Source organism: Ovis canadensis, chromosome 6 (genome assembly GCF_042477335.2).
Source record: "Ovis canadensis isolate MfBH-ARS-UI-01 breed Bighorn chromosome 6, ARS-UI_OviCan_v2, whole genome shotgun sequence".
In the NCBI taxonomy this organism is placed as follows: Eukaryota; Metazoa; Chordata; class Mammalia; order Artiodactyla; family Bovidae; genus Ovis; species Ovis canadensis.
The window spans coordinates 133,492,658-133,630,116 of NC_091250.1; the positions used below are offsets into that span (position 1 = coordinate 133,492,658).

The 137,459-nt window shown below is 60.2% G+C and overlaps 4 protein-coding genes and 2 long non-coding RNA genes across 15 annotated transcripts; 2 read left to right on the forward strand and 4 right to left on the reverse strand.

Moving 5' to 3' along the window:
* Positions 1-5,666: 5,666 nt before the first annotated feature.
* Positions 5,667-9,046, forward strand: NKX1-1 (NK1 homeobox 1). Its single transcript, XM_069595063.1, has 2 exons — positions 5,667-6,114; positions 8,166-9,046. The coding sequence occupies exons 1-2, from the start codon at positions 5,667-5,669 to the stop codon at positions 9,014-9,016; spliced, it is 1,299 nt and encodes a 432-aa protein (XP_069451164.1). The 3' UTR covers positions 9,017-9,046.
* A 15,858-nt stretch (positions 9,047-24,904) lies between these two features.
* UVSSA (UV stimulated scaffold protein A) lies at positions 24,905-48,948 on the reverse strand. Of its 3 annotated transcripts, none has more exons than XM_069593306.1 (14): positions 48,790-48,948; positions 47,723-47,822; positions 46,397-46,727; positions 45,646-45,766; positions 44,527-44,823; positions 43,689-43,801; positions 42,986-43,114; positions 36,724-36,829; positions 31,718-31,862; positions 31,262-31,387; positions 30,508-30,691; positions 30,054-30,165; positions 27,534-27,708; positions 24,905-26,633 (listed from the first exon to the last, which is right to left on the reverse strand). In XM_069593306.1, exons 2-14 carry the CDS (start codon positions 47,818-47,820, stop codon positions 26,540-26,542), a joined length of 2,031 nt encoding a protein of 676 aa, XP_069449407.1. In that variant the 5' UTR covers positions 47,821-47,822; positions 48,790-48,948; the 3' UTR covers positions 24,905-26,539. The 3 variants fall into 3 exon arrangements, with proteins under 3 accessions (XP_069449407.1, XP_069449405.1, XP_069449406.1); XM_069593304.1 differs by lacking the exon at positions 48,790-48,948 and adding an exon at positions 48,648-48,727; XM_069593305.1 differs by lacking the exon at positions 48,790-48,948 and adding an exon at positions 48,186-48,685.
* A 10,315-nt stretch (positions 48,949-59,263) lies between these two features.
* On the reverse strand, positions 59,264-85,911 carry MAEA (macrophage erythroblast attacher, E3 ubiquitin ligase). Of its 5 annotated transcripts, none has more exons than XM_069593308.1 (10): positions 85,712-85,911; positions 72,673-72,855; positions 70,522-70,725; positions 67,241-67,363; positions 66,488-66,601; positions 64,062-64,138; positions 63,826-63,934; positions 60,868-61,001; positions 60,381-60,576; positions 59,264-60,114 (listed from the first exon to the last, which is right to left on the reverse strand). In XM_069593308.1, exons 1-10 carry the CDS (start codon positions 85,778-85,780, stop codon positions 60,040-60,042), a joined length of 1,284 nt encoding a protein of 427 aa, XP_069449409.1. In that variant the 5' UTR covers positions 85,781-85,911; the 3' UTR covers positions 59,264-60,039. The 5 variants fall into 5 exon arrangements, with proteins under 5 accessions (XP_069449409.1, XP_069449408.1, XP_069449411.1 ...); XM_069593307.1 differs by having other exon boundaries at positions 59,264-60,135; XM_069593310.1 differs by lacking the exon at positions 66,488-66,601.
* A 3,805-nt stretch (positions 85,912-89,716) lies between these two features.
* Positions 89,717-93,775, reverse strand: LOC138442231 (uncharacterized). Of its 4 annotated transcripts, XR_011257580.1 has the most exons (3): positions 93,306-93,775; positions 91,690-91,829; positions 89,717-91,595 (listed from the first exon to the last, which is right to left on the reverse strand). XR_011257580.1 is itself a non-coding variant. In XM_069593313.1 (2 exons), exons 1-2 carry the CDS (start codon positions 93,760-93,762, stop codon positions 91,786-91,788), a joined length of 501 nt encoding a protein of 166 aa, XP_069449414.1. In that variant the 5' UTR covers positions 93,763-93,775; the 3' UTR covers positions 89,717-91,785. The 4 variants fall into 4 exon arrangements, 3 of the variants coding, with proteins under 3 accessions (XP_069449414.1, XP_069449413.1, XP_069449415.1); XM_069593313.1 differs by having other exon boundaries at positions 89,717-91,829; XM_069593312.1 differs by lacking the exon at positions 93,306-93,775.
* A 986-nt stretch (positions 93,776-94,761) lies between these two features.
* On the forward strand, positions 94,762-99,662 carry LOC138442233 (uncharacterized). Its single transcript, XR_011257583.1, has 2 exons — positions 94,762-96,529; positions 97,361-99,662. It is a non-coding gene; the product is annotated as an uncharacterized lncRNA (long non-coding RNA).
* Positions 98,356-99,464, reverse strand: LOC138442232 (uncharacterized). The gene is made up of 2 exons (XR_011257582.1): positions 99,327-99,464; positions 98,356-98,730 (listed from the first exon to the last, which is right to left on the reverse strand). It is a non-coding gene; the product is annotated as an uncharacterized lncRNA (long non-coding RNA).
* Positions 99,663-137,459: the final 37,797 nt, after the last annotated feature.

Below are 137,459 nucleotides of genomic sequence, written 5' to 3' on the forward strand. Positions count from 1 at the left end.
ACACAGATGCTTCCAGAACCCAGCTGTGCACTGAGACAGCAGGCCCACAGGCCGACCGTGCACCCTCCTGCAGAGGCAGCCCAGAGTAGCCCAGGTCCATCTCCAACCTCTGACCCCTGGGGAGGCCCAAGCAGAGCCAGAGGCAGCTATTCGGGTGCCTGGGATTTACTGAGGCAGGAGAAATCCAGGCGGGAGAGAGGAAGAGGCCAAGCCAGGTCAGAGCAAGGACGCTGCCCTCCCAGTCCTGCCCCAGAGGAGGGGCCCCTGGGACAGGCGCCTCCCAAGCAGCTCGTGCGTATGAGCCTGACCCACCGCACTCAGCTGCTCGAACCAGGAAACAGGCAGGGCAGCACCTGTGTCCACTGCACCAGGCAGAAACCTGACCAGCGCCAGGCCACACTGTCAGTGGAGGACAGACCCAGGTGGCCAGGGCCATCCCCCTGTTCCCAGGGGAGCGACAAGACCGCTGCGGGGGTGTGAATGCAGTGCACGAGCGGAAACACACTCTCCATGCTCAGCATTGCTCCTTCCAATTTTTCTTGTCAGCGTAAACCCGCTTTTGCTTTTGCATCCTGCATCTGCTCTGACGGGAGACAGGGAGCTAAGGGAGCCACACACATGATGTCCCGGAGCCCACAGTCTGGGGCCAGAGCTGCGGTGAGCACATAGAGGCACCATGACTTGCTAAGGCACGACCGTGTGACGCTTGGGGCTTGGAGAGGCCCCCAGGCTGACGCCGCCTCCGGGTGAGGAAGTCAGGCAGCTTCCAGATGGGGCGCCACTAAGGTGAGTAGGCAGGATGTGCGTGGACAGTAGCTAAGGGCACCGTCAACAGAGGCACTCCACAGCCATACCATCTGGGCACAGCGGGGCTCTGGGCACAGGATGTGGGCCTAAGAGCCAGCAGGACCACCCACAGGACCCAGTCAGGAAGGCCTTGCTTGATTGGAGCTGCAGAGCCCTGAGTCAGCCCTGGACCATCGCAGCCTCCAGGAGCTGCTGGAACAGGAGGCCTGTGATTGGAGTTGTGCTTTAGAACGATAGGGGGCAGACGGAAGGAGGCTGTGGCAGGGGCAGGAGAGGTGGCCACCGTCAGGGGACCTTGATACCCAGAGCTCAAGGCACCTGTCAGTCCACTTGGGAGGGGTCTTCTGAGCATTCGCCCCTAGACAGAGGGATCTTGGGCTTCCTGGGACCCTGGGTTGGGGGGGCATCCATAGAAATCCCAGAAGCCTCTGGTGGGCACTGACTGAAAATGCCTGAGCTTGGAGCTCTGCGTCTGGCAGGACCCTGGTGGACAGGGAGGGGAGGTGGCCACCCGGGGCAGGATCAAGCCTGGAGCCCCTGCTGCCCTGCAGGGATGGACAGTGACAGGCAAAGTGGCTGCAGAGGACAGTGGCCTCAAGGGGGAGTCTGGAGGGACAGGGTCTGCTGGGGCAAGGACACCCCCCGACACCCCATCTGAACTGTCTTCCCTGTATCAGCTGGTGGCCGATTACCTGTCCTTTTTGCCAGTAAAGATGCTGGCACCACGCGCCGTTGCGGCCAAAGGGCCGCAGGCACCAGGGACGCTGCCCGGGGGCAGAACGCCAGGGGTCGGGGAGCTGTCCGCGGTCCTGAACACGGGCCTGGGCGTGCGCTCTCCGCGGTCCTGAAGGCGCCTTGGATGCCAAGGCTGCATGAGGCTGGGTCCCCCTTGTTCCAAAGCTTCCGTGCAGCAGCATAGGCCCCCTCCCTCCTCTGGTGTCCTGAGTGTGGGGTGCCCTTTCTCGAGTCGTCAGGAGACCCCAGGTGAGGTCTCAGAGAAGATGAGAAAGCAAAGAAGCAGAGCGTTCCCCTTTCATTTGCCAAACTTCAGGTGACCCAAAGCCGTTGTCAGGGGGTATTTTGGGGTGCATAGGAGGGGGAGGGTGCACAGAGCCTTCTGTGGCCAGCCTCCACCTCTGCCGCCTGCACTCTCCCCACAGGTGCCCGGGGAGGCGCCTGCTCAGAGAGGGCGCAGTGCCAGCAGAGGACCCTGTCCAGATTCAGCGACTGACACTAACCTGTGGATGGGATGGCCACCCCTGCTGTGTCCTTCGTGGGGATGTTGGGAGGACCCTGGGCCGTCAGCGCTGGGGTGCGTTTTGCATGAACCAAACATCACTCAAAGCGGGGGTTGTTTATCCATGTGCCCTGGAGACCCCCAAGCACTGCTGCCACAGGAGAAGGGAGCTCCCCCCCCCACCACCGAGTACAGCGAAGGCTGTAATTCTGCCATCCTTCACCCTTTGAGGGGAGAATATGGGGACCTTAGAGGTCACATGGAATCCAACTCCCACAATTCACAGATGAAAAATTGAGGAGGGGTTCACAAGCGCATGAAGGGTTAATGGCAGAGACGGTGGGCTGCTCCTCCTGCTGCTGCCCCCAAGCCGGCCAAACGCGAGGATGCTGGCGGCGGAGAAAGGGCTGAGAGCTCAGCGCTCGCCCAGCCCCCTCGGGCGCACCCTGCCCTCCCCTCTCCCACGTAATCTCAGCCCCCACCCACACGTGCCCTCAGGTCCACTTCGAAGGCCTTTTATCACCAGTCTCTCCCCAGATTTCTAACTTTGTCCATGTTGCTTCCAGCCTTGACAACCCACCAACCAACGCGCCAGTGACCCCCTCTGGTCCTGACAGATGTGCAGAGTGTGGGGCTTAGCAATGAGGGGGGTTCCTATCCACCGGGCAGGTGGAGCCGTCCCCACGTCAAGCCCTGATTTCACCCCACCTGGGGCCCCCGCAAGGGAAGCTGGTGGCTTGGAGATAACCCGATATGGCAGATGGGCAAAGATTGCGCAAATGAGGGTCTAATTGACAATCAATTGTGATTAGGAGCAAAAGGACATCTTTATAGCCCCAGACGCTCTGAGCTAAAGTTGGGGAGATGGGAGGCCGTCTCCAGGTCTGGCAGAGGAGGGGGTACTGCACATCTCCACGACCACGGATGTTCCTTAGAGATGGGGGAGGGCCGGGGCAGGCGAGGACGGGACCGTCTCCCCACCTCTGTCCACACACAGCACCCCGCTTCCCATGGGCAAGCGGCCTGGGGTCCCCCGTGCACTCTGGAGGACCCCCCCCACTCCATTGCCCCATGCTGCTCTGGACTGCACGCTACAGACTTCGAGATCCTTTCCCTGCCTTCCTGCCGAAGCTCCCAGCAGAACGCTGCGGGCGGAAGAAGGGGAGGGAAGGACCTCCATGCTCTGGGACAGGCACAGAGCTTCCGTCCACCCCATCCATCCGAGTGGCCCTCAGCCTGGACCAGTCCTCACCTCTCGGGGCAGAGCGCTTCGCTGCACTGAGTGTGTGTGTGTGCTTTGGGGAGGAGCACGGCGTGGTGGTCTGTTACGGTATAGTATTCCGTTGCGCCTACATGCCATATGGAATATACTGCATTCTACTTACTGTGCTTAGTGATAATCACCATACGTTACCTACATCTGCATTACACAGGCCGCCATTCCACGTGTGTGCTCATGTTGAATGAGAGTTGCATTGAGAGAGCTCATATCTCTCTTCCTCCTGTGAGCGTGTAACCAGAGTGAGCGCAGGCTCCTGCCCGCCCCGCCCTCTGCCCACCCAGCAAGGGGTGGGGGTTTTGACTGCTGCTTGTGTGCCTCCCCTGGCGACCTGTGGTGGGGCCAGGCATGTGTGTGAGTGTGCCCTGGAGGGGCACCCAGAACCAGGTCAGGGCCCAGTCCAAGGGACTTGCCCCTTGGTGCCCAGGACAGTGCCCAGCAGCTGTGCCTGGGGGTGGTGGTGAGGGGTCAGAGCAGTAGCTCAGGGGACAGGTCCCTGTGTGCCCCTCGCACCAAGGCCAGCTGGGAGTTGGCTGGCAGGGGTGAGGCTGGCTGCAGGGATGTGACTGCGTTTTCATGGATTTGTGTCTGTGTGTGGTGTGTGCTGGTGAACGAGTGTGTGAGTGCGTGCAAACGGGTGTGCGCATCTATGTTCAAACTTTGCTGGGGGAGGGGCAGAGAGAGCGTAAGAGTCCCTCCAGGAAGGTGGGGGTGGGAAGGAGATAATTACCTCTCTGTGATGAGAGATTATCCACCCTCCTTCCCCCAGAGGTGATTTATAATTTAAAGATAAAGAATAATCAAGTCCTGGCAAGGAAGGACACAGTGTTGTGGGCCTGATTAGAATCTCCGGACGGACCAGCACGCGGGGGAGGGGAAGGGCTGGGGGAGGGGACGTCTGGCCTCCCCATCCCCCCACCCTGCCCCCACCTCCCTGAGGATCAGCCTGTCCGAGCTTGGCCCAAATTACAGCCAATCGGTCCCCCATTATTTCTCCCAACTTTTAATTTCTGCTTCCAAAGGATCATTGCCCGCGGTAATTGCAAAGGACCCGTCCTTGTGTGCAGAGCAGGCTCCGGGGACCGCAGTGTGGGGCGGCGCAAACCGCTCGTGCACACGCCCGCGCGCACACCCCCACCACCAACAGCGCACACCCTGAGGACCCGGCACGCGCGCTCCCACCGCCGGCTCCCACCTGGGTCCAGCGGCGGCCGGTGTGCTTGTCGGCAGGCGCAGGGAGGAGGGAGAGGCGGCCCTCCCTCGGACGCGGGCCGGCCCCTCGAGGGCCGCAGGGCCGGGCGGTGCGCACCTCGCGGTGTAGGCAAACGCGCGTGTAACACCCGGGCCGAAGGACTTCTCCGGGAGCGGGGAGGGGGGTTTGCGGTGCTGCTCCCCCTTCCGGGAGGCTATCGATTTTTGTGTAAGCCTCCTGCCCTTGGCACGAGTTTTTCGGCCCCGGTTTTGGGGCGGGGACGGGAGGCCCAGCCCGCCGTCCCCGCGTTCGATTCCACTTCTGATGAGCGACCCCGGGGGCCATCGGCCCCGCCCGGCGCGGACACGAGGCCGGGCCCTAATTTGACGGCGCGAAGAGGCGGGGGCGTGAGAGGACGCCGGCCCGAATCGCTAAGCGAGCGAGACCCGGAGACTCGAGAGCAGACCCCGAGCGGAGGGACGGAGGGAGGCGGGACCGAGGCCCGCGGAACGCCCTAGAGAGGGCTGACGACGCGGCCGGGACCCCGGGGGTCGGCCCGCGGGGACCGCACGGCTCGCCCAGCCGCAGAGGGGCGCGGTAGCCTCGCGAGCCGCCGGGATGCCCCAGCCAACTCGCGGGGCGCGCCCCGGGGCCCCCGCAATTATTTAAGGGGGCTGCCTCCCCCCGCCCCAAGCCCGGGGGGCCGGCGGTGTTTCCTGACGAGAGGAAGCGAAGCGAACCGCGACAGCCTCTCGCGCACCGCACTCTTCCTCGGGCTGCGCGTCTGTCGGTCGGGCCCGGGGTGCCGTCCGTGTGTCCCGCGCGGGGCCCGCCTCCTCCGCCCGGGACCGTTCGCAGCCAATTAGGCGCGCGCGCTAACGAGGGCGGCGGAGCCCGCGGCCGCCGGCGGGCGCACGTGTGTGCGGCGAGTGGGCGCGTGGGCGCCGCCGGCGGGGCCGCCATAAAGGAGCCGGCCCGGCGCGAAGGGCGCTTGAGGCGGCGGCGGAGGCGGCGGCAGCAGCACCGGCCGAGCGCGGGGCGCGAGCCGAGCCGCGGCCGCCGGCGCAGGACCGAGCGGCGGCGCCCGGGCCGCCGGGGATGGGAGCCCAGTAGCCGGAGGGGCCCTAGCGGCCGACGCGCGGGAGGCCGGCATGAGCGCGAGCGGCCCGGCAGCTCCCGGGGACGGTCCCGCGCTGCCGCCGCCGCCGCCAGCGCCAGGCCCAGGGCCCGCACCGCCCGCGCCCGGCGCCGCCCGGGACGCCATGGACGGGCGCGCGGAGATGCCTGCCTTCCCGCGGGCCGGAGCCCCGCCGCTCGCCGCCAGCGACACGGTGCCCGCGGCGCCCGAGGGGGCTGGGGCGGCCCGGCCCGGCCCGCCGCCGCGCCCCACCTCCTTCTCGGTGCTGGACATACTGGACCCCAACAAGTTCAACAGCAGAAGACGCCGCTGTGTGCTGCTGGGCCCTGTGGCGTCCGCTGCCTGCGCCCCGTGCGCCCCAGCCCCCGCCGCCCCGGGACGCCCGCCGCGCTCGGAGGAGCTGGAGCGCCGCGCCCTCGTCGCCGCTGGAGCTGGAGCTGGGACCGGAGCTGAGCCGCCGCGTGAGTAGGACAGGGCCGGCGCCGGGTCTCCAGGGCCGGGGCACGGGCCGCGGCTACGCGTTCGCGCTCCCGGGACCCCTCGGCGAACCTGGCCGGCCCGGCGACAAGCTCTGTGGGAAAGTTCGTAGCGCGCGGGGTCCGCACCAGCCCGCCCGCCGCCTGCGTCCGAGCCGGGCTCCGGTCCCACACCGCCCGGTGCCTCCCAGCTGGCTCCCCGGGCCGGCGCAGGGCTGCGGGCCGCACAGGTTTGGCCACTGCGCGCCCTGGGCATGGCGGGCTCGCGCGCCGTGACCTCCCCACTCCCGCCGCAGCCTCCCGAGGCCCCCGCCCTTCATTCATTTTTTTCCTTTTTTTTTCTTTCTTTCTCTCTCTTTTTTTGGGGGGACAAATCAGACTAATTGTGACAAAACGCTGGTTATCTCTGGAAAAACAATTAAATCCCTTCGATTACAGTTAAGGGGAAATGTGCTTAGCGGCGGAAAGCAACCGCTAATGGGGCGGCCCGAGCCCCGGCCCGGTCGATATCCCATTACGGCTGCATGCATATCTCTTTCAAGCACCTTGCAAACTCCCCCCGAACATCTAAATTATAGGGTCAAAATTCGGATAATTACTCGATTAAAACCTATTACACTTATTAGGGGCCGCTATTGATCGAGAATTGCATTCGACCGGCTCCTGATTGCTTTCGGTGCCCCCTCCCCTGGCCCTTCCTCCAGCCAACTTCCTGGGCCCTCTGCCTGGCAGAGAGAGGTGCACAAGGCGGGCAAGGCTAGGGGGCAGGCAGGGCTGGGGGGCCTTTCCAGGAGAGGGGCCTCCAGTTTGGGGTGCCCTCAGAGCTGGACTGATATGAAGGAGAAACAACCCAGGCGGACTGGAGGGGCCCCTTCAGACTCCCCCCCCCCCCCCAGCGAGGTTCTGGGAGTTTCCACATAGAGCCTCCACTCAAACGGGGAACAGTCAGAAGGCCCAGTTCCCCGGGTTCAGGGAGGGGTGGTCAGCCCCCTTCCTCAGTCCAGCCCTGGGCAGAACAGGAGCAAAGTGCTCTCGGCTCCTCTTGGCGCAGCCTCTGCTCGCGGTGAGGGGTACGTGGGGGCCTGGAGGCGTCTCCCAGGACTGCATGTGGCCTTTATTCTCCGATTCTCAGGGCCGCCCTCACGGGGCCTGGTGCCCGACCGCGAGACATGGTGCTGGGGGCTTGTCCTGGCTGCTTTCCTCATTGTACGACCACCTGTGGGAGCCAGGGCTGCTTAGAAACCCCCCTGCCCCACACCAGGCCACCATCAGGTCAGATGCTGTCCTCCAAATTTCTGAGATTCGGATTGCAGCCGCCTTGCCGGGCTCTGCCTGGAGGATGTGGGGCTGCTGCTCAGACAGGCTGAGCGGAGACTCCATCCCGGGGATCTCAGCGCTGCCCTGGACCCCCGCCCCCAGGCCGGGATTTCCCGGTCAGGCCCAGTCCAGGCCCGCTGGGGCCTCAGCCCAGGGGCCAAGTTCTAGGCCCCGAGGCTCGAGGTAGGGATGGATCCAGGGCAGCGTTTTTGGTCCCCCGAAATCGCCTCCGGTAGCGGGCTCCACCCTCACCCCAGGCCTCTGGTCCGGCCCGCTCTTAAACGCTCAGTAATTGGCTGGCCCGGAGCCTTGCGGTAATTGGAGGGTAATATACGCCGAAATAAATTAAATGGCCGTTAACTAGTTTGTACATTACACAAAATGAGTTTAATTAAGTTTGTATCTGCCCCGCGGATCGATGGGATCCTTCCCCCTCGCCGTAAGCCCGGCGGTCCGGTCTGCCCCGCTCAGGCAAAGGCGCAGACCCGGGAGACGGCGGGAAGAGGAGCCGCGGGAAAGGAGGAGTGCGGGGGTGGGGGGCACAGGAGGAGGGAGGGAGCGGGCAGGGAAACTAGAGCGCCCGGGGCCGGGGAGGCGGCAGAGAAGAAACGGAAACGGGAGAGGGGGGCTCGATTCGGGGCGCGGGACGGCGGGGACGAGGGCGGAAGGGAGCGCGCCGGTCCTAACTGCCCTCTCCTCCCGCCCCGCCCGGCCCACAGACGCCGGCGACCCCTGCAAGGCGGACGAGGCAGAGGCGAACGGCTACAGCAGCGGCGGCGGCCGCAGCCCGAGCGCAGACAGCGGGGACGAGGCGCCCGACGACGACGACGATGAGGACGAGGCGGGGACGGTGCGCGGCGCGGAGGCGCGGGGAGGCGGCGGCGGCGGCCTCGGGGCCCGCGGGTCGGGCTGCCAGGGAGAGGCCGAAGCGCCCTCAGGCGCCGTCGACGAGGCCGCGGCCCCGGGTCCCCGCGGGACCTCGCCCGGAGTCCCGGGCCCGCAGGGAGCCGCGGCGGCGGCGCCGCCTGGGGGCGCGGGGACGGCCTCGCAGGGCGCGGCGGCGGCGGCGGCCGCGAAGCCCAAGCGGAAGCGCACGGGCTCCGACTCCAAGTCCGGGAAGCCGCGGCGCGCGCGCACCGCCTTCACCTACGAGCAGCTCGTGGCGCTGGAGAACAAGTTCAAGGCGACGCGCTACCTGTCGGTGTGCGAGCGCCTCAACCTGGCGCTGTCGCTGAGCCTCACCGAGACGCAGGTGAAGATCTGGTTCCAGAACCGCCGCACCAAGTGGAAGAAGCAGAACCCCGGCGCCGACACCAGCGCGCCGACCGGTGGCGGCGGGGGCGCGGGCCCGGGCGCGGGGCTGCCCGGCGGCCTCAGCCCGCTCAGCCCGTCGCCGCCCGTGGGCGCGCCGCTCGCCATGCACGGCCCGGCGGGGTACCCAGCGCACGGCCCCGGCGGCCTGGTGTGCGCCGCGCAGCTGCCCTTCCTGTCGAGCCCGACGGTGCTCTCGCCCTTCGTGCTGGGCTCGCAGACCTACGGCGCGCCCGCCTTCTACGCGCCGCACCTCTGAGCGCGGCCATGGGGCCGACCGGGCGGCCCAAGGACCCGAGGGCGCCCGCGGGCCGGCTCTTTGGCAAGGCCGCGGTCGCTGACTCTGTATATAGCCGATTGCTACAGAAGAGTTTTAAATTTATAAACGACTGTCCGCGTGCGTTGGGGCCGAGCTCGGTCCGCTCGGAAGCACTTTGCCGAACTCTACCCGATCAATAAACCGAAGGAGGCCCGCGTCCCTCAAGCTGCTCGCTGCCCTTCGGGAGGGACTTTGGCGCGACCCAGGTGCCCCTTGCGGGCCGTGGGCCCCCGTTTCCCCGCCGGCCCGGGTTCCCGTGGCCAGGCTCGCGCGTCCTGCGCCCCGAGTTCCCCCACGTGCTTGCGACCTTCGCTGCCGAGCCTCCAGCCCCAGGGAACCAGGTCCCCTGCCTTCCCTACTCCTTCCGTCCCCCAAGCCTCGGGACCTCCTCTTCCCCTCCCCCCGCGGGGAGCGCCTGGCGGGTGAGGAAAGGCCGGGGCTGGCGGGCCGCAGCAGGGATCGGGTCTGCCCCGACCCCGTGCTCCTGCCTCGCTGCGCCTTGGCCCCGTCAGTCCTGAGCACCAGGACTGCCGAGGTGGCGGGGTCGTCTGCAGCTTTCCGGGGAGGCGCCTGAGCCCAGCCCGCGGGGTCCCGTGCAGCCGCGCCTCTCCGCCCGCAGCCCGGCGCCGAGCCCCCACTTGCTGGCTCCTGGAGTGCGGGGCGGGGAGGCAGGCGGCTGAGAGCGCCGCCCCGGATGCGGGCGCTGCTGCACAGTGATGGGGGTCCCCTCGCCGGCACTCAGGGTGGGCTCCCACGGTCGCTGGACACCGAGTGGCGGCGCCGTGTGCCTGCCCAGCCCCGCGGCTGCTCCTTGGCCGAGCCCTGCGCCCGCGGGCGGACATTCCTCTCCGTGAGCAACTCCCGTGTTCTCAGAGGGACTCTTCCCCGTGCTGGTCACCGACCACGGGGCCAGAGCTGGGGCTGAGGCTGGGGTCGTGAAGCAAGAGGACCCTGCGGCCAGTGAGTGACAGCCACCGCCGGCCGGTGGGGGAGGAGGAGGGCGCCCAGCGTTGCCCTCAGCGTCTCCAGTGGGCAGTGGGTGGAGGAGGGGCGGGAGTTGGGGTGGGGCGGCTAGACTGCCCCGCCCCGCGCTGCAGCCCCCACCCTGGCCTGCGGCCTCCCTCCTCACCCACAGCACCGCCCCCCACCCCGGGCGCCCCACCTGCGCAGGGCCGATGCTGCGGGAATTCTGCAGTAACCCTCTGGCTGGCGGTCAGCACCAAAGGGCTCCTCCACCCAACCTGCAGGCAGCTGAGAGGCCCGAATCTCAGGACACGGGGCTGCAGGAGTGTGAGCGCCCCCAGTCCCACCGCCAAGGCCTGGCTTCCGGAGGGCGCTGGTAGCGGACAGTGGGGCCCCGAAGGCTCTTGGCCTCAAGCTTCCCGCGTGACTGTGCACTTAGTCCAAGCAGGGTCCCAGGGCTGCCTAGCAAGAAGCCGCAGCCCGCACTTCCGGCGCTGGGCACCCCCTCAGGACTGCGGAGGAGGGGCCAGGTCGATCATCCCCTGGGGACCCCCTGCCCTCCTCCCCGACGCCCACCTTGGGGAACCGAGGGCAGGAAGGAGGAGTTTCATGCACCAGGGCAGCGGCTCTGGGCTCCCTCTCCCCACTCCACCTCTCACCCACACTCACAAGGTCACCTGGACACGTGGCGGTCACACCTCTGGACCCTCCAGTGTCACCAGGCGCAGCTCAGGATGCGGGGAGGTCGGAAGCCGTGAGGAAGGGAAGCGGTCCCGCCCCCACCCGCCCCCCTCCTTGGGGCCCAGACTTAGCCCCGAGCTGGTCCCACTGCCATGCCCCTCTTGGCACCTGGGCAGGCCCTGCTGCACAAGTGTGGCGGGGGAGGCCTCCCTTCAGCGCTGAGCCCTTGAGGGGACGGAGCTGTGTCAGCCCGTCTGAGCCTCCTAGCACCCGAGGGGCAGCATGTCACTGGGAAGAACAGGCCTGGTCTTGCGGGGCTTAAAGCATCTACCTCTAATACGGGAGACCTGGGTTCAATCCCTGGGTCGGGAAGATCCCGTGGAGGAGGAAATGGCAACCCACTCCAGTATTCTTGCCTGGAGAATCCCCTGGAAGGAGGAGCCTGGTGGGCTACAGTCCACGGGGTCGCAGAGTCGGACACGACTGAGCGACTTCACTTCACTTGTGGGGCTCGCGTGGGGCGGCCCTGCCCTGGCCCGCGCCCGCTCCTGCAGGCGCTTACAGGCCCAGCTCCCGCCCCAGCTCTCCTACAGGCCATGGAATCCACCACGAGCCCAGGGAACTGGGGTGCAGACACCACCTCCCTGGGGACCCTCCAGCTGTCCCCACCAGCCTTACTCCCAAGAGGCTTTTCAGGGAGCCCTGCCCGCCCAGTTCTGGGGGTCCTGAGCTGGAGGCAGGGGGGCATGCTGGCCCCGCTGGCACCTTACCCCTGTGGCCCCACTTTGCCGTCAGCGCCATGAGGCTCAGCCCAGGATCTGGGTGCACTCTGGGGAGGCCCTCCCCCAGCCCCCAGGACCAGCCCTGGCCCCAGAGAGCACTGGCCCCCAATCCCAGAATGCTGCCCACGCAGTTCACCCTGTGGAGGAGCAGGCACAACACGGCTCCTCTGTGCCTGGACGCACACAGGCGCCCAGAGCCGCCCTGGGGGCTCCCCTCCCTACACTACCCCCGTCTCCCGTCCAGGGGCTGCTGAGCCCAGCCCCCCTCCCTCCTTGGCCCAGCCCACGCTGGTGGGCTCTGGTCACTCGCTGTGTTAGGACTGGCTTTGGTTGTGTGGAAGAGAAAAGCTCAATGAACAGAAATTGAAGGAGACTATTTCTCCTGTGTGAGGGAGTGCTGGCCGTTGGAGGCGCTGGGCACCTGTGACACCTTCCCAGAGTTCTGGGGGGATCAGCTTGGAGAACCTTCCCAGAGTTCTTGGGGCACCAGCTGTCTAGCTCTCCCGTTGCCCCATCCCGGCTGGGCTGGACCCCGTCCTCATGGACACACATGGAGAGTGAGGCTCCAGCCATCACATCCACTTTCTAGGCACAAACAAGAGAGGAGAGGGGAGCAACCTCTTCCTTTAAGGAGCTTTCCAGAAGCCCTTGTAACAGCTGCTCAGATCTCATTGGCCAGAACTTGGTCACTTGACCGCTCCTAGCCAAGGGAGGTTGGGAAATGTAGTATCTTAGCTGGTGAGACACCCACGCCCCCGCTGCCAACCGCCCCATGCCTGGTAAGAAGGGGAGTGGGCATGGGGGCTGCCGGCAGACCCACTCGCCCACAAAGCACCCTAGCAGCTTCACCTGTCTCCCTGCCCACCTGTTCTGCTTACCCCTGACCAGTGCTGTTCCGTCTGGGCGCGCTGGAGACAGCCCTACCATCACAGCCACATGCTCAGGGGCACTCGCCCGGCCAGCCTGCTGTGCCCGCAGCCCCACTCCCCTGGCAGGCTCGTGCTCCCTGCCCGTCCTGCCACTCCACCCGGCCCCACGTCACCTCTGGCTGCCTGAAGCGCGTCCTTCTTTCCAGACTGTCCACGTGGGCCACCCTCCCGCCGGGGCAGGCAGCCTGTCCTGCTCCTTCCTTCTCAGGGCCCTGGCACCCCCGCTCGTCCTGCTGAGCTGGGGGGGGGGCCCATCTCACTTCCTGCCCAGGACCCCCTCAGTACCACTGCCCCGGCCCAGGCACTCCTGTTCTCATCCCCACGGGCCCCTCTCCTCCCGCAGCGAGGTTCTCCTGTGCTGCCCAGCCCTGCCCACGCCAGTGGTGCGGCCCGCCACTCAGCAGCTGGTGCCCCTGCCACCCCACCCCCAGTTCCCCACTTGTGACCACATGCCCTTGCTCCTGGGCAGCCAGCGTGACCTACCACACCCCACCCTGGGGAGGCCCCTGGCTGGGCCACTGAAATGCCAACTCAGCTCAGAGGGACCGTCCCTGGCCACTTGCGGCTTTCTGGAGGGCGTGCTGTTTCCATGGGGAAGGGCAAGGCTGGACGGACAAAGTGGGCGACCTGGGGGTGGGCAGGGGAGTAACAGGAATGCAGGGAATGTCGCTCGGGGGAGGGGGTGCAGGGCTGAGCACACAGGTTGCGGGGGACGACTGCAGGTGCCCTGCCCCGCCCCACCCCTTCAGCGGGGTGGTGGCCCCCTCTGGAGCAGCCCCCGCCAGGCAGCGACCACCTTCTCTCTTGCCAGGACACAGAGCTGATGGTAGCTGGGTGCTGATCCCTGGGAGAGAGACCGCCTTTGCTGCTTTCTGGGCACCTGGACACTCCCAGGGGATTAGGTTTGGCCAAGCTGACATGAGCAGTGTGTGCTGCTGGAGGAGCTCCCGAGGGGGCCCCTCACAGGAAACGGCTGAGGCTAAGGCACAGCCGCCTCTTTCTGCAGACACAGTGATGGCTGGAGCTCCAGCAGCCGCTGTGGGCCAAGAGACAGTCTTGGGGATACAGGCCCTGTGCTCTGATGCTGCGGGTGGGGGGGGTGGGGGTGAAGCCCAGTGGCTCCATGCAGTTTCCTCGCCAACCTGAACACCACCTTAGGACTTTCAGTTCAGTTGCTCAGTCGTGTCCGACTCTGCGACCCCATGAACTGCAGCACGCCAGGCCTCCCTGTCCATCACCAACTCCTGGAGTTCACTCAAACCCAAGTTCATTGAGTCGGTGATGCAATCCAGCCATCTCATCCTCTGTCATCCCTTTCTCCTCCTGCCCCCAATCCCTCCCAGCATCAGAGTCTTTTCCAATGAGTCAACTCTTCACATCAGGTGACCAAAGTATTGGGATTTCCAGCTTCAACACCAGTCCTTCCAATGAACACCCAGGACTGATCTCCTTTAATATGGACTGGTTGGATCTCCTTGCAGTCCAGGGGACTCTCAAGAGTCTTCTCCACAGTTCAAAAGCATCAAATTCTTTGGCACTCAGCTTTCTTCACAGTCCAACTCTCACATCCATACATGACCACAGGAAAAACCATAGCCTTGACTAGACGGACCTTAGTTGGCAAAGTAATGTCTCTGCTTTTTAATATGCTGTCTAGGTTGGTCATAACTTTCCTTCCAAGGAGTAAGCGTCTTTTAATTTCATGGCTGCAATCACCATCTGCAGTGATTTTGGAGCCCAAAAATATAAAGTCTGACACTGTTTCCCCATCTATTTGCCAGGAAGTGATGGGACCAGATGCCATGATCTTATTTTTCTGAATGTTGAGCTTTAAGCCAACTTTTTCGCTCTCCTCTTTCACTTTCATCAAGAAGCTCTTTAGTTCCTCTTCACTTTCTGCCATAAGGGTGGTGTCATCTGCATATCTGAGGTTATTGATATTTCTCCCGGCAATCTTGATTCCAGCTTGTGCTTCTTCCAGTCCAGCATTTCTCATGATGTACTCTGCATAGAAGTTAAATAAGCAGGGTGACAATATACAGCCTTGACGTACTCCTTTTCCTATTTGGAGCCAGTCTGTTGTTCCATGTCCAGTTCTAACTGTTGCTTCCTGACCTACATGCAGATTTCTCAAGAGGCAGGTCAGGTGGTCTGGTATTCCCATCTCTGTCAGAATGTTCCAGTTTATTGTGATCCACACAGTCAGAGGCTTTGGCACAGTCAATAAAGCAGAAATAGATGTTTTTCTGGAACTCTCTTGCTTTTTCGATGATCCAGCGGATTTTGGCAATTTGATCTCTGGTTCTTCTGCCTTTTCTAAAACCAGCTTGAACACCTGGAAGTTCACGGTTCACGTATTGCTGAAGCCTGGCTTGGAGAATTTTGAGCATTACTTTACTAGCGTGTGAGATGAGTGCAATTGTGCGGTAGTTTGAGCACTCGTTGGCACTGCCTCTCTTTGGGACTGGAGCATGTTTAAACCCTGTGCTCAGAAGGCTGTGTCACTGGAGTGTTCCGTTCTGTGCAGCCGACTCTGACTCCTGCCACCCCTCTGCTGCTCCCTGGACTGGCCAGTCAGTCTGCCCTGGGCAAGGGGGCTGCACCGTACCACCCCACACCCCACAGTAGCCCCATGGCCTCAGGAATATAAAACAAAGAAGCCACGAAAGACTGGTTAAATTCGGCTACATTAAAAAAAAAATCTCCATGGCAAAAACAGTGTGAGCAAAACCAGAAGATGAAATCAGGTGCGCTTGCAACACATCATGTACAGCTTGTCTTCTCACTGAATACAGTGTCCCCACAGTTTAGTAAGAAACCCATAAACTAACAGAAAAATGAACAAAGGGTATGGAATACAATTCCCAGAAAAGGATAAGCAACGAATGCTTCAACATATGGAAAACGCTTGCTCTCACTCCTAAGAGAAACATCAATCACAACTATAAGCGACTTTCTCATGGAGCAAAGATCAAAACATTCATGAAACGAGAGCCAAGTCACAGCCAGCATCTGGCTGGGAGAACACTGAAGGTGTGCCCCACACACCCACACACACTCCCACACACACGCACACTCCCGCACACACACACACGCCCACGCACACTTGCAGGCCCTCATGCACACGCACCCCACACACGCACACCCATGCACACACAGCTAGTCGGCAAAACCAGGAGACTCACTGGATCAAAGCATTTGAGGAAACCTACTGAGCTGATCGGGAAGCTGCCAGGCCAGGACTCACATGGCCAAGCACAACACGTGCAGATTTACCCAACTGGTACAGGAAACACACTAAACAAACAACCAGAAACAATCTGGGGGACGGGAGGATCTTCCAGAGTTGCCACATCCTATCACTTGAACAAGAAAGAGACGCAAGGGCCACGGAAGCAGGGCCCATACACCGAGGGAGACAGTGGCGGACAGAAACTTCTGGAAAAAGCCCAGATGCTAACCTTACTAGACAAGTGCTTTAGATCAGTTACTTCAGAAACTTCTGGAAAAAGCCCAGATGCTAACCTTACTAGACAAGTGCTTTAGATCAGTTACTTCAGAAACTTCTGGAAAAAGCCCAGATGCTAACCTTACTAGACAAGTGCTTTAGATCAGTTACTTCAGAAACTTCTGGAAAAGCCCAGATGCTAACCTTACTAGACAAGTGCTTTAGATCAGTTACTTCAGAAACTTCTGGAAAAAGCCCAGATGCTAAGCTTACTAGACAAGTGCTTTAGATCAGTTACTTCAGAAACTTCTGGAAAAGCCCAGATGCTAAGCTTACTAGACAAGTGCTTTAGATCAGTTACTTCAGAAACTTCTGGAAAAAGCCCAGATGCTAACCTTACTAGACAAGTGCTTTAGATCAGTTACTTCAGAAACTTCTGGAAAAGCCCAGATGCTAACCTTACTAGACAAGTGCTTTAGATCAGTTACTTCAGAAACTTCTGGAAAAGCCCAGATGCTAACCTTACTAGACAAGGGCTTTAGATCAGTTACTTCAGAAACTTCTGGAAAAAGCCCAGATGCTAACCTTACTAGACAAGTGCTTCAGATCAGTTACTTCAGAAACTTCTGGAAAAAGCCCAGATGCTAACCTTACTAGACAAGTGCTTTAGATCAGTTACTTCAGAAACTTCTGGAAAAGCCCAGATGCTAAGCTTACTAGACAAGTGCTTTAGATCAGTTACTTCAGAAACTTCTGGAAAAGCCCAGATGCTAACCTTACTAGACAAGTGCTTTAGATCAGTTACTTCAGAAACTTCTGGAAAAGCCCAGATGCTAACCTTACTAGACAAGTGCTTTAGATCAGTTACTTCAGAAACTTCTGGAAAAAGCCCAGATGCTAACCTTACTAGACAAGTGCTTCAGATCAGTTACTTCAGAAACTTCTGGAAAAAGCCCAGATGCTAAGCTTACTAGACAAGTGCTTTAGATCAGTTACTTCAGAAACTTCTGGAAAAGCCCAGATGCTAAGCTTACTAGACAAGTGCTTTAGATCAGTTACTTCAGAAACTTCTGGAAAAGCCCAGATGCTAAGCTTACTAGACAAGTGCTCTAGATCAGTCACTGTATGCTCATGCCTAAAGAGTGATGTTGTGCCAATGGAATATCCATAACAAGAAACCAATTAAGGAAGAAAACCAAGTAGACGTTTTCTGGACTGAAAAAGCACAGTCACAGAAATGAAAAGCTCCCTAGAGCAACTCAGCACCAGACTGCAGTTGGCGGAAGAACGAATCTAGGCCCGGGAGAGAGGCCAGCAGGTCCAGCCTGAGAAACAGAGAAAGAATGAAGAAAACCAGGCCTGAGAGGCCAGCGTGCGCACCTGACGGGGGTCCCAGGAGAGGAAGGAGGGGCAGGGCAGAAAGGATCTTGGGAGAAACAATGGGCGAAACCTTCCAAGTTTAAAGAGAAACCACCTCCAGAAGCAAGAAGCTCAGCAAAGCCCCAGCAGCACAGACGAGTCCCTGACTAGACAGGCTTTAGTTAGCAGCAGGACGGTGAAGGCGGGGCATCTCGAAAGCAGAGGAGACCCCGGCTCACCGTGCAGAGGCTTCTTTCTCTCAAAGGCTGACAGCTGCCTTCTCGCCTGGGACCCTGGAGCCTAGGAAGCAGTGACATGACATATTCAAAGTGTCGAAAGAGACGACGGTCACACCAAGAACCCCACAGCCAGCAAAACTGCGCAGAATGAAGGGAGAATGAAGACATCCCCAAAGAGACAGGAGCAAAGACAGCTCCCGGCTGGCAGATTCAGAGCCTCCGGGAGACACCCAGGGCGCTGGGAAAGGCAGCCCCGGGGCGGCAACACAGTGCAGACACGCCTGTGAGCCTTTTCCTTTCCTACGGAGCTGCAGAGCAGCTACATACAGCGACAGTCACAGACCTGTGCTGATGGGCTGACAGCCTGTACGATGCCATTTGTATGATAAGAACAGTGGAAAGGAGCTGGGAAGAAGCGCGCTCTAAGGGAGCAGCTCTGTAGCCACTGAAGTCCAGTCGGCATTAATCCACACTCGCGAGCATTAAAGTTGTTCAGCGTAATCCTCAATGCAACCACTGAAAAAATTACCTACAAATAATGAAAGGCACGAGGGAATTAAAGTATTACAAGGGAATTAAACAGTTATTTAACACACAGGAATCAGTAACAGAGAAAGAAAGGTTTAAAAGACATGTAGAAAAAAGGAAAAATGGCAGACACAAATCTCATCAGTAATTATCTTAAAGGGAAACAGATTACATGCTCCACTCCAGCAACAGAGCTGGCGGCACGGACTAAGGAGCATGAGCACATACACGCCGCCCATCAGCAAGACTCCAGGGTCGGAGGCGGCGAGAGCGGGGCGGGAGGAGGATGTGCCCCGCGAGCAACAGGAGGCGCACTCACGCCGCCCGCGACAGGCGCGAGGCAGACGCTGTCACTGAGGGAGAGCAGGCTGTGCTCCGAGACAGAAGGCCAGGCCCTCAGGAAGAAGTTCCGGATATGCACATACATGCACTCAGCAACCAAGCCCTGGAGCGCACGGAGCAGAAGCTGACAGAAGAGGGAGAGACAGATGGCTCCAATGGCTGGAGCGTCTAACAGCTGGGGTAAAGGTCAGCAGGAAAAGAAGGCCTGAGCAGCGCGAGACAGCAGCCAGGCCCACAGGCTCCAGGCAACACCCGCCGCCAGGAGACCACGGGGCTGCACGCTGCTCTCCAGGAGAGCCCACGGGCCGCAAACCCTGAAGAACCAGAACCACACAAGACGTGCTCTTGGGCTCAATGAAATCAGAAATCAGGAGACATGAGGAAACTCGGGAAATTCACAAGCATGCGGGCATTAAACAAACTCCGAAATAAACGATGAGCGAAGGGAGAAATCACAAGAGAAGTCTGAAAACACTTCAAGAATAAGCAAACACGAACACACGATATGCTGAAACATGCAGGACGGAGCTAAAGCAGCGCTTGGGTGATGCTTTGCACCCATCAACACCTACACTGAACAGCAGGCCTCAGAACAATGAGCTGAATCCCCACTGAAGAAAGCACGGCAAAACCGAAAAATTATAAACGCAAAGCAACCCAAGGAAGTAAAGGGTAGAGTGGAGATTAACCAAGCAAAAAACGAAAATAACAGACGACAACTTCGAATACATCAACACGACTGACAATTCTTTAGCTAGACTACCCAAGAAAATAGAGAGAAGATGCAAATTTCCACCATCAGGGATGACAGAAGAGACGGTGCAACCAGCCTTGTTTTTGTTGTTCCGTCACCAAGTTGTGTCCAACTCCAGGCGACCCCGTGGACTGCAGCACGCCAGGCTCCCGTCCCTCACCATCTCCCGGAGTTTGCCCAAGTTCATGTCCACTGAGTCGGTGATGCCATCCAACCATCTCATCCTGTCATCCCCTTCTCCTGCCCTCAATCTTTCCCAGCGTCAGGGTCTTTTCCAACGAGTCAGCCCTTTGCATCAGGTGGCCGAAGTATTGGAACTTCAGCTTCAGTATCAGTCCTTCCAATGGGTATTCACGGTTGATCTGAAGATTGACTGGTTGGATCTCCTTGAAGTCCAAGGGACTCTCAAGAGTCTTCTCCAGGACCACAGTTCAAAAGCATCAATTCTTTGGCGCTCTGCCTTCTTAACAGTTCAGCTTTCCCAATCGTCTGTGAGAGCTGGGAAGACCGCAGCCTTGCCTGCATACATCTTTGCTGGCAAAGTGGCGCCTTTGCCTCTTAGCGCTCTGTCCAGGCCTGTCGCAGCCTTCCTTCCAAGAGGCAATCGCCGTCTACTTTCAACGGCTGCGTGGCCCGAGAGCCCAAGAACGGGGTTTGCCACTGCTCCCCTCTCCCGCTTCTATCTGCCATGGGGTGACGGGACCGGGTGCCATGACCAGAGCGCTTCTTAATGTTTACTTTTAAGCTGGCTTTTTCACTCTCCTCCAAGAGGTTCTTTAGTTGCTCTCTGCTTTCTGCCATTTGAGTGGCACCGTCTGCGGATCTGAGGTTGTTGCCGTTTCTCCCGGCAGCAGCATTTCTCGTGACGTGCTCTGCATATGTCACGCAGGGTGGCAGCAGACAGCCCTGGCCACTCCTTTCTCAACCCTGAACCAGCCCACTGTTCCATACAAGGCTCTAAGTGTTGCTTCCTGACTGGCATATGGGTTTCTCCGGAGACAAGTAAGATGGTCTGGCATTCTCATCTCTTTTAACGGTTTTTCACAGTTGTTATGATCCACATTGTCAAAGGCTTTGGCGCAATCAATGAAACAGAGGTAGATTCTTTTAATTCCTTTGCTTTCTGTATGATCCAGCAAACGTTGGCAGTTTGAACTCTGATTCCTCTGCCTTTCCTAAGCCCAGCTTGGACATCTGGAAGTTCTCAGTTCACGTAATGCTGAAGCCTGGCATGAAGAATTCTGAGCACTAGCTTATTAGCATGGGAGATAAGAGTGGCTGCCTGGTGGCTTGAACATTGCTTAGCGCAGCCTTTCTTGGAACTGGGGTGAGGACTGACCTTTTCCAGTCCTGTGGCCACTGCTGGGTTTTAAAGGTCGCTGGCGTGTTGAGGTCGCACTCTGACAGCATCCTCTACGGGGATCTCAAATAGCTCTGCTGGAGCCCCGTCCCCTCCGCTAGCTTTGCTGACAGCAGTGCTTCCTAAGGCCCACCTGACCTCACCGCCAGGGTCTGGCTCCGGCTGAGCGGCCACACGGCGTGGCTCTCTGGCTCGTTACGGGCTCTGCTACTGCAGTCCTCTGGATTCTTCCCTTCTCTTCCGCTTCTATTGGGTCTTCACTGCTTCTGTCCTTTATTGTGCCCATCTTTGGCTGAAATGTTCCTTTGCTATTTCCAATGTTCTTGAAGAGATCTCTAGTCTATCAACCTTATGGAAACATAAGTGATTATATAAAGGGATACTATGAACTGTGTGTATAACCTAGATAAGACGACAGGTTTCTAGAAATAAGCAAATGACTGAACTGACCTGTGGGGTTTATCCCACGAGTGCTCAAGGGTGGTCCAATGTATGGAAAGCAGTTAATGTAACACACCTGATCAGCAGAGCAAAGGGCAGAACCCACACAATCACTTCAACAGATGCATGAAGTGCATCTGAAAAAAATTCAGCTCCCGTCATGACGAAACACTCAACCAACCAGGAACCCAAGGGGATCCTCAACCTGCCGCGCAGCGTCTACAAAGAGCCCAGCCACCGCCACACTCTGCGGGGAAAGACCAGAAGCTCTTCCCTCAGATCAGGGGTGAGAAGAGGGGGCCTCTCCTCTCCAGCGGTCTCCGGCTCTGCCCTGAGGCTCCAGCCAGGGCCGCCAGACCAGACAGAGGGGTGGACGGGCTCCACCTGCGAAGGGGGAAACACAACTTTCTCCTGCAGGTGACATGACACTGTGTGCAAGGAATCCTGAGGAATCTACACGCACACGCACACACACACGCACACGCACACACATGCACGCACACAGACACATGCACACGCACACACACACACTGTGTACAAAAAATCCTGAGGAATCTACACACACACGCACACAGATACACACGCACACACACACACAGACTCACACAGACACACACAGAGACACACAGATACACACACACACACACGCATGCACACACACAGACACAGACACACGCACACACGCACACGCACACACACACAGTGTACAAAAAATCCTGAGGAATCTACATACACACGCACACACGCACACACACACACACGCACATACACACAGACACAGATACAGACACACAGACACACACACAGACACAGACACACACACCACCACCACCACCCCCGTCCCCAGTAGAGCTAGTAAGGAATCCACACACACACACACACACAGCCTGTTAGAACTAATAAGCGAGCTGAGCACTTTCAGGACATGCCATCAACGTGAAACAAGCAGTTGTAACATCTGCGTTATCAGCAGCAAACAATCCAGAAGTGAGGCTCAGAGAGCTGCATCTGTGACAGCATCAAGCAGAGCAGAGCACCTGAGGACGCATCTAACCAACGCAAGACTCGGCACGCAGAACCCGCAAGACTGAAGATACAGAGAAAAGCTAGATATTTAGAAAGATGCTCTACGTTCACTAAGTACAAAATTTAATATTCAGTTCAGTTCAGTCGCTCAGTCGTGTCTGACTCTTTGCGACCCCATGAATCGCAGCACGCCAGGCCTCCCTGTCCATCACCAATGCCCGGAGTTCACTCAGAGTTGCGTTCATCGAGTCTGTGACGCCATCCAGCCACCTCATCCTCGGTCGTCCCCTTCTCCTCCTGCCCCCAATCCCGCCCAGCATCAGAGTCTTTTCCAGTGAGTCAACTCTTCGCATGAGGAGGCCAAAGTACTGGAGCTTCAGCTTTAGCATCATTCCCTCCAAAGAAATCCCAGGGCTGATCTCCTTCAGAATGGACTGGTTGGATCTCCTTGCAGTCCAAGGGACTCTCAAGAGTCTTCTCCAACACCACAGTTCAAAAGCATCAATTCTTCGGCGCTCAGCCTTCTTCACAGTCCAATTCTCACATCCATACATGACCACAGGAAAAACCATAGCCTTGACTAGACGGACCTTAGTCGGCAAAGTAATGTCTCTGCTTTTGAATATACCATCTAGGTTGGTCATAAATTTTCTTCCAAGGAGTAAGCGTCTTTTAATTTCATGGCTGCAATCACCATCTGCAGTGATTTTGGAGCCCCCCAAAAATAAAGTCTGACACTGTTTCCCCATCTATTTGCCAGGAAGTGATGGGACCAGATGCCATGATCTTACTTTTCTGAACGTTGAGCTTTAAGCCAACTTTTTCACTCTCCTCTTTCATCAAGAGGCTTTTTAGTTCCTCTTCACTTTCTGCCATAAGGGTGGTGTCATCTGCACATATGAGGTTATTGATATTTCTCCCGGCAATCTTGATTCCAGCTTGTGTTTCTTCCAGCCCATGGTTCTCATGATGGACTCGGCACAGAAGTTAAATAAGCAGAGTGACAATATACAACCCTGACGTACTCCTTTTCCTGTTTGGAACCAGTCTGTTGTTCCATGTCCACTTCTAACTGTTGCTTCCTGACCTGCATACAGATTTCTCAAGAGGCAGGTCAGGTGTCTGGTATTCCCATCTCTTTCAGAATTTTCCACAGTTTATTGTGATCCACACAGACAAAGGCTTTGGCATAGTCAATAAAGCAGAAATAGATGTTTTTCTGGAACTCTCTTGCTTTTTCGATGATCCAGCGGATTTTGGCAATTTGATCTCTGGTTCCTCTGCCTTTTCTAAAACCAGCTTGAACATCAGGGAGTTCACGGTTCACGTATTGCTGAAGCCTGGCTTGGAGAATTTTGAGCATTACTTTACTAGCGTGTGAGATGAGTGCAATTGTGTGGTAGTTTGAGCATTCTTTGGCATTGCCTTTCTTTGGGATTGGAATGAAAACTGACCTTTTCCAGTCCTGTGGCCACTGCTGAGTTTTCCAAATTTGCTGGCATATTGAGTGTAGCACTTTCACAGCATCATCTTTCAGGATTTGAAACAGCTCAACTGGAATTCCATCTTGTGATGCTTTCTAAGGCCCACTTGACTTCACATTCCAGGATGTCTGGCTCTAGAGGAGTGATCACACCATCATGATTGTCTGGGTCGTGAAGATCTTTTTTGTACAGTTCTTCTGTGTATTCTTGCCACCTCTTCTTAATATCTTCTGCTTCTGTTAGGTCCAGACCATTTCTGTCCTTTATCGAGCCCATCTTTGCAGGAAATGTTCCCTTGGTATCTCTGATTTTCTTGAAGAGATCTCTAGTCTTTCTCATTCTATTCTTTTCCTCTATTTCTTTGCATTGATCGCTGAAGAAGGCTTTCTTATCTCTTCTTGCTATTCTCTGGAACTCTGCATTCAGATGCTTGTATCTTTCCTTTTCTCCTTTGCTTTTCGCCTCTCTCTTTTCACAGCTATTTGTAAGGCCTCTCCAGACAGCCATTTTGCTTTTTTGCATTTCTTTTCCATGGGGATGGTCTTGATCCCTGTCTCCTGTACAATGTCACGAACCTCATTCCATAGTTCATCAGGCACTCTATCTATCAGATCTAGGCCCTTAAATCTATTTCTCACTTCCACTGTATAATCATAAGGGATTTGATTGAGGTCATACCTGAATGGTCTAGTGGTTTTCCCTACTTTCTTCAATTTGAGTCTGAATTTGGTAATAAGGAGTTCATGATCTGAGCCAGTCAGCTCCTGGTCTTGTGTTTGTTGACTGTGTAGAGCTTCTCCATCTTTGGCTGCAAAGAATGTAATCAGTCTGATTTCGGTGTTGACCATCTGGTGATGTCCATGTGTAAAGTCTTCTCTTGTGTTGTTGGAAGAGGGTGTTTGCTATGACCAGTGCATGTTCTTGGCAAAACTCTATTCGTCTTTGCCCCGCTTCATTCCACATTCCAAGGCCAAATTTTCCTGTTACTCCAGGTGTTTCCTGACTTCCTACTTTTGCATTCCAGTCCCCTATAATGAAAAGGACATCTCTTTGGGGTGTTAGTTCTAAAAGGTCTTGTAGGTCTTCATAGAACCGTTCAACTTCAGCTTCTTCAGCATTACTGGTTGGGGCATAGACTTGGATAACTGTGATATTGAATGGTTTGCCTTGGAAACAAAGAGAGATCATTCTGTCGTTTTTGAGACTGCATCCTGTCGTTTTTGAGACTGCATCCAAGTACTGCATTTCGGACTCTTCTGTTGACCATGATGGCTACTCCATTTCTTCTAAGGGATTATTGCCCGCAGTAGTAGAGGTAATGGTCATCTGAGTTAAATTCACCCATTGACCTCTAACACCACAGGGATTGGGGGTACCTACTGCCCCTGCATCTGTGGTTCTGCCTCCAAGGATTCACCCAACCAGAGCTTATGTGGGATCCCAAAGTATTTACTGTTGAAGAAAACCCTCGCATAAGAGTCAACACAATCTGTAAAATCTCAGACACCTTTTTATTTTTTGGCGGAAATTGACAAGCTCATCCTAAAATTTATTTGGAAATGTAAAAGACCAGAATGGCGAAAACAATGTTTAAAAAGAACAAAGTTGGAGGCTTTCAAAACTCCCCACAAGGCTACATCAGGCAAGACTGCGTAGTAGCAACAGAAGGTCAGGGAACAGAAGGGAGACTCCAGAAACAAATTGAGGGGTTTAGTGTCAACTTACAGTCAGTAAAGGTGCCAAGACAATTCAATGGGAGAATGAACATCTTTTTGATAAACGATGCTGAGACAACCGGATATCCACACAAATGATGCACAGACAGAAATGAACTCAAGACGGTTGATCCACAGCAGAGGCCTGAGTTTAAGATCAAGATCATAAAGCTCCTGGAAGAAAACATGACTGACGTTCATGACCTGGGATTAGGCAACCGCTGCTTAGATACGATGAAAAGCACAAGGGACAAAATGAAAGACAGACACATAGGATATCAAAGCTCGCAGCTTCTGTGTCTCAGAGAAACTGTAAGAGAACGAGGACACAGAATGGGGGAAATAGTCGCAAATCCCGTAAGGGCCTAGTACCCAGCGTACACTAAGAGCTTTTATAACTCAAAACAGCAACTCAGCTGAGAATGGGCAGAAGATCTCAATGTTTCTCCAAAGAGGATAAACGATGACCAATAAGCACGAAAAGATGCTCAACACAGGTGGTCACATGGCATTGTGACTCGCTAGACATGAGTCTGGGCGAACTCCAGGAGATGGTGGGGGACAGGGAGGCCTGGCGTGATGCGGTCCCTGGGGTCACAGAGTCGGGCAAGACTCAGCAACTGAACAACAAGGCGCTCACCATCATTCATCACTCGGAAAGTGCAAGTCAACCCACAGTGAGATGCCACTTCACACCCACTCCGATGGCTAGAATCACAGAGAGCGACGACGAGCATGGCAAGAACACGGAGAAGACGAGCGCCTGGGCGCGGACCTCAGGGGCGCAGGCGCTTCGGAACACATTCCAGCAATTCATCAGTCAGTTAGACACAGAGGGACTACACAACCCATCCATTTCATTTCTCGGCATAAACCCCAAAGGAATGACAATATATGCCCATGCAAAACTTGCACACAAATGGGTCATAGCAGCATCCGTAATCCCGAAGTGCAAACCTCCCACGTGTCCGACGCAGGGCGAGCCTGGTCTGCTCACGCAGCCGAGCGCCGTCTGGACTGAGGAGGGCGCACTGACAGCACCAGGGGGTGGCCTTCAGGGCGCCGCGCTGCGCGGAGAAGGCTGGCGGGGCGGCGGCGCCACGTGCAGGCAGCGCCCAGCAGGTGGACCCGGAGAGCAGCGGAGAAGGCTGGGGCAGGGCGGGGCTGCACTTGTCCTGGGCGTTGAGCAACCCTGAGCCACGTCACAAAACGCCCAGGCCGTGCAAGACACCCCCTGGTGGCCAGGCTGCCGCGTCCACCCCAGGCAACCAGGCGGGTGGGCCCTACGCGCTGGCAGAGGTCCCCGCGGCAGAGACATCCACGCCTCTGGGACACTTGGCTTAACAGTGCACGCCGGGCCCTGGACCAGGAGGCGCGGATGGCACGGGGACCCCGCGCACGGGCCTGGCCCTCTAGTTCAGGGCGTAGTTAAACTGGTTTGCAAACTTCTCGTGCTTCTTCCGGTCCATCTGGTTCATGGCGGTGACCACCCTCTGCACGGCTGCCCTGCGGGGAAGCACAGGGAGCCGTGACCAGGGAGGCTGGCCGGGCCCCGGGCCCCTGACTGCAGCCCGGCGGGACGGGGACCCCGGTGCTGGGCTGGCTGCTGCACCTGGGCCGCTGGGGAGGCCCCTGCAGAAGGGCGCCGCGGCGAGGGGCTCTGCCTCCAAGGCCACCTTGGCCAGGCCTGGCAAGTCTCCCACTGCTCACTGAGCTCCAAGGGCGGCCTCCAGACCCCAAACTCACCCATCAGAGCACGGTCCGCCCAGCAGCCAGGTGGGCAGACGCAGCAGGACACGCCCGGTCCCCTCAGCTCAGATTCCTCCTGCCTGGCTGCGCACGGAGCCCCACCCAGAGCAGACACACTGGGACAGGCGGCTCTGCCTGGGGGGAGGCGTGGCCTCCCACACGGCGTGCTGCAGGCCACACGGCTCGCTGCAGGCAGCCCGCTCGGGGAGCGCAGGGAGGGTGACCCAGGCCACACTCCCGGCGTCAGCACCCACCCTGCCCTCCACGCTGGCCGAGCCACAGGGAGCCAGCCATGAGCCCAGAGCCCGGGCTCACGACACCCCAGACGCAGCTGCTCTCGTGCCCACAGCACAGGGGCTCTGCGGGTGCTCAGGAAGCGGCCCTCTGGGCTCCCAGACTTGGTGCTCGCTGGGAGCATGTCCCCTGGCCGGTGCAGCGAGCAGAGCACTGTCCCAGCGTCCGGCCTGAGGGCGGCCCCACCCCGAAGCCTGGGTGCTACCCAGGCAGGCATCCCTGCACCTTCCCTGGGCACTGGCAGTGGGCAGTGCCTCTGGCCACCACAGAAGCGGAATGGACAGAGAGGCGCTGGGCGGGCAGCCCCTCCGCTGGCATCCCAGCACCTGGGGCAGAGAACGGGACACCGTGAGGAGCACTTACTTGGCGAAGACTTTCTTGGCGATGCGCGCGCGTGCCGTGTCAGCCTGCCGCTTGAGGTCAGTGAGGCCCGGATGCTTCCGCCGCTTGCCCTTGCCTTTCCCGCCAGGCCTGGATGAGCCCAGATCTACCCCGGTGGCCGCCTCCACGTCCCTCAGGAACTCGGGGTCCTGCCAGTCTGCAGACAGACTGAGATTTCAGAAAACACCCGCACGAACTTCACCAAGGCCCGACCCCTCCGTGGTGGGTTAAGTGGGGGGATCCCCATGGAGCCCCTAAGCAGGAAGGCGGCCAGGGGACAAGGCCACAGGCAAGCGGCTGTGTCAGCCTCCAGGTGCGCTGTGGCCACTCAGCCTCAGCGGGGCCCTCGGCCTGCCCCTGCCAGAGGGTGGGCGCAGGCCAGCCGCGGCCAAGGGAGCTGCCCGCTGCGCCTCCCGATTGGCCTGAAGCTAACTTGGCCCCAGGTCCCTGCGAGGAGGGTGTCAGCTCACCCAGCCCCCTCAGGACAGCAGGAGCGGGTGGTCCAAAGGGAAACAGATGTCCCCCAGTCCCCGCCCGGCCTCACCTGTCCTGGCTGCACCATGGGCCACATCCGTGTGCCCACTTGCCAGAATGGAAAGCGTTAACAGTCCAAATCTGGGAAAAGAGCTCCCAACCCACGGGCAGAGGCCTCAAGGTCCACTCGCCTCAACCTCCTTCTCTCCCAGGGGCGGGGTGGGACGGGGCTGTGCGGAGGTCCCTGAAATTCAGCGTCCATCCAGCATAGGCCCCGCCAGTGTCCAGACCTATGGACCCCGGCCCCGGCTGGCAGAAGGGTGCCAGACACCCCAGACCCCAACAGTGAGCAGCCCGAGCTGGCAGAGGGGCCGGCAGTGAGCAGGCCACGTCCAGTGGGGGGTGGCCAGGCGCCCAGATTCAGAGATGGCACGGCCTCCCCAGGGTGATTTCTGAAGTGAAGGGATATGGAGCTGCACAATCCAGGTACAGGAGCGATTAATCCAAGATTAAGGAAAACTGTCCAAACAGTTTATCTCCCAGTAATGAGAAGGCGTCACAGTTTAGGAACCCAGTGAATAGAGCAATTGTTTAAACACAACGGAAAAACGCCGGCACCCAGTAGAGATGGAATGAGCATCTCAGGAAAATGAAGGAGCAATTTAAAAGCCTTTGAAGAAAATCAATAGAAGCCAGCAGCGGGCCGTCCTGCGTGCTGACGGGCCCCGGAGCCCCACACGCATTGTCACCGAGGTGAGCGCTGGGGAAAAGAAAATTGCCCGCATGCGAGGGAGGCGGGATCGATACTGCAGTTAGTAAAGAGACGCTATTTCACATCTGACTGGCCAGCGCTGGCCGCGGCCCCGGCCCGGTACCTGTTGTTAACAAGTCACCGAGGGCTGCAGAACCTGACGCTCTTCAGGGCTGACACAGAAAACAGGCACTTGACTTGCTCCTGAGTGCAGGCCACCAGGGGAGGCGGCGGCCCCTGGGTTAGTGGGCCAGGCCCCTCCCTGCCACCCTCCAGGCCCAGGGCCCAGGGGCTGACCCTGCTGTGAGGCTGGAATCCAACGCCGACCTCTCCTGATGGAGGAAGGGCCTGCTAAAGCGACCCATGGTCTGGTCGGGACCTGCAGGGAGCCAGCACTGCCCCGAGGACACGGCCACCCTCCGCCTCAGGGCGTCCTGGGCCTGAGCCCATGCCTTTGTCAAGAGTGGGGGCCTCCAGACCTCAACCCAGGTTGACAAACCATGCGGTTCTGACACAGGGCAGGCCCCCGCCCCACCCTGAGAGAACCTGGGGCTGCCCTGGCAGGGGGCCGCTTCTGTGGGTCCCCACCCTGCTTGTGGCTCAGGAGCCTCTGGGAGCCAGGCAGCAGCCAGCCCATGCCAGAACGCAGGACCGGCTTGCGCGGAGCATGTGCGCTCCGTGAAGGGTGCAGAACAGCGCCTCAGCGGCGCCAGTCCCTTGTCCATTTTGCATGAAACTGGTCTATGGGCCAAAGACGGGGACCGCGAGGAGGCACCCCAGACAGCACACCACGCTCAGAGGCCCGGCAGGACCGCCTGGGACCACAGGCAGGACCTTGGCCTTCTGCTCGCACACCACACACGGTCCACAGCCCCGTGCGCACGGGCTGGCCAGGCAGCAGGTGAGCAAGCAGACAAGAGCTGGCAGCCCCAGGCAGCCCCAGGCCTCAGCCGTTCACCTGCCTCACGTTGTTCCCTCACATGCTTAGACATGGGCCTAAGAACCCAGAACCCCGACAGACAACGAGAAAGCGGTTTCCAGCCGTGTGTGTGCCCATGCCAGCCAGCAGGAGCCGTGTGAAACTGTGGCCGGGATGGAAGCTGAAGCTGAGGGTCCCGCCAGCGCTGAGGGCCTCACATCCTGGCCGCAGCTCCTGAGCTACGGTCACCACTGTCCTGGAGGCGGCAGCTGACCCCCGCAGGTGCCACGGGCTGGCCTGGAGGCCACTGGGCACAGGGCTTCCTTACCCCAGGCCCGCCCCCGTCCCCCAGACCCACCTGGGCGCCCCGCTGGCCTCTGCAGCTGCTGCCTCTGCTCCCTGGCCCTGTCCTCCGCGTGGAGGGGCCGTCCCGCGTCGTCTCTCGGGATGATCTTCCCGTGGAAAGGGCACTGTGAGGAGAATGGAGCAGTTTTGATGCAGCACAGGCTGCCGGCCACCGCACTGACGGCTCTGAGGAGGGCCGGCCCACACCTCGCCACCCTCCAACACACGCCACACAAGGCAAGGCCCTCGGGTGCAGCGTGACAGAGCCAGGCAGGGAGGGCAGCCTGTGGTCAACCCGCCTCCACGGACCCCGGGCCCAGCACAGAGCGGGCTCAGGACCACGTAGGCGGCGACGCAGAGACTGAGGTGGAGTGGCCCAGCCCTGTGCCCACCCGGGGGGTCCTGGTGCCAGCAGGCTGGAGCCCAGCCCTGCCTCATCTGCCATGGGCCCCCCAGGCCAGCCCCACCTTCAGGCGGTCCTGACGCGCGCAGAGCTGGCCGTCGGGCCGCGGGGCGCGGCAGCGGTGCTGCACAGGCTCGAACTGCCCTGCGAAGGCGATGCAGCGGCTCCGCAGGGCCTCGGAGACGCTGGCGCTGTCCACCTCAGCGTCCACTTCGCAGGGCTTCCAGAAGCGGTGCTCCGAGTCACACCTGCACACAGACCCACCTCTCAGCACCCACAGCGAGGCTGGGCCTGCGAGTGCACCCAGGGCAAGCGGAGATGCCGCGCATGGCAGGGGTACGCCAGGCACAGCCCAGTGGCCTGACACCCCAGTGTGGCCTGGACCTGGGTGGGGCTCATTGATGGGCGTTAACAAGACACAGACCCCGTGTCCCCACCCTTCAGGTCTGCAGATACAGTGCGGGCGGCGCAGCAACGCAGCGGTGTCCAGGAAGCTCCTTGTAAAGCCCTGGGCCCGGCCCACAGGAGCCCAGGCAGAGGACAGGAGATGGTGACGCGGGCCTGGGGCAGAGCTGGGAGCGCGGGCTGGGCTGGGCCGGGCCAAGGCCCTCATACCTCTCCACGCTCTACCATCAGGGCGGGGACAGGGGAGGCCCCTCAGGGGGCCACAGGGAGATTCAAAAAGCCCACAGGCCTCTGGGCAGGGCCGGACCACCACCCAGCCCTGGGGCTTCCAAGGCCCACTGGCCTCAGTGGGCAGGGCACTAACAGCTGTGTCCACTGTGCACAGAGGAGTGGAGTGCAGTACCCTCACTCACTTGAGGATCTTGCCGGCCGCTGGCTCCTCCTCGCCCCAGGTGCACAGGTCCACCCCGAAAGGGACGACAGGTGCCCGGGCCTGCTCTGCCGCCCGCCGTGCAGCCTGCTCCGGGGCCAGCGGAGCCCTGGAGAGTGAGCAGCACTCAGGGATGGGGAGCCCAGGGCCGCCCCGGCCACCTGCCTCTCCTGCCCCCCAGGTCCTGGGGATCCCCCTGGGCCCTGACCCCCGACCCCTACACCTCAGGCCTGGACCAGGGGAGCCAGCCTCACACCGCGCTCCTCACGCGGGCCTCGGGGTGCCCCGATGTCTGTCCCTCTCGCCCCGAAGCCTGGAGCCTTTCCTCGGGGCGGACCTAGCCTGCACGCCAGCAGTGAGGACTCAGGGCCCCAGGTCCCCACCCCAGGCAAATGCGGTAGGCACCCGCCCTGCACACGTGGGGCTGCCTGGGCGTCACCTGGGGCTCGGGGGCGAGGCTGGGGACCCGTGGGGTCGGAGCCGGTGCAGTTGGGCGGCCGCAGAGGTGGGGTCGCAGGCCTCCATGTCACTCCCAGGCCTCTTCCTCGCCTGCGAGCCTGGTATGGCCAGACCTTCCCCCAGCCCTGGAACACAGAGATGTCTGCTCTCAGTCGCCACCCCGGATCCTGCACGGAGCCCTGCAGGGCGCCCCGCCCCCGGTGACGGCACAGCCCGTGAGCGCACCTGTCCGGCCGGCCCAGGCCCATGGCTGGCTACTCATTGCCGAAGCCACCAGACACCGACCTCTGTGGGCCAGGCGTTTGCGCCGAGTGCCCAGAGCAGTGGAGGCCGTGTCTCTGACGCCCCTGGACCCCATTCATCAGGACCCCTGCCCACTGGTGCCGGTGTCCAGGCTGTCCCTGACCCCTGCCAACCCTGCCCAGCTGGGCACGGGGCCAGCGTCCCGGGAGGCAGGGGGCGGAGCCATCAGGACCCAGAGGCGCTCCACCCCGAGGGCCCCGCCCACTCTCTGAGCTTTCCTCCGCACAGCAGGAAGAACCGCGACCAACGCACCCAGGATACGGGAACTGAAGAGGGGCTGGAGACGCAGCAGAAGACAAGAGGGGACCCGAGCAGCCTGGGGAGGGCGGCCCCCGGCAGGGACGTGGCACGGGAGGCGGCCACACACACGTGCAGACAGCTCTCCGTGCATGGAGGCGTGACGCGTGACGCGTGCCCACGTCCTCATCACCTGACCCCAGGAGGAGAGGAAATGACTGGAATGGGGGAAAGACAGTCCAGGCTTCCTGGAATCAGAAGGAAACTGAGGAGTTTCCTGAGGGCAAAAAGGAGACAGAGAAAGAACAGGCAAGTCACTCAGGAGAGCAGTTAGAAACATCAGAGGGGAAGAAAAAGGTCTGAGCAGCTTTCCTCCAAAAGCCATGAACATCCATGGGCACCACGAGCAGTTGAGTATGAGGTCTGAGGGATGATGTTCAAACTTAAGACTTTTTCAACCAGCTCCGCTAGGTGTCAAGGTCGCGGCTTCTATGGCAGATACCGTGGACCTCCCATCCAAGAAATCCTTCCCAGGAACAGAGAAAACTGACAGGACGGCCAAGTGGGCAGCTCCAGGGGCCACAGGGCTGCCGGAGAGCAGAGCTAGAGGACATCAACACAGGACAGCCCACCATGCCCTGTGCCTGGCCTCCGGACGGCACCTCCATCCTTCCATCTGTGTGCAGGGACTCACTCAGAGAAGCGAGAGACAAAACAATAAACAATGCAGCCTGGAATCTGCACGCAGGCTCCCTGCACACAGAGCCTGGAGTCTGCATGCGGCCTCCCTGTGTACACAGAGCCTGGAGTCTGCACGCGGCCTCCCTATGTACACAGGGCCTGGAGTCTGCACGCGGCCTCCCTGTACGCACAGAGCCTGGAGTCTGCACGTGCCCTCCCTGTACACACAGAGCCTGGAGTCTGCACGTGCCCTCCCTGTACACACAGAGCCCGGAGTCTGCACGCGGCCTCCCTGCACAAAGAGCCTGGAGTCTGCATGTAGCCTCCCTGTGTACACAGACCCTGGTGTCTGCACGTGCCCTCCCTGTACACACAGAGCCTGGAGTCTGCACGCGGCCTCCCTGTACACACAGAGCCTGGTGTCTGCACGCGGCCTCCCTGTACACACAGAGCCTGGAGTCTGCAAGTGCCCTCCGTGTACACACAGAGCCTGGTGTCTGCACGCGGCCTCCCTGTACACACAGAGCCTGGAGTCTGCACGTGCCCTCCCTGTACACACAGAGCCTGGAGTCTGCACGTGCCCTCCCTGTACACACAGAGCCTGGAGTCTGCACGCGGCCTCCCTGTGTGCACAAAGCCTGGAGTCTGCACACAGCCTCCATGCACACAGAGCCTGGAGTCTGCACGCGGCCTCCCTGCACAAAGAGCCTGGAGTCTGCATGTAGCCTCCCTGTGTGCACAGAGCCTGGAGTCTGCACATGGTCTCCCTGTATACACAGAGCCTGGAGTCTGCATGCGGCCTCCCTGTGTACACAGAGCCTGGAGTCTGCACGCGGCCTCCCTGTGTGCACAGAGCCTGGAGTATGCACACGGCCTCCCTGCACACAGAGCCTGGAGTTTGCATGCGGCCTCCCTGCACACAGAGCCTGGAGTCTGCACGCGGCCTCCCTGTACACACAGAGCCTGGAGTATGCACACGGCCTTCCTGCACACAGAGCCTGGTGTCTGCACATGCCCTCCCTGTACGCACAGAGCCTGCAGTCTGCACGCAGGCTCCCTGTACACACAGAGCCTGGAGTCTGCACGTGGCCTCCCTGTGTGCACAGAGCCTGGAGTCTGCACGCGGCCTCCCTGTACGCACAGAGCCTGGAGTCTGCACGCGGCCTCCCTGTACGCACAGAGCCTGGAGTCTGCACGCGGCCTCCCTGTACACACAGAGCCTGGAGTCTGCACGCGGCCTCTCTGCACACAGAGCCTGGAGTCTGCACGTGCCCTCCCTGTATACACAGAGCCTGGTGTCTGCACATGCCCTCCCTGCACACAGAGCCTGGAGTCTGCACGCTGCCTCCCTGCACACAGAGCCTGGTGTCTGCACGTGCCCTCCCTGTACACACAGAGCCCGGAGTCTGCATGTGGCCTCCCTGTACACACAGAGCCTGGAGTCCGCATACAGCCTCACACCCACCCAATGCTGTCTGGCGCTTTTGCAGAAGCCCCACGATGCCCACAAATCTGAAAACGTTTTCTCCAAGTCTTTCATGAGACTCGCCCGCCCTTCCTGCTCCAGACGCCCTCCAAGCTCACACACAGACTAAGCGTGGGGTTCACCCCTGCTTCTCGAGTGCCTGTGGCTGAGAGCAGAGGACCCGGGGCAGAGCCAGTCCCCAGTATGGCAGCTCCGCGTGGGTCACCGGCAGCCCCCAGCTCTGAGCACATTCGGAAGGCAGGCTGGGACCAGGCTCTGCCACCAGCAAACCCCAGGTCCAGGGACAAGGCCTTCCAGGCGACCCACCCGGGATACTGGCAATGCCGCACTCCCAGCTGGTACAGACACACAGCCACGCGCACACGTGGGGAGGCAGGCCGATAAGTGGCCGCAGTGGCACTTACGAAGATGGATACAATCACTGCCCAACAATCGATGTGAGAATTCCTAAGAGTTACAAGAATGAAATATACTTTTCATTGATTTGTTGTTTTAAACCATTAAAAAGATGAGGAAGCGTGTTAAAGCAGGGTAAACAGGGCACTAAAGACACTCCCATTCTCACACTGTTGCAGAAAATCAATCTCCATGACATACTTTCAAGCAAAAATCCAAAAAGCAGGTGAGTCCACGGCCCTGGGAATGGTGCTGTTGAGGAGAACACCGACGGGGAGCCCGGCGGCCGCGGGCCCCACCTGCCGACCGGGGCGTCAGACCCAGGCCTGGACCTCAGCTCAAATTCACTCCCGCAACGGCTCTTAAGAAAAATCACAACAAATGTCTAAATCCCTTTTTTGTTTGAAGTAACCAAGTAGCACCCATTTGCACTGCGGCAGGCGGGGTGGTGGGATCGATGGCAGGAAATGGGAGGCGGGGGCTGAGCGCAGAGCTGGGCTCAAGCCTGACACTATTGATTTTACCTAGTTCAGCTGGCCTTGTAATTAAAATGTAAATTTGAGAAAGAGATTATGTCCTGACAGAAATGGTAGGATTAAGGAGAAGATAAAAGCCCCTCAGTGAAAATTCAGAGAAAGGAATGAGAAAGAAACGGGCGCCGTCTCCCCAGCTACGGGCTTAGACGGACCTACTGCAGAGTCATCGCCTTTAACTGAAAACCAGTGACGACGATCAACTGGCACCATGAACTGGCGCCCAGCACTTCCTGCGCTGCCCCTGCGGCACCAGGGTCCATGGTGCAGACCCAGCCCTGGACCCCTTGAGGAGCAAGGGGTCTCCTGCCGCCCGCTGTCAAGAGGCCTGTCCTGGGGCACAGCGGCCCCTCCTGCAGGGGGTCCCAGGCGCCCGGCCCACAAACCCCCGGGGAGCAGCGCGGCTACACTCTGCGCACCTGGCCGCCGTGAGGACAAGCGGGAGCTGGCAGCACCCGGGGGTGGCCACCTACACTGGTGCCTGGAGACCGAGCTCCCCCTCAAGGGAGGCGGCCAAGGCGGACTGCAGAGACGGGCCGGGCCCCTCAGGGCTCCAGCACCCGCCCCTGCCGCCTCGTGGGCGCGGGATGAGGCCTGCGGGTGGCAGACCCAGACCAGGCACCTGGAGGGGCATGTCAGAAGGCAGGGCCCCAGAGACGGCCCAGGGCTCAGAGGAGACCTGCGCTGGGACGGCGTGGCCAGCGAGGTCAGCGTGAGGGCGCGGCGGGGGCTGGAGGGCTGGGGTGGGCAGCAGCTGCGCCCTCAGGCGCCCAGGGAGGGCCTCAAGGCAGCGGACGGGGGGCCTCGAACAGCAGGTGGGGTACACCCTGGCCACATCCACGCCTCGACTGCCTGCGCACCTAAGCCCTGGACAGGCTCACTGTCAGCTCACATGCCAACTCAAACCTCGAGTCGACAACTCGCTCCCTCCCCACACGAGCCCCACGTGGCGCAGGCTTCACGCGCTCCCTCTGCGCACAAGGCGCTCTGTGCACACGCGGCTCCTGGAGGTGTTTGGAGAGAAACTCCGGCAAAGGCAGGGGGCAGCAGCGCCTCCCCGAGGGGCCCTGGGGCTCCTGGACCAGAGGCTGAGCTGCGACCCCACCGACGGGACCAGGACTCAGGGAGGCCTGCGTCAGCAGGTGCCTGACCTCGTAGGGAGAATCACGGTTTCCAATGGAAGTGGCTCCGCAGGGGCACCCAGTGGGGTGGCAGAGACCCCAGGACGACGTGGCACGGACTGGGCACCCTGTGGCCGGCCCCCTGCTCTGCGGGCCCAGGCTGGACCCAAGCCCGCCCTCAGGGGCCGCGTCCTGAGGGCCCCCCTCCCGGGCCCATGCCGCTGCTCACCGCACTCAGGCCGCAGGTGCTCCGGGACACAGGCCTCGTAGCCCTCCTTCTCCGGGACCTCCACAAAGTCGTCCTCGTCGTCATCCTCGTCCCTGGGGGCTGCCATCTGGGGAAATACCCCAAGCTGTGAGTGACAGCCGCAGGCAGAGCCCCAGCCTCGCTTCTGTGGACTGCCTCCGGGGTGGGGCTCAGCATGTACCACGTGGCCCCATTCACAGTCCACCTCATTCCCTAAACCGCAGCAGCCCACATGCGCCTCCGCCGGCTGGCCCACTGAGACCCACAGACGGGCATGCTGCAGCCCAGGGCGCCCCACAGGCCTGAGGTCCTGGCCCTCCACCCAGCTCCGGCCAGACCAGAAGCACCGCCCCCAGGCGTCCAGTGCTGCGGCTGTGACCACGGCACTTCCAGAACGTTCCATCCTAGAGAGCGGCTTGTTACAAGGCCACTGAAGAGAAAGCCTCCCCTGGACGGGGCAGGCCTCCCTGCTGCTCTCCGAGCCTGGATCCCCCCCACCCCCCCAACCCGAGTCCAGTGCCCCAACATCCACTCCCCCACAGCACCCTCCCTGGAGGCAACCAGCCGGGCCGGAGTGGCAGGGACCCTGGGAGGGGGGGCTCACTGCACGGGGCAGGGGCTCCTCCGGAAAACAGCTTGGAGGCGGCCCTGCACTCCCGCCACGCGCTGGGGCCACACGCAGCCTGAACCAGGGCTCAGCAGCCTGCGCCTCTCAGGGAGAGCTCCTCCCCTCACATTCTCAACCCCCACATCCCTACGACGGGGCATGGGGCCCGTTCTTCACGAGAGGGCGCCGCTCGGATGTGCCTGGGACCTGGGCTGCACAGCCAGTGCCGCCCGGAAACACTCCAGAGTCTGAGGGCCCGCAGCCCCAGGCCCAACTGTAGAAAATGTTCAGAGACCGTGGCCGGGCTGATGCCCACTGGACTCTCACCCTCCCCTCCAGGGTCCATCCCGATAGCCAGGCCCTGGGGCACACGGCTGCCCGGGGCAGACAGACAGGGGCCGGCCCGCCAACCCCAGGGCAGGCGGCCAGCCAGGCTACAGCCGCCCAGGACCCAGAGGCTGAGGAGCCGCTGGGAGGCCTAATCAGATGCAAATGCTCAGCTTGGGTGCAAGCCGCGGCGCGCGTCTGGGAGGCACGGAGACATTAATCATTGGAAACTGTAATTTTTGTTATCAGTCTAACACTGATCAAAAGGGAAGCCTGTCTCCACCGCTGACCTGTGAAACGTCCCAATTATACTCTTTGGAAATGACAGGGGCACTTAACTCCAGAGCCGAGCAAATGACGACGATCAATCACGTTTGAATAACAATGAGCCGCGGACCTGAAAATTATTTTTGTATAGAATCTACCCAGGAATTTATGAAAGGTGGAAAGCAGCCCAAGGTTTTCGGGCATTACGGTCCCGGCTAGTGCCGTGCGTATCAAACACTAAACAGAATTTATGTGTTTTAATTTTCCAAAAGGTGGATGTGGAGTGCGTGCCGCGGTGCCCGACGCCCGCGCCAGGCCTTAAACATGGAGCTCCCTTTCATAAGCGACTATGCTTATCGCGCACACCCTTGAGTTCCACCCGGGACTTTTATTAAATTTTCATTTCCTAAAAAACATTTGGATGCTTAGCTAACTATTAGGAATTATACCCTCTCTCTCCCCAGGTAAAGCTGTTTATCCCTGTGACTAAGCCCGGGAGCCCTGGGCTTAGATGCGCGTGAGGCCCGCGGGCCTGCAGGGCAGCCTCCTCAGGCCCCAGACCCTGGCGCACAGCTCTGCAGGGCGGTGCCAGCAACCTCCCGCAAGAGCTGCTGCAGGGGTCGCTGCCACCCTTACGTCCCAAATACCTCGGAGGCTTGGGTGACCCTCGAACCAGGCCCCCGGAGAAACAGGGGTCCCACTCAAAGGAAGGTCTAGTTCTCCGGGCTGCGCGGGGCTCTGCGGCGCTGAGCCCCGGGGGCACCCCATCCCTGGAGGGCAGCGGAAGGAAACCCCCCATCACCCAAGCTGGGCAGTCCTCTCCCATCCTTAGAGGAGCACTTGGCTGGGGACACCCAGGCCCACGGAAAGTGTCTACCTGCACTTGAGGGGCCAGCCCAGGGCTCCCAGGCACCATAGCGGCAACCTCCTCTCGAGGTTAAAGGTCACAGGTCAAGTCAGAAATTATCTGGGCATGGGTGGGAGGCGGCTGGGGGCAGAGCAGGGGCACAGAGACCCCTGAGGGTCCTGGGGGATGTCACAGCCTGCGAGCATCGGGTGAGGCAGGAGGCCTGCACAGCAGGGTCAGACTCGCTGACGGTCCTCAAGAGCAGTTTGCTGGGAGTCGAGCTTCCCCGTTGTGAAGAGAGACCATCAGACACGCTCGAGAAAGCAGCCCGCCCTCGCCCAGGGGCCCAGAGGTGCACCTCCCCTGCCAGGTCCAGTCCTGGGCCAGGCAGGCAGGCCAGGCCCTGCGGCTGACGCCCAGGCCCCGGGACTGAACCCTCAGGGCCCCAGGGAGGCAGAGGATGCCCCAGGCCTTCCTCTCATTCCACACAAATTGATTCTCACCCAGTTAAAAGGATTTAGAAAAATGAGGCTCTGAAATCATAATTAAGCAAGCAACGAAAGTGCTAAAATATACGACATAATCTGATTACAGAAGCATGGGAGCGGGCTGCTAACTGCTCGAGAAGGATGGGAAGGGCCACCTCCCAGACCTGCCCGCCCAAGGCCTGCCCACGGTAGAGCTGGACCATTAAACACATTCTGTGCCATCTAATTAACTTGGGGCGCCACTGCCATTACTTTTCACCCAAGAAATCACTTTTGTTCAGTTTTATGCGTGTATGTTTCCCTTTAAAAAAAAAAATGATGTAAGGCCCCGTCAGACAAGTGAGCGCCAAGCTGCATCTGTCTCCTCAGCTTGATGGCAGCGCACTTAAAGCCCATTCTATCTTATAAACCAAAAATTAACCGTGCTCAGCTGTGAGGGTCGTCATCACAGCTGCTATTTATATGCTAATACCCTCCCTGGACCGCGTGCAAATTGCCCAGCTAGGCCAATATCTCATGCGCATCTCCGCTGCCTGGACGCACCTTGGCAGGTGTGGGCCTGCTGCGGGCGGGTGGTGACCATCACAAGCCTCGAGTGGGCGCGGGGCGCTGCCGCCCTCCTGCATGGAGGGGCCTGGAGCCACCAGCCCCTCTCTCACCAGCTCCCGCCGCTCCAGCACTGAGGCCAGCCAGCTGGGATGTGCGAGGCTGCCACCGCCCCATCAGGCCCACCAGGTGCCAGGCCACCATTTCCAGGCAGAGGCAACAGCTTCCTGAGTCTGTCCTGCGTCCAGACGGGCAGCCCATGCTCCTGGGACCCCACCTGGGGCCTGATGCAGGCTGGCTGGCCTCACCCAGCCCAGCCTCTGGGCGAGATCGCGTGCTCACCATGCACTTGGCCTTAACAAGAAGATCCATGCAACTCCCCCAGACTCAGCCTTCCCATCTGTAAAACAGGGTTAAGGATGGAATCGACCTCACAGGGCTGACTCTGGAATTAAGGAAACCACCTGTGAAAGTATTCAGGCGAGAGCAGCCACCCTGGAGAGCGCTGGGGACCTGGGCTGTAGGGCAGGGATGGCCCAGGGCCTTCGGGGGCGGGGGGCTGCCCCCATAGCAGCCAACGTGTTCCCAGTCCTCGCGAGAACACGGGCAGCCCCTGCCCCAGCTGCCGCCCCTGCACAGCGGCCTTTGGCGCGAGAGTGATGGAGAGAGCAGTCCCCAGGAAGGCTCACTGGCCCGGCCAGGCCCAAGCCCCTCACGGCAGCTGATTCAGCTCCCTGCCTCCCTGGGGCCGCGGCGCAGTCAGCACTTCACCCCGAGGCTCTCTGCTCAGGAAGCCGGCACCGAGCGGCATCCAGCCCAGCACACCTGGCCACTAACAGAAGTCACGCGGGATCTGGGCCCTTGCAACGAGTGGGAGCGTGTGGGGGTTAAACGCGAGGCTGCCGGCAGACTGGCAACGGGAGAAGGGGAGCACTGTGGGGGCGCTCCAGCGGCTGCAGCGAGGAGCCCGGGGCTGAGAAAGCACCTGCTCTGCAGAGAGTCATTGCTTTCTGTCTTACTGGGGGGGGAGGGGATTAATATTTTATGAATCATACAATACAAAGTAAGTGATGATCACAGCTACATAATTAAACAACAGGCAATTTGAAAGTTTCCCAAGGATTTTATCAGCATAACAGATGTAGCAGCCACGGATTATTAGGCCTGTTCTCCAGCAACAGGGCTGGAAACTAAATTTACCAAACTATGCTCCACATCGACCTAGCTAAGACCGATCTCTACCTGCTTCCACACGGAGCTGGGACAGACACACCGTAAAACAAAAAGTTACACACGTTTAAGCCGGCTTAAATCCTCTTTAAAGACAGAACACCTACATCGAAAGGAAAAGAACACGGCAACACAGGCTAAAGCAGGGAGCCTGGCCAGAGAGCCCAGCCAGGCGGCGGGGCAGAGGTGCCGCACACACGGCGCCTCCACAGTGGGAGCAGCAGGACCTCAGGCCTGCCCGTCTCCTGCGGTGTTAGGGTCCCAAGCACTGAACTGCACACTCCCAGCTCAGCTTGCTAGCGGAGACACCAGGCAGAGACCGTCTCACGGGAAGACGACCAGGCAAAGACGCCGGTCTGTGTCGTCACCGCGGCCGCGCAGACACCGCAGAGCCGCGCAGACACCGCAGAGCCGCGCAGACACCGCAGCGGGGCTGTTCTGGGAGCCGGGCTGCCTGAGCAGGCGCTGCCTCTCAGCTGCACACCCAGTCACTCCACCCGCAGGTCCGTGGCCCGGAGAACGGACAAGCACGTGCTTAAGGGCTCCAAGCCTCTAAGCTGGGGCTTAGAGGAGACAGGGCAGCCCCGCTTCCTCCTGCTGAAGCCACCACGCAGACCCCACGCCCCCTGGCCCGACTGGACTCCCCGAACACCCCTTGCATCCTCAGTCTCCTCTCTGCAGAGGGCCCCCTCTGACCTGACCACGTGCCTCCCAGGCCTTGGGGCTGCCCGGCTGCGGCCAATGACCTGCTGACGCTCAAGCTGGGTCAGGCCCAGGGGCCACTCAGGGCTGGCTCCCTGCAGCTGGCCTCTCCAAGCGGCCCTCAAGGGAGCCGCGGCAGGACACCCGGAAGGCTCTGCTGCCGGTCCTGGGCCTGGAGTCCTGCAGGGCAGGCTGGTCCCGGGCTACAAGGAGCAGGCATGCTGCTGGGGCCCCCTCACGGATCTCCCCAAAGCCCTGGCTGCCTCCAGCCCAGCAAACCTAGGAGCCACCGGGACGGGTCACCCAGCCCCACCAGCACAGCAACCGAGAGATGGCCTTTGCATAAGATGGGCCGGGCTGAGCCGGCCGTGAAGGGGCGCATGGGGCTGACCCCCAATCCCCACAGCACGGGCCGCTCTCGGGCCTGACCCCCCACCCCGACGCCACACCCAGGCTCTGCTGAGGCTCAGACAGGGACGCACACACAGGACCAACTGCTCTCCTGTGCCCAGAAAGCACCCTCTCTCACTGTGAAACAAGCATCGAGGTCACAACCCCCAGAACTGACTGACTTCTCACTGAGCTGCGTACTCAGCAAAGCCCTGTAAAGAGGCGGCCTCCGGAGCAGCCCGTGACCGGGTCCGCGCGCCCGCCCGCCGCAGAAGGGCGAGAGCGCCCCCTGCCGGCCCCCGAGGGCCGCGCGGCGCGGGGCGGAAGGCGGAGGGCGGCCTGAGCTCAGAGGCAAGGACGAGGGTGCGGCAGGCTCCGGGCGGGGCCGCTCTCCATTCTAAGTCCGGGGTCCTAAACCTGACCTTGTCCTCAGCAAAGAACGGCGCCTGCCCACCCCAGGCCCCCTCGAAAAACGGGAGGGGGCAGGGCCCGTCACCCCGCACCCACCGCGTCTCCTCCAGGTGGCAGAGCTCCCTTCTAATCACTAAGGCAGTCAGCTGCAGATCCCCTCCCCCAACACACACACACACACACACCCTGCAGCTGTGGCTCCCCTCACCCCAGCGCCCCCGTCGCCTCCGTGTCCTCCTGCCCGAACCCTGGCCCAGCCGCGCCGCCTGCGGGCAGGGCCTGGCCACGGTCTCTGGCACTCAGACGAGTCTGCTCCTCTCTGGCACTCAGACGACTCTGCTCCCGGCGAGGAGACACTAAGACCCACAGGGCTGAGCTCGGATGGGGGATGGCCCCTGGCTATCCTCACAGCCAGCTGGGGGCACTCACCTCCCCGCTGCGGCCCTCCTCGGGCACGATGTCCAGCTCCCGGGACTTCTTCAAGGCCGCTTCCAGCTCGGTCTTCAGGTAGATGGCACCCTCCAAGTGCCCACCGTGTGTCCCCGCGCGGGTGAACAGCTGCGAGGACAGGACAGCACCTCCTAGGCCAGGCACTCACTCTCCCCTACGGCCAGCACTGCACCCGCTGTCAGCCCATGCGGCCCATCTGGACCCAGGGGCCCGCCCTGACCCAGGTGCACGCCCAGAGCCGGGAGCACGCCCAGAGCCGGGAGCACGCCCAGAGCCGGGAGCACGCCCAGACCCCGGAGCCCGCCCAGACCCCAGAGCCCGCCCAGAGCCGGGAGCACGCCCAGAGCCGGGAGCACGCCCTGACCCCGGAGCCCGCCCAGACCCCGGAGCCCGCCCAGAGCCGGGAGCACGCCCAGAGCCGGGAGCACGCCCTGACCCCGGAGCCCGCCCTGACCCCGGAGCCCGCCCAGAGCCGGGAGCACGCCCTGACCCCGGAGCCCGCCCAGACCCCGGAGCCCGCCCAGAGCCGGGAGCACGCCCTGACCCCGGAGCCCGCCCAGAGCCGGGAGCCCGCCCACAGCCGGGAGCCCGCCCTGACCCCGGAGCCCGCCCTGACCCCGGAGCCCGCCCTGACCCCGGAGCCCGCCCAGACCCAGGGGCCAGCCCGCATCCAGGAACACACCTGGACCCAGGAGCATGCAGCCGGCAGGAGCTTGTTCTGGATGAGCCTGAGCGCATCCTGGGCTGCACGGATGACGGCCGAGTTGTCCTCGCTCTCACGCACCCTCAGGCTGTCTGCAGCAAATGCATGGACGGTCAACGGAGGAACTGCCACCCAGGCAGGTCACGGGGTATCCCAGACTGGACCACCCGCCAGCCACTCATCACCTGGCACCCAAACCTGCCAGCCAAGGAGACTCTGTCTTGTGGCTTTTGCCACAGCAGGTTTAGCCTAACTCCAACGGCCCTCTCCAGGCCATGAAGTCAGGGGACGCCCCCCCCGCCCAACGGCCACACTGCCCTCAGGATGGAGGCCCCACCCGCCCCTCAGCCCAGGGTCCTCCCTGTGAGCTCTGCCACCCCAGCAAGCCTCAGCCAGCACCCCCTCCAGCGTGACCCCTGTGTTGAGCCCTTGGTGCTTCCTTGCAGGGCAGAAGGTCCCGCTGTGGCTGCAGAGGCTGGGTGGCCTCCAGCCTCAGCCTCACCCCACCTGAGGGGCCCGAGCCAGGTGGGGTGGGACAGTCAGTGCCCCTCACCCACAGAAGCTGGAATGCAGGAACCCACGGCGCCAGCGTGGGCACGGCCCATGTTGTCACAAACATGGCAAAAAAACGGTTTCTCTCGATTCCTCCTCCCAGCTGCCCTCTGGCCCATGGAGCGCCCTGCACGTCAGAGGACTGGCACCCTGTGCCCTACACGCCGGAGTGCCTTCCCATGCTCACCTCACAGCCCAGAGGCCGGAGCACCGGAAGTGTCCCAGGGCCTGTGGCCGAGGTGGCCTGGCGTGGGGGCAGCCCTACCTGAGGACAGCTCCACGTCCAGCGTGTACTGCTGGGAGCCCAGCCCGTGGTGCCGCACGAACCCCTCTGGGTCGCTGTCCTCCTCCTCCGAGGGTGGCCCTCCCGCGCCCGCGGCTCCCGGGCGGCCTGAGCAGGCAGGCAGGCTCTTGCTGCAACAGGGCTGTTCCTCGTCCCCGTCACCCTTCTCGGGCACGGGGCACCAGGTGGACCCGGGGACCAGGTCGAGGTCGAAGGGCAGCAGCAGTCGGAAGCAGCTCTCCAGCTCGGTGAGGCAGCCCCGGATCTCCGCGGACATCTCTGGGAGAATGGGACGCGGCTCGATGGACCCCGGCGGGAGTGGCGTCCAGGAGGGGACAGAGCGCGCCCCGCCCCCTCCCCCACAGGCCGGCGGGTGCCCTGCTCCGGAGACCACTCCAGGACGTTCGGGGCGACACCCTCAGCCGTGCCCGGCGAGAGCCTGCCTGGACGGCACTCCAGCCGCTCGCCGCCGAGCTCAGCTCCGCCCCACCAGCCCACTCTGGCTGTGGCTGCCCGCGGAATCTCCCAGCTCTGTGGCCTTCCCAAGGCCAGGCTTCTGGAAGGGCCTTCGACCCGCTGCCCTTCAAGCTGCTCCCACCCTGGGTGCCGCCCACAGGGAGGTCGGGCAGAGAGATTTGGGGAGCAGACTGGCAAGACTGCAGTTGAGGGGTGTCAGGGTCAGATGGGCGGCAACGCTCAGGCCACCATGGGACGCGCGTCTGCAGCGTGGCCGCTGGGGCCGCAGGAGAGGGTGGGCGGCCTGCAGGGGCCCTCCCCCACCCTCGACTTGAACCAGCTCTGTCCACCCTGTCTACCCACCTGCCCCCAAACCCCCAGCGAACCTCAGCCGGCGCCTCCTCCAGCGCGACCCCTAGGCCCATGGCCCTGGTGGTCCCTTGCAGGGTGCCAGGTGCCCGGGGATCTAGGTCTTCCTGCGGCTACGGGGCCAGATGACCTCCAGCCTCCTCCTCACCCCCCGCCCCCACCACACTCCCAGAGCACGCCCTGTGACAGGGGTGCAGTGCTGGGCAAGGACCTGAGCTCTGCCTGGGAAGGAGCAGCAGGCTGGCTCGGGATGGCGCCCCACTCCCCACAGCTCACCTTCCATCTCCCGCGCTGCCCACTGGGACCTCTCCTTGTAGATTCTGTCCAAGTGCTTCTGTCTCTCTTCTGCTCGCTTTCTTTCTGCCAGAGTGCGAGCGTCCACGTCCTGGAAGTCTACCTGAGAAGTTTAGGTAAAGGTCAGGTCCAGCTACAAAAAATCTAACGAAAACGTGACTTGCAACCAGGCCTAACAGCAGGCGCAGCAGCGCAGCTCTGCTCAGGAGCTACAGGCCAAAGCGCTGTGGCCTCAGGCTCACGCGTGCTGCTTTAACACGCAAGGCAACACCCTCGACGGGAACACTAAACCCCCAGAATGAACACAGCCGCCGGCGCCTCCTAGTCAAGTCAGGTCAAAAGGCTTCTAGCCACACAAACGCCGCAGTGGGAAGGGAGGCTGCTGGCCAGACCCAGAGGCCTGAGGACGCTCGAGGGGACCCCAGGGGGCAGCGGGAAGGGCAGCAGCCACAGGCCTGGAGTGGGTGGGGAGGGAGGGGCAGTAACCGGTCCTAGCAGGTGTCGGCCACCCAGACTGGCTGGGCCCAAGCGCAGAGCCTGGCAGAGAAAAGAGCTGTGTCTGAGCAGATGGCTCTCACGCTCCTGTTCACCTTGTGGAAACCAGGGCCAAAGGCTCAGCCCCACCTACACGTGGGGACGAGCTGAGGCCCTTCCCTCACAGCTGCTCCTCCGGCTCCAGGCCACCCCCTGCCCAGACCGCACGGGCCGGTGGTGCAGTGCAAGGCCTGCCCACCTGTTTGCTGTGCTTTAGGAAGTGGAAGCCCAGGGCCAGCTTCTTATAGGCCGCACCGTACTTCTCATTCCAGCCATGGACGGCCCGGGTGGCCGCTTGCCTCAGCCTCTGTGCCACCTCCCTGGGGGGCGGCAGGGGCCGCTCATGGTCAGTACCCAGCGTGAGCTCCAGGAACTCCTGGAAGTTGGAAATGACCAGTGTCCTGAACTGGTGAGACCTGGCGAAGAGCTGGCCCAGGACCTGGAAGGCGGACAGGCGGACCTCTGCGTGCTCCTGGCTCAGCTGGGCCATCAGCAGGTGGTAGGCGTGGCTAAGCTGCTCTTCGGAAGACCTGGAGACACAGCCGCAGTGGCAGGGGCGCGGGCACTTCCGGAGCCATGTGCCCTTCCCCCGCGGCAGACCAGCACTGCCCACGTGCCAACCCTGGCCCTGCCCATTGCCGGATAGCCCACAAGGCGAGCTTTTAACTACTTTCATGAAGACAAACAGAAAAAAACATTCCCTGACACAAGGAAACGCTGTGAAGCTCAGGGTCAGGGCGCACGGTTTCACGGGACCCAGCCAGGCGCTGTCATTTATTCCGGGGCTGACCGCCCATCCACAGCCGGGTGCCTGGGAGCCTGAAGGACTCTTGGCCCGCCCAGCTAGCAGCGGTGCAGAGACCCCACCCCAAGGGGAGACCACCCCCAGCCCCCTGGAAAGCTCTGTAGCCTTCTGGGAGCTACCCCAGGAGGCGTGCACACCGCAACCCCTCTCTCGTTCCTCTTCCCAGCTACCCTCACGCTCCCCACCCTGCATGCCCTGCTCTTTGGGGGTTTTCGGGGAATGCAACAAAGCCTGGCCTGAGTCACCGTTTTTAACCAAAGTGTAAATTCTTGTCACTGAAACGATCATGTAAGTTCTGTTCTGTGAACATATGGCAAGGATCACCAGCAGAGTTCCTCGCTTCTGCTGCTGGTGCTGAGAGGCTCTTGGGTGAGAGCAGTGTCCAAAGACAGGACAAGAGTCCACCCGTGTGACCTCTAACCTTCCTCCCACACGTGTTCCAACACTGAGTAACCCTTCAATCGTACACGTGCGCTCAAGGTTAGGCATCCACACAGAGAACTGAACAGACCTGTTCTTCCTAAGGCTGCACACCCCTGCCTCGAACTGCTGCCCCAGAACAGGACCGAGCACTGCAGGGCCCTGGGGAGATGTCCTGGGGAGATGTCCTGGGGGGTGTTCCTTTGCTGGTTCTTCCCCAGCAGGGAAGCTGACCCCAGGGTAGCCCCACATTCTCCTAGGGTTGGCACAGACTTGCTGAGACAGAGCCTTAAGACATACTTGCAAATTTTCTTCAGTTGCTTCATTTTCTCAGGGTTCAATTGGGGCTCTCCTGAAGTTGTGAGCTCTTCAACCAACTCTGAAAGTTTCTGATCCATATCTAGAAACAGGAAACGCAGAGACGCTAAACGACCACCTAGTATTTCACAGCTCTGGGTTTTATTAGATGTCGCTGGGTTCCACTGTGTGTCAGGCACAGGGTATCGGCACAACGCTGAGGGGGTCCTTGAGACCTGGCCTCTGTGACATGACCCCCTGATACTGAAACAAATCAAGGTGAGATTCCGGGCCGGGTCAACAAGACATTTTTGATGGTAATTAGCAAAAGGGCAACAAGAGACCGGGGCTCTGCAGGTCTACAATCCGAGAGCCACGGAGCACGCAGTCACGCTCGGCGGGAAGGCAAGGACCAGAACGGCTGAATTACACTCAAGCTAGCTTTCCCGCAGGACTGCAGGCGCACCTCTTTCCTCGCCAGCTCGACCATCCCTCCGAAAGCCACAGGGTGGCCTCTAGACCCGCAGGGCGAGCTGCTGCATCTCGACCTGCTCGCGGGCAGCCGCCCGAGGCGGGTATGGAGGGGGCCGGGGCGCCCGCGCCGCAGGGGGAGGGCCGGCGTCGGGGGCAGCGAGGACGCCCGGCGCTCCGCCGCGTCTCCCACCAGCAGTAACGTCTGCCGTCGCCGACGCTGGGCCGCCGGGGCGGGCCCGCCCTCCGGGGCAGAGCCCCAGCGCCCCGCCGCCCTCGGGCCAGTCAGGGCCGACGAGCCCCGGCCCTGAAGTCCGCGGCGCGGCCGGACCGAAGAGGGCGGCGTCCAGCGCAGGGCGCGCCGGGGGCACCACGGGGCGGGGGACGAAGGAGGCGCCCCCGAGAGAAGGCTGCGCTCCGACCCCGGCCCGCCAGGCCGCCCCTCAGCTCCACCTACCGCGCTCCCTGCCGCTCGCCTCAGCCCACCCTTCCGGCGAAGGGCCCGCCCCCCGTCACGTGCCCCGGATCGCGACAGTCATTGGCCCGCCCCAGCCCGGCGGCGCGCGGGGAAGGTCGGAGCGGCCGAAGCCCCGTCTAACCCGCTTGGCGGCAGCTCTCTGCTTAGCCCGCCCCTTCCGGCGCAGGCCCCGCCCCTCCTGTCACGTGACCCCCAGCGTGGCGAGCAGTGGCCCGCCTGGACCCCGAGGCGTGGACGCGCGGTCAGAGCCGAGACCTGCGCGGTGACGCAGGCGCGCTCCCGGCCGAAGGCGCGCTCGCGGGGGAAGGGGAGGGGGGCGGGTCTGACGACGCGCGAGAAAAAAGGAGGCGGGCGGGCGCGGCAAGGCCTTAAAGGGACCGTGTGCTCGTGGGCTGGGCCGGGCCCGACTGCGGGTGCGCGCTCGGCTTTCCGGCGTCGGCCCGGAAGCGTGGCGGCTCCGCGCGCCGGGCCGCCTGGTGGGCGCGCTTCTCCCTGCCGGCGCTGCCCAGAGGGCTCCCCGGGCCGGGTCCTGGGCGGACGCCCCAGCCGTCCCCGAGAGGTGGTGCCCCCGCTGGCAGCGCCCTCCCCGGTCCGTGGGCGGCGCGGGGAGGCCGGCCCGGGGGACCCTCCCCAGAAGACCCGCCCTGGCTCGTGTGCCAGCCGCCCGCCGGCCGCACGTCCCGGGGCCGGGACCGGCGCGGGGCCGGGCGCAGGTCCTCCCGAGGCCGCGGCGGGGACGCCCCCAGGCCTGGCGGCTCCGGCGTGCTCGGACGCCCGCCGTAGCCGGGCCCTCGGGAGGCTCCGCGGGCCCGCGGCGCCCGCACGGACCGGCGAACGGCAGCTGGGCTGTGTGCGGGGGCCTGGGTCGGGCAGAAGGGGCCGACGGCGCCGCAGGCCAGCCGGCCCAGCGCCTCCGCGGGCGGCGGTGCCCGACGCGCCGGGCTCCCGTCTCGGGACGGAGAACAGGGCGCCGCTTGGACCGTGTGGTAGCGCTGACACAGAAGGCCCAGAAGAGGGGACCCCGAGCGGAGGGAGGAGCGGGGGCCCGGGATCGGAGCGGGGGGTGGTTGCCCAGCCTCGTCTCCGTGTTGAAATGTCGAGCTGTATCTTTGGAAAGGGTGCTCTTGTGGTACGTGAATTACATCTTAATAAATAGCTGTTAAGAAAGGGGGGCGGGAAGGAACGAAAAACGAGACAAAACGAATTAAGAAGCGAAAGAAGAAATGAGCGCCGGCCTCCCTGCGCAGGCCCCCGCCTCTGGTCTCCCTTCTGTGGCTACAGGGTGTTTCCCTTGCGAGGAGGACCCCCTCTCTCCAGGTCCCCTCCCCGGACTCGCCTCCACGGCCCTGGCCGCCCAGCTCCTGGAGACCTGAGTCTGCCCCACCGCCCGCTCGTCTCAGCTGATGGAGGCTCCTCTGTCCTTCCAAGCGCTTGGGCCAATGACCCAGGAGGCCCCCTGGACCCCTCTTCCTTTCCCACAGCCCAGATGTCCGGACAGCCCCACCTTCAGGGGGAATTCAGAATCTGCGTACTTGGTCGCCCTGCGGCCACCGCCAGGTCCCTGCCACATACCCTCAGCCGGTCAGCGCAGTCACCTCTACCCTCCTGCCCCCTAGAGACCATTCACCTCGCAGCAGCCAGGGGGCCCCCTAGAAGCTGAAGTCAGATCGTGTGATCCCCTCGCCCCTTCAGTGGCTCCGGCCCAGGGTGAAGCCAGAACCTTTAACAGACCACGGGGCCTTCCGGGTCTGTGCGGCTCACCCAGCCACCTCCTTCCTGCTCTCCCTGCCCCTGCAGCCGGCAGGGCTTCCGGAAGCCACCCCATGCCTTCAAGGCTGTGCATCCTGCCTGGCATGTCTTGCTTCAGCCTCTCACCTCTCTTGGTGTAACAGGACCGCCCTGGCCCAGCCCCCACCTGCGCTTTTTTTCTGGCTGTGTTGGGTTCTGGCTGTGTTGGGTCCTGGTGGACACATGGGTCTTTCTCTGGTTGCGGTTCACGGCTTCTCATCATCGTGGAGCACAGGCTCCAGGTGTGCAGGCTTCAGTACTTGTGGCTCCCAGGCTCTAAACACAGCTGGGTACTGGGGACACACCGCTGTATTGCTCTGCGGCCTGTGGAACCCTCTGGCCCAGGGATCAAACCTGTGTCTCCTGCACTCGCAGGCAGATGCTCTACTACAGAGCCACCAGGGAAGCCGCCCTGCCTGCCTGTCCTGGACTTGGTCCACTTTGTCCCACAGTGCTTGTAACCTCACACAGGCCTGTAATCTCATCCGTGGTCCACGGGAGAAGGGATGGCAGCCACTTCAGTATTCTTGCCTTGAGAACCCCATGAAAAGGCAAAATGATAAGATACCAAAAGAGGAACTCCCCAGGTCATTAGGTGCCCAACACGCTCCTGGAGATCAGTGGAGTAATAACTCCAGAAAGAATGAAGGGATGGAGCCAAAGCAAAAACAATACCCAGCTGTGGATGTGACTGGTGATAAAAGCAAGATCCCATGCTGTAAAGAGCAATGTTGCATTGGAGCCTGGAATGTCAGGTCCATGAGTCACGGCAAATTGGAAGTGGTCAAACAAGGGATGGCAAGGGTGAATGTCGACATTCTAGGAATCAGCAAACTAAAATGGACTGGAATGGGTGAATTTAACTCAGATGACCATTATATCTACTACTGCAGGCAGGAATCCCTCAGAAGAAATGGAGTAGCCATCATGGTCAACAGAAGAGTCCGAAATGCAGTACTTGGATGCAATCTCAAAAACGGCAGAATGATCTCTGTTCGTCTCCAAGGCAAACCATTCAATATCACAGTTATCCAAGTCTATGCCCCAACCAGTAATGCTGAAGAAGCTGAAGTTGAACGGTTTTATGAAGACCTACAAGACCTTTTAGAACTAACACCCAAAAAAGATGTCCTTTTCATTATAGGGGACTGGAATGCAAAAGTAGGAAGTCAAGAAACACCTGGAGTAACAGGCAAATTTGGCCTTGGAATGCGGAATGAAGCAGGGCAAAGACTAATAGAGTTTTGCCAAGAAAATGCACTGGTCATAGCAAACACCCTCTTCCAACAACACAAGAGAAGACTCTACACATGGACATCACCAGATGGTCAACACCGAAATCAGATTGATTATATTCTCTGCAGCAAAAGATGGAGAAGCTCTATACAGTCAACAAACACAAGACCAGGAGCTGACTGTGGCTCAGATCATGAACACCTTATTACCAAATTCAGACTCAAATCGAAGAAGGTAGGGAAAACCGCTAGACCATTCTGGTATGACCTCAATCAAATCCCTTATGATTATACAGTGGAAGTGAGAAATAGATTTAAGGGCCTAGATCTGATAGATAGAGTGCCTGATGAACTATGGAATGAGGTTCGTGACATTGTACAGGAGACAGGGATCAAGACCATCCCCATGGGAAAGAAATGCAAAAAAGCAAAATGGTTGTCTGGAGAGGCCTTACAAATAGCTGTGAAAAGAAGAGAGGCGAAAAGCAAAGGAGACAAGGAAAGATATAAGCATCTGAATGCAGAGTTCTAAAGAATAGCAAGAAGAGATAAGAAAGCCTTCAGCAATCAATGCAAAGAAATAGAGGAAAACAACAGAATGGGAAAGACTAGAGATCTCTTCAAGAAAATCAGAGATACCAAGGGAACATTTCCTGCAAAGATGGGCTCGATAAAGGACAGAAATGGTCTGGACCTAACAGAAGCAGAAGATATTAAGAAGAGGTGGCAAGAATACACAGAAGAACTGTACAAAAAGGATCTTCACGACCCGGATAATCACGATGATGTGATCACTCCTCTAGAGCCAGACATCCTGGAATGTGAAGTCAAGTAGGCCTTAGAAAGCATCCCTATGAACAAAGCTAGTGGAGGTGATGGAATTCCAGTGGAGCTGTTTCAAATCCTGAAAGATGATGTTGTGAAAGTGCTGCACTCAATATGCCAGCAAATTTGGAAAACTCAGCAGTGGCCACAGGACTGGAAAAGGTCAGTTTTCACTCCAATTCCAAAGAAAGGCAATGCAAGATAATGTTCAAAACTTCACAATTGCACTCATCTCACATGCTAGTAAAGTAATGCTCAAAATTCTCCAAGCCAGGCTTCAGCAATACGTGAACCGTGAACTCCCTGATGTTCAAGCTGGTTTTAGAAAAGGCAGAGGAACCAGAGATCAAATTGCCAACATCCCCTGGATCATTGAAAAAGCAAGAGAGTTCCAGAAAAACATCTATTTCTGCTTTATTGACTATGCCAAGGTCTTTGACTGTGTGGATCACAATAAACTGTGGAAAATTCTGAAAGAGATGGGAATACCAGACCACCTAACCTGCCTCTTGAGAAATCTGTATGCAGGTCAGGAAGCAACAGTTAGAAGTGGACATGGAACAACAGACTGGTTCCAAATAGGAAAAGGAGTACGTCAAGGCTGTATATTGTCACCCTGCTTATTTAACTTCTGTGCAGAGTTCATCATGAGAAAGGCTGGACTGGAAGAAACACAAGCTGGAATCAAGATTGCCAGGAGAAATATCAATAACCTCAGATATGTAGATGACACCACCGTTATGGCAGAAAGTGAAGAGGAGCCAAAAAGCCTCTTGATGAAAGTGAAAGAGGAGAGTGAAAAAGTTGGCTTAAAGCTCAACATTCAGAAAACGAAGATCATGGCATCCAGTCCCATCACTCCATGGAAAGTAGATGGAGAAACAGTAGAAACAGTGTCAGACTTTATTTTTTGGGGGCTCCAAAATCACTGCAGATGGTGACTGCAGCCATGAAATTAAAAGATGCTTACTCCTTGGAAGGAAAGTTATGACCAACCTAGATAGCATATTCAAAAGCAGAGACATTACTTTGCCAACAAAGGTCTGTCTAGTCAAGGCTATGGTTTTTCCTGTGGTCATGTATGGATGTGAGAGTTGGACTGTGAAGAAGGCTGGGTGCCGAAGAATTGATGCTTTTGAACTGTGGTGTTGGAGAAGACTCTTGAGAGTCCCTTGGACTGCAAGGAGATCAGCCCTGGGATTTCTTTGGAAGGAATGATGCTAAAGCTGAAACTCCAGTACTTTGGCCACCTCATGGGAAGAGTTGACTCATTGGGAAAGACTCTGATGCTGGGAGGGATTGGGGGCAGGAGGAGAAGGGGACGACTGAGGATGAGATGGCTGGATGGCATCATGGACTGGATGGACGTGAGTCTGAGTGAACTCCGGGAGTTGGTGATGGACAGGGAGGCCTGGAGTGCTGCGATTCATGGGGTCGCAAAGAGTCGGACACAACTGAGCGACTGAACTGAACTGAACTGAAGGTTTTGGGGGCGTTTACTCTCCTGTTCTCGGGAGGTATGCTCCATGAGAACAGGGATCTTTGTCTTGTGCTGGTGACGGAATGAAACACCAACAGTGCAGAGTGGTTTGAATCTTTATATTTTAACACTTGCTTCTTACAGCTGCTTTATTTTATATCCCTTGCACAACAACCTACAGGGCAAGCTGCCAAGCACTGTGATTCAGAGACTATACAGGGCGCAGGCGCAGGGCGAGATAACCTTTACCTGGACTTATTTCCTGCAGCTAAGACTTTGTTTTGGGGAACTTCCTTATCAACTTGGAATCCGTTTTGTCCCTGGGTCTGTTCCTTTTGAGGAATCAGAGAAACATCCTTGTGTGCAAGAAATCTTCTTTTCCCACGGAAACAGAGGATTCTTAGCTGAACATCTAGTTTGCAGGAATGTTCAGCCCTGGTTGAGAGTCTCGTTAGCAAGCACTTCTCAACCTTCCTTAAACCTAGTTCCCTACACTGGGCAGAACATCTCGTTTGCAGGAATGTTCAGCCCTGGCTGAGAGTCTCGTTGGCAAGCACTTTCCCACCTTCCTTATCCCTCGTTCCCTGCAGTTTTGTTTCATGATGTCAGGCACAGAGTAGGTGCTCAATACTTGTTGAATCAACAAGAACAAGGAAGCACCTTACAAGCAGTTGGAGAGAAAAGGGACGTTACAAAGAGAAGAGAGCCGCAAATTTCTTGGCCAAAACAACACAAGCTGCAAGGCAATGAAAAAAAAGCCCTGCAGCAGTAAAAGAAAAAACGCCGTCAACCTGGAATCGTGCGTGCAGCGGAGCGCGCCCCAGACTAACGAGGGTGGGATGGAGCCGCTGCAGACAAAAGCTGAGGGGATTCGTCACCAGCAGTTTTACGGTTTAAGAAATGTTACAGAACTTCTTCAGAAGTAAATTAGAATTTAACAACTAATATTTGGAAAATTTCCACATATTTGGAAATTAGCCATCAGACATCTAAATAGTCCATGCTGCTGCTGCTGCTAAGTCACTTCAGTCGTGTCCGACTCTGTGCGACCCCACAGACGGCAGCCCACCAGGCTCCTCCATCCCTGGGATTCTCCAGGCAAGAACACTGGAGTGGGTTGCCATTGCTTTCTCCAACAGTCCATGGGTCACGTAAAAAATCACAAGGGAAACTAAAATATTTTTAACTGCATGAAAATTAAAACATTAAAATGTAGGAATGTTTATGTTAGAAATAAAAGGTTCCACAGCAGTAGTCTTCCCCTTAAGAAGCTAGAAAAAGAATAATCAAATCCAAAATAGACTTTATTTTCTTGGGCTCCAAACACAGTGTGGATGGTGACCACAGCCATGAAATTAAAAGACGCTTGTTCTTTGAGAAAGCTGTGACAAACCTAGACAGAGTATTAAAAACCAGAGGCGATCACTTTGCGAACAAAGGTCCCTCTAGTCAAAGCTATGGCTTTTCCAGCAGTCATGTATGGATGTGAGAGTTGGACCATAAAGAAGACTGAGCACCAAAGAATGGATGCTTTTGAACTGTGGTGTTGGGGAAGACTCTCGAGAGTCCCTTAGACTGCAAGGAGATCCAACCAGTCCATCCTAAAGGAGATCAGTCCTGAATATTCATTGGAAGGACTGATGCTAAATCCGAAGCTCCAATACTTTGCCCACCTGATGCAAAGAGCTGACTCACTGGAAAAGACCCTGATGCTGGGAAAGATTGAAGGTGGGAGGAGAAGGGGACGACAGAGGATGAGATGGTTGGATGGCATCACTTACTCAATGGACATGAGTTTGATCAAACTCCAAGAGACTGTGAAGGGCAGGCTGCGTGCTGCAGTCCACGGGGCTGCAAAGAGTCGGACACGACTGCGCGACTGAACAACAAACAAACTAAGCAGGAGGAAGGAGACAATTAAGAGCGGAAATCAATTGAAAACAGTCAAACAATGGGAGGCAAAAATCCGAAATGTGCGTTGTGAGGTCTATAAAATTGAAATTCTGATTGATAGAAAGCCGACTGCGGCTGAACGGATCAAGGAGCAGTTAAGGAGAGACGAGTGACCCGGAAGGAAGAGGGAGGGCAGCACCTCGAGACGTGTCCTGCCGGCGTCACAGATAGTGGAGCACAGTGCAGGTGCCAGGCTCAGGGAAGCCCCAAGCAGACCAAATCCAGCAGCTCAGAAAAAACGACACCCCACGTGGGATTCATCCAGGAAGGCAAGTTTTGTTTAACCATTCAAAGAATGTAATTCTCCGTATCAACAAAATAAAGAAGAAAAATCACATGGTAATTTCCTTAGACAAAAAAAAAAAGAACATTTGACAAAATTCATCAATTCACGATGATACTCAGGAGACTCCCTCAACCTGATAAGGAACACCCAGGGAAACCCGCAGAAACAGCAAACTTCTTAACAGTGAAAGGTGACACTTTCTGCCCAAGAATGGAGACAAGGCCACGATGTGCCCCCTCCTGCTGTAACCATGAGCTGGAGGCTCTGGCTGGTACAAGAAGGAAAGGAAAAGAGACACAAGACATGGACATTGGGAAGAAAGAAGTAAACTGTCTCTATTTACAGATGATACAATTGTGTACATAGAATAGGTCTTAAAATTCACCAGGGAGTAAGACTAGTGAGGGACTTTAGCAAGGTCACAGGCTACATGGTCTACATACAAAATCACTGTGTCTGTTACCACGTTGGAACTCCTGGAAAGGGAAATTTAAAGATTAAGCAAACAATAGCATTACAAATCTTGAGGTAATTAGGGTAAATAAAATATGTCCAAGGAATGTACGCTAAAAACTGAAAAATGTGAGTGAGGAAGATCGAGGAAATCTGAGTGAGTGGTGAGACACGTGTCGTGGACGGCAAGACTCAGAACTGTTGACTTTGAGTTCTGTTATGGACTAAATCAGGCCCCCCTCCCTCAAACAGTAATCTCCCTCCCTCTCTGTTTGGAGGCAGTTGAGTGAGGTCACCAGGGTGCGAGGGTGGGACCCCGATGCTGTAGGACCGGCGTCCTCCTGAGTGGACAGGGGGAGCAGGTGCTGGACAGGGCCTCCCCAGGATCCAGCTGCCGGCACCTTGTTCCCGGACCTGTGGCCTCCGGGGTCACAGGAATATCCCCACATCTCAAGTAGACAGAGGCCGTCCTCAAGTTGGTCTAGAGATTCTACGCAATTCCAGTTTAAACCCCACAGACTGGTTTTTTCCCGGAAGACCCTTATGAGCTGATTCTAAAACGAAATCTAAAAAACCTAGAAAATGAGTCAACAAAAGGGGCCCACACCCCCTGGTTTCAAGGTTTCTGGGGCACCTGGACACAACAACTCTACTTCCAGGCGTCTACCCAGGAGGAATGAAGACATGTCCGGAGTCATGGGTATCAGCCGTCCTGGGTACCAACTGTCCTGGGAACCGCCTGCATGTCTGTGGCGGGCAGACAGCCAGGCTGGGTGTGTGTGGAAAAGCAGGGCTGCAGGAACCATGAGTGTTTCTGGGTGGGACTTAGACCCAGAGCTCAGTCTGTGATTCGTTTTGAGTGGCGGTGAAACTCAACCTCAGTCGTGAAGACAGGCGCGGCAGCTGCGCGGGGCAAGTAGAGTCTGGGGGGGCCGGGGTGCTGGCCACCTGGGCCTGCTAGCTGAGGTGTCGACTCAGGACCCACGCTCCCACACATGCCACGCTCACAGCTGAACAAGCCCATGGCCAGCAGCGCACCCGGCACGCACGGGCGGTGGGCGCCGAGCCTGACGAGGGTGTGGGGCCCATGCTGGCCAGCTGCCTGCCTAGCAAACGCTGACACACAACCAGCAACCCCGCATCCTCCCGCAGAGCACAAGTGCACACTCAGCAAACGTCGTGCCCGAGAATGCTCATGGCCGGTTTACCTGGAAGCGACCGATGTCGACCGGTGTGCAGACAGGAAGTCACTCTCACGCACCAGTGGGCACCACGGGCAGCGAAAAGGGTGAGCTGCCCTGCCTGTGGGTGGGCCACCAGGGCTCCGACAGTGGGGCTCTGTGTGCACCATGCCTGAGTGGCCTGGCAGAGCCACTCTTACCAAGAAACAGGGTTGCCCAGGACACTGGCCTGGGAAGGTCTTGGGGACAGCCCAGAGGGCTGGACTGGCTTGCAGGCCACGTGCACAGACGCGTGGCCGAAATCCATCTCCTCCACGTGCTCTTAAGATCTACTTCCATAGAGAGCAAAGAGCAAGAAAGCAGGCAGAGATGGGGGCGAGGCCAGCAGAGACCCCCACTGTCCCCCTCCCTGGGTATGGATGGCAGGCAAAGAACCCATCAGCCCACTACAGCTCTCCCCAAGTGCCTGCACAGCAGCGAGCCCACGCGTGTGCCAGACCTGACGGGTGGTGTGTGGGCGCAGGGCCCGGGGAGACCCCACTTAAATAGTGCTCTATCCTTGGCTGGTCCCAACTAAGCAGAGCACAGTCACATCCTGGAGGCCACGCTCCCCTTGGGACGTGGGCCCAGGGCACAGAGGTCAGTGTGGACAGCTGGCAAGGAAGCAGAGAGCCAGACCGAGGCTTGAAGCTAGAGTAGCCAGCACCAGCAAGGAGCCCAGGCGGGCTGAGGGCCAGGGCAGTGCCGTGGCGAGTCCAGAAAGGAGGCGGCCAGAGAACATGGCGGAGAACAGGCTGAGGAGGCAGTCAGCAGAGGCCACGGAGCCCACCCTGGTCCTCACAGGAGGCGTCTGCAGGACGGCAGGGATGGAGTGAGTGGACCAGAGCTCGCCCGGGCTGGGCACTGGGGACTTGGTGGGCCAGGCGGCCCAGGCAGCGCGCCCTGCCTTCACCAGGCCAGGGTGGCCTCAGCTGCTTCCAAGCCCTCTTTGGCCACCGTGACAGAAACTGTGCCGACTAAGAAAAGGAATTTGTCCAAGGGAGCTGGGCACTCCTGGACTGCGGGGGCCAGAGTGGTGGGCAGAGGGGCCCACGTGGCCCCTGAGTTCGAACCCTAACCGCCCAAGGCACCATTCCTGCTGACGGTCAGCAGGCAGGGATGCACACCCCCATTCCCGCTCGGGAGGCGGCTCCTCAAGATGTCTCCAAGGATCCCAGGAGACCCCCAGTGTCGGGAGTTGCTTGGGATGCCACGAGGCTGAGGGGCCCCTGGAGCAGGGCGCGGTCCTGAGTGTTCTAGGGCGTCCGGGGGCCCACCCTGGACCGACGGGCAGGTGGCAGACACCCCCCGGGGGGGTCCGACGTGCCGCCGCCGCACACAGAAGCAGAGACACCTTTACTGGCGAGCCTTACGTTCACAGTTTATTAGCTGATCAACCTCAACATGCAAAAATAAGCGCTGAGTACAAACCTCTACCGTACGGTTTCATGTGAACTACAACAGTTCGTCCGATTTGAAAAGTCATTGGTGGTTACTTCAACTGAACTACTGGCTTCTGTAATGAATAGTGTTTAGAGCTAGAGTCACTGAGCCGTCGGCAAGGCCTCTGCAGACACCGGTCCAGTGGGTTTCCACGAGATACATTCTCAGGCAGGAGACGAGGCGGCAGGAGTGGCGTGACACTGAGCCTACAGGGCTGAACGCGGGCCCTCGGGTGCGGCCTCGGGCGGGCGGCGGTCCTGGAGGCCAGCGCCGCCTGCAGCCGCGGTGCCGGCGTCTTGGCAGCAGCTCCAGAGGAGTGACAGGGTCCCTCGTGGCACCAAGTCACCACAGGTCAGCCTGGCGTGGCCACTGCCGCTCCCGGGCCATGGCCGAGGACCAGTCCGCCCGGCGGCTCCTTGTCAGCAGAAGGGCAGGGGCTGTGAGAACACGCGGAAGGAATCCGTTCCTGTTGTGAAAGGTTCCAGCCTCCCTCCGCGTGGTCAGTCTGTAAAGAAGCTTCTCTGAAAGCTGAAGCACTTCAGAAGCATCAACAGCTGACGTGTTTCAAACCCGAGTCCGCGCGTGTTCAGTCTCTCCTCTTCCCAGGAGTGTTGTCGTTGCTCAGATCTTTGGTCGCAGAAACAGAAAGGCAGGTCGGCGGGGCCTGAGGCCGCTCCGCGAAGTGGCCCTACATGATGTACACCTTCTCGGCCTGGGAGAAGTGGAAGACCTCTTTGGTTCTCGGGCAGACGACCTTATCATCCTGCCGGATAGAGAGCAGGGACTGAAAAGAAAGACCAGGCGCGTTAGGAAGGGCCAATCCAGGCTACATCAATGTTTATGAGAAGCCCAGAGAACTGACTCTCAGGAAACAAATCGCTTCACTTCACGAAAGTCGCTTTCTGCAGGCACCCCTGCCAGGAAGTCCTGAGCTTTCTCCACTGCCCCCAACCCGCCTTGCAAAGGACAGCTCAGGCCCCAAACCCCGGGGCGCTCGGCCCCGGCCCCGGCCCCGCCCCCGGCCCTCACGTTGTAGCCGTAGACGTAGCCGTTGGGCAGCATCATGGGCGGGTTGTTCTCATTCATGACATCTCCCGAGATCTTGCAGACGAGGCGCGAATTGGCGCAGTGCGCCATGGGTAGGGGCTGCGCCAGCTTGTTCAGCGAGCGGCTGCACACCGGGCAGTCGGGGCTCCGCGAGCTGCCGTCCTCCTTGTAGCACTGCCTGTGCATGGGTTAAGGAGGGCGGGCCAGCCAAGGTCCCAGGATCCCGAGCACCCCGAGGAGGCTGCTGAGCATTACGGTCCCTCTCTGGGCACGGGAGCCCTCCTGGCACTGTCTCAACACTGGGGCTGCAATGCAATTAAGGCACGGTCTGGGGGGCGGGGGGCACTGGGGGGCAGGGGGCACTGCAGAAGTTTCAAGGACAGGGGCTAAGGCTGGTAAGGAGCGGGGTCTGGACGCCAGCCCCGCACTAGAAGGGTCACGTGGGGAGCACTCCCGCAGAGAAGGATACGGCGTCTTTATGGCGGAGAGGCCGGCCTGCAGGGTGAGGGTGAACACGGAGTTGTTTCCCAGCTGGTGCAGCCGGTAGTTGTCGTACCGGAACTGCTGGATCAGCATCCGCCACCGCGCCGGGTCCAGCAGGTCCTGGAAGAAGCGGGGCAGAATCGATAACAGGAAACAAACAAGCTTAAAGTCTCTTCTCTGCAGATGCAAAATGAGAGCCACCCGGCTCAGCCACGCACCGGCGCCCAGAGGGCAGCCTCGACTTCCGCCCGCAGCCAGGCCACGGCTGACTCCCTTTCTGGGACGTTGACTCGATCCGAGCCTATGCTGATGCTCCGGAGTGTGGGTCCTGTGGCCCGGAGGCAAGTCAAGGACTCGCGGCTGGGAGGAAAGCCACTCAGTGAGCAAGCTCCAGAGCCTCTTGCTGAGGGCGTTAAGGTTTGCAAGGAGAAGCCTTATTCCAGGGGACAGCTTAGCAGAATAGAAAGTTAAACCTAACCCTAACCCTAAAACCACCCAGGTTTAGACTCAAGAAGGGGTGGGGGCAGGGAGGGAGGGGAAGGCAGAGGTTCTGTGAGCCCCTCAGAGCCCAGGCACAGGGCTCACATCACACTCCGAACATTTAAAAAAGGGTTTTAACATGTCTTTTATCCAACAGTCCATGGTGAAGGAGGACCGCCCCTAGGGGCTGCCGCGCCCAGCACCAGCTGTGAGCCCTGCAGTGTCTGCTACAGCCCTCTCAAAACAAAGCCCTTTGTCCATTCCCACCGTGACCCATCTGGACATGTCTGTGACCTCTTGCCACGAGGGACGAAGGCATCGCTCCCTTGATGAGGCGGCTCCAGCACGTCAGGAACGCCTGGTCCCCTGCTCCTGCTTCCAGGACGGCCGTCCCAGCTGTTTCCGAGCTCCCTGCACCTGAGACCCCCCCCCCCCCCACCTGCGCGGGGTCACGGCTCTCCCGTCACCCAGACCTTCTCTTCGGAGCCAGGTAACCTGCCAGACCAGCCTTCCTGGGCCATAAAGAAGGCTGAGCGTGGAAGAGCTGATGCTTCTGAACTGGGGTGCTGGAGAAGACTCTTGAGAGTCCCCTGGACTGCAAGAAGATCCAACCAGTCCATCCTAAAGGAAACCAGTCCTGAATATTCACTGGAAGGACTGATGCTGAAGCTGAAACTCCAGTACTTTGGCCACCTGATGCAAAGAACTGACTCACTGGAAAAGACCCTGATGCTGGGAAAGACTGAAGGTAGGAGGAGAAGGGGACGACAGAGAATTACATGGTTGAATGGCATCACCAACTCGATAAACGTGAGTTTGAGCAAGCTCCGGGAGTTGGTGATGGACAGGGAGGCCTTGCGTGCTGCAGTCCATGGGGTCGCAGAGTCGGACATGTCTGAGTGACTGAACTGAACCTGCCAGACCAACTTTAACAGCCAAAGGTTGTCCTGTCTCAGTCGGTGGAGAACTCTGCCCAGGGGAGGGGAAGCCCGCCCCGGGGTCTATTCTGAGGCTCGGTCCCTCTGGATCCAACAGCAGTGAGGACGTCACTGCCTAGCTCTTTACAGCTGCTGCGAGGCCTCACCAAGGAGTAAAGAGATCTGCTCCACACCCTCCTGAGCTGGGCACCTCATCCCCAAGGGCAGCTGGCCTTTGCTGCACTTTGAAGAGAAAACGCTGTGAGTTAAAATCTGAGTTTAGACCTGAAGATCTTTGTGACCTGATGATTTATTATATTCCCAAACACCAAAGAAAGCGTGAATTCAGTTGGGAAGAAGCTTCCAGCAGCTTTCCAAAGGACCTGCAGGCACTCTGGGCGGTGGGGGCTGGGTCTGCCCAGAGGCTCCCACAGACACTGAGGGGCAGCGGGGCTGCAGGGAAACACTCGGCCTTGGACAGAGGCCAGCTTCACGGCCCAGAGGACACGGTGGTCCACCACCCAAGGGTTTTACTCTCTCCCCCACAAGTACACCGCTGAAACACTGAGGCCCCAAGTGATGGTCGGGAGAGGCCCTCTGGGAGGGAAAGAGGTCACGGGCAGGGGGCTCACGAACAGGATTGCTATCCTTCTAAGAAGATCCCCAGAGAGCTCCCGACCCAGCGGACTCCACCACGGGAGGACCCAGCGGAAGTCGTGCCTCAGGCTGGCACCTGACCTTGGACTTCCAGCCTGCCGAGCCCTGAGCAGTGCACCCTGCTGTTCACAGCCTGGTCTGTGGTGTGGGGGCTGCAGCTGCCAGAAGGGACTAGCCCAGAGAACGGCTGCCAGGAGTGGACGCGGTGGCGACAAGCGCCTGAACCCGGGGGTGGGGCTTCACCACCCGGGGCAGCAGCTAGGCCGACAGGATGGGCCACTGAGAACGAGGGCTCAGGGAGAGAAGAGCGTGGCGGAGCGCACCCCCGTCTCTGCAGAGGCCTGAGAGCTGTGCACCATCAAAGGCCACTGTGATGAGACCTCAGACCCGACGAGGACTGAGTTACTGGGAACTGGAGCAAAGGCTCCTGGTTACAAAGGGTGGCGAGCCTGGCAGAGGTGTGCTCGTGGACGGGGCTGCGGGTGACGAGTCTAGCACCCGGCTGAAGCCGTCTGTGGGCAGAGTGGTGAAGGTGGGGCCGGGCTTCTCTTGGGGGTTTATCCTGGGGGTGGGGGGGTGAGGGGAGACGAGCCCAGTGATCCTGATGCAGGGAGGAGAGCGCAGGGCGGGAGCAGGTGAGCTCAGCAAGGACGCCAGCCGGGCCTCGCAGAGGCCAGGCCTGTCCAGCCTGGACCAGGCCTCCAGAGGAGTGAGCAGGCACTCGGAACTGCCCTTTCCAGCTGAAGTACTTTAGGAGCTGTTCTGATCAAAGATTTTGCCAGCAAAATGGGAACAAGATGGGAAAGAAAGCCTGGGTGGTGTGCGGGCCACCCTGGTCAGCGGCAGTGACTGCAGGCCCAGCCCAACCCCACGCCCAGGGCACGCCGTACCTTGTAGGGGGAGATGTGCGTGTCCGGCGGGAAGGCCAGCATGCCCATGACCTGGCGGACCTCGTCCAGCTGGCTCCCCTCGGCCTGGCTGAAGTGCTTCCTCGCGTGTCTGGAAAGGCACAGCGCCACCTGGAGACGCCCGCGCCCCCACAGCCCCGCCCCGGCGCCGGCTGCGCCTGCCCACACCTGGCCCAGGGGCGGCCCGGGGGCCTGCCCCGCACGCTCGGGGGCCCCACCTCACCGCGTCCAGCCTCTTGTTCTGGCGGATGAGCTCAATGAACTCCTGGATCCTCAGGCTAAACTCCAGGCAGCTCTGAGGGTGAAGACAAGACAAGGGTCAGCTTAGCCAGGCTCACCTGAAGCTGTGTCCCGGCTCGAAGCTGCACGCACTGCTGCAGGAGCTCGGCACTGCCAGGGAGGCAGGGCTGCTGCTGAAATCCTAATTTCAACCTGCAGCCAATACTTGCTGGGTCCTGACAGGCCATGGCCTGGCCCCAGCCCACATCTCTCAGGGCCAGGCCAGGGAGGGCCGAGCGGACATGGGGTGAGGAGCAGCAGGGGTGCTCCCAAGCCGCAGCTGGCTGCACAGACACGACAGCCTGGTCAGCAGAGTCAGCACAGCGCCTCACGACCCCCTCCTACCAGCAGGTCTCCTCTTTCCAGCCCTGGGCCACACCGAGGGCTCTGGGGAACAGAGACCTGCATGAGGACCCTCACAGTGTGGACCACAGCGACTCTGGGAACGAGTTAGCTCAGAGGCCCTGGGTGGGCGGGGCCTCGGCACGTGGCCAGGACCGGGCGAAGATGGCAGAGGTGAGCAACCAGGTCAGGGCCGGCTCCTGGAAGAGCCCAGATCGTGCTGCGGGTGCGAGGGCCCCGGGGCTGGGGCTGCTGTGCTGGGAGGCGGCCGTGGCCCAGCTCCATCTGGGAGGCTTCTGTTCCAAGGCTCTACAGGAGACCCCGGGGGATGCTGATACGGCCGCATCAGTGGGGTAGCTTGTAAGGAGCCCAAGCGAACTTTGAAACCTTAGCAGTATCAACCCAATTTGGGCTAAAACTCCTGCAGCTAGGGTATAGGGCAAGCAGGCAAAATTAACTTTTGTGATCTAAGATGGAAAAACTGGATTATTTTACCACAAAACTAAGACCATATAACATCTTCAACACAGCTTCAGAAAACACCCAGTGTTTACACCCAGAAACGGAGCATGTGGAGCGCACGGCACGGAGGCGACCTCAGGGCCTCCGCTCAGCCGCCCACAGTGCCCAGGCCCCGAGACGGTGTCAACACTGCCCTGTGCCTGCCGCTTCCACAAGTATGCCAACCTCGTGACTTGCTCCCTGCCCCCCAGCCTGGTGTACACACTGCTTCTGCGGAGGTGCCTGGGCTGGAGGGGCCCTGGGAGGGCACCCTGCACAAGCCCCGGGCCCGGCGCCAGGTGTACCAAGTGGCGCGCAGGCTGGCTTGACTGCAGACCGTGGCGCTGGCGCCGGGCACGGCAGAGGTGCAGAGCCACTCACCTGGCACCCACACATCCACTCCGCAGGGGCTCAGAAAAGGTGGTCTGCCTCCCTGCCCAAGCCTTCCTCCCCACCCTGTGCGGGGCACTGCGCCCTGGGCAGCAGTCTGTCCTGACCCCACATGGGTGGGGCAGGGCGAGGGTGGCGTGGCAGGCACCGCATAAACCAGTGAAGAAAATCCCAGCCCCTTTCAGAGGCCAGAGGAGCACGGCTGAGCCGGGGACGGAGGGGAGGGGCGCTGCCTGCCTCCCAGGGAACGATGACCACTTCCATGTGGGGCTCCCGGCCGCGGAGCGTTACCACTAAACCCTAGGTCAGCTCTACAGAACCGCCCCGTGGAAATGTGTCTCCCCGTTTACGGTGGTTCTCTGCTCTCCGAGTTAACCCTCAGACAGTCCCGAGAGGGCAGGCACGAGCGGGCGTCCAGACCGGACAAGGACTGCCACCACCCAGTGAGCACATGGCAAGCGGCCTGAGAGGCTCTGCGCACTCCCGCTCACGGCCCCACTGAGGCTGCAGACGCAGTGCGCACGGGCCCCTCGCCGGCCTGCCGTGTCCAAGACCCGCCTCAACTCAGGAGACTTCTGCGGGCTGCACTCACTCCTTTGGAGGCATTTTCAACGACAGGAAACGTGGGTCTCAAAGTTTCTTTTCTCGTTTAGAGCCTTAGCACAGGTCTGAGGGGCCCCCGGCATCTGGCATGGGGCCCCTGACTCCCCGCCCCCAGCCTGCACGTGTGATCTAGTACCGGCGCTCACGTGTGCCCACAAGGGGACAAGCTGGACAGAGCCTGCACACCGGCTTGTGTTCAGTGGAGCTCTGCACTGAGCGCATTCTGGCGCCCCCTCAGCCTCCGGGTGCACTTCCGGACAGCTACTTATGCTCCCTCCGGGTACGTGGCGAGACCACAGGAGCGCGCCCTGGCGGGCTCGCCCCGCCAGCCCACCCCCGGCAGGCAGGTGCAAGGCTCCCCGCTGCGACCCGACCCCCGTGGCGTGCCTGGCCAAGCAGCAGTGTTCTCGGGGAGGGAGCAGGGCTTGCAGAAACTGCCTGTTGCACCGGAGGCGTTTTCCTTCTGCCCTGGTTCCCGCCGAGCGCACAGCCGTGGGGGTGGAGCAGAGCGCGGGCGCGTGTTACATACCAATTCTGGCTTTCCTTTTATGGATTCCATACCAAGATCCTCACTCTCTTTAGGGGAGCCACTGGCCACTCTACTTTTCCGTCCCGTCTTCGCGTCGTGCTCGCTTTGGCGGCCCTGAGTGGCAGAGAGTGTCACCCTTGGCTGGTGACTCTGTGCACACGACAGGCTCAGCGGGGCGGGGTCAAAGGCGCTCAGTTTAGTTCAGTTTTTCTAACAGAGGCAGGAAAGGTCAATACAATCAAGCATTCCTGAAAGCCCTACGGCGCTGACACCTTTCAGGAAACAAGTTTAAATCCTGCAATTTATGTTTAAGTGTCTATTTTTTAAGCTGCTTCTGGGTCTCAAGAAAGGCTGTATTTGAGAATATCCCAGCCTGGAACTCTGCACCCTCAGAGGCGGGCATCCACTCCTCGAAGGGTGCCTTCCAGGGTCAGTGAGTGGGTGGGTAGGAGCTGGGCCCACCCGGCTCCAATCCCCGGCAGCACATGCGTGGGCCACACCACGTGCCTTCAGAACTTCACTCAACATCTGGCCAAACCATAATGCAGAGAGTGCTTTCCCTAAAACCCAACACCACCCTCTCATATAACAACCCCAAACCCGCACCAAACCCAACAACGGGGACGGATGCATCCACACAACTCCGAAACGACAGGCTCCGGCGCAGCTGGCGCCGCCCCTCCCGACTCGGCAAGCTCCGCCCAGGCACGACCCGCCCCCTCCTGGAGCCCCGCCCCGGCGCAGCCCTCGCACCTTCATCTTGCGCAGCCGGGACTTGTTGTCATGGCACCAGGCCAGGCAGGTGGCGGTCTCGCGCCTCTCCAGGGACTCCTCCACCTCTTTGGCAGTCAGGAACATCTCGATGTTCACTAAATCCTGCAGTGAAGGGAGCCCTGGCTCAGAGCACTGGACCCCGGACCCGCCCGAGGCTGCACGGACACGGCGCCCGGCAGCTGGCACCCTGCGCCTCCTCTCAGGCGAACATCCTCTCCGGCGCTGGGACACCGCGCCGCGGGCCGGGTCTGCACAGCGCGCGGGCCAGGTGACAGCCCAGGTCCTGCCAGAACCTGGGGCCCCACGAGCTCTCACAGGGCCCACATACGGAGATCCCGGCGGTCCACACTCGCAGTTTCTACGCGTTTTACTCTGCAGATTGATTTCAAGTTTAGGCTTTTGAGAAAGGGCAGCTGGGGGGCCGCACGTCTCTCGCCTCTGCGGTCCGCTTCTCTCCCACCCCGAGGCGTGCAATCTGTGCGGGCCAGCCCAGTGCCGCCGAGCTGGAGGAGCCCAGCAGAGCCAGGGACCCACAGGAGCGAGCCCAGCCACTCGAGTGCACACCCGCCAAGTTGAGGGGGCGCTGTGGTGCCAGGAAGTGCGGGAGAGAGGAAGCGCGGGGCCCAAGCAAGAGGCTGGAGTAGCCTGGGAGAAGGACCTCCCTGGCCACGCTGGGCAGGTAATGGACGTTCCGACATGACAAATGAGGGGTCGCCGTAAGATTTCGGAAAGGGAGTCTCTCTTCCCTCAGGCGCAGACTGACCAGGCCATTTTCTGTCAGCGGGCGGAGGGACACCAAGCACACAGCGACCCCGGACCCCCGCGTCTCCAGAGCCTCCACTTCGGCCTCGCGGCCACTCGGACCGCAGAGCATGGGGCAGGACACCGCCTCGCCCGCGCGCTCTCGGCCAAGGCGCGCCGCGCAGAGCAGCTCGGAGCGCACCAGGCCGAGCTCCGTGCGAGCTATGCTGCAGAGAGACGCAGAGCCCTACCGGTGAACGCAGCGCGAGGACGGGCTGCCTGCTCCACGCCGAGACAGAGCCAGTGGAAGCGCACGGCCAGTGAAGCTGCCGCGAAGCCAGGCACTGACAGCGAAACTAACAAGAGGCTCCACCCGCGGCCCCGGGAGGGGCAGTGGCAGATGCTGGCAGATGCTAGGGCCTGCAGGACGCGCCCCCAACCGCCCCAGCCTGACCCCTCCTCGGCTCCACGTCCTGACTGCCGGACAGAGCAGGACGCGGTCAGAGAGGGCTGGAGCGTGGCTGGGCCAGCTCCGGACTCCAAGCCTTCCCGCCAAGGCCCCTGCTCCGCGCAGCTGCTCTCCTGCTTCTCCCTGAGCACGGGGTTCAGGGGAGGAAGTGGCCTGTGGCTGTGCAGCCGAGACTCGCTAGTCCGGCCCTCGCGCACGGCCCTTCCTACAGCGGGGCTGCAAGGCTTCCAGCCGCGGCCGCGCCCCGCCCTCCCGACAGAGGGGGCTGCGCTCTGCGGCTCCCTTGGCTGTCTCTCCACGGCCTCCTTTTTCCGGAACGTTTCCCGCTAGGCCAAGGCCAGGCTGTCTTCCTTCTCTCCCGTGCCCCATCCTCCCCAGGCCTTGACTCCCAGGCGGTGGCCTCTCCCGCCCACACCCCTGGAGTCTAGCCTTTCCCAGCCTCTCCCGTTCCTGTGGACAGTCCTCTGATGACCGTGGACCCTGGGCTGTGGGAGCCACGGTAAAAATGTTACACCAGCCAGCCGAGAGTGAGCCAGTGAGCGAGCACCGCCCACGGCCCCTCCCGGGAGGCGCCACCAGGGAGGCGGCTAACAGGGGGCCTCGGCTGACCCCATCAGGCCTGCTGCCCGCCACAGCCCCAGCACGGCCTGGGCGCCCTTCCCTCTTCACAGTGTCTTTGGATGAGGAGGAGGAGCCCCAGCGCTACAGCCTGTTCCTGGGAGGCCTTGCCCACCCCAAGGCCAGGAGGGTGCCCTCCTGTGTCTGCTGCAGAAAGCAAGCTCCTTTCTGTGCTCAGTGTGAGGCTGGGGGCTCCACGGGGAAACCCCTTCTGGGACTGGCTCCGAGACATTCATGCCAACTGACCTTCTGGGGCCCCTGCCCGGCCCCCACTGCAGACGGGTGACCACCGGCCCCTGCCTGCCCCCCGCTGCTCCTCTCGGCACCTCTGCAGATGGCTCACCTTCACTGCCATCTGGTCTGGCTTCGCGCTTCCCCCCATGGTGCACACCTGGGGGCCAGGAGGCACAGGGAGCTTGGGCATCACCAGCCAGCGAGGGTGGGTGAGCCTGGCCATGCCCTTGCAGGTGCAGGGGTGGGTGCAGGAGTGAAACCTGACCGATGGACAAGCTGTGCCGAGGTGAGGCAGGCAGAGCCTGTGGTGAGGCGGAAGCTGGCATGGTGGGTGGGGGACTGGGCGCTGGGGACTCCTGGGCACCAAGCTGAGACTGGTAGCTCTGCCATCCACAGCAGGAGCCTGGGCCCGGGCACGCCCAGCTCGAGGAGCTGCCCGGGGCTGGGGTGCAAGCGGGAGGATGCCCACCCCCGACCCCCCTACGAGTGTATCAGCCACGTTGGAGGAAAGGCCTGGAGCTGTAACTAGGTGAGGACAGGAGCCCATGGGAAGCAGCTGGGCTGGGCACGCTGCTGGAGACCCTAGGCACCTCCTGGGACGAGAGCAGGGTCACACCACATTCGGAGCCACCAGGGCTGAGCCCCGTCAGCCCAAGGTGGGAGCCACGCACACTGGATGGGGATGGGGTTGTGGTGGGGGCCGGGGGGCCTGAGGACACGAGGGCACGGAGGCTCAGGCCCGGGGGTCCCAAGCGCAGCAGAGGAGCTGGCTGGGGCGGGACCCGGGATGCAAAGACAAGGACACCGCCCTCAACAAAGGTGCTCCCACCAGAAGCTCCAGTCGTCGGAGGTGGGCACACGGGGCGGCCACGCACTCCTGCCAGGCACGCCTGACTGCTATGCCCACCGCAGTGAAAGCTGCCCTTGGGACACTGAGGCGCCGCCACCCCCAGCCAGCAGCCTGAGGACAGGGGGACCCACAGGGGCAGTGCAGGGCACCAGCGGGCCGATCACCACCGCACGCGGCCTGGGGCATCGAGCGCTTCAACACCTGCACCCTGGGGCCGCCACAAAGGGACAGACAGAAAGCACGCCCGGCCCAGAGAGAAGCTCACACACGAGGCAAGGGCACGGAGGTCATCACGCGAGGGAGGGGCTGCCCGGCTCAGGACAGGGCGAGGGCCCCGCCCGCGCCCACCTCGATGCCGCTCTGGCGCGCCAGCTTCACGGCTGTGTTGTAGTAGCCGCAGCGCAGCAGGTGCTCCACCATCATGCGGTCCATGCGCTTCCTCTTCCACACGCTGGCCGCCGCCGGCTGGTCGCTGCTGTGCTCCTTGAGATGCTCGATCCGGCGCTTGCACAGCTTGGCGCTCTCATCCTCCGCCTGGATGGATTCCACCGCCTGTGCCAGTCACAAGAGCTCAGGGTCTCCGGCTGCCACCAGCCGCCTGGACTGCCCACCGGACCCCCACCTGGACCACCCACCTAGACCGCCCACCAGGACCACAATGGCTAGGCAGCAGGGAGGCCAGAGCGGGCAACAGGCCCCTGGGCTGCACGGGAGGGGAGGGGAGGGGAGGGGAGGGGAGGGGAGGGGAGGGGAGGGGAGGGGAGGGGAGGGGAGGAGCTACTGTCTCCAAGGGATGGCAGGGTCTGTCCTTCCCCGCAGGGACGTTACTTTCTGTCTCAGGTACTCCAGCTGCACTGCCCGAGACAGAGAACTTCGCCTTTGTCCAGCCTCGCAGTTAGTGAACCCACTTGCCATTATAGCCTGAGTTCTTATCTTTTATGATGCCTTCTCTATTAGCACTTTCTCTAAGTACTTTCTCTATTCAGTCCTCTCCGAACTGAAGGCTGTTCAGTCCGGAATTAAGACGGCCAAGTGGCAGTGTTCTGTGCCCGCTTATCACAGCAGGCGCTGGCGGCCACCTGAAGTGTGGCCCTGGGACCCTGGCACCGGGTCCGTGACTTCTCCACGGGAACGTCAGTGACACCGGCGGCTGGTGCCTACGTGCTGGACGCCAGGTCCGGAGTCCTGGTCAGCCCTTGGCTGCTTCCAGCACATTCCACAGTCAAGAAGTCAGCTGTCGGGGCGTTCGCTGCTCCTTGACAAAGGGCCTCTCCTCTCTCTACCTGCTGTTCTAAGTTCTTCAGTCTCACTGAGTGAACATCCCAGGTAGGCTTGCTTGCAGTTATTGGGTTGAAGTCTCTGAGCCGTGGACCGCCAGTGGAAACCTCCCAGTCATCTACCTGCACTCGGGGCCCAGGGCAGGCTCTGCCCGACTCGCCCGCCTCTCGCCCTCTTCTCGTCTCTGCGCTGTGTCCCAGGTCATCTCCTCAGACGATCTCCCAGCTCTCCAACTCTCTGTTTAGCTGCATCCGATTGTTAAATGTAACATGTTTGTTGTGAGTAAAATCTGAGTTTCTCATCTGTTTTCTTTCTTTTCTTGAATTTTTACTTGGCTGTTTTTAACTTCAAACCACTTGCGCTTTCTACTCCCTGCAGGTATCTCCGAGCTGTTTTTTCACCCTTTAAACGCAGTGAAGCGTGGTGTCTGCTAGTTTCTGCCTCTGAAGTCTGTGCGGACTTCCTATTCCTTCTGAGTCTCCCTCACGGTGTCCAGTGTACCTGTCGCCCCCCACTGTGCTGGCTAATGTCGCAGAACCACCCGAGGCTCAGACTGGAGGCAGCCTCCACCTGGGAGAGCCTGGAGGCAGCAGCTGCTGGGACCACGCCTACCAGACGGAGGCTGGGGGTGGAGTCACAGCGCGCAGTTTAGGCTGTGAGCCCGGGTGCCAACGCCCGCTGGGCAAACCGCTTCTGGGCTCCCTCGCCCGAGGTACAGCGTTTCTGCCATCAGACCCCCGCTCTTAATGGCCCGAGGCCCGGGCCAGGGAGGCCCTTGCAGCGGGGGGGGGCCTCTCCCGAGGCAGCAGGGGTCCCTCACCTTCTGCCCCATCCCACCCCGGCCCGCGTGTTCTCCAAACCTGATGATTTCTGTCTCATGAGCTCCCGATACTTTTGATAAAATGTTTTCAAAAATCTTATCTCACTCTGGGGGTTATCTACCATCCTCAGAAACAGGAAGGCCAACGTGCTGTTTTGAGGTGAAACAGAAGAAATGATAACCCTGCTCCCATCCTGGGCCCAGGACACATGGAGACGGGAACCGGAAGGGGGGCTCGGGAAGCCAGCCTCGCGGCGGCAGAGGCCCAAAGCAGGACGGGGGGGGGGACGTGACGGGGACACCCTCCGCACAGCGCCCCCCAGGGCAGCCGGGGAAGGGGGCAACCGCGGGCGCCGGCGGCGGGGGCCAGGGCAGGCGGGCCGCGCCAAGGGAGCGCTGACCTTCCTCTTGAGGACGCTGAGCTTCTCCACCACGCCGTCCAGGAGGCTGACCACGGAGTCCACGGCGGGGCAGCCGCCCAGCGTCCGCTCCAGCTCGGCCACCGCCGCGCTGACGTGGCTCGTCTCCCGGTCGATGCTTTTCTGCGCGGCGCGGAAGCGCTTGTTCAGCGTCTCGTAGGGCACCTGCGGGAGACGAGCGGGAGGCCACTGCGCCGGCGCCGGGGCGGGCGGGGCCTTCTCATTCGCTAAAGATGTGTCTCCTCTAAAGCCTGCCTGGGCCCCACAGAAGGCCCATGTGAGCGAGGGTCACCTGTGTTCCCAGACAAGGACACAAAGGCTGACATGCACCCAACCTGCGTGAGACGCAGGGCAGCCTCCACTCTCCCCAGAAACCCCCATGTGCTGGTGAACAGAAGCGCCCCCGAGTTCATCTACAACAGCACAGAGTTAAGGCAAAGACCACACTGGGGGCGGGAAAGCCCACGATGGCCCCAGCTCAGCGGCCGGGAGGCTGATGAGGCCAGGAGCACGGACAGGAAGCAGCCCCTTGGACGCCGCGGTCAGGAGAGCGGAGGCGGGAGTACTCACAAGAGAGGACGCCCATTCCCCAGAACCCAGGACGGCAGACAGCCCCCGGAGCGCCACTGAAGTCACAGCACCTGGGGACTCCGGGAGGGACTCCCTACCAAGAGGGGGGCTCCCCGCCGGCACACGCTGCCCACAGGGCAGGCCTGCGCGGAGCTGGGCAGGGGCTGCCCCAAACCCGCCCTGCCCGGGGCAAGGACCGCTCGCCGGGGCCCCGCTGGCTGCCCCGACACTCAGGGGGAACCGACCCTGTGCCAGGTGCTGTGCGGGGCGGGGAGGAGACAGGGCCTGACCCAGGGCCTGGGCTTCCCGGGAGCAGATATCCCTGGGTGACGGCGGGGCCGGGGCGGGGACTGGCCAGGAGACCCGGCAAGGCCACCACCTGCCTGCCCCGGCTGCCACTCCCACTCGGCATGGAGACCCGGCTGCCCACACCTTGGCTCGTCAACGGGAAGCTGAGCCGACCCGCCAGGCCTCGGGCTACCTGATGGCCGTGGGCAGGGGGGTGGCGGCTCTCAAAACAACCCGGCTAAGAGCACGGGCCCAGCGGACACGGCGACGGCCTGACAGGGCGTTCAGGCCCCTGCTAGCGGCGGACGGCACGGGCCCCCTGCGCAGACCACCGACTGGTCCCCTGGCCCACCCGCACACTGACGCCCTCTGGACTCACTGCTCGTGTCAGCAAAGCGGAGGCTCCTGGGGGCCCGCAGCTCAGGAGTGACCACCCGCGCAGCACCGTGCGCCAGCAGCCAGCACAGGCCCGGGCTCGAGGCAGACGCGCAGCCAGGACTCAGCCCCTCGGTGGAGGGCACACCCGCCTCCAGGTGCGACTTCTGGAGGGCGCAGGCACACCTGGCCTCCAACCACTGCCTGCGGGAGACCGGACTCGGGGAGGGGGGAGCGTCTCTGCAAGGAGCTGAGCGGCAGGCAGAGCCCCCGAGACCACACGACTCACACCGGGGAAGACGCCTCAGGGCGCTGAGGCCTGGGATCTGCAACCCAGCCCGCGTGGGGAAAGCATGCAAGACGCCGTGGGGGCGCAGGGCAGGGGCCCCCTTCGAGAACCTGGGCCGCCTGTGAAACCCAAGTGGCAGTGGTGGCTCCACTGCCTGCCCGAGTGAGCGCTCGGCTGCAGGGACCCCCCCCACCAGGCAGCTGCACCCCAGGGATCCTCCACCCGGCAGCCGACCCCCGGGGAACCCCCCCACCCAGCAGCTGCACCCCAGGGACACCCCCACCCGGCAGCTGCACCCCAGGGATCCCCCACCCGGCAGCTGCGCCCAGGGTCCCCCCACCCTGCCTGCTGTGCTCCAGGGACCACCGCGCCCCCCTCCCGCTCTCAGGGGCCACACACGCCCAGTGCTGAGTGTTCTGCTCCCCTTTCTGCCGCCCAGGCCTCCCACGGACCCGGCCTCCCTCCCCACCATCCCTTCACAAGCTCCTGGAACCCATGTCCTTTCCGGGCCACCCGGCCACCGAGGCTTCGCCTCTTGCACTGTCCCCAACTGTCGTCACCAGCTCCACAGGCGCCTCCTGAAGGGCTTTTGCCAAAAGGGACAGAATTCCAGAAATGCTGCAGACTAGAGAGCCTCCTAGTGAGAGTGAGAGAGGAAAAGCCTCCTGATGAAGGTGAGAGAGAGGGAAAACGCCGGCCTAAAGCTCAGCATTCAGAAAACTAAGATCATGGCATCTGGTCCCATCACTTCATGAGAAATAGATGGGAAACAGTGGAAACACTGTCAGACTTTATTTTGGGGGGCTCCAAACTCACTGCAGATGGTGACTGCAGCCATGAAATTAAAAGACGCTTGCTCCTTGGAAGGAAAGTTATGACCAACCTAGATAGCGTATTCAAAAGCAGAGACATTACTTTGCCGACTAAGGTCTGTCTAGTCAAGGCTATGGTTTTTCCTGTGATCATGTATGGGTGTGAGAGTTGGACTGTGAAGAAGGCTGAGCGCCGAAGAATTGATGCTTGTGAACTGTAGTGTTGGAAAAGACTCTTGAGAGTCCCTTGGACTGCAAGGAGATCCAACCAGTCCATTCTGAAGGAGATCAGCCCTGGGATTTCTTTGGAAGGAATGATGCTGAAGCTGAAACTCCAGTACTTTGGCCACCTCATGCGAAGAGTTGACTCATTGGAAAAGACTCTGATGCTGGGCGGGATTGGGGGCAGGAGGAGAAGGGGACGACCGAGGATGAGATGGCTGGATGGCATCACGGACTCGATGGACGTGAGTCTGAGAGAACTCCGGGAGATGGTGATGGACAGGGAGGCCTGGCGTGCCTCGATTCATGGGGTCGCAGAGTCGGACACGACTGAGCGACTGAAGTAAACTGAAACCACTCTAAGGAGAAGGCAACGGCCCCCCACTCCAGTCCTCTTGCCTGGAAAATCCCATGGACAGAGGAGCCTGGAAGGCTGCTGTCCACGGGGTCGCTAAGAGTCAGACACAACTGAGCGACTTCACTTTTACTTTTCTGCCCTGGGTCCCTCCTCCAGGACCGGGAGGAACACGTGTGCTGTGGCACGCCATCCGATCATCAGAAGCCAACCGAGACGGGCACGGAGCTCCCTGCATGACACAGCCCTGCTGGACGGTCAGAAACGATGAAGATGGTCACCTGGTTTTGACCACAGTAAAAAAAGACTCTGAATGATTCTGTTAACATACAGACAGTGGTGCCTGATTCACAGCACTGGCCCAGGGAGGCTCGGAGACCAAGGAGGGGTGGACCTGGTGGGAACCCACGGGCACAGTCTGTGTGGCCAACCAAGGAGGCAGGGCCACTCGGGCAGAGGACCGACCGCCTCCGCAGCAGAGGCGCCGGACGGAGCCCGCTCGGGCAGAGGGCCAACGTGCTCTGCCCAACGTGCGCCTCATACCATCTGCACAGATTCCCTCGAAGGGGACCGCAGACAAAAGGTAGGCGCTGCAACTCTAAGGCTCCCAGCTGGAAAGCACAGGGGGAGAGCTTCCTGGCTCTCAGGGAACGCTCTCCCGCAGGGATACAGACAGCACCCACTGTAAAAGAGAAGTTGACCAGTCAGTCTTTATCCAAACCAGGACTTCTGCCTTTGAAAGACAACTTAAGAATAAGGACAATCTACCGTGAGCCGCATCGCTATTTTACAAATTTCTGACATATACTTCAGACACCATAAAATTTACCCTTCCTTGTAACTCAAGAATAGAGCCCAGCGGTGTTCACGACAACCCCAAGGCCATGCAACCAGCAGCGCCATCTGCTTTCGGAACATTCTCCTCACCCCGAAACAGAAACTCCTGCCTACAGAAGTCGTGCCCCCAGTCAAGGAAGCAGCCGGGGCCCCCCATCCACCTGGCGGACCTGCCCGTGCGGGACACTCCTATCAGCGACTCATCCAGTCTCTGCGGCGCGCCACGCCCGGCCTCCGCCTCCGGCTGAGCGCCCGCGAGCGCGGCTCCTCCTCAGGGCCGAGCGGCATCCCGGCACGGGGGGCATCCCGGCACGGGACGGCGCCGCCTCTGCACCGGGAGGGAGACGGGCGCTGAGGCTGCTCCCGCCTGGAGAGAGGCGCCGCTCTCAGAGGGGAACCGCTGGGCTGTGTGGTAACTGTCTAAGCAGGCGGCTTTCCTCAGCCGGGGCACCGCGCGACACTCCTTAGCGAGGACCAGGGTTTCGACTTCTCCGCATCCTCGTCCAGCAAGCCCCCCCGCCCCGTCCAGCTCTGTGACCAGGCCCTCCTGCGGGCGGCAGGTGCAGCCGCGCTGCGCCGCACTGTCCACCGCCGCCGCCGGCATCTCTCTCCAGTCTCCTCGCAACCGTCTGCTGTTTCTGCAGCTTCTTTGCTTCTGTTATGGGACTGTGAGAGTCGTTTGGTTACTCTGTACACTAAAGCCTTAGAAACTGTTTGCAAATATTTTCCTTCTGTAAGTAAGCTTTCCTCTTCTTTACACGGCGTCCTTTGAAGTACAAGCTTTTTTGGTTTAATGAAATTCAATCTGTCATCATTTAACTATAAACAAAATTGCTTCCTCCATTTCCCTTTCCACTGTTCATCTTCAGGGTGGAAAATGAGAGTCGTCGTTATCTGCTGGTCTTGCGTCCGAAACTGTTCTGAGCCCCGTCCTCAGCTCGGGGAGGCCTGCAGGCGCACGGCGCACGTGCGCGCCTCCGGATCTTCGGGCTCACCATCATCTCATCTGCAAACTGTCACCGCTGGCTCTCCAGTCTGCCTGCCTGCTGCTTAGCTTTCCCGCCCAAGCCCCCATGAGGGTCTCCAGGGCGACGCTGAATGGGAATGGTGAGTGGACACGCTTGTCCTTGCTGACCTTTCCGAGTTCCACCACGGAGTGGGATGGCGTCTGCGGCTTTCTCAGAGTCGCTCTTTACCAGGCTGAGGACGTCCTCCTCTATCCCTAGCTGGCTCGCTGCTGTATCGTGAAAGGGTGACGGGCTTTGTTCAGTGCTTCCGCCTGCGCCTGCTGAGCCGGTCGTGCGGTTTCGTCCTCTCTGCTTCTGGGGTGGCGATGCACCGGCTTCTGCGTGTTGAGCCAGCCTTGCATTCCCGGGGTGAGCCCCACTTAGTGACGGCGCGTAGCCCTCTCCATGTGTTGCCAGGCCCCGTCTGCAGGCACTGCTGAGGAGTTCGGCACCTATATTCATCCATGAGACTCGTGCAGTTTTCTTGCGGGCCATCTGTCTGGTCCCGCTATCAGGGTAAAACTGACCTCATTAAGCTCAAGTGCTCTTCCTCTCCCGCACTTTGGTTCTTGTGAGGGAGCAATGCCTCTTCTTCTTTAAACATTTAACAGAATTCACCAGAGAAGCCATCAGGTCCTGAGTTTTTCTTTATGGGGATTTTTTAAAAAATCTGTTTACTTGGTACAGACGACCCAGCCATCATGTTCACAGAAGGGCGATTTCATGGTCCAGCTCCACACGCTTTCCTCCCACGCCTCTGCCCCCCTTCTGCAGCACTCCACGCGGAAGCGGGGCGGGGAGCTTTCTCATCAGCTGGAACCAGCTCTTCACGGGTCACAGGCGGTGGGTTTTTTAAGGTCTGTCATGTGCTTTTGAATTCTGGTTTCGGGACTTTCTGGCGACCCAGTGGCTGAGCCTACTCTGCACTCCCAATGCCGGGGGCTCAGGTTCAGCCCCCGTCAGAGAACGCGGTCCCACACGCCTCCACTAAAGCTCCCCTGTGCCAGAACCGAGACCCAGTGCACTCAAGACAAATAAAAGTTAAAATGATAATGATAATTCTGGTTTTATCTTATCTAGTTATACCAAAGACTTAAACCTGTGTTAATCAAATCTACTTAATGCTTCCTTGGTGCAGTGCAGCTTTTAAGACTACAGGGTTTCTCCACTTGATCAGCTGGTGCAACTATTTCCTCCAGCACCTCCTTGCCCTTCAGTGGCTCACAGAACGTGACCCTGCCTGTTTTCGTAACTGAAACAGATCCTGGCAAACACCCTCCGCTGAGACCTGCAGGGAACCTCTGCAGCTCCGGTCCAGCTCTCAGCCACCCTCCCACACACTGCCGTCTGCCCCAGGGTGTGCGGCTCCCGCCTTCTCCAGGGCTTGCTGTGGTCTCCTCGTCGTATTTGCTGACAAAGAAGCGCATCTCCCTCTGTCATCACGCTCCCACCACTTCTGCAGGCGCAGGAGGGACGCCTCTCGCCAGCGGCACAAGGCCCTTCATCTTTCACAAGAACCTCCGAGGGGGTTCCCACATATTTATCACAAAGCTAAAGGAGTCCTCTGAAACTCTGGGCTGCACCCTAAACACAGCAGACACCCCTCCCTGTCCTGGGCTGACCTCCCCCGGCACACACACCCCTGCAGAGGCTCGTGAAGGACAGCAGGGCTGAAAACCCCTATTTCTAAACAGGCTTCTTAGGAAAATGACCTTTCTGGTCCACGCCTGTGGGCATGGGGTGAGATGGACAAAGCTGGAGGAGGGAACGACACCGTTGGCACCTCTGTGGCCCTCTCATCCTGATAGCCAAGGTCCTCACAGGAGTCTTTCCATGCCACCGGTCCACCTCAGCAAGGGCAACAAGCCACAGGGACACGGGGGAAAGGATTCTGCACAAAGCAAACAGTGGCACACACTGTGAGGCCCCCAGCGCTGGCCTGTCCTGTAGCAGTGGGAGGCCGCTGTGGCTCAGGGTCCAAAGGGGTGGGGGAGCAGGTGGGGAGGGGGAGTGGGGGAGGGGAGATGGATGAAGGGGGGGAGGAAATGGGGGCGGTGGGGGAGGGAGTGAGGAAGGGGAGATGGGGAAGAGAAGGGGGAGGAAGTGGGGGAGGGGAGATGGGGAAGGGGGAAGTGGGGGCCGTGGGGGAGGGAGTGGGGGAGGGGTGGGAAGGAGCAGCGGGGGAGGGGAGGGGGCAGGGGGAAGCTGGAAGGAGTGGGGAGAGGGGCCCAGTCACCGCAGGCCAGGGGCCCCTCTAACAGCTCTGGAGAGTGGGGAAGCTGGAAGGAGTGGGGAGAGGGGCCCAGTCACCGCGGGCCAGGGGCCCCTCTAACAGCCCTGCAGAGTGAACTGTCAGCGGCTCCCTCGAGTCTCCACTCTTTGAGACCCCACTGGCTGTAGCCCACCAGGCTCCTCCATCCACGGGATTCTGCAGGCAAGCACACTGGAGTGGGCCGCCATTTCCTCCTCCAGGGTGCCTTCCCCGGGTCTCCAGTGCTGCAGGCCAATTCTTCACCATCTGAGCCACCCTGGACTTCAGTCCAAGTGAGACGGGAGCTGCCAGGCCAGAAGGACGGCCCCACTGCGGCTGTGCGGGCACGGCGGAGCCGGGACAGTGAGGGCCGCCCACAGCCCGGGGAGCCGGGGCGAGAGGCGGCCAGAGTGCGCGTCTGTCCTGCAGGCAGAGTGAGGAGGGGCAAGCTGGGAGAGTGGGGGTCCAGGAGGGCTCCACGGCGCAGCCCTCGGGCTGGCTCAGCCAAGTCTCCCCACCGGGACTAGGGCGACGGGGTGCGGGTCTGGGGAGGCGGCGGGCACGGGAACGAGGTTAGACCCCCAGCTGCTAAGAAGCTGGGCAGACCACGCCGGGCCAGCAGGCAGGCTCCAGGCCCCCGCTCTGGGGCTGGAAGGGGTCCCGTGGGAGTCGGGGCGCGCAAGGGGTGCTCAGAGAGGGCCACCAGGGCTATGTGCGGCCCGATGGGGGAACGAGGCAGGGCCAGGAGCCTGGGAGGGCCCGGCGGGGTGGCGCTGTGGGAGCCAGCGAGAGCTGGTCTGGAGGAGGGCCCGGCAGGGGCGAGGCGGGCAGCACAGCCCGCCAAGGGTGCGCCTGGAGGCCCTGCTGGGCAGTGGCGGGGCAGAGCTGGCCTGGAGGCCAGCGGCGCGCGAGGCCGGGCGGCAGCCGTCTCAGAGGGCGCCTGAGAGGCTGCCCCCTCGTCACCCAGGTCACAGAGCACACCTTCGGGCCAGGGCCGGGGTCGTGAGCAGGCCGTCCTCCCCATCAGCGGACCCTTCGGAGAGGAAAGGGGTGCAGGCGGGGAGTGGGGGTCGGAAAGGACCCTTGAGGCCTCACACCCAGGCCGCCGCTCTCAACGACAACAGGTGGATGCCAGTGCCCACGGGGCCCCTTGCACAGAGGGGAGGCCCACCCGGAGCAGCGGGCCCCGGCACCTGCCTCCCTCGGGCCAGGCGCCCGCCCCGAGGACCAGGGGCCCAAGGAGGGTCTGACAGAAAAAGCACCAGACGCTGAGTGAAGACAGAAAGAAGAAACCAGGGCAGGGCCCAGGGAGAGCCGCAGGGCGAGGTGCGGAGGGGGCTGGGCCTGGGAGAGGCCTGCTCGGGTGGGGCCGGTGACCCACTGCGAAGGGGCAGCTCGCCCACAGGGGCAGGGCCGCAGCTCTGAGAGGAAATGGGCGGGGGTGACGGCTGGGTCTCTGGTCCGTGAGGCCCCTGGGCAGCCAGGGTCCCTCTACTAAGCGCGACACATTCCAGAGTCAGGGAGAGGGACCGTCACCAAAGGATCTCTTTAGGGACTGACTGGTCCCTACTCCGCAACACCGAGTTGTTAAGTGACAGCTAGCAGTGATCGAAACAGTGGGCAGCTCTCCTTTTCAAAAGATTCTGAATGACCTACACCTGAGAATAACTGCCCATTCCCGGGGAATCTGCTCGGCCAGGTGCAGGGCGGAGTCAGACATCCGCCCTGGGCCTTTTCTGCCCAGGCCCCCGTGCCGTCTCTTCCCTGCCCCAGGCACGCAGTGCCCCTGCCCTCTGCAGGGTTTCAGGGACGCCTGGAGACCCCTGCTCCAGCTGGACAACAAGCCTTCAGGGTCAGGCCTGCCAAGATTTCAACTCAGCCCATGCGGCTCCTCCCCAAATCCGCCAGCCCGCCCCATGGGCCCTCCCCCCTCACAGGACCTCCCTGAACCCCAGGTCCCCAACTCGAGGCCTCCTCCACCCAGTGTGCGACGGGACAACCCAACGGGGCCTCACCCGGCCCTCCCCCAAACAGCGCGCACCGAGACGGAGGCACCTACAGGGATTCACACTCCCTGAGTGTGCCCCAGCCGTGTCTGAGCCTCACTAGAGCACAGAGGTGACAAGCTCAGTGGTCACAGTCATGCCAGACCCGCCCGAAGCCCGGGGCCTGCAGCGCGTGGCGGCGGCAAGGCCCTCGGCCAGCACTGCCCGTGGCTAGGGTTGGCGCTGGCTCCGACAGCTACGCAGGGAACTGGAGCCCCGAAAGCTCTCTCCCCCAGACTCGAATCTGTTTAAGATGCAGCAGCACTTAACCACAGGCAGCCTGCAGAGCGCGCGGAGCACCTGCCCGGCAGGCTGCGTCTCTGCGGGAGGGCCCGGGCAGAGGACGCGCCAGCAGCTCTCCTCCATGAAGTCCCATGTCCCAGCATCAGCAAGCGACGCGGCAGTGTTGGGCCGGGAGGCCGTGCAGGGTGGGCACGGGGCTTCTAGAGGGCCTTCCAGCCGAGCGCTAGGCTTGGGAGGCCAAGGCTGGGCCGGGGGCGCCCTCAGTTGACAGCAGACAGCACTCTGCAGGTGTGACGAGGCTGGACCCGCGAACGGGAGGGCAACCGCGCTGCAAGTGTCTGCCGGAGAGGCGGTCACTCTCTGATCACAGAACCTAAAGAAAAAAGCTCCCGGCTGGCGCGAGTGGTAAAGAACCCGCCTGCTCATGCCGGAGATCTAACAGACGATCCCTGGGGTCAGGAAGACCTCCTGGAGGAGGGAACAGTGACCCACCCAGTACCCTTCTCTGGAGCGCCCCTCGGACACAGGAGCCTGGAAGGCCACAGTCCACAGGATCGCACAGAGCTGGACACGACTGAAGCGACTTAGCACGCATGCAAAGAAAAAGGAGGTGAGGACCCAGCCCGCGGCCACCATGCCCTCGTCTCCAAGGCCCCGTGCTTCGCGCCACCGGCGCGTCTCAAACCTCAGACCACGCGGATCCCCAAGTCCAGCTGAGACCGAGTTTGGAAAACTGGACTGCAAGTTGTAACTTTAGGCATATACTTGGAACGCAAAGTACAAAGCCAGGATTCGAAATTGCAGATAAGTACTTGGTCAACAAAACTGTCGCCACGCTAAAAGTAGAAAACTTACATACTTCTATGGAGAATTAAAACACAGCCGAACTGTCCCCAGATAGAGTGAGGGGCGACGTGCCGGGCAATGGGTGCTGGGAGCGGGTGCTGACACGGGCGACCCCTGGCCGAGGCGCCCAGACGAGGTTCCGGGTGCCCAGGGGGTGGGCCCAGGGGGACCCACGGGAGGAGTGAGGTGCAGGGCCGGTCTCCCATCACCAACACCACGTCCCCAATCCTGGCTGAGCGGACCCTGCTGATTCGTGGGGTGACAGACACGCCTCTATAAAATACGATTTCCCTTCAGTTATCTGAAAGGAAAAAACAGAAGTAAAAACCCCAAAACCGAATGGGGCAGTCAGCAAAATAACTTGGAGAATGAACACAAATTGCTTTCATAATCAGAAAACACTTCCAAAGACAAAACAGGGTTTCCAGCTCACAGGTTTCCACTCCTCCTTCCCTGAGGCCCGGGGGGCGTGAGCCAGAGCCCACACGGACAGCACTCCAGGGAGCTTCGCCGGCCAGGCCAGGGCCCAGGCGCGCCCCCGGCGCCCACTGCGGGGAGGACGCCTCCCCCACAGCCAGGGCGGCCAGGCCAGCGGCTGTCAGCCGGCGGGGCGGAGGCCAGGGCTGCTGCTTGGCCTCCTGCAGCCCCACTGCAGACACGCGCCCCAGGGTCCCCAGGCCTGGGGTCAGGGAGGAGGGCAGGTCAGAGGGCGCCAGCAGCCTCAACCCGGCCGCGCCCCGCCGCCCCCCACCCGCCTCCTCTCTGAAGGAGGCTTGCCCGCGGCATACTGGTCCCCACTGCCTGCGGGAGGACCTGCCTTCGCGCTGGAGCTCGGCCTTCCAGCACCGGCCTCGGCCCCCTCCGCACCTCTGCACCCCGCTCAGATGAGACCAGCAGAGCTCCCGAGACAATCGCTTTCCTGTGCTCTAATTTTGCTTCCCAACCGAGCAGCCCTCGTTCCCAGTGAAACTTCCTCATCGCCCACTGGGAACTAGTCCCGAGAAAGGTTCACCAGCAGTGACACCTGTGTCAAGACGAGAGGGATTATCCTGCGGGATGTAAACAATCTGTACGGGAAAAACGGACAGAGCACCTCGTGAAAATTCTACTTTCCAAAATCACTCCAATAAAGCAGCGAAACATTTTCAGCTGGCAGGCTCACTTGAGACGACATTAGAACATTTCTCTGCCCCTAAGAACGGCGGCACGCCTCCTTTGCGCCTGTGCGCTCGGCTGTGTCCGACTCTGCGACCCCAACGACTCCTCTGTCCGTGGGATTCTCCAGGCAAGAACACTGGAGCTGGGTTGCCATTTCCTCCTCCAGGGGATCCTCCTGACCCAGGGGTCGACCCCACGTCTCCGGCCGCCTGCACTGGTAGGTGAATTCTTTTCCACTGAGCCACCTGGGAAGGCTGCGTGACTACTTCAGTCAAAGTCTATTTAACAGGTTTGGAACTCAAACTGCGTTCATGGTTATGAACTGAGAGAGGAGGACCTGGAGGAGACATCCTTCCAGTCTGGTGTTTCCCACTTCTCACGTCTCAGCCTCCTTGTCTGTCAGTGGAACGGCGGGCCTGATGGGGTCTGAGTGAGATAATGGGTCAGCAGCTAACAGCTCCCTACTCATACTTTTTGTGGTGCTGGTGGGGGCACTTAGTTGGGTGCATGGGGCAGCAGAGAACCCTGGCCTCTGAGATGCAGGGTCTTGCCTGAGTTGCGTATAAAAACACCACGCCCTACAAGGGGGTCCAGCAAACAGGCCTCTGGTTCACGTCAGCGGCACAGGGCTTCCCTCCCTCCCTCCCTTCCCCTCAGGGCTCAAGGAGTAAGGAGTGTGGCAGCTACCTCCCAAGCCAGAGCCCGCACTGCACCCTGAGCAGAGCAAACAATCTCCAAGGGTTCAGGACCCTCCAGAGGTCTCCTGAGAATCGACCAGAGCTCATGGCAATCTTGCCACAATGCACCCACCACCTGTCACCATTTTGGTGGACAGGGAAGCTGGGCCCTCCAGGAGCAGAGACGCTACTTGACTCCCAGGGAAAGAACTCAGACTTCCACAGGCTCAGCTGCAGCTCTCCTGGGAACGTTACAACCTTGATCCTTGAAGGAATTTACTCCCAGCTGTTTCACTGCAGCCAGTCAGCGTTGAATCCTCTACTAACTAGGTAAGAACTACTTGGGGGTCCCTCTCCCAGGAAAGGCGGTTCCACTGCAGTCTACGTCGACTTGGCTAAGCGGCCATCCAAGGTCACGCAACTGTCGGCCAAGCGGCAAGAGCTGTATTTCAGGTTTGGTGACGCCCCGCGGTGGTGAGGCCTCTCTGCACAGGTCCCTAATGAGAGGCTGGAAGCCATCCGTCAGCACCGTCTGACAGAAGCTTCCGGGACGAAAGCTGGACGCAACCGCCGGCTACCGGTCTTTCTCTCGCTGGGTGCCCCCGACCCCACAGCCCCGAGATCCCCGCCTCCAAAGCAACCAGCCTGGCCACGGCCAGAACGGTCCCTGCTGCGGCTCGCGTTCTTTCGAGGACGAAGGGCTCCAGAGGGCGAAGTGGGGCGCCAGGGAGACGCGCTCCCTGCCCAGTCGCGGCGGCAGAGACGGCCACACGCCGCGCCCGCCCGGCCCGCAGGTCCCCGGCCGCAGAGCGCAGGCACCCAGGCCCCAGGCCCCGGGGAGCCCGGCCGCAGACCCCGGGGAGCCCGGCCGCAGAGCGCAGGCACCCAGGCCCCAGGCCCCGGGGAGCCCGGCCCCAGGCCCTCGGCCCCCGCCCGGCGCCCCAGGCCGCGCCGCGGCCTCGGGCCCGCCCCCCACCCCCGCGCCCGCTCGCCGCCCCGCCCGCCGCCCCTGGCAGGCGCGGGCGCACCGCGGCCACAGACCCCACCTTGAGGGTCGGGTACTCCTGCACCTTCAGGGTCATGGAGAGCTGAGCGGCGGACTCCTGCACCGCCATCTTGGCTCGGCCAAAACATCAGGGGCGGCGGGGAAGCGCGGCGCGCGGCACGCCGGGTAGTGACGTCGAGGGGCGCGGCGGGCCGGCGCCCGCACCCAGCGCCTCCGCTCGCCGTCCGGCGGCCGAGGAAGAAGGCGCGGCCACCGGCCCACCCAATCCCCGCCCGCCCTTCTCCCCTCCAGCCAATCAACGGGAAGCCCGGCTGGGCGGGGTCCCTCCTTGAACCTGAGGCGGGGTGGGGCCGGCGGCTCTGTGCGCGGAGCTCCCGGGTTGCCGGCGGCCCTGCGCCCGGCGCTGGCGGTCGGGGGCTCCCGCGGGGTGGGGGAGCGCGCTCCCGCGAGCAGCGCGGCCGTGGCGGTCACTGGGCTCCCGCGGGCCGGCCTCCAGCTAGCGAGCCCGCTGTGCCAGGACGTCTGCAGGCTCCCAGCGCCTGTCCGTGGGCTGCTCTCCGCAGAGGGGCGCGGCTGCAGCCCACAGCGGCGGCCCAGGCACCCGCGTTGGGGAGGGGAGGTGGCGGTTCTGAACTCGGCAAGGAAAGAGGCCGCCGCAGTGTACAAAGGCCCGGTGCGGGCAGAGCCTCCGGCGTCCCTGGCTCCCACACCGACTCAAGTTGCCTTTCAAACCGCTCCATATACTTAGCCCCTTTTAGTCCTTGCAAAAATAGAAATTAAATTAGGTTTCACTAGTTAGAAGACTTTCAAATTAAGCCAAATTTCACACTCTTTTTAAATGATTCTTTTAAAGAAACATTAGCGTTAAAAACCCATGCACCTGAGGCGGCACAAGAAATCCACTGTTGCGGGGGGCACGCCGTCTGGACCCTCTACAGACATCTTCACCAGCCTCGCCACACACGCACACGCACGCACGCACGCACGCACACACGTCAGCCTGAGTAAATACATCAGGGCTTTCAGAGTCTTCGCAGCTAAAGGCTAACTAACGAAGCCTCTGTCAGCTGTAATAGGATGACAGCCAGTTTTTTTCACCAGGAAACGAGAAATTAAGTGAAAGCCGCTCAGTCGTGTCCGCCTCTTTGCGACCCCATGGACTGTGTATGGAATTCTCTAGGCCAGAATACTGGAGTGGGTAGCCTTTCCCTTCTCCAGGGGATCTTCCCACCCAGGGATCGAATCCAGGTCTCCCGCATTGCAGGCAGATTCTTTACCAGCTGAATAAAAAGATCTGTAATTTAATAATATCTTAATTTTTTACGTGGGCAACACATTTCACCAAAGAAGGCACACGAACAGCTGAAGAACAAATGAAAAGACCCTCAACACCATTAGCCACAAAGACAGACCACTTCAAGCGCCAGATTAGCTATGACCAACACCGTGGAGGGACCAGAGTTCAGAACGCACAGAGAGGGGCCCACCACAGGCAAATCCGGAGCACAAGCCCCGGGAGCTCGTTTTCTAGGGAAAAAATCTGGGTGGGGCTCTGAGAGCCAGAGTCCACTGGAGGGGCGAAGCACAGAACCTTCCAAATTAGCTGGGCTGCTGGGGGCAGGGGCAGAGGGAAGTTTTCTTCTTCCTGCCAGAAAGCAGGTAGAAGTCTCTTCCAGTCAGGGAAATTGACACGCGAGGAGGGTATGAGAGCGCCTCCTACCGGCCTGCCTTAACTCCAAAGGCTAGCTGACTATTCCTTAATGAATTCCACATTTTCCCCTTTCGATCAACATCTTTCCTTGAAAGCATCACTGATCAAGAATCAGGGTCTTCCCACGTAGCAGACTGCCAGTGGCTTGTGGGAAAGGCTACCCACTCCAGTATTCTGGCCTGGAGACCTCCACAGACTATAAGTCAGTTCAGTTCAGTTCAGTCGCTCAGTCGTGTCCGACTCTTCGCCACCCCATGAATCGCAGCACGCCAGGCCTCCGGTCCATCACCATCTCCCGGAGTTCACTCAGACTCACGTCCATCAAGTCCGTGATGCCATCCAGCCATCTCATCCTCGGTCGTCCCCTTCTCCTCCTGCCCCCAATCCCTCCCAGCATCAGAGTCTTTTCCAGTGAGTCAACTCTTCGCATGAGGTGGCCAAAGTACTGGAGTTTCAGCTTTAGCATCATTCCTTCCAAAGAAATCTCAGGGCTGATCTCGTTCAGGATGGACTGGTTGGATCTCCTTGCAGTCCAAGGGACTCTCAAGAGCCTTCTCCAACACCACAGTTCAAACGCATCAATTCTTCGGCGCTCAGCCTTCTTCACAGTCCAACTCTCACATCCATACATGACCACAGGAAAAACCATAACCTTGACTAGACGGACCTTAGTCGGCAAAGTAATGTCTCTGCTTTTGAATATACTATCTAGGTTGGTCATAACTTTTCTTCCAAGGAGTAAGCGTCTTTTAATTTCATGGCTGCAGTCACCAGCTGCAGTGATTTTGGAGCCCAAAAATAAGTCCAAGGGGTCGCAAAGTGTTGGGCACAACTGAGCCAATTTCACTCACTTCCCTTTGCAGGATCTTAGTTCCCCCACCAGGGATGAAACCCAGGCCTCCTCTGGAGTCTTAAGCACTAGACCACCGGGGAAGTGCCAGCTCACCCCCTCTTCTCATGATGCCCCATCTCTGGGGCTCCGCCTCCAAGTGCCTCCAGATCCAGCAGGTGGGATGTCAGAATAAGACTCCAGGAACACAAAAGCCCAGAGATTTGCATGGCAGAGACGATGTGTGAATCCCCCCCAATCTGTCTGGGGGAATTCATTCTGAGAATTCTTGTATTTGAAGATAAAGCTGCATTTTAATTACTTGGCCCATTTTGAATAACCTTTATTAGTATAAAAAAAGTTACCTACTGTGTGTGTGTGTGTGTCTGTGTGTGTGTGTGTGTCTGTGTAGTGTGCCTGGCCCCTGCTCCTTAATGTGCTTTCCCAGGAACAAAATACAAAGCCAGGAAAAAACAAAATCATCCAGAAACAAAGTAACAGGTGTCAGTGAAGGTGTGGACAAGACGGAGCCTGCTCACTTGCCAGCGGGCCGGGCCGCTGCTATGGAAGCCAGACTGGCAGGCTGCTCACCACGTCACACCGGAACCAGCAATCGCTCCCGGCGGAAACCCCCAAGAGCCTCCCAGAGAACCCGATTCAGTGTGGTCTCTCCTGCTTTGCCTGTGGGAGGTGAGTGCTGGAGGGTGGCCGGGGCCGGGCCTGGGGGCTACCAGACCGCCCAGTCCCTCTCGGAAAGACGGGTCCTGGTGCACAGCTGGCGGGACCACAGTCAGCATGTCAGGACGTTTGGCTGTTGCTGCCGAGATCGTCCACAGCCATACCTCATCAGTTATGGAGCATGGATAGAAGCCACGTGCCCACAGGCTCTTTGCCCATGACAGAGAACCCTGGCCGGGGGAGAGGCCTCGAGCTGCAGGCCCAGCACGCTCAGCCCCCACGCAGACGCCTGGCCGGGCTGCGGCTTCCCTGGGCTCCAAGCACCTCTCGTCCCAGGACTGGAGTCTGGGCTGAGTGGACAGCCGGGTGGCGGCCCCCACCCTGAACCTCCACATCCTTCTTCCTGGGACTGCCTTGGGCCCCGCCCCAGGGTGCGCTGAGCGCGGGCCATCCGAGCCGCGGCGCCCCCGAGTTCTGTCCCCACGAGCCCAGGGCAGCCGGCGCCCCGACCAGTCTCCAGCCTGGCCTCGCCCAGCCCCCACCACATTTGCTCCCCGGAAGTCTGCCTGAGGCTGGCACCTGCTGCTACAGCGTCGAGGTCCAAACCCAAGTTCTGCCACCGACTGGCTGGGATGCCTGTGCCAGAAAGGGTCTCCGGTGGAAACCCCGGGTGCGGTTCCCCTCTGCTGCTTTCCCTCCCAACAGAGTGGCACCCGGCGCTGGCCGTGAGCCAGGGGGATATGCAGTTCCGAGCCGGCTGGCTGCAGGGCGAGGACACGTACGAGCTGGAGCAGCCCTTAACCCGGCGCAACCATCACGGGACAGTGTCTACACACAAAACTGTTTATTCAGACCAGCTCCTTCCCGGGGATGGGGGACACAGACAACCTGTCCCGGGGCACAGGCTTCCAGGAAGCCCTGGAAGTTGAGGAAGAAGCCCTCCAGGTCTCGGACCCGCGCCTCCTGCTGCCCCATGTGTTCAGCTTGTTTTTTTAGAGCCTCCACCTCCACCTCCAGCTGGGAGAACCTGTCCCTGAGCACGCCCAGCTCAGCCAACAATTCCAGGGTGCCTATGGGTTGGGGCTCTTCTGGGACACAGTCTCGGGTGCCCTGCCCACCTTCACATATACCTCTAAAGAGGTTTCTCATCTTCTCTTGGAGAGCAGGGCATCCCTCTCGCCCTCTGGAGAAAACTCTCCAGAACACCAGGGCACAAAGCAGGAAGAGACTCCTTAAACTGGTCCCAGGCCAGCGGTCCCCAGGCCCTCGGCCCATCAGCGCCTCGGCACTGAGACACACCAGGCGGACCACACAGGGCATAGGTCCAAGCCCCGGCCAGGAGGCGCTGGCGTTTCCGACTCTGTCTCCCACGGACGAAGCAGGCACCCAAGCCTGCAGAGACAGCCTCCAGGGCAGACCCGGCGGTGGAAGGCCGAGGCACGCCGGGAACCGGGGTCTCGGGGTGGTCTCGCCCAGGTGAGAACGCCCTGCTTCGCCGGATGTAGGTGGCCATCCGGTCCCCATTACCCGACCTCCCGCCAGACTCAAGAGTGTCAGACTCCAGCTTTGAGGTCGTCCTTTGCTCCGCGGCGAGCTGGAGGCCCGGAGTCTTTCGCGGGCGCTCTGTAGCCCTGTGCGGAGCCAGTGTGCGACCCCGGAGGCCTGAGGGTCCCCTGTGCTCCAGTTCTCGGCGCCCGATCTCAGGCTGCAGGAAGGGAACACAAAGACGAGGGATCGGGCCGCTCCACAGGGCTGGAGTCCAAGGGGACCTTGGTGTTAAGGTTCCAAGGGAGGTCACCTGTGGCCGCTGCTTTCTGGCTGCCCTTGGCTCTGCAGGGAGCCCACCGAGAGGTTTGCTGGCCGTGGGCAGGAGTCCTGGGATCTCTCCCAAAGAGTCAGAGGCAGCCCTCCGCGGAGCAGCACATCCCGGGGCACAGGCTTCCAGGAGTTCCCGCAAGTTGATGAAGAAGACTGTCATTTCTCGGACCCACGCCTCCTGCTGCCCCAGGTGTTCGGCTTCATATTTAAGAGCCTCCACCTCCTCCTCCAGCTGGGAGTACCTGTCCCAGAGCAGCTCCAGCTCAGCTAACTCCAGGGTGGCGGTGGGCGGGGGCTCTCCTGGGACACGGTCTCGGGTGCCCTGCCCACCGTCACATATTCCTCCAGAGAGGCTTATCATCCTCTCCTGCTGGAGGGCAGGGCATCCCTCTCGCCCTCTGGAGAAAACTCTCCAAAACACCAGAGCACAAACAAGAAGACCCTGCTTAAACTGGTCCCAGGCCAGCGGTCTCCAGGCCCTCGGCCCATCAGCGCCTCGGCACTGAGACACACCAGGCGGTCCACAAAGGGCATAGGTCCGAGCCCCGGGCAGGAGGCGCTGGCGTTTCCGACTCTGTCTCCCATGGAAACAGCCGGCACCCAAGTCTGCAGAGACAGCCTCCAGGCCAGACCCGGCAGTGGAAGGCCGAGGCACGCAGGGAACCAGGGTCTTGAGGTGGTCTCGCCCAGGTGGCTGGATGGAGGTAGCCGTAGGGTCCCCATTACCTGACCTCCCGCCAGACTCAAGAGCTGAGGTCGTCCTTTGCTCCTCGGCGAGCTGGAAGCCCGGAGTCTTTCTGGGCGCTCTGCAGCCGAGTGCGGAGCTGGTGTTCGATCCCGGAGGCCTGAGGGTGCCCTGTGCTCAGGTTCTCTGCAGCCGATCTGAGGCTGCAGGATGGGAACGCAAAGGTGAGGGATCTGGCCAGCTCCACAGGGCTGGAGACCAAGGGGACCTTGGAGTTAAGGTTCCGAGATGGGTCACCTGTGGCCGCTGGTCTCTGGCTGCCCTGGCTCTGCAAGGAGCCCAGGGAGAGGTTTGCTGGCCGTGGGCAGGAGACCTGGGATCTCTCCAAAGGAGTCAGCGGCGGTCCTGGGCCGAGCAGGACGTCCCAGGTGGGGACCCTGTGAAGGAGGAAATGTCACGGCCTCTATCATGAGAGCACGATCCATTTGCGTCGGACTGTGGACTTTGAGCTCTTTGCCCAGTATCTATGGGAACAGCATACCAATGGAAACCCAGAGCCCCGAACAAGGAGCCTCGGGACTTGTACCTAGACTCTCGGTCGCCTCAAAGAATATGCTAAGTATCTCTAACAGAACCAAGTGGTAAACCCCATTATGCTCAGCGGGTATGACCACAGACCGATGGCTAAATGGCCATTGTTTAACTATGTAGGCTTATGAGGCATGAATCCTTGCTTAACTCCGATGCTGTCCACTTTTACCTTGTCCAGACTAGTTTCAAGGAAGCTGGGGAGGCGGGTTTGGGCTCGTACACTAGGGTACCTAAAGAGTTCACAGAAACTGGTCAGGATCCCTGGCTAAGAGGAGACTCTGCCTTGGGGCTGCCCGTGTAATAATCGGCACTCCACCATCGGCACTGTCCTTCTGAGGGAGTTGTGTCCCGCAGCGCGTGCTTACGACACCTGGACCTCGTGTAGGGCTCTGGTCCGAGGTGGACCATCGTCCCGGTCGGGCTTTGAGGTCGCCCTCTCCTCCCCGATGACCTGGAAGCCCAGAGTCTTTAGGGGACGCTCCGAGGCCGTGTGCGGAGCTGGTGTGGGATCCCGGAAGACTGAGGTTCCCCTGTGCTCTGGATCTCGCAACCGATCTCGTGCTGAGGGCGGGGAACCCCAAGGCGAGGGATCGGGCCTGTTCCACGGGGCTGGAGGCCAACGGGACCTTGGTTTTAAGGTTCCGAGGTGGGTCACCTGTGGCCGCTGGTCTGTGGCTGCCCTCGGCCCTGCAGGGAGCCCAGCGAGAGGTTTGCTGGCCGTGGGCAGGAGTCCTGGGATCTCTCCGAAGGAGTCAGCGGCGATCCTCGGCCGAGCAGGACGTCCCAGGTGGGGATCCTGTGAAGGAGGAAAGGCAACGGCCTCTATCTTGAGAGCACGAACCATTTGGGTCGGACTGTGGACTTTGAGCTCTATGCCCAGTATCTATGGGAACGGCATACCAATGGAAACCCAGAGCTCCGAAGAAGGAGCCTCGGGACTTGTAGCTAGACTCTCGGTCGCCTCAAAGAATATGCTAAGTATCTCTAACAGAACCAAGTGGTAAACCCCATTGTGCTCAGTGGGATATGGCCACAGACCGATGGCTAAATGGCCATTGTTTAACTATGTAGGCTTATGAGGCATGAATCCTTGCTTAACTCCGATGCTATCTCCCTTTTACCTTGTCCAGAGTAGTTTCAAGGAAGCTGGGGAGGAGGGTTTGGGCTCGTACACTAGGGTATCTAAGGAGTTCACAGAAACTGGTCGGGATCCTTGGCTGAGAGGAGACTCTGCCTTGGGGCTGCCGGTGTAATCATCGGCACTCCACCATCGGCCCTGTCCTTCTGAGGGAGTTGTTTCCCGCAGCGCATGATTACCACACCTGGACCTGTTGTTGGGCGCTGCTCCAAGGTCGACGAGCGGCCGAGTCGGGCTTTGAGGGCGCCCTCTGCTCCGCGGCAGGCTGGAGGCCCGGAGTCTTTCGGGGGCATCTGGCGACCGTGTGAGGCGCCGGTGTCTGATCCCGGAGCTTGAGGGTCCCCTGTGCTCCGTTTCTGGGAACCCGATCTCGGGCTGCGGGAGGGGAACACAAATGACAGGCCTCGTGCCAGCTCCGTTGCCGGGAGCGGGTGCTCCGGGCGCCACGTGCGGGTCCGGGGACTGGAGAGCCCACAAAGAGGCCCTAAAGTGGAACCCATCACGAAGGTGGATTGAGCGCTATGGGCCAGATGCCCGGGGTAGGAGGAATGGGCGCTGGTCGCCAGAAGGGCGACGGAAGAGGCGGTGAGCCGAAGAAGCGGCCGAAGAAGAAGCGGCAGCAGCCGCGGTACAAGCGCCATCTCGACCCTGTGCTCTCTTGGGAGACCGCGGCGGCGCCCGGCCTTTATACCAGCCCTGTGCGTCCCACCGCCTCTCTGCGACGTCACGTGCACCCCCGGCCAATCGCCAGGCTGCTTTCACCGCTGCGCGCAGCGGGCCAATTGCGGGGCGCTTCTCGCCTTCTCCCTCCAGGCCGGCCCCGCCCCGCTCTCCGCGTGGTCCCTGAGGCCCTGGGGGGCGGTGCAGCCGCGAGCCGGTGGAGGAAGGGCGCTCCAGGGGTTGCCATGGTGATCCTAACGGTGCAACGGCTCCCTTTGGTGTCTCAGCTTCCGGTAGCTTTTTTTTTTTTTTTTTCGGTAGCGTCTGATAGCGGATGGAGGAGAGGCGGTCAGCGAAATAGAGGTGGTGTGCAGCGGGCTGGCTGCAGGAGGTGTGGAGATGGATAGAGGAGGTGAGATGCTGGGGAGGGGGCGGGGGCTCCCACCGAAGGGTCCGGGCAGCAGAGGAGACGGGCGGCCCCCTCTGCTGGTTTCCCTCCTGTCAGAGTGGCAGCCGGCGCTGGCCGTGAGCCTGGGGCATCTGCAGTTCAGACCCGGCTGGCTGGAGGGCGAGGACACGTGTGGGCTGGAGCAGACATCGATCCCGCAGCCACCATCACGGGACGCTGTCTTCCAACACTACTATTCACAACTCATATACGTGGTGAAGGTCAGGCCAGCTCTGCCCCCGCTTCCAGGCCCCCTTCCCGGAGTTGGGGGGCGCACAGACATCGGCCTTCCTACTGTGAACCTGTCCCGAAGTTGAGGAAGAAACCCTCCAGCTCTCGAACCCGTGCCTCCTGCAGCCCCAGGTGCTCGGCGTATTCCTTTAACGTCTACGCCTCCACGTCCTGGTGGGAGAACCTGGACCTGAGCAGCCCCAGCTCAGCCAACGAGTCCTGTGTGCGTGTGGGCTGGGGCTCTCCTGGGACACGGCCACAGGCGCCCTGCCCAGCGTCAGGTATTTCTCTTGAGACGTTTTTCAGCCTCTCCAGTCAGAGCGCAGGGCATCCCTCTCACCCTCTGGAGACAACTCTCCAGAAGACGAGGACACCCCAGCTGACCCAAACACAGAGGAGCCAGATAAAACTGGTCCGAGGCCAGCGGTCTCCAGGTCCGCGGCCCATCAGCACCTCAGCAGTGAGGCCCCCCACCTCCAGGGGGACCACACCCTGCACGGGTCCGAGCGCCGGCCACGAGACGCTGGCGTTTCCCAGCCTGTCTCCCAGGACGCAGCCACCCAAGCCTGCAGAGACATCCGCCTGCCCGGTCCCCGCGGTGGGAGGCCGAGGCCCGCCGGGGCCCGGGGTCTCGGGGTCTCGGGGTGTCGGGCTCTCGGGCTGGTCCCGCCCGGCTGAGGATGCGCTGCTACCGTGGATGCAGGTGGATCTCCCGGCCTCCCGCCAGCCTCACCGAGTGACTGAACTGCTGCTGGGGGTGAGGGGCTACTGGAGCCGGACCTTCCCTCTCTGGGGGTCTCGGCGCCACCGGGGCATCAGGGAGCCAGTGGGGGCCAAGGTCGCCTGGCGGCTTTGGAAGGGCTCCGAGGCCAGCCTTCTCACCCTCTGCAGGCTCTGGGGGCTGCTGCTGGGAGGAGTGTGCAGAGCTGGGGCGCGTACTGCCACACTGATGGGAATCAGGTGTTTCTCCTCCACCAGGTAGCAGTCCCTTCCAGCCAGCTCCCCTGGGCTGGACAACAGTGTCGAAGGTCACAGGCACACAAGGACTCGGGGGTCATCACGGAAAGCTCCGGGCTGGGTTTCCGGCCGGCATGTGGGTAGGGCCCTGATTGAGAGGGTGCGCGGGATGGCCGCTGCCCTCGCGTCCGAATCCGGGTTGGAGGTCGACCTCTGCTCAGCGCTGAGCTGGAGGCCAGGCGCGTTTCGGGGGCGCTCTGCTGGCGTGTGCGGAGCCGGTGTGGGACCCCGGAGGACTGAGGGTCCCCTGTGCTCCGGTTCTCGGCGCCCGATCCCACGCTGTGGGAGCGGAATACCAAGGCGAGAAGTCGGGTCAACCCCATCCGAGGGAGCGGGTGCGCGGAATGGAGAGCCCACAGAAAGGACCCCAATGCGACCCCAAAATAAAATTGGAGTGAAGGGTATGGGCCAGAGGCCCGGGGCAGGAAGAATGGGCGCTGGTCGCCAGATGGGCGGCCGAAGAGGCTGAGAGCAGGAGAAACGGCAGAAGTCCCGGTAATAGACCCATCTCGCCCAGGTGCTCTCTTCAGCCTGGGAGACCGCGGCGACACCCGGCCTTTATACCCGCCCATGCCTCACCCGCCTCCCTGCGACGTCACGTGCAACTCCGGCCAGTCGCCAGGCGGCTTTCACCGCTGAGCGCAGGGGACCAGTTGCAGGGCGGTTCTCGCCAACTCCCTCCAATCTGGCCCCGCCCTGATCTCCGCGTGGTCCCTGAGGCCCTGGGGGGCGGGGCGGTGCATCTGCGACCCTGTCGGGGGAGGGCGCTCCAGCGGTTGCCATGGTGACCTTAAACCTGCCTGGATCCTCTTGCCCCATTTGGCGTCTCAGCTTCCTATAGCGTCTGACAGCGGAGAGAGGACAGGTGGTCCGCCAAACAGAGGTGGTGTGCAGGGGGCTGGGCTGCAAGAGACCTGGAGGAATAGAGGCGGTGAGATGCTGGGCAGGGGCCCGGGGCTCCCGCCGGAGGGTCCGGGCAGCAGAGGAATCGGGCGGCCCATCTGATCCGGCGGGTGTGTGCTCCCTAGACGGATCCCAGCACTCCCGTGCAGGTGAGTCTGTGTGCCACTGGCACAGCGAGGCCAAACACACTGAATCCTCGGAATCGGCAGCAGAGAAAGGTTACTTGCTGCACGATGCGAGGAGACGCGAGGCTCCCACCTTAAAAAGCCCAAACTCCCCAAAGGTTTCAGCATAGCCCTTTCCTGAGACAAGGGAGGGAGGGTGTGGTGAGTCCTGCCAACTTCTTGGTGTCAGAGTCTTTGTTCTTGAGGTCAGGTCAAGGTCAGATAACAGTGTTCCTGTAAATGTCTCCTGAATGAATGCCATTTTCTGTTCTGACAAGAAAAGACAAGGCTCAGCTTTCTCCCTCCAAGGTCCAGGTCCTGGCTAAGGGCTGGGGGGAGGAGGGGGAGGTGCGCTCCCTGCTCGGCCAGTCTCCCTGCCCAGGAGTCTTCATCCAGCACCCAGTCTGGGTCCTCCCACGAGCACCCAGGCCGGGCTGAGGAGGCAGGTCTCGGCTGGTGGTGCCCTTGGAGCCAGGCCCCCGGACGCTGTGCACTGTCCTCTCTGAGGCAGCTGGGCGCCCAGGACCCAGCTGGTCGCCGGTCTCCTCAGGGCCTCCAAGCAGCAGGGGCTCAGGCCCCTGGCAAACTGCAGCTGCCCTTAGGTCCCAGCGTGGGGACTGGGGGCCCTTCACTGTGGCCTCTCGGCCTGGGCCCGGCCAGCGGGCAGCACTGGCGAGGGCGGTGGAGTCCAGCAGGACAGAGCCCTGGCCGGTCCCCCACCCCCATCCACTGGCGTGCGCCAGGTGAGCAGGAGGGCTCCGGGGTGAAGGCTGGGGTCCGCCTCTTACCTCCCTCTCTGCCTGACTACCACCACAGGCGTCAGTGAAGGTGTGGACGAGACGGAGCCTGCTCACTTGCCAGCGGGCCGGGCCGCTGCTATGGAAGCCAGACTGGCAGGCTGCTCACCACGTCACACCGGAACCAGCAATCGCTCCCGGCGGAAACCCCCAAGAGCCTCCCAGAGAACCCGATTCAGTGTGGTCTCTCCTGCTTTGCCTGTGGGAGGTGAGTGCTGGAGGGTGGCCGGGGCCGGGCCTGGGGGCTACCAGACCGCCCAGTCCCTCTCGGAAAGACGGGTCCTGGTGCACAGCTGGCGGGACCACAGTCAGCATGTCAGGACGTTTGGCTGTTGCTGCCGAGATCGTCCACAGCCATACCTCATCAGTTCTGGAGAATGGATGGAAGCCACGTGCCCACAGGCTCTTTGCCCATGACAGAGAACCCTGGCCGGGGGAGAGGCCTCGAGCCGCGGGGCCACCACGCTCAGCCCCCACGCAGACGCCTGGCCGGGCTGCGGCTTCCCTGGGCCCCAAGCACCTGCTTTCCCAGGACTGGAGTCTGGGCTGAGTGGACAGCCGGGTGGCGGCCCCCACCCTGAACCTCCACATCCTTCTTCCTGGGACTGCCTTGGGCCCCGCCCCAGGGTGCGCTGAGCGCGGGCCATCCGAGCCGCGGCGCCCCCGAGTTCTGTCCCCACGAGCCCAGGGCAGCCGGCGCCCCGACCAGTCTCCAGCCTGGCCTCGCTCACCCCCACCACATTTGCTCCCCGGAGGTCTGCGGGAGCCTGGCACCTGCTGCTACAGCGTCGAGGTCCAAACCCAAGTTCTGCCGAAGAGTGGCTGGGATGCCTGTGCCAGAAAGGGTCTCCGTTGGAACCCCCGGGTGGGGCTCCCCTCTGCTGCTTTCCGTCCCATCAGCCCTCCCAGCCGTGAGCCCGGGTATCTGCAGTTCCGAGCCGGCTGGCTGCAGGTCGAGGACATGTGTGGGCTGGAGCAGCCCTTGACCCGGCGCAACCATCACAGGACAATGTCTTATACAAAAAATGTTTATTCAGGCCAGCTCCTTCCCGGGGTTGGGGGGGGGGGGGGACACAGACAACTTGTCCCGGGGCACAGGCTTCCAGGAAGCCCCGGAAGTTGAGGAAGAAGCCCTTCAGGTCTCGGACCCACGCCTCCTGCTGCCCCAGGTGTTCAGCTTCTTTTTTAAGAGACTCCACCTCCACCTCCAGGTGGGAGAACGTGTCCCTGAGCAGCTCCAGCTCAGCCCAGGAACCATGTGTGCCTGTGGGTGGGGATCTCCTGGGACACGGCCTCGGGTGCCCTGCTCACCTTCAGATATTCCTCTAGAGAGGTTTATCATCCTCTCCTGTTGGAGGGCAGGGCATCCCTCTCGCCCTCTGGAGACAACTATCAACAACACATAAAAAACGAAGAGCCTGCTTAAACTGGTCCCAGGCCAGCGGTCTCCAGGCCTGCGGCCCATCAGCGCCTCAGCACTGAGACACACCAGGTGGACCACACCCTGCACAGGCCCAAGCGCCGGCCAGGAGACGCTGGCGTTTCCGACTCTGTCTCCCACGGATGCAGCCGCCACCCAAGCCTACAGAAACAGCCTCCAGGCCAGACCTGGCGGTGGTTGGCCGAGGCACGCCGGGAACCGGGGTCTCGGGGTGGTCCCGCCCAGGTGAGGACGCCCTGCTCCTCTGGATGGAGGTGGCCTTCCCATCCCCATTTCCTGGCCTCCCGCCAGGCTCATGATCGTCCAAGTCGGTTTGGGGTTGCCCTCTGTTCCCCGGCGAGCTGGAGGCCCGGAATCTTTTGGGGGCGCTCTGTGGTCATGTGCGGAGCCAGTGTGCAACCCCGGAGGCCTGAGGGTCCCCTGTGTCCGGTTCTCGGCGCCCGATCTCGGGCTGCGGGCGAGGAACCCCAAGGTGAGGGATCGGGCCTGTTCCACGGGGCTGGAGTCCAAGGGGACCTTGGTCTTAAGGCCCGAAGTGGGGCACCTGTGGCTGCGGGTCTCTGGCTGCCCTCGGCTCTGCAGGGAGCCCACCGAGGGGTTTGCTGGCCGTGGGCAGGAGTCCTGCAAACTCTCCGGATGAGTCAGCGGTGGTCCTCGGCGGAGCAGGACGTCCCAGGTGGGGACCCTGTGAAGGAGGAAATGTCACGGCCTCTATCTTAAGAGCACGATCCATCTTGGGTCGGACTGTGGACTTTGAGCTCTTTGCCCAGTATCTATGGGAACGGCATACCAATGGAAACCCAGAGCCCCGAACAAGGAGCCTCGGGACTTGTAGCTAGACTCTCGGTCACCTCAAAGAATATGCTAAGTATCTCTAACAGAACCAAGTGGTAAACCCCATTATGCTCAGTGGGATATGACCACAGGCCTATGGCTAAATGGCCATTGTTTAACTATGTAGGCTTATGAGGCATGAATCGGGACAGCCCCGATGCTGTCCACTTTTACCTTGTCCAGACTAGTTTCAAGGAAGCTGGGGAGGCGGGTTTGGGCTCGTACACTAGGGTACCTAAAGAGTTCACAGAAACTGGTGGGGATCCCTGGCTAAGAGGAGATTGTGCCTTGGGGCTGCCACCATCGGCCCTGTCCTTCTGAGGGAGTTGTGTCCCGCAGCACGTGCTTACGACACCTGGACCTCGTGTAGGGCTCTGGTCCGAGGTGGGCAACCGTCCCGGTCGGGCTTTGAGGTCGCCCTCTCCTCCCCGATGACCTGGAGGCCCAGAGTCTTTAGGGGATTCTCCGAGGCCAAGTGCGGAGCTGGTGTGCGACCTCAGAAGACTGAGGTTCCCCTGTGCTCTGGATCTCGCAACCGATCTCGTGCTGGGGGCGGGGAACCCCAAGGCGAGGGATCGGGCCTGTTCCACGGGGCTGGAGGCCAACGGGACCTTGGTTTTAAGGTTCCGAGGTGGGTCACCTGTGGCCGCTGGTCTGTGGCTGCCCTCGGCCCTGCAGGGAGCCCAGCGAGAGGTTTGCTGGCCGTGGGCAGAAGTTCTTGGATCCATGCGAACGAGTCAGCAGCGGTCCTGGGCCGAGCAGGACGTCCCAGGTGGGGACCCTGTGAAGGAGGAAATGTCACGGCCTGTATCTTGAGAGCACGAACCATTTGGGTCGGACTGTGGACTTTGAGCTCTTTGCCCAGTATCTATGGGAACGGCATACCAATGGAAACCCAGAGCCCTGAACAAGGAGCCTCGGGACTTGTAGCTAGACTCTCGGTCGCCTCAAAGAATATGCTAAGTATCTCTAACAGAACCAAGTGGTAAACCCCATTATGCTCAGTGGGATATGACCACAGGCCTATGGCTAAATGGCCATTGTTTAACTATGTAGGCTTATGAGGCATGAATCGGGACAGCCCCGATGCTGTCCACTTTTACCTTGTCCAGACTAGTTTCAAGGAAGCTGGGGAGGCGGGTTTGGGCTCGTACACTAGGGTACCTAAAGAGTTCACAGAAACTGGTCGGGATCCCTGGCTAAGAGGAGATTGTGCCTTGGGGCTGCCACCATCGGCCCTGTCCTTCTGAGGGAGTTGTGTCCCGCAGCGCATGCTTACGACACCTGGACCTCGTGTAGGGCTCTGGTCCGAGGTGGGCAACTGTCCCGGTCGGGCTTTGAGGTCGCCCTCTCCTCCCCGATGACCTGGAGGCCCAGAGTCTTTAGGGGATTCTCCGAGGCCAAGTGCGGAGCTGGTGTGCGACCTCAGAAGACTGAGGTTCCCCTGTGCTCTGGATCTCGCAACCGATCTCGTGCTGGGGGCGGGTAACCCCAAGGCGAGGGATCGGGCCTGTTCCACGGGGCTGGAGGCCAACGGGACCTTGGTTTTAAGGTTCCGAGGTGGGTCACCTGTGGCCGCTGGTCTGTGGCTGCCCTCGGCCCTGCAGGGAGCCCAGCGAGAGGTTTGCTGGCCGTGGGCAGGAGTCCTTGGATCCATGCGAACGAGTCAGCGGCGGTCCTGGGCCGAGCAGGACGTCCCAGGTGGGGACCCTGTGAAGGAGGAAATGTCACGGCCTGTATCTTGAGAGCACGAACCATTTGGGTCGGACTGTGGACTTTGAGCTCTTTGCCCAGTATCTATGGGAACGGCATACCAATGGAAACCCAGAGCCCTGAACAAGGAGCCTCGGGACGTGTAGCTAGACTCTCGGTCGCCTCAAAGAATATGCTAAGTATCTCTAACAGAACCAAGTGGTAAACCCCATCATGCTCAGTGGGATATGACTGCAGGCCTATGGCTAAATGGCCATTGTTTAACTATGTAGGCTTAGGAGGCATGAATCCTTGCTTAACCCCGATGCTGTCCACTTTTACCTTGTCCAGACTAGTTTCAAGGAAGCTGGGGAGGCGGGTTTGGGCTCGTACACTAGGGTTCCTAAAGAGTTCACAGAAACTGGTCGGGATCCCTGGCTAAGAGGAGACTGTGCCTTGGGGCTGTCGGTGTAATCATCGGCAATCCACCTTCGGCCCTGTCCTTCTGAGGGAGTTGTGTCCCGCAGCGCGTGTTTACGACACCTGGACCTCGTGTAGGGCTCTGGTCCGAGGTGGACCATCGTCCCGGTCGGGCTTTCAGGTCGCCCTCTCTTCCCCGATGACCTGCAGGCCCAGAGTCTTTAGGGGACGCTCCGAGGCCGTGTGGGGAGCTGGTGTGGGATCCCAGAAGACTGAGGTTCCCCTGTGCTCTGGATCTCGCAACCGATCTCGTGCTGGGGGCGGGGAACCCCAAGGGGAGGGATCGGGCCTGTTCCACGGGTCTGGAGGCCAACGGGACCTTAGTTTTAAGGTTCCGAGGTGGGTCACCTGTGGCCGCTGGTCTGTCGCTGCCCTCCGCCCTGCAGGGAGCCCAGCGAGAGGTTTGCTGGCCGTGGGCAGGAGTCCTTGGATCCGTGCGAACGAGTCAGCGGCGGTCCTGGGCCGAGCAGGACGTCCCAGGTGGGGACCCTGTGAAGGAGGAAATGTCACGGCCTCTATCTTGAGAGCACGATCCATTTGGGTCAGACTGTGGACTTTGAGCTGTTTGCCCAGTATCTATGGGAAGGGCATACCAATGGAAACCCAGAGCCCCGAACAAGGAGCCTCGGGAAGTGTGCTAGACTCTCGGTCGCCTCAAAGAATATGCTAAGTATCTCTAACAGAACCAAGTGGTAAACCCCATTATGCTCAGTGGGATATGACCGCAGGCCTATGGCTAAATGGCCATTGTTTAACTATGTAGGCTTAGGAGGCATGAATCCTTGCTTAACCCCGATGCTGTCCACTTTTACCTTGTCCAGACTAGTTTCAAGGAAGCTGGGGAGGCGGGTTTGGGCTCGTACACTAGGGTACCTAAAGAGTTCACAGAAACTGGTCGGGATCCCTGGCTAAGAGGAGATTGTGCCTTGGGGCTGCCACCATCGGCCCTGTCCTTCTGAGGGAGTTGTGTCCCGCAGCGCGTGCTTACGACACCTGGACCTCGTGTAGGGCTCTGGTCCGAGGTGGACCACCGTCCCGGTCGGGCTTTGAGGTCGCCCTCTCCTCCCCGATGACCTGGAGGCCCAGAGTCTTTAGGGGACTCTCCAAGGCCGTGTGCGGAGCTGGTGTGCGACCTCAGAAGACTGAGGTTCCCCTGTGCTCTGAATCTCCCAACCGATCTCGTGCTGGGGGCGGGGAACCCCAAGGCGAGGGATCGGGCCTGTTCCACGGGGCTGGAGGCCAACGGGACCTTGGTTTTTAGGTTCCGAGGTGGGTCACCTGTGGCCGCTGGTCTGTGGCTGCCCTCGGCCCTGCAGGGAGCCCAGCGAGAGGTTTGCTGGGCGTGGGCAGGAGTCCTTGGATCCATGCGAACGAGTCAGCGGCGGTCCTGGGCCGAGCAGGACGTCCCAGGTGGGGACCCTGTGAAGGAGGAAATGTCACGGCCTGTATCTTGAGAGCACGAACCATTTGGGTCGGACTGTGGACTTTGAGCTCTTTGCCCAGTATCTATGGGAACGGCATACCAATGGAAACCCAGAGCCCTGACCAAGGAGCCTCGGGACTTGTAGCTAGACTCTCGGTCGCCTCAAAGAATATGCTAAGTATCTCTAACAGAACCAAGTGGTAAACCCCATCATGCTCAGTGGGATATGACTGCAGGCCTATGGCGAAATGGCCATTGTTTAACTATGTAGGCTTAGGAGGCATGAATCCTTGCTTAACCCCGATGCTGTCCACTTTTACCTTGTCCGGACTAGTTTCAAGGAAGCTGGGGAGGCGGGTTTGGGCTCGTACTCTAGGGTTCCTAAAGAGTTCACAGAAACTGGTCGGGATCCCTGGCTAAGAGGAGACTGTGCCTTGGGGCTGTCGGTGTAATCATCGGCATCCACCATCAGCCCTGTACTTCTGAGGGAGTTGTGTCCCGCAGCGCGTGTTTACGACACCTGGACCTCGTGTAGGGCTCTGGTCCGAGGTGGACCACCGTCCCGGTCGTGCTTTGAGGTCGCCCTCTCCTCCCCGATGACCTGGAGGCCCAGAGTCTTTAGGGGATGCTCCGAGGCCAAGTGCGGTGCTGGTGTGCGACCTCAGAAGACTGAGGTTCCCCTGTGCTCTGGATCTCGCAACCGATCTCGTGCTGGGGGCGGGGAACCCCAAGGGGAGGGATCGGGCCTGTTCCATGGGGCTGGAGGCCACCGGGACCTTGGTTTTAAGGTTCCGAGGTGGGTCACCTGTGGCCGCTGGTCTGTGGCTGCCCTCGGCCCTGCAGGGAGCCCAGCGAGAGGTTTGCTGGCCGTGGGCAGGAGTCCTTGGATCCATGCGAACGAGTCAGCGGCGGTCCTGGGCCGAGCAGGACGTCCCAGGTGGGGACCCTGTGAAGGAGGAAATGTCACGGCCTCTATCTTGAGAGCACGATCCATTTGTGTCGGACTGTGGACTTTGAGCTCTTTGCCCAGTATCTATGGGAAGGGCATACCAATGGAAAGCCAGAGCCCCGAACAAGGAGCCTCGGGAGGTGTAGCTAGACTCTCGGTCGCCTCAAAGAATATGCTAAGTATCTCTAACAGAACCAAGTGGTAAACCCCATTATGCTCAGTGGGATATGACCACAGGCCTATGGCTAAATGGCCATTGGTTAACTATGTAGGCTTATGAGGCATGAATCGGGACAGCCCGATGCTGTCCACTTTTACCTTGTCCAGACTAGTTTCAAGGAAGCTGGGGAGGCGGGTTTGGGCTCGTACACTAGTATACCTAAAGAGTTCACAGAAACTGGTCGGGATCCCTGGCTAAGAGGAGATTGTGCCTTGGGGCTGCCACCATCGGCCCTGTCCTTCTGAGGGAGTTGTGTCCCGCAGCGCGTGCTTACGACACCTGGACCTCGTGTAGGGCTCTGGTCCGAGGTGGGCAACCGTCCCGGTCGGGCTTTGAGGTCGCCCTCTCCTCCCCGATGACCTGGAGGCCCAGAGTCTTTAGGGGATGCTCCGAGGCCAAGTGCGGTGCTGGTGTGTGACCTCAGAAGACTGAGGTTCCCCTGTGCTCTGGATCTTGCAACCGATCTCGTGCTGGGGGCGGGGAACCCCAAGGCGAGGGATCGGGCCTGTTCCACGGGGCTGGAGGCCAACGGGACCTTGGTTTTAAGGTTCCGAGGTGGGTCACCTGTGGCCGCTGGTCTGTGGCTGCCCTCGGCCCTGCAGGGAGCCCAGCGAGAGGTTTGCTGGCCGTGTGCAGGAGTCCCTGGATCCATGCAAACGAGTCAGCGGCGGTCCTGGGCCGAGCAGGACGTCCCAGGTGGGGACCCTGTGAAGGAGGAAATGTTACGGCCTCTATCTTGAGAGCACGAACTATTTGGGTCGGACTGTGGACTTTGAGCTCTTTGCCCAGTATCTATGGGAACGGCATACCAATGGAAACCCAGAGCCCTGAACAAGGAGCCTCGGGACTTGTAGCTAGACTCTCGGTCGCCTCAAAGAATATGCTAAGTATCTCTATAAGAACCAAGTGGTAAACCCCATTATGCTCAGTGGGATATGACCACAGGCCTATGGCTAAATGGCCATTGTTTAACTATGTAGGCTTATGAGGCATGAATCGGGACAGCCCCGATGCTGTCCACTTTTACCTTGTCCAGACTAGTTTCAAGGAAGCTGGGGAGGCGGGTTTGGGATCGTACACTAGGGTACCTAAAGAGTTCACAGAAACTGGTCGGGATCCCTGGCTAAGAGGAGATTGTGCCTTGGGGCTGCCACCATCGGCCCTGTCCTTCTGAGGGAGTTGTGTCCCGCAGCACATGCTTACGACACCTGGACCTCGTGTAGGGCTCTGGTCCGAGGTGGGCAACCGTCCCGGTCGGGCTTTCAGGTCGCCCTCTCCTCCCCGATGACCTGGAGGCCCAGAGTCTTTAGGGGATTCTCCGAGGCCAAGTGCGGAGCTGGTGTACGACCTCAGAAGACTGAGGTTCCCCTGTGCTCTGGATCTCGCAACCGATCTCGTGCTGGGGGCGGGGAACCCCAAGGCGAGGGATCGGGCCTGTTCCACGGGGCTGGAGGCCAACGGGACCTTGGTTTTAAGGTTCCGAGGTGGGTCACCTGTGGCCGCTGGTCTGTGGCTGCCCTCGGCCCTGCAGGGAACCCAGCGAGAGGTTTGCTGGCCGTGGGCAGGAGTCCTTGGATCCATGCGAACGAGTCAGCGGCGGTCCTGGGCCGAGCAGGACGTCCCAGGTGGGGACCCTGTGAAGGAGGAAATGTCACGGCCTGTATCTTGAGAGCACGAACCATTTGGGTCGGACTGTGGACTTTGAGCTCTTTGCCCAGTATCTATGGGAACGGCATACCAATGGAAACCCAGAGCCCTGAACAAGGAGCCTCGGGACGTGTGGCTAGACTCTCGGTCGCCTCAAAGAATATGCTAAGTATCTCTAACAGAACCAAGTGGTAAACCCCATCATGCTCAGTGGGATATGACTGCAGGCCTATGGCTAAATGGCCATTGTTTAACTATGTAGGCTTAGGAGGCATGAATCCTTGCTTAACCCGATGCTGTCCACTTTTACCTTGTCCAGACTAGTTTCAAGGAAGCTGGGGAGGCGGGTTTGGGCTCGTACACTAGGGTTCCTAAAGAGTTCACAGAAACTGGTCGGGATCCCTGGCTAAGAGGAGACTGTGCCTTGGGGCTGTCGGTGTAATCATCGGCAATCCACCTTCGGCCCTGTCCTTCTGAGGGAGTTGTGTCACGCAGCGCGTGTTTACGACACCTGGACCTCGTGTAGGGCTCTGGTCCGAGGTGGACCATCGTCCCGGTCGGGCTTTCAGGTCGCCCTCTCTTCCCCGATGACCTGGAGGCCCAGAGTCTTTAGGGGACGCTCCGAGGCCGTGTGGGGAGCTGGTGTGGGATCCCAGAAGACTGAGGTTCCCCTGTGCTCTGGATCTCGCAACCGATCTCGTGCTGGGGGCGGGGAACCCCAAGGGGAGGGATCGGGCCTGTTCCACGGGTCTGGAGGCCAACGGGACCTTAGTTTTAAGGTTCCGAGGTGGGTCACCTGTGGCCGCTGGTCTGTGGCTGCCCTCCGCCCTGCAGGGAGCCCAGCGAGAGGTTTGCTGGCCGTGGGCAGGAGTCCTTGGATCCCTGCGAACGAGTCAGCGGCGGTCCTGGGCCGAGCAGGACGTCCCAGGTGGGGACCCTGTGAAGGAGGAAATGTCACGGCCTCTAACTTGAGAGCACGATCCATTTGGGTCGGACTGTGGACTTTGAGCTGTTTGCCCAGTATCTATGGGAAGGGCATACCAATGGAAACCCAGAGCCCCGAACAAGGAGCCTCGGGACGTGTAGCTAGACTCTCGGTCGCCTCAAAGAATATGCTAAGTATCTCTTACAGAACCAAGTGGTAAACCCCATTATGCTCAGTGGGATATGACCACAGGCCTATGGCTAAATGGCCATTGTTTAACTATGTAGGCTTATGAGGCATGAATCGGGACAGCCCCGATGCTGTCCACTTTTACCTTGTCCAGACTAGTTTCAAGGAAGCTGGGGAGGCGGGTTTGGGCTCGTACACTAGGGTACCTAAAGAGTTCACAGAAACTGGTCGGGATCCCTGGCTAAGAGGAGATTGTGCCTTGGGGCTGCCACCATCGGCCCTGTCCTTCTGAGGGAGTTGTGCCCCGTAGCGCATGCTTACGACACCTGGACCTCGTGTAGGGCTCTGGTCCGAGGTGGACCATCGTCCCGGTCGGGCTTTGAGGTCGCCCTCTCCTCCCCGATGACCTGGAGACCCAGAGTCTTTAGGGGACTCTCCAAGGCCGTGTGCGGAGCTGGTGTGCGACCTCAGAAGACTGAGGTTCCCCTGTGCTCTGGATCTCGCAACCGATCTCGTGCTGGGGGCGGGGAACCCCAAGGCGAGGGATCGGGCCTGTTCCACGGGGCTGGAGGCCAACGGGACCTTGGTTTTAAGGTTCCGAGGTGGGTCACCTGTGGCCGCTGCTCTGTGGCTGCCCTCGGCCCTGCAGGGAGCCCAGCGAGAGGTTTGCTGGCCGTGGGCAGGAGTCCTTGGATCCATGCGAACGAGTCAGCGGCGGTCCTGGGCCGAGCAGGACGTCCCAGGTGGGGACCCTGTGAAGGAGGAAATGTCACGGCCTGTATCTTGAGAGCACGAACCATTTGGGTCGGACTGTGGACTTTGAGCTCTTTGCCCAGTATCTATGGGAACGGCATACCAATGGAAACCCAGGGCCCTGAACAAGGAGCCTCGGGACGTGTAGCTAGACTCTCGGTCGCCTCAAAGAATATGCTAAGTATCTCTAACAGAACCAAGTGGTAAACCCCATCATGCTCAGTGGGATATGACTGCAGGCCTATGGCTAAATGGCCATTGTTTAACTATGTAGGCTTAGGAGGCATGAATCCTTGCTTAACCCCGATGCTGTCCACTTTTACCTTGTCCAGACTAGTTTCAAGGAAGCTGGGGAGGCGGGTTTGGGCTCGTACACTAGGGTTCCTAAAGAGTTCACAGAAACTGGTCGGGATCCCTGGCTAAGAGGAGACTGTGCCTTGGGGCTGTCGGTGTAATCATCGGCAATCCACCTTCGGCCCTGTCCTTCTGAGGGAGTTGTGTCCCGCAGCGCGTGTTTACGACACCTGGACCTCGTGTAGGGCTCTGGTCCGAGGTGGACCATCGTCCCGGTCGGGCTTTCAGGTCGCCCTGTCTTCCCCGATGACCTGGAGGCCCAGAGTCTTTAGGGGACGCTCCGAGGCCGTGTGGGGAGCTGGTGTGGGATCCCAGAAGACTGAGGTTCCCCTGTGCTCTGGATCTCGCAACCGATCTCGTGCTGGGGGCGGGGAACCCCAAGGGGAGGGATCGGGCCTGTTCCACGGGTCTGGAGGCCAACGGGACCTTAGTTTTAAGGTTCCGAGGTGGGTCACCTGTGGCCGCTGGTCTGTGGCTGCCCTCCGCCCTGCAGGGAGCCCAGCGAGAGGTTTGCTGGCCGTGGGCAGGAGTCCTTGGATCCGTGCGAACGAGTCAGCGGCGGTCCTGGGCCGAGCAGGACGTCCCAGGTGGGGACCCTGTGAAGGAGGAAATGTCACGGCCTCTATCTTGAGAGCACGATCCATTTGGGTCGGACTGTGGACTTTGAGCTGTTTGCCCAGTATCTATGGGAAGGGCATACCAATGGAAACCCAGAGCCCCGAACAAGGAGCCTCGGGACGTGTAGCTAGACTCTCGGTCGCCTCAAAGAATATGCTAAGTATCTCTAACAGAACCAAGTGGTAAACCCCATTATGCTCAGTGGGATATGACCACAGGCCTATGGCTAAATGGCCATTGTTTAACTATGTAGGCTTATCAGGCATGAATCGGGACAGCCCCGATGCTGTCCACTTTTACCTTGTCCAGACTAGTTTCAAGGAAGCTGAGGAGGCGGGTTTGGGCTCGTACACTAGGGTACCTAAAGAGTTCACAGAAACTGGTCGGGATCCCTGGCTAAGAGGAGATTGTGCCTTGGGGCTGCCACCATCGGCCCTGTCCTTCTGAGGGAGTGTGTCCCGCAGCGCGTGCTTACGACACCTGGACCTCGTGTAGGGCTCTGGTCCGAGGTGGACCACCGTCCCGGTCGGGCTTTGAGGTCGCCCTCTCCTCCCCGATGACCTGGAGGCCCAGAGTCTTTAGGGGACTCTCCAAGGCCGTGTGCGGAGCTGGTGTGCGACCTCAGAAGACTGAGGTTCCCCTGTGCTCTGGATCTCCCAACCGATCTCGTGCTGGGGGCGGGGAACCCCAAGGCGAGGGATCGGGCCTGTTCCACGGGGCTGGAGGCCAACGGGACCTTGGTTTTAAGGTTCCGAGGTGGGTCACCTGTGGCCGCTGGTCTGTGGCTGCCCTCGGCCCTGCAGGGAGCCCAGCGAGAGGTTTGCTGGCCGTGGGCAGGAGTCCTTGGATCCATGCGAACGAGTCAGCGGCGGTCCTGGGCCGAGCAGGACGTCCCAGGTGGGGACCCTGTGAAGGAGGAAATGTCACGGCCTGTATCTTGAGAGCACGAACCATTTGGGTCGGACTGTGGACTTTGAGCTCTTTGCCCAGTATCTATGGGAACGGCATACCAATGGAAACCCAGAGCCCTGAACAAGGAGCCTCGGGACGTGTAGCTAGACTCTCGGTCGCCTCAAAGAATATGCTAAGTATCTCTAACAGAACCAAGTGGTAAACCCCATCATGCTCAGTGGGATATGACTGCAGGCCTATGGCTAAATGGCCATTGTTTAACTATGTAGGCTTAGGAGGCATGAATCCTTGCTTAACCCCGATGCTGTCCACTTTTACCTTGTCCAGACTAGTTTCAAGGAAGCTGGGGAGGCGGGTTTGGGCTCGTACACTAGGGTTCCTAAAGAGTTCACAGAAACTGGTCGGGATCCCTGGCTAAGAGGAGACTGTGCCTTGGGGCTGTCGGTGTAATCATCGGCAATCCACCTTCGGCCCTGTCCTTCTGAGGGAGTTGTGTCCCGCAGCGCGTGTTTACGACACCTGGACCTCGTGTAGGGCTCTGGTCCGAGGTGGACCATCGTCCCGGTCGGGCTTTCAGGTCGCCCTCTCTTCCCCGATGACCTGGAGGCCCAGAGTCTTTAGGGGACGCTCCGAGGCCGTGTGGGGAGCTGGTGTGGGATCCCAGAAGACTGAGGTTCCCCTGTGCTCTGGATCTCGCAACCGATCTCGTGCTGGGGGCGGGGAACCCCAAGGGGAGGGATCGGGCCTGTTCCACGGGTCTGGAGGCCAACGGGACCTTAGTTTTAAGGTTCCGAGGTGGGTCACCTGTGGCCGCTGGTCTGTGGCTGCCCTCGGCCCTGCAGGGAGCCCAGCGAGAGGTTTGCTGGCCGTGGGCAGGAGTCCTTGGATCCGTGCGAACGAGTCAGCGGCGGTCCTGGGCCGAGCAGGACGTCCCAGGTGGGGACCCTGTGAAGGAGGAAATGTCACGACCTCTATCTTGAGAGCACGATCCATTTGGGTCGGACTGTGGACTTTGAGCTGTTTGCCCAGTATCTATGGGAAGGGCATACCAATGGAAACCAGGAGCCCCGAACAAGGAGCCTCGGGACGTGTAGCTAGACTCTCGGTCGCCTCAAAGAATATGCTAAGTATCTCTAACAGAACCAAGTGGTAAACCCCATTATGCTCAGTGGGATATGACCACAGGCCTATGGCTAAATGGCCATTGTTTAACTATGTAGGCTTATGAGGCATGAATCGGGACAGCCCCGATGCTGTCCACTTTTACCTTGTCCAGACTAGTTTCAAGGAAGCTGGGGAGGCGGGTTTGGGCTCGTACACTAGGGTACCTAAAGAGTTCACAGAAACTGGTCGGGATCCCTGGCTAAGAGGAGATTGTGCCTTGGGGCTGCCACCATCGGCCCTGTCCTTCTGAGGGAGTTGTGTCCCGCAGCGCGTGCTTACGACACCTGGACCTCGTGTAGGGCTCTGGTCCGAGGTGGACCACCGTCCCAGTCGGGCTTTGAGGTCGCCCTCTCCTCCCCGATGACCTGGAGGCCCAGAGTCTTTAGGGGACTCTCCAAGGCCGTGTGCGGAGCTGGTGTGCGACCTCAGAAGACTGAGGTTCCCCTGTGCTCTGGATCTCCCAACCGATCTCGTGCTGGGGGCGGGGAACCCCAAGGCGAGGGATCGGGCCTGTTCCACGGGGCTGGAGGCCAACGGGACCTTGGTTTTAAGGTTCCGAGGTGGGTCACCTGTGGCCGCTGGTCTGTGGCTGCCCTCCGCCCTGCAGGGAGCCCAGCGAGAGGTTTGCTGGCCGTGGGCAGGAGTCCTTGGATCCATGCGAACGAGTCAGCGGCGGTCCTGGGCCGAGCAGGACGTCCCAGGTGGGGACCCTGTGAAGGAGGAAATGTCACGGCCTGTATCTTGAGAGCACGAACCATTTGGGTCGGACTGTGGACTTTGAGCTCTTTGCCCAGTATCTATGGGAACGGCATACCAATGGAAACCCAGAGCCCTGAACAAGGAGCCTCGGGACTTGTAGCTAGACTCTCGGTCGCCTCAAAGAGTATGCTAAGTATCTCTAACAGAACCAAGTGGTAAACCCCATCATGCTCAGTGGGATATGACTGCAGGCCTATGGCTAAATGGCCATTGTTTAACTATGTAGGCTTAGGAGGCATGAATCCTTGCTTAAGCCCGATGCTGTCCACTTTTACCTTGTCCAGACTAGTTTCAAGGAAGCTGGGGAGGCGGGTTTCGGCTCGTACTCTAGGGTTCCTAAAGAGTTCACAGAAACTGGTCGGGATCCCTGGCTAAGAGGAGACTGTGCCTTGGGGCTGTCGGTGTAATCATCGGCATCCACCATCAGCCCTGTCCTTCTGAGGGAGTTGTGTCCCGCAGCGCGTGTTTACGACACCTGGACCTCGTGTAGGGCGTTGGTCCGAGGTGGACCATCGTCCCGGTCGGGCTTTGAGGTCGCCCTCTCCTCCCCGATGACCTGGAGGCCCAGAGTCTTTAGGGGACGCTCCAAGGCCGTGTGGGGAGCTGGTGTGGGATCCCAGAAGACTGAGGTTCCCCTGTGCTCTGGATCTCGCAACCAATCTCGTGCTGGGGGCGGGGAACCCCAAGGGGAGGGATCGGGCCTGTTCCACGGGGCTGGAGGCCAACGGGACCTTGGTTTTAAGGTTCCGAGGTGGGTCACCTGTGGCCGCTGGTCTGTGGCTGCCCTCCGCCCTGCAGGGAGCCCAGCGAGAGGTTTGCTGGCCGGGGGCAGGAGTCCTTGGATCCGTGCGAACGAGTCAGCGGCGGTCCTGGGCCGAGCAGGACGTCCCAGGTGGGGACCCTGTGAAGGAGGAAATGTCACGGCCTCTATCTTGAGAGCACGATCCATTTGTGTCGGACTGTGGACTTTGAGCTCTTTGCCCAGTATCTATGGGAAGGGCATACCAATGGAAACCCAGAGCCCCGAACAAGGAGCCTCGGGACGTGTAGCTAGACTCTCGGTCGCCTCAAAGAATATGCTAAGTATCTCTAACAGAACCAAGTGGTAAACCCCATTATGCTCAGTGGGATATGACCACAGGCCTATGGCTAAATGGCCATTGGTTAACTATGTAGGCTTATGAGGCATGAATCGGGACAGCCCGATGCTGTCCACTTTTACCTTGTCCAGACTAGTTTCAAGGAAGCTGGGGAGGCGGGTTTCGGCTCGTACACTAGTATACCTAAAGAGTTCACAGAAACTGGTCGGGATCCCTGGCTAAGAGGAGATTGTGCCTTGGGGCTGCCACCATCGGCCCTGTCCTTCTGAGGGAGTTGTGTCCCGCAGCGCATGCTTACGACACCTGGACCTCGTGTAGGGCTCTGGTCCGAGGTGGACCATCGTCCCGGTCGGGCTTTCAGGTCGCCCTCTCCTCCCCGATGACCTGGAGGCCCAGAGTCTTTAGGGGATGCTCCGAGGCCGTGTGGGGAGCTGGTGTGGGATCCCAGAAGACTGAGGTTCCCCTGTGCTCTGGATCTCGCAACCGATCTCGTGCTGGGGGCGGGGAACCCCAAGGGGAGGGATCGGGCCTGTTCCATGGGGCTGGAGGCCAACAGGACCTTGGTTTTAAGGTTCCGAGGTGGGTCACCTGTGGCCGCTGGTCTGTGGCTGCCCTCCGCCCTGCAGGGAGCCCAGCGAGAGCTTTGCTGGCCGTGGGCAGGAGTCCTTGGATCCGTGCGAACGAGTCAGCGGCGGTCCTGGGCCGAGCAGGACGTCCCAGGTGGGGACCCTGTGAAGGCGGAAATGTCACAGCCTCTATCTTGAGAGCACGATCCATTTGGGTCGGACTGTGGACTTTGAGCTCTTTGCCCAGTATCTATGGGAAGGGCATACCAATGGAAACCCAGAGCCCCGAACAAGGAGCCTCGGGACGTGTAGCTAGACTCTCGGTCGCCTCAAAGAATATGCTAAGTATCTCTAACAGAACCAAGTGGTAAACCCCATTATGCTCAGTGGGATATGACCACAGGCCTATGGCTAAATGGCCATTGTTTAACTATGTAGGCTTATGAGGCATGAATCGGGACAGCCCCGATGCTGTCCACTTTTACCTTGTCCAGACTAGTTTCAAGGAAGCTGGGGAGGCGGGTTTGGGCTCGTACACTAGGGTACCTAAAGAGTTCACAGAAACTGGTCGGGATCCCTGGCTAAGAGGAGATTGTGCCTTGGGGCTGCCACCATCGGCCCTGTCCTTCTGAGGGAGTTGTGTCCCGCAGCGCGTGCTTACGACACCTTGACCTCGTGTAGGGCTCTGGTCCGAGGTGGACCACCGTCCCGGTCGGGCTTTGAGGTCGCCCTCTCCTCCCCGATGACCTGGAGGCCCAGAGTCTTTAGGGGACTCTCCAAGGCCGTGTGCGGAGCTGGTGTGCGACCTCAGAAGACTGAGGTTCCCCTGTGCTCTGGATCTCGCAACCGATCTCGTGCTGGGGGCGGGTAACCCCAAGGCGAGGGATCGGGCCTGTTCCACGGGGCTGGAGGCCAACGGGACCTTGGTTTTAAGGTTCCGAGGTGGGTCACCTGTGGCCGCTGGTCTGTGGCTGCCCTCGGCCCTGCAGGGAGCCCAGCGAGAGGTTTGCTGGCCGTTGGCAGGAGTCCTTGGATCCATGCGAACGAGTCAGCGGCGGTCCTGGGCCGAGCAGGACGTCCCAGGTGGGGACCCTGTGAAGGAGGAAATGTCACGGCCTGTATCTTGAGAGCACGAACCATTTGGGTCGGACTGTGGACTTTGAGCTCTTTGCCCAGTATCTATGGGAACGGCATACCAATGGAAACCCAGAGCCCTGAACAAGGAGCCTCGGGACGTGTAGCTAGACTCTCGGTCGCCTCAAAGAATATGCTAAGTATCTCTAACAGAACCAAGTGGTAAACCCCATCATGCTCAGTGGGATATGACTGCAGGCCTATGGCTAAATGGCCATTGTTTAACTATGTAGGCTTAGGAGGCAAAAATCCATGCTTAACCCCGATGCTGTCCACTTTTACCTTGTCCAGACTAGTTTCAAGGAAGCTGGGGAGGCGGGTTTGGGCTCGTGCACTAGGGTACCTAAAGAGTTCACAGAAACTGGTCGGGATCCCTGGCTAAGAGGAGACTGTGCCTTGGGGCTGTCGGTGTAATCATCGGCAATCCACCATCGGCCCTGTCCTTCTGAGGGAGTTGTGTCCCGCAGCGCGTGCTTACGACACCTGGACCTCGTGTAGGGCTCTGGTCCGAGGTGGACCATCGTCCCGGTCGGGCTTTCAGGTCGCCCTCTCCTCCCCGATGACCTGGAGGCCCAGAGTCTTTAGGGGACTCTCCAAGGCCGTGTGCGGAGCTGGTGTGCGACCTCAGAAGACTGAGGTTCCCCTGTGCTCTGGATCTCGCAACCGATCTCGTGCTGGGGGCGGGGAACCCCAAGGGGAGGGATCGGGCCTGTTCCACGGGGCTGGAGGCCAACGGGACCTTGGTTTTAAGGTTCCGAGGTGGGTCACCTGTGGCCGCTGGTCTGTGGCTGCCCTCCGCCCTGCAGGGAGCCCAGCGAGAGGTTTGCTGGCCGTGGGCAGGAGTCCTTGGATCCGTGCGAACGAGTCAGCGGCGGTCCTGGGCCGAGCAGGACGTCCCAGGTGGGGACCCTGTGAAGGAGGAAATGTCACGGCCTCTATCTTGAGAGCACGATCCATTTGGGTCGGACTGTGGACTTTGAGCTCTTTGCCCAGTATCTATGGGAAGGGCATACCAATGGAAACCCAGAGCCCCGAACAAGGAGCCTCGGGACGTGTAGCTAGACTCTCGGTCGCCTCAAAGAATATGCTAAGTATCTCTAACAGAACCAAGTGGTAAACCCCATTATGCTCAGTGGGATATGACCACAGGCCTATGGCTAAATGGCCATTGTTTAACTATGTAGGCTTATGAGGCGTGAATCGGGACAGCCCCGATGCTGTCCACTTTTACCTTGTCCAGACTAGTTTCAAGGAAGCTGGGGAGGCGGGTTTGGGCTCGTACACTAGGGTACCTAAAGAGTTCACAGAAACTGGTCGGGATCCCTGGCTAAGAGGAGATTGTGCCTTGGGGCTGCCACCATCGGCCCTGTCCTTCTGAGGGAGTTGTGTCCCGCAGAGCGTGCTTACGACACCTGGACCTCGTGTAGGGCTCTGGTCCGAGGTGGGCAACCGTCCCGGTCGGTCTTTGAGGTCGCCCTCTCCTCCCCGATGACCTGGAGGCCCAGAGTCTTTAGGGGATGCTCCGAGGCCAAGTGCGGAGCTGGTGTGCGACCTCAGAAGACTGAGGTTCCCCTGTGCTCTGGATCTCGCAACCGATCTCGTGCTGGGGGCGGGGAACCCCAAGGCGAGGGATCGGGCCTGTTCCACGGGGCTGGAGGCCAACGGGACCTTGGTTTTAAGGTTCCGAGGTGGGTCACCTGTGGCCGCTGGTCTGTGGCTGCCCTCGGCCCTGCAGGGAGCCCAGCGAGAGGTTTGCTGGCCGTGGGCAGGAGTCCTTGGATCCATGCGAACGAGTCAGCGGCGGTCCTGGGCCGAGCAGGACGTCCCAGGTGGGGACCCTGTGAAGGAGGAAATGTCACGGCCTCTATCTTGAGAGCACGATCCATTTGTGTCGGACTGTGGACTTTGAGCTCTTTGCCCAGTATCTATGGGAAGGGCATACCAATGGAAACCCAGAGCCCCGAACAAGGAGCCTCGGGACGTGTAGCTAGACTCTCGGTCGCCTCAAAGAATATGCTAAGTATCTCTAACAGAACCAAGTGGTAAACCCCATTATGCTCAGTGGGATATGACCACAGGCCTATGGCTAAATGGCCATTGGTTAACTATGTAGGCTTATGAGGCATGAATCGGGACAGCCCGATGCTGTCCACTTTTACCTTGTCCAGACTAGTTTCAAGGAAGCTGGGGAGGCGGGTTTCGGCTCGTACACTAGTATACCTAAAGAGTTCACAGAAACTGGTCGGGATCCCTGGCTAAGAGGAGATTGTGCCTTGGGGCTGCCACCATCGGCCCTGTCCTTCTGAGGGAGTTGTGTCCCGCAGCGCATGCTTACGACACCTGGACCTCGTGTAGGGCTCTGGTCCGAGGTGGACCATCGTCCCGGTCGGGCTTTCAGGTCGCCCTCTCCTCCCCGATGACCTGGAGGCCCAGAGTCTTTAGGGGATGCTCCGAGGCCGTGTGGGGAGCTGGTGTGGGATCCCAGAAGACTGAGGTTCCCCTGTGCTCTGGATCTCGCAACCGATCTCGTGCTGGGGGCGGGGAACGCCAAGGGGAGGGATCGGGCCTGTTCCATGGGGCTGGAGGCCAACAGGACCTTGGTTTTAAGGTTCCGAGGTGGGTCACCTGTGGCCGCTGGTCTGTGGCTGCCCTCCGCCCTGCAGGGAGCCCAGCGAGAGCTTTGCTGGCCGTGGGCAGGAGTCCTTGGATCCGTGCGAACGAGTCAGCGGCGGTCCTGGGCCGAGCAGGACGTCCCAGGTGGGGACCCTGTGAAGGAGGAAATGTCACAGCCTCTATCTTGAGAGCACGATCCATTTGGGTCGGACTGTGGACTTTGAGCTCTTTGCCCAGTATCTATGGGAAGGGCATACCAATGGAAACCCAGAGCCCCGAACAAGGAGCCTCGGGACGTGTAGCTAGACTCTCGGTCGCCTCAAAGAATATGCTAAGTATCTCTAACAGAACCAAGTGGTAAACCCCATTATGCTCAGTGGGATATGACCACAGGCCTATGGCTAAATGGCCATTGTTTAACTATGTAGGCTTATGAGGCATGAATCGGGACAGCCCCGATGCTGTCCACTTTTACCTTGTCCAGACTAGTTTCAAGGAAGCTGGGGAGGCGGGTTTGGGCTCGTACACTAGGGTACCTAAAGAGTTCACAGAAACTGGTCGGGATCCCTGGCTAAGAGGAGATTGTGCCTTGGGGCTGCCACCATCGGCCCTGTCCTTCTGAGGGAGTTGTGTCCCGCAGCGCGTGCTTACGACACCTTGACCTCGTGTAGGGCTCTGGTCCGAGGTGGACCACCGTCCCGGTCGGGCTTTGAGGTCGCCCTCTCCTCCCCGATGACCTGGAGGCCCAGAGTCTTTAGGGGACTCTCCAAGGCCGTGTGCGGAGCTGGTGTGCGACCTCAGAAGACTGAGGTTCCCCTGTGCTCTGGATCTCCCAACCGATCTCGTGCTGGGGGCGGGGAACCCCAAGGCGAGGGATCGGGCCTGTTCCACGGGGCTGGAGGCCAACAGGACCTTGGTTTTAAGGTTCCGAGGTGGGTCACCTGTGGCCGCTGGTCTGTGGCTGCCCTCGGCCCTGCAGGGAGCCCAGCGAGAGGTTTGCTGGCCGTTGGCAGGAGTCCTTGGATCCATGCGAACGAGTCAGCGGCGGTCCTGGGCCGAGCAGGACGTCCCAGGTGGGGACCCTGTGAAGGAGGAAATGTCACGGCCTGTATCTTGAGAGCACGAACCATTTGGGTCGGACTGTGGACTTTGAGCTCTTTGCCCAGTATCTATGGGAACGGCATACCAATGGAAACCCAGAGCCCTGAACAAGGAGCCTCGGGACGTGTAGCTAGACTCTCGGTCGCCTCAAAGAATATGCTAAGTATCTCTAACAGAACCAAGTGGTAAACCCCATCATGCTCAGTGGGATATGACTGCAGGCCTATGGCTAAATGGCCATTGTTTAACTATGTAGGCTTAGGAGGCATGAATCCATGCTTAACCCCGATGCTGTCCACTTTTACCTTGTCCAGACTAGTTTCAAGGAAGCTGGGGAGGCGGGTTTGGGCTCGTGCACTAGGGTACCTAAAGAGTTCACAGAAACTGGTCGGGATCCCTGGCTAAGAGGAGACTGTGCCTTGGGGCTGTCGGTGTAATCATCGGCAATCCACCATCGGCCCTGTCCTTCTGAGGGAGTTGTGTCCCGCAGCGCGTGCTTACGACACCTGGACCTCGTGTAGGGCTCTGGTCCGAGGTGGACCATCGTCCCGGTCGGGCTTTCAGGTCGCCCTCTCCTCCCCGATGACCTGGAGGCCCAGAGTCTTTAGGGGACTCTCCAAGGCCGTGTGCGGAGCTGGTGTGCGACCTCAGAAGACTGAGGTTCCCCTGTGCTCTGGATCTCGCAACCGATCTCGTGCTGGGGGCGGGTAACCCCAAGGCGAGGGATCGGGCCTGTTCCACGGGGCTGGAGGCCAACGGGACCTTGGTTTTAAGGTTCCGAGGTGGGTCACCTGTGGCCGCTGGTCTGTGGCTGCCCTCCGCCCTGCAGGGAGCCCAGCGAGAGGTTTGCTGGCCGTGGGCAAGAGTCCTTGGATCCGTGCGAACGAGTCAGCGGCGGTCCTGGGCCGAGCAGGACGTCCCAGGTGGGGACCCTGTGAAGGAGGAAATGTCACGGCCTCTATCTTGAGAGCACGATCCATTTGGGTCGGACTGTGGACTTTGAGCTCTTTGCCCAGTATCTATGGGAAGGGCATACCAATGGAAACCCAGAGCCCCGAACAAGGAGCCTCGGGACGTGTAGCTAGACTCTCGGTCGCCTCAAAGAATATGCTAAGTATCTCTAACAGAACCAAGTGGTAAACCCCATTATGCTCAGTGGGATATGACCACAGGCCTATGGCTAAATGGCCATTGTTTAACTATGTAGGCTTATGAGGCGTGAATCGGGACAGCCCCGATGCTGTCCACTTTTACCTTGTCCAGACTAGTTTCAAGGAAGCTGGGGAGGCGGGTTTGGGCTCGTACACTAGGGTACCTAAAGATTTCACAGAAACTGGTCGAGATCCCTGGCTAAGAGGAGATTGTGCCTTGGGGCTGCCACCATCGGCCCTGTCCTTGTGAGGGAGTTGTGTCCCGCAGCGCGTGCTTACGACACCTGGACCTCGTGTAGGGCTCTGGTCCGAGGTGGGCAACCGTCCCGGTCGGTCTTTGAGGTCGCCCTCTCCTCCCCGATGACCTGGAGGCCCAGAGTCTTTAGGGGATGCTCCGAGGCCAAGTGCGGAGCTGGTGTGCGACCTCAGAAGACTGAGGTTCCCCTGTGATCTGGATCTTGCAACCGATCTCGTGCTGGGGGCGGGGAACCCCAAGGCGAGGGATCGGGCCTGTTCCACGGGGCTGGAGGCCAACGGGACCTTGGTTTTAAGGTTCCGAGGTGGGTCACCTGTGGCCGCTGGTCTGTGGCTGCCCTCGGCCCTGCAGGGAGCCCAGCGAGAGGTTTGCTGGCCGTGGGCAGGAGTCCTTGGATCCATGCGAACGAGTCAGCGGCGGTCCTGGGCCGAGCAGGACGTCCCAGGTGGGGACCCTGTGAAGGAGGAAATGTCACGGCCTCTATCTTGAGAGCACGAACCATTTGGGTCGGACTGTGGACTTTGAGCTCTTTGCCCAGTATCTATGGGAACGGCATACCAATGGAAACCCAGAGCCCTGAACAAGGAGCCTCGGGACTTGTAGCAAGACTCTCGGTCGCCTCAAAGAATATGCTAAGTATCTCTAACAGAACCAAGTGGTAAACCCCATCATGCTCAGTGGGATATGACTGCAGGCCTATGGCTAAATGGCCATTGTTTAACTATGTAGGCTTAGCAGGCATGAATCCTTGCTTAACCCCGATGCTGTCCACTTTTACCTTGTCCAGACTAGTTTCAAGGAAGCTGGGGAGGCGGGTTTGGGCTCGTACACTAGGGTACCTAAAGAGTTCACAGAAACTGGTCGGGATCCCTGGCTAAGAGGAGATTGTGCTTGGGGCTGCCACCATCGGCCCTGTCCTTCTGAGGGAGTTGTGTCCCGCAGCGCGTGCTTACGACACCTGGACCTCGTGTAGGGCTCTGGTCTGAGGTGGACCACCGTACGGTCGGGCTTTGAGGTCGCCCTCTCCTCCCCGATGACCTGGAGGCCCAGAGTCTTTAGGGGATGCTCCGAGGCCAAGTGCGGAGCCGGTGTGCGACCTCAGAATTCTGAGGTTCCCCTGTGCTCTGGATCTCGCAACCGATCTCGTGCTGGGGGCGGGGAACCCCAAGGCGAGGGATCGGGCCTGTTCCACGGGGCTGGAGGCCAACGGGCCCTTGGTTTTAAGGTTCCGAGGTGGGTCACCTGTGGCCGCTGGTCTGTGGCTGCCCTCGGCCCTGCAGGGAGCCCAGCGAGAGCCCAGAGAGAGTCCTGGGATCCCTGCGAATGACTCAGCGGCGGTCCTGGGCCGAGCAGGACGTCCCAGGTGGGGACCCTGTGAAGGAGGAAATGTCACGGCCTGTATCTTGAGAGCACGAACCATTTGGGTCGGACTGTGGACTTTGAGCTCTTTGCCCAGTATCTATGGGAACGGCATACCAATGGAAACCCAGAGCCCTGAACAAGGAGCCTCGGGACGTGTAGCTAGACTCTCGGTCGCCTCAAAGAATATGCTAAGTATCTCTAACAGAACCAAGTGGTAAACCCCATCATGCTCAGTGGGATATGACTGCAGGCCTATGGCTAAATGGCCATTGTTTAACTATGTAGGCTTATGAGGCATGAATCCTTGCTTAACCCGATGCTGTCCACTTTTACCTTGTCCAGACTAGTTTCAAGGAAGCTGGGGAGGCGGGTTTGGGCTCGTACACTAGGGTACCTAAAGAGTTCACAGAAACTGGTCGGGATCCCTGGCTAAGAGGAGACTGTGCCTTGGCGCTGCCGGTGTAATCATCTGCAATCCACCATCGGCCCTGTCCTTCTGAGGGAGTTGTGTCCCGCAGCGCGTGCTTACGACACCTGGACCTCGTGTAGGGCTCTGGTCCGAGGTGGACCATCGTCCCGGTCGGGCTTTCAGGTCGCTCTCTCCTCCCCGATGACCTGGAGGCCCAGAGTCTTTAGGGGACGCTCCGAGGCCGTGTGGGGAGCTGGTGTGGGATCCCAGAAGACTGAGGTTCCCCTGTGCTCTGGATCTGGCAACCGATCTCGTGCTGGGGGCGGGGATCCCCAAGGGGAGGGATCGGGCCTGTTCCACGGGGCTGGAGGCCAACGGGACCTTGGTTTTAAGGTTCCGAGGTGGGTCACCTTTGGCCGCTGGTCTGTGGCTGCCCTCGGCCCTGCAGGGAGCCCAGCGAGAGGTTTGCTGGCCGTGGGCAGGAGTCCTTGGATCCGTGCGAACGAGTCAGCGGCGGTCCTGGGCCGAGCAGGACGTCCCAGGTGGGGACCCTGTGAAGGAGGAAATGTCACGGCCTCTATCTTGAGAGCACGATCCATTTGGGTCGGACTGTGGACTTTGAGCTCTTTGCCCAGTATCTATGGGAACGGCATACCAATGGAAACCCAGAGCCCTGAACAAGGAGCCTCGGGACGTGTAGCTAGACTCTCGGTCGCCTCAAAGAATATGCTAAGTATCTCTAACAGAACCAAGTGGTAAACCCCATCATGCTCAGTGGGATATGACCGCAGGCCTATGGCCAGATGGCCATTGTTTAACTATGTAGGCTTATGAGGCATGAATCGGGACAGCCCCGATGCTGTCCACTTTTACCTTGTCCACACTAGTTTCAAGGAAGCTGGGGAGGCGGGTTTGGGCTCGTACACTAGGGTACCTAAAGAGTTCACAGAAACTGGTCGGGATCCCTGGCTAAGAGGAGATTGTGCCTTGGGACTGCCGATGTAATCATCTGCAATCCACCATCGGCCCTGTCCTTCTGAGGGAGTTGTGTCCCGCAGCGCGTGCTTACGACACCTGGACCTCGTGTAGGGCTCTGGTCCGAGGTGGACCATCGTCCCGGTCGGGCTTTCAGGTCGCTCTCTCCTCCCCGATGACCTGGAGGCCCAGAGTCTTTAGGGGACGCTCCGAGGCCGTGTGGGGAGCTGGTGTGGGATCCCAGAAGACTGAGGTTCCCCTGTGCTCTGGATCTCCCAACCGATCTCGTGCTGGGGGCGGGGAACCCCACGGCAAGGGATCGGGCCTGTCCCACGGGGCTGGATGCCAACGGGACCTTGGTTTTAAGGTTCCAAGGTGGGTCACCTGCGACCGCTGGTCTGTGGCTCTCCTCCGCCCTGCAGGGAACCCAGCGAGAGGTTTGCTGGCTGTGGGCAGGAGTCCTTGGATCCCTGCGAACAAGTCAGCGGCGGTCCTGGGCCGAGCAGGACATCCCAGGTGGGGACCCTGTGAAGGAGGAAATGTCACGGCCTGTATCTTGAGAGCACGAACCATTTGAGTCGGACTGTGTACTTTGAGATCTTTGCCCAGTATCTATGGGAACGGCATACCAATGGAAACCCAGAGCCCTGAACAAGGAGCCTTGGGAGTTGTAGCTAGACTCTCGGTCGCCTCAAAGACTTTGCTAAGTATCTCTAACAGAACCAAGTGGTAAACCCCACCATGCTCAGTGGGATATGACCGCAGGCCCATGGCTAAATGGCCATTGTTTAACTATGTATGCTTATGAGGCATGAATCCTTGCTTAACCCCGATGCTGTCCACTTTTACCTTGTCCAGACTAGTTTCAAGGAAGCTGGGGAGGCGTGTTTAGGCTCATACACTAGGGTACCTAAAGAGTTCACAGAAACTGGTCGGGATCCCTGGCTAAGAGGAGACTGTGCCTTGTGGCTGCCGGTGTAATCATCGGCAATCCACCATCGGCCCTGTCCTTGTGAGGGAGTTGTGTCCCGCAGCGCGTGCTTACGACACCTGGACCTCGTGTAGGGCTCTGGTCCGAGGTGGACCATCGTCCCGGTCGGGCTTTCAGGTCGCCCTCTCCTCCCCGATGACCTGGAGGCCCAGAGTCTTTAGGGGACGCTCCGAGGTCGTGTGGGGAGCTGGTGTGGGATCCCAGAAGACTGAGGTTCCCCTGTGCTCTGGATCTCACAACCGATCTCTTGCTGGGGGCGGGGATCCCCAAGGGGAGGGATCGGGCCTGTTCCACGGGGATGGAGGCCAACGGGACCTTGGTTTTAAGGTTCCGAGGTGGGTCACCTGTGGCCGCTGGTCTGTGGCTGCCCTCGGCCCTGCAGGGAGCCCAGCGAGACGATTGCTGGCCGTGGGCAGGAGTCCTGGGATCCGTGCGAACGAGTCAGCGGTGGTCCTGGGCCGAGCAGGACGTCCCAGGTGGGGACCCTGTGAAGGAGGAAATGTCACGGCCTCTATCTTGAGAGCACGATCCATTTGGGTCGGACTGTGGACTTTGAGCTCTTTGCCCAGTATCTATGGGAACGGCATACCAATGGAAACCCAGAGCCCCGAACAAGGAGCCTCGGGACGTGTAGCTAGACTCTCGGTCGCCTCAAAGAATATGCTAAGTATCTCTAACAGAACCAAGTGGTAAACCCCATCATGCTCAGTGGGATATGACTGCAGGCCTATGGCTAAATGGCCATTGTTTAACTATGTAGGCTTATGAGGCATGAATCCTTGCTTAACCCGATGCTGTCCACTTTTACCTTGTCCAGACTAGTTTCAAGGAAGCTGGGGAGGCGGGTTTGGGCTCGTACACTAGGGTACCTAAAGAGTTCACAGAAACTGGTCGGGATCCCTGGCTAAGAGGAGACTGTGCCTTGGCGCTGCCGGTGTAATCATCTGCAATCCACCATCGGCCCTGTCCTTCTGAGGGAGTTGTGTCCCGCAGCGCGTGCTTACGACACCTGGACCTCGTGTAGGGCTCTGGTCCGAGGTGGACCATCGTCCCGGTCGGGCTTTCAGGTCGCTCTCTCCTCCCCGATGACCTGGAGGCCCAAAGTCTTTAGGGGACGCTCCGAGGCCGTGTGGGGAGCTGGTGTGGGATCCCAGAAGACTGAGGTTCCCCTGTGCTCTGGATCTGGCAACCGATCTCGTGCTGGGGGCGGGGATCCCCAAGGGGAGGGATCGGGCCTGTTCCACGGGGCTGGAGGCCAACGGGACCTTGGTTTTAAGGTTCCGAGGTGGGTCACCTGTGGCCGCTGGTCTGTGGCTGCCCTCCGCCCTGCAGGGAGCCCAGCGAGAGGTTTGCTGGCCGTGGGCAGGAGTCCTTGGATCCGTGCAAACGAGTCAGCGGCGGTCCTGGGCCGAGCAGGACGTCCCAGGTGGGGACCCTGTGAAGGAGGAAATGTCACGGCCTCTATCTTGAGAGCACGATCCATTTGGGTCGGACTGTGGACTTTGAGCTCTTTGCCCAGTATCTATGGGAACGGCATACCAATGGAAACCCAGAGCCCTGAACAAGGAGCCTCGGGACGTGTAGCTAGACTCTCGGTCGCCTCAAAGAATATGCTAAGTATCTCTAACAGAACCAAGTGGTAAACCCCATCATGCTCAGTGGGATATGACCGCAGGCCTATGGCCAGATGGCCATTGTTTAACTATGTAGGCTTATGAGGCATGAATCGGGACAGCCCCGATGCTGTCCACTTTTACCTTGTCCACACTAGTTTCAAGGAAGCTGGGGAGGCGGGTTTGGGCTCGTACACTAGGGTACCTAAAGAGTTCACAGAAACTGGTCGGGATCCCTGGCTAAGAGGAGATTGTGCCTTGGGACTGCCGATGTAATCATCTGCAATCCACCATCGGCCCTGTCCTTCTGAGGGAGTTGTGTCCCGCAGCGCGTGCTTACGACACCTGGACCTCGTGTAGGGCTCTGGTCCGAGGTGGACCATCGTCCCGGTCGGGCTTTCAGGTCGCTCTCTCCTCCCCGATGACCTGGAGGCCCAGAGTCTTTAGGGGACGCTCCGAGGCCGTGTGGGGAGCTGGTGTGGGATCCCAGAAGACTGAGGTTCCCCTGTGCTCTGGATCTCCCAACCGATTTCGTGCTGGGGGCGGGGAACCCCAAGGCAAGGGATCGGGCCTGTCCCACGGGGCTGGATGCCAACGGGACCTTGGTTTTAAGGTTCCAAGGTGGGTCACCTGCGACCGCTGGTCTGTGGCTCTCCTCCGCCCTGCAGGGAACCCAGCGAGAGGTTTGCTGGCTGTGGGCAGGAGTCCTTGGATCCCTGCGAACAAGTCAGCGGCGGTCCTGGGCCGAGCAGGACATCCCAGGTGGGGACCCTGTGAAGGAGGAAATGTCACGGCCTGTATCTTGAGAGCACGAACCATTTGAGTCAGACTGTGTACTTTGAGATCTTTGCCCAGTATCTATGGGAACGGCATACCAATGGAAACCCAGAGCCCTGAACAAGGAGCCTTGGGAGTTGTAGCTAGACTCTCGGTCGCCTCAAAGACTTTGCTAAGTATCTCTAACAGAACCAAGTGGTAAACCCCACCATGCTTAGTGGGATATGACCGCAGGCCCATGGCTAAATGGCCATTGTTTAACTATGTATGCTTATGAGGCATGAATCCTTGCTTAACCCCGATGCTGTCCACTTTTACCTTGTCCAGACTAGTTTCAAGGAAGTGGGGAGGCGTGTTTAGGCTCATACACTAGGGTACCTAAAGAGTTCACAGAAACTGGTCGGGATCCCTGGCTAAGAGGAGACTGTGCCTTGTGGCTGCCGGTGTAATCATCGGCAATCCACCATCGGCCCTGTCCTTGTGAGGGAGTTGTGTCCCGCAGCGCGTGCTTACGACACCTGGACCTCGTGTAGGGCTCTGGTCCGAGGTGGACCATCGTCCCGGTCGGGCTTTCAGGTCGCCCTCTCCTCCCCGATGACCTGGAGGCCCAGAGTCTTTAGGGGAGGCTCCGAGGTCGTGTGGGGAGCTGGTGTGGGATCCCAGAAGACTGAGGTTCCCCTGTGCTCTGGATCTCACAACCGATCTCGTGCTGGGGGCGGGGATCCCCAAGGGGAGGGATCGGGCCTGTTCCACGGGGATGGAGGCCAACGGGACCTTGGTTTTAAGGTTCCGAGGTGGGTCACCTGTGGCCGCTGGTCTGTGGCTGCCCTCGGCCCTGCAGGGAGCCCAGCGAGACGATTGCTGGCCGTGGGCAGGAGTCCTGGGATCCGTGCGAACGAGTCAGCGGCGGTCCTGGGCCGAGCAGGACGTCCCAGGTGGGGACCCTGTGAAGGAGGAAATGTCACGGCCTCTATCTTGAGAGCACGATCCATTTGGGTCGGACTGTGGACTTTGAGCTCTTTGCCCAGTATCTATGGGAACGGCATACCAATGGAAACCCAGAGCCCCGAACAAGGAGCCTCGGGACGTGTAGCTAGACTCTCGGTCGCCTCAAAGAATATGCTAAGGATCTCTAACAGAAACAAGTGGTAAACCCCATCATGCTAAGTGGGATATGACCGCAGGCCTATGGCTAAATGGCCATTGCTTAACTATGTAGGCTCATGAGGCTTGAATCGTTGCTTAACCCCGATGCTGTGCACTTTTACCCTGTCCAGACTAGTTTCAAGGAAGCTGGGGAGGCGGGTTTGGGCTCGTACACTAGGGTACCCAAGAGTTCACAGAAACTGGTCAGGATCCCTGGCTAAGAGGAGACTGTGCTTAGGGGCTGCCGGTGGAATCATCGGCAATCCACCATCGGCCCTGTCCTTCTGAGGGAGTTGTGTCCCGCAGCGCGTGCTTACGACACCTGGACCTCGTGTAGGGCTCTGGTCCGAGGTGGACCATCATCCCGGTCGGGCTTTGAGGTCGCCCTCTCCTCCCCGATGACCTGGAGGCCCAGAGTCTTTAGGGGACGCTCCGAGGCCGTGTGGGGAGCTGGTGTGGGATCCCAGAAGACTGAGGTTTCCCTGTGCTCTGGATCTCGCAACCGATCTCGTGCTGGGGGCGGGGAACCCTAAGGGGAGGGATCGGGCCTGTACCACGGGCTGGAGGCCAACGGGACCTTGGTTTTAAGGTTCCGAGGTGGGTCACCTGTGGCCGCTGGTCTGTGGCTGCCCTCGGCCCTGCAGGGAGCCCAGCGAGAGGTTTGCTGGCCGTGGGCAGGAGTCCTTGGATCCGTGGGAACGAGTCAGCGGTGGTCCTCGGCCGAGCAGGACGTCCCAGGTGGGGACCCTGTGAAGGAGGAAATGTCACGGCCTCTATCTTGAGAGCACGATCCATTTGGGTCGGACTGTGGACTTTGAGCTCTTTGCCCAGTATCTATGGGAACGGCATACCAATGGAAACCCAGAGCCCTGAACAAGGAGCCTCGGGACGTGTAGCTAGACTCTCGGTCGCCTCAAAGAATATGCTAAGTATCTCTAACAGAACCAAGTGGTAAACCCCATCATGCTCAGTGGGATATGACTGCAGGCCTATGGCTAAATGGCCATTGTTTAACTATGTAGGCTTATGAGGCATGAATCTTTGCTTAACCCCGATGCTGTCCACTTTTACCTTGTCCAGACTAGTTTCAAGGAAGCTGGGGAGGCGGGTTTCGGCTCGTACACTAGGGTACCTAAAGAGTTCACAGAAACTGGTCGGGATCCCTGGCTAAGAGGAGATTCTGCCTTGGGGCTGCCGATGTAATCATCTGCAATCCACCATCGGCCCTGTCCTTGTGAGGGAGTTGTGTCCCGCAGCGTGTGCTTACGACACCTGGACCTCGTGTAGGGCTCTGGTCCGAGGTGGACCATCGTCCCGGTCGGGCTTTCAGGTCGCCCTCTCCTCCCCGATGACCTGGAGGCCCAGAGTTTTTAGGGGATGCTCCGAGGCCAAGTGCGGAGCCGGTGTGCGACCTCCGAAGACTGAGGTTCCCCTGTGCTCTGGATCTCGCAACCGATCTCGTGCTGGGGCGGGGAACCCCAAGGCGAGGGATCGGGCCTGTTCCACGGGGCTGGAGGCCAACGGGACCTTGGTTTTAGGTTCCAAGGTGGGTCACCTGCGGCCGCTGGTTTGTGGCTGCCCTCCGCCCTGCAGGGAGCCCAGCGAGAGGTTTGCTGGCTGTGGGCAGGAGTCCTTGGATCCATGCGAACGAGTCAGCGGCGGTCCTGGGCCGAGCAGGACGTCCCAGGTGGGGACCCTGTGAAGGAGGAAATGTCACGGCCTGTATCTTGAGAGCACGAACCATTTGAGTCGGACTGTGGACTTTGAGCTCTTTGCCCAGTATCTATGGGAACGGCACACCAATGGAAACCCAGAGCCCTGAACAAGGAGCCTTGGGAGTTGTAGCTAGACTCTCGGTCGCCTCAAAGAATATGCTAAGTATCTCTAACAGAACCAAGTGGTAAACCCCACCATGCTCAGTGGGATATGACCGCAGGCCTATGGCTAAATGGCCATTGTTTAACTATGTATGCTTATGAGGCATGAATCCTTGCTTAACCCCGATGCTGTCCACTTTTACCTTGTCCAGACTAGTTTCAAGGAAGCTGGGGAGGCGGGTTTCGGCTCCTACACTAGGGTACCTAAAGAGTTCACAGAAACTGGTCGGGATCCCTGGCTAAGAGGAGACTGTGCCTTCAGGCTGCCGATGTAATCATCTGCAATCCACCATCGGCCCTGTCCTTGTGAGGGAGTTGTGTCCCGCAGCGCGTGCTTACGACACCTGGACCTCGTGTAGGGCTCTGGTCCAAGGTGGACCATCGTCCCGGTCGGGCTTTCAGGTCGCCCTCTCCTCCCCGATGACCTGGAGGCCCAGAGTCTTTAGGGGACGCTCCAAGGCCGTGAGAGGAGCTGGTGTGGGATCCCAGAAGACTGAGGTTCCCCTGTGCTCTGGATCTCGCAACCGATCTCGTGCTGGGGGCGGGGAACCCCAAGGGCAGGGATCGGGCCTGTTCCACGGGGCTGAAGGCCAACGGGACCTTGGTTTTAAGGTTCCGAGGTGGGTCACCTGTGGCCGCTGGTCTGTGGCTGCCCTCGGCCCTGCAGGGAGCCCAGCGAGAGGTTTGCTGGCCATGGGCAGGAGTCCTTGGATCCGTGCGAACGAGTCAGCGGCGGTCCTGGGCCGAGCACGACGTCCCAGTTGGGGACCCTGTGAAGGAGGAAATGTCACGGCCTCTATCTTGAGAGCACGATCCATTTGGGTCGGACTGTGGACTTTGAGCTCTTTGCCCAGTATCTATGGGAACGGCATACCAATGGAAACCCAGAGCCCCGAACAAGGAGCCTCGGGACGTGTAGCTAGACTCTCGGTCGCCTCAAAGAATATGCTAAGGATCTCTAACAGAAACAAGTGGTAAACCCCATCATGCTAAGTGGGATATGACCGCAGGCCTATGGCTAAATGGCCATTGCTTAACTATGTAGGCTCATGAGGCTTGAATCGTTGCTTAACCCCGATGCTGTGCACTTTTACCCTGTCCAGACTAGTTTCAAGGAAGCTGGGGAGGCGGGTTTGGGCTCGTACACTAGGGTACCCAAAGAGTTCACAGAAACTGGTCAGGATCCCTGGCTAAGAGGAGACTGTGCTTAGGGGCTGCCGGTGGAATCATCGGCATTCCACCATCGGCCCTGTCCTTCTGAGGGAGTTGTGTCCCGCAGCGCGTGCTTACGACACCTGGACCTCGTGTAGGGCTCTGGTCCGAGGTGGACCATCATCCCGGTCGGGCTTTGAGGTCGCCCTCTCCTCCCCGATGACCTGGAGGCCCAGAGTCTTTAGGGGACGCTCCGAGGCCGTGTGGGGAGCTGGTGTGGGATCCCAGAAGACTGAGGTTTCCCTGTGCTCTGGATCTCGCAACCGATCTCGTGCTGGGGGCGGGGAACCCTAAGAGTAGGGATCAGGCCTGTACCACGGGCTGGAGGCCAACGGGACCTTGGTTTTAAGGTTCCGAGGTGGGTCACCTGTGGCCGCTGGTCTGTGGCTCCCCTCGGCCCTGCAGGGAGCCCAGCGAGAGGTTTGCTGGCCGTGGGCAGGAGTCCTTGGATCCGTGGGAACGAGTCAGCGGTGGTCCTGGGCCGAGCAGGACGTCCCAGGTGGGGACCCTGTGAAGGAGGAAATGTCACGGCCTCTATCTTGAGAGCACGATCCATTTGGGTCGGACTGTGGACTTTGAGCTCTTTGCCCAGTATCTATGGGAACGGCATACCAATGGAAACCCAGAGCCCTGAACAAGGAGCCTCGGGACGTGTAGCTAGACTCTCGGTCGCCTCAAAGAATATGCTAAGTATCTCTAACAGAACCAAGTGGTAAACCCCATCATGCTCAGTGGGATATGACTGCAGGCCTATGGCTAAATGGCCATTGTTTAACTATGTAGGCTTATGAGGCATGAATCTTTGCTTAACCCCGATGCTGTCCACTTTTACCTTGTCCAGACTAGTTTCAAGGAAGCTGGGGAGGCGGGTTTCGGCTCGTACACTAGGGTACCTAAAGAGTTCACAGAAACTGGTCGGGATCCCTGGCTAAGAGGAGATTCTGCCTTGGGGCTGCCGATGTAATCATCTGCAATCCACCATCGGCCCTGTCCTTGTGAGGGACTTGTGTCCCGCAGCGCGTGCTTACGACACCTGGACCTCGTGTAGGGCTCTGGTCCGAGGTGGACCATCGTCCCGGTCGGGCTTTCAGGTCGCCCTCTCCTCCCCGATGACCTGGAGGCCCAGAGTCTTTAGGGGATGCTCCGAGGCCAAGTGCGGAGCCGGTGTGAGACCTCCGAAGACTGAGGTTCCCCTGTGCTCTGGATCTCGCAACCGATCTCGTGCTGGGGGCGGGGAACCCCAAGGCGAGGGATCGGGCCTGTTCCACGGGGCTGGAGGCCAACGGGACCTTGGTTTTAGGTTCCAAGGTGGGTCACCTGCGGCCGCTGGTTTGTGGCTGCCCTCCGCCCTGCAGGGAGCCCAGCGAGAGGTTTGCTGGCTGTGGGCAGGAGTCCTTGGATCCATGCGAACGAGTCAGCGGCGGTCCTGGGCCGAGCAGGACGTCCCAGGTGGGGACCCTGTGAAGGAGGAAATGTCACGGCCTGTATCGTGAGAGCACGAACCATTTGAGTCGGACTGTGGACTTTGAGCTCTTTGCCCAGTATCTATGGGAACGGCACACCAATGGAAACCCAGAGCCCTGAACAAGGAGCCTTGGGAGTTGTAGCTAGACTCTCGGTCGCCTCAAAGACTATGCTAAGTATCTCTAACAGAACCAAGTGGTAAACCCCACCATGCTCAGTGGGATATGACCGCAGGCCTATGGCTAAATGGCCATTGTTTAACTATGTATGCTTATGAGGCATGAATCCTTGCTTAACCCCGATGCTGTCCACTTTTACCTTGTCCAGACTAGTTTCAAGGAAGCTGGGGAGGCGGGTTTCGGCTCGTACACTAGGGTACCTAAAGAGTTCACAGAAACTGGTCGGGATCCCTGGCTAAGAGGAGACTGTGCCTTCGGGCTGCCGATGTAATCATCTGCAATCCACCATCGGCCCTGTCCTTGTGAGGGAGTTGTGTCCCGCAGCGCGTGCTTACGACACCTGGACCTCGTGTAGGGCTCTGGTCCGAGGTGGACCATCGTCCCGGTCGGGCTTTCAGGTCGCCCTCTCCTCCCCGATGACCTGGAGGCCCAGAGTCTTTAGGGGACGCTCCAAGGCCGTGAGAGGAGCTGGTGTGGGATCCCAGAAGACTGAGGTTCCCGTGTGCTCTGGATCTCGCAACCGATCTCGTGCTGGGGGCGGGGAACCCCAAGGGCAGGGATCGGTCCTGTTCCACGGGCCTGAAGGCCAACGGGACCTTGGTTTTAAGGTTCCGAGGTGGGTCACCTGTGGCCGCTGGTCTGTGGCTGCCCTCGGCCCTGCAGGGAGCCCAGCGAGAGGTTTGCTGGCCATGGGCAGGAGTCCTTGGATCCGTGCGAACGAGTCAGCGGCGGTCCTGGGCCGAGCACGACGTCCCAGGTGGGGACCCTGTGAAGGAGGAAATGTCACGGCCTCTATCTTGAGAGCACGATCCATTTGGGTCGGACTGTGGACTTTGAGCTCTTTGCCCAGTATCTATGGGAACGGCATACCAATGGAAACCCAGAGCCCTGAACAAGGAGCCTCGGGACGTGTAGCTAGACTCTCGGTCGCCTCAAAGAATATGCTAAGTATCTCTAACAGAACCAAGTGGTAAACCCCACCATGCTCAGTGGGATATGACCGCAGGCCTATGGCTAAATGGCCATTGTTTAACTATGTATGCTTATGAGGCATGAATCCTTGCTTAACCCCGATGCTGTCCAGTTTTACCTTGTCCAGACTAGTTTCAAGGAAGCTGGGGAGGCGGGTTTCGGCTCGTACACTAGGGTACCTAAAGAGTTCACAGAAACTGGTCGGGATCCCTGGCTAAGAGGAGATTGTGCCTTGGGGCTGCCGATGTAATCATCTGCAATCCACCATCGGCCCTGTCCTTGTGAGGGAGTTGTGTCCCGCAGCGCGTGCTTACGACACCTGGACCTCGTGTAGGGCTCTGGTCCGAGGTGGACCATCGTCCCGGTCGGGCTTTCAGGTCGCCCTCTCCTCCCCGATGACCTGGAGGCCCAGAGTCTTTAGGGGACGCTCCAAGGCCGTGAGGGGAGCTGGTGTGGGATCCCAGAAGACTGAGGTTCCCCTGTGCTCTGGATCTCGCAACCGATCTCTTGCTGGGGGCGGGGAACCCCAAGGCGAGGGATCAGGCCTGTTCCACGGGGCTGAAGGCCAACGGGACCTTGGTTTTAAGGTTCCGAGGTGGGTCACCTGTGGCCGCTGGTCTGTGGCTGCCCTCGGCCCTGCAGGGAGCCCAGCGAGAGGTTTGCTGGCCATGGGCAGGAGTCCTTGGATCCGTGCGAACGAGTCAGCGGCGGTCCTGGGCCGAGCAGGACGTCCCAGGTGGGGACCCTGTGAAGGAGGAAATGTCACGGCCTCTATCTTGAGAGCACGATCCATTTGGGTCGGACTGTGGACTTTGAGCTCTTTGCCCAGTATCTATGGGAAGGGCATACCAATGGAAACCCAGAGCCCCGAACAAGGAGCCTCGGGACTTGAACCTAGACTCTCGGTTGCCTCAAAGACTATGCTAAGTATCTCTAACAGAACCAAGTGGTAAACCCCATTATGCTCAGCTGGTATGACCACAGACCGATGGCTAAATGGCCATTGTTTAACTATGTAGGCTTATGAGGCATTAATCCTTGCTTAACCCCGATGCTGTCCACTTTTACCTTGTCCAGACTAGTTTCAAGGAAGCTGGGGAGGCGGGTTTGGGCTCGTACACTAGGGTACCTAAGGAGTTCACAGAAACTGGTTGGGATCCCTGTCTAAGAGGAGACTCTGCCTTGGGGCTGCCGGTGTAATTATCGGCAATCCACCATTGGCCCTGTCTTTCTGAGGGAGTTGTTTCCCGCAGCGCATGGTTAGGACACCTGGACCTCGTGTAGGGCGCTGGTCCGAGGTGTTCGATTGTCCCCGGCGATCTGGAGGTCCAGAGTCTTTCGGGGGCGCTCCACGACCGTGTGCGGAGCCGGTGTTCAATCCCTGAGACCCGAGGGTCCCCTGTGCTCCGGTTTTGGGCGCCGGATCTCGGGCTGCAGGACGGGAACACGAAAGATAGTACTCGGGCCAGTTCCCTCCATGGGAGCGGATGCGCTGGGCGCCTCGTTCGCGTGCGGGGACTGGAGAGCCCACAGAAAGGTCCCCAGTCAGACCCCAGAATATAAGTCTTCTGCACGGTATGGGCCAGAGGCCCGGGGCAGGAGGAATGAGCGCTGGTCGCCAGATGGGCGGCCGAAGAGGCTGAGAGCAGGAGAACAAGCAGTGGCAGCAGCCGCGGTAACGCAGCCATTGCTACCCTGTGCTCTCTTCTCCCTGGGAGACCGCGGCGACGCCCGGCCTTTATACCCGCCCGTGCGTCACTGGCTTCTCTGTGACGTCACGTGCAACTCCAGCCAGTCGCCAGGCGGCTTTCATCGTTGAGTAGAGCGGACCAATTGCGGGGCGGTTCTCGCCATCTCCCTCCAATCTGGCCCCGCCCCGCTCCCCCCGCCACCCCTGCCCGTGGTCCCTGAGGCCCTGGGGGGCGGGGCGGTGCATCTGCGACCCTGTCGGGGGAGGGCGCTCCAGCGGTTGCCATGGTGACCTTAAACCTGCCTGGATCCTCTTGCCCCATTTGGCGTCTCAGCTTCCTATAGCGTCTGACAGCGGAGAGAGGACAGGTGGTCCGCCAAACGGAGGTGGTGTGCAGGGGGCTGGGCTGCAAGAGACCTGGAGGAATAGAGGCGGTGAGATGCTGGGCAGGGGCCCGGGGCTCCCGCCGGAGGGTCCGGGCAGCAGAGGAATCGGGCGGCCCATCTGATCCGGCGGGTGTGTGCTCCCTAGACGGATCCCAGCACTCCCGTGCAGGTGAGTCTGTGTGCCACTGGCACAGCGAGGCCAAACACACTGAATCCTCGGAATCGGCAGCAGAGAAAGGTTACTTGCTGCACGATGCGAGGAGACGCGAGGCTCCCACCTTAAAAAGCCCAAACTCCCCAAAGGTTTCAGCATAGCCCTTTCCTGAGACAAGGGAGGGAGGGTGTGGTGAGTCTTGCCAACTTCTGGTGTCAGAGTCTTTGTTCTTGAGGTCAGGTCAAGGTCAGATAACAGTGTTCCTGTAAATGTCTCCTGAATGAATGCCATTTTCTGTTCTGACAAGAAAAGACAAGGCTCAGCTTTCTCCCTCCAAGGTCCAGGTCCTGGCTAAGGGCTGGGGGGAGGAGGGGGAGGTGCGCTCCCTGCTCGGCCAGTCTCCCTGCCCAGGAGTCTTCATCCAGCACCCAGTCTGGGTCCTCCCACGAGCACCCAGGCCGGGCTGAGGAGGCAGGTCTCGGCTGGTGGTGCCCTTGGAGCCAGGCCCCCGGACGCTGTGCACTGTCCTCTCTGAGGCAGCTGGGCGCCCAGGACCCAGCTGGTCGCCGGTCTCCTCAGGGCCTCCAAGCAGCAGGGGCTCAGGCCCCTGGCAAACTGCAGCTGCCCTTAGGTCCCAGCGTGGGGACTGGGGGCCCTTCACTGTGGCCTCTCGGCCTGGGCCCGGCCAGCGGGCAGCACTGGCGAGGGCGGTGGAGTCCAGCAGGACAGAGCCCTGGCCGGTCCCCCACCCCCATCCACTGGCGTGCGCCAGGTGAGCAGGAGGGCTCCGGGGTGAAGGCTGGGGTCCGCCTCTTACCTCCCTCTCTGCCTGACTACCACCACAGGCGTCAGTGAAGGTGTGGACGAGACGGAGCCTGCTCACTTGCCAGCGGGCCGGGCCGCTGCTATGGAAGCCAGACTGGCAGGCTGCTCACCACGTCACACCGGAACCAGCAATCGCTCCCGGCGGAAACCCCCAAGAGCCTCCCAGAGAACCCGATTCAGTGTGGTCTCTCCTGCTTTGCCTGTGGGAGGTGAGTGCTGGAGGGTGGCCGGGGCCGGGCCTGGGGGCTACCAGACCGCCCAGTCCCTCTCGGAAAGACGGGTCCTGGTGCACAGCTGGCGGGACCACAGTCAGCATGTCAGGACGTTTGGCTGTTGCTGCCGAGATCGTCCACAGCCATACCTCATCAGTTCTGGAGAATGGATGGAAGCCACGTGCCCACAGGCTCTTTGCCCATGACAGAGAACCCTGGCCGGGGGAGAGGCCTCGAGCCGCGGGGCCACCACGCTCAGCCCCCACGCAGACGCCTGGCCGGGCTGCGGCTTCCCTGGGCCCCAAGCACCTGCTTTCCCAGGACTGGAGTCTGGGCTGAGTGGACAGCCGGGTGGCGGCCCCCACCCTGAACCTCCACATCCTTCTTCCTGGGACTGCCTTGGGCCCCGCCCCAGGGTGCGCTGAGCGCGGGCCATCCGAGCCGCGGCGCCCCCGAGTTCTGTCCCCACGAGCCCAGGGCAGCCGGCGCCCCGACCAGTCTCCAGCCTGGCCTCGCTCACCCCCACCACATTTGCTCCCCGGAGGTCTGCGGGAGCCTGGCACCTGCTGCTACAGCGTCGAGGTCCAAACCCAAGTTCTGCCGAAGAGTGGCTGGGATGCCTGTGCCAGAAAGGGTCTCCGTTGGAACCCCCGGGTGGGGCTCCCCTCTGCTGCTTTCCGTCCCATCAGCCCTCCCAGCCGTGAGCCCGGGTATCTGCAGTTCCGAGCCGGCTGGCTGCAGGTCGAGGACATGTGTGGGCTGGAGCAGCCCTTGACCCGGCGCAACCATCACAGGACAATGTCTTATACAAAAAATGTTTATTCAGGCCAGCTCCTTCCCGGGGTTGGGGGGGGGGACACAGACAACTTGTCCCGGGGCACAGGCTTCCAGGAAGCCCCGGAAGTTGAGGAAGAAGCCCTTCAGGTCTCGGACCCACGCCTCCTGCTGCCCCAGGTGTTCAGCTTCTTTTTTAAGAGACTCCACCTCCACCTCCAGGTGGGAGAACGTGTCCCTGAGCAGCTCCAGCTCAGCCCAGGAACCATGTGTGCCTGTGGGTGGGGATCTCCTGGGACACGGCCTCGGGTGCCCTGCTCACCTTCAGATATTCCTCTAGAGAGGTTTATCATCCTCTCCTGTTGGAGGGCAGGGCATCCCTCTCGCCCTCTGGAGACAACTATCAACAACACATAAAAAACGAAGAGCCTGCTTAAACTGGTCCCAGGCCAGCGGTCTCCAGGCCTGCGGCCCATCAGCGCCTCAGCACTGAGACACACCAGGTGGACCACACCCTGCACAGGCCCAAGCGCCGGCCAGGAGACGCTGGCGTTTCCGACTCTGTCTCCCACGGATGCAGCCGCCACCCAAGCCTACAGAAACAGCCTCCAGGCCAGACCTGGCGGTGGTTGGCCGAGGCACGCCGGGAACCGGGGTCTCGGGGTGGTCCCGCCCAGGTGAGGACGCCCTGCTCCTCTGGATGGAGGTGGCCTTCCCATCCCCATTTCCTGGCCTCCCGCCAGGCTCATGATCGTCCAAGTCGGTTTGGGGTTGCCCTCTGTTCCCCGGCGAGCTGGAGGCCCGGAATCTTTTGGGGGC

What these genes read in the sequence shown, in the direction of transcription:
- NKX1-1 (XM_069595063.1), top strand. Translation starts at nt 5,667, where the DNA reads ATGAGCGCGAGCGGCCCGGCAGCTCCCGGGGACGGTCCCGCGCTGCCG. An exon ending in GACCGGAGCTGAGCCGCCGC is followed by an intron (nt 6,115 to 8,165) that starts GTGAGTAGGACA and finishes CCCGGCCCACAG; the next exon opens with ACGCCGGCGACCCCTGCAAG.
- UVSSA (XM_069593306.1), bottom strand. Translation starts at nt 47,820, where the DNA reads ATGGATCAGAAACTTTCAGAGTTGGTTGAAGAGCTCACAACTTCAGGA. An exon ending in GGACGTGGAGCTGTCCTCAG is followed by an intron (nt 43,802 to 44,526) that starts GTAGGGCTGCCC and finishes CATTTGCTGCAG; the next exon opens with ACAGCCTGAGGGTGCGTGAG. An exon ending in CTGCATGCTCCTGGGTCCAG is followed by an intron (nt 43,115 to 43,688) that starts GTGTGTTCCTGG and finishes CTGTCCTCGCAG; the next exon opens with CTGTTCACCCGCGCGGGGAC.
- MAEA (XM_069593307.1), bottom strand. Translation starts at nt 85,780, where the DNA reads ATGGCGGTGCAGGAGTCCGCCGCTCAGCTCTCCATGACCCTGAAGGTG. An exon ending in AGGAGTACCCGACCCTCAAG is followed by an intron (nt 72,856 to 85,711) that starts GTGGGGTCTGTG and finishes CGTCTCCCGCAG; the next exon opens with GTGCCCTACGAGACGCTGAA. An exon ending in AAGAGGCTGGACGCGGTGAG is followed by an intron (nt 63,935 to 64,061) that starts GTGGGGCCCCCG and finishes GTGCCTTTCCAG; the next exon opens with ACACGCGAGGAAGCACTTCA.
- LOC138442231 (XM_069593312.1), bottom strand. Translation starts at nt 91,068, where the DNA reads ATGATAAGCCTCTCTGGAGGAATATGTGACGGTGGGCAGGGCACCCGA.